Here is a 144,179-nt window from a genome sequence, read left to right as displayed (position 1 = left end):
AAATATTTCCTTTTAGCATCATTCAACTTTTCACTAAAGAAAGCAACATGTTTTCCTTCTTGACTTAATACAACTCCTATTGAACTACCACTAGCATCACATTCAACTTGAAATACCTAATTGAAATTAGGTAAGGCCAATACAAGTAACTCTGCAACCTTTTGTTTCAAAGTCTCAAAACTATTAGCAACTTCATGTGTCCATTTGAATTCCTTTTTATCTCCTCTCATTGTCTTAGTCATAACATTACAAACATAACTAAAATTCCTTATAAACTTCCTATAAAAACTAGCCAAACCATGAAATGATCTTACCTCACCCACATTATTAGGTTTAGGCCATTCCAAAATTATTTTAACCTTCTTAGGATCCATCTTCAAACCATCAGCTATAATAACAAATCTTAAATACACAATCTCCTCTTGCATAAAAGAACACTTCTTCAAATTAATCATCAACTTTTCCTCTTTCATTCTCTGTAATACTTGTCTAACATGTTCAAGATGTTCTTCCTTAGTCTTACTGAATATCAGAATGTCATCCAAATAAACAATCACAAACTTACCCAAGAATCATTTCAAAACTTCATTCATCAACCTCATGAAAGTATTAGGTGCATTAGTCAAACCCAAAGGCATAAGCAACCATTCATACAAACCATCTTTTGTCTTGAAAGTAGTCTTCCATTCAACACTTTCTCTAATTCTGATCTGATGATAGCCACTCTTCAAATCAATCTTGGTAAAATACTTTGCTCCACTCAAAAAATCCATTATGTCATCCATCTTTGGCATAGGAAACCTATATTTCTCTGTGATCTTGTTAATAGCTTTGGAATCAATACACATTCTCCATTCTCCATTCTTCTTAGGTGCTAATACAATAGGTACGGCACATGGACTCAAACTTTCTCTCATAAAACCTTTTTCCAATAACTCATGCACTTGTTTATTAAGTTATTCATTCTCTGTAGGTGTGAATCTATATGGTGCTTTGTTCGGTAAACTAGCTCCAGAAATCAGATCAATACAATGACTTATACTTCTCATTGGAGGTAAACCATCAGGAATATCCTATGTAACAATATCCTTATATTCATTCAGTAATTCTGCAATTTCTTTTGGTACTCGGTCAATACGATCATCTGTTACTTGGTTAACACTATTTTTTGGTACTCGATTCCTATTGACACAACTCAGTCTCCTTGGAATTATAAAAAAACAAAGTTGGTTCTTTTTCATTTCCTTTTCAAATTGTTTCCCATTAACCATGTAAATTTTTATTGTAGTACCATTAACTTCATCTGGACTTTCAATCAAAGGTAGAAATATTTGTTTCTTCCCATTCACCCAAAGCATATATTGATTTAATCTTCCATCATGTACAACATATCTATCATATTGCCAAGGTCTACCCAACAGAATATGACAACAATCCATAGGCATAATATCACACAAAACTTCATCAAAGTAATGTCCAATTTTGAAATTCAAAAGGCATATTTCACTTACCAATATCTTATGGTCATCTTTGATCCATGAAACATGATAGGGTTTAGGATGCTTCAACCTCTGCAATTGTAATTTTGTAACCAACTCTTCTTATGCCAAATTTGTAGAGCATCCACTATCAATTATCACTTTGCAACACTTTCCAGCAATCTTACATCTTGTTTTGAAAAGACTTCTCCTTAAAATAGGTTCCTCATCACTTCCCTTATTACATAAGGTTCTCCTCACCATCAAATTTTCACCAGCTTTAGGTCCACTTGGTGAACCCTCATCATCTCCTTGAACCACAACATTTATGTTACCTTGTCCACTTTCAAAAGATCTACATTTAAAATATCGATGTCCTTCTTTACCACATCTGAAACAATTACCATGAAATCCACCTCTAGAATAAGAATTACCTCTTCCTCAGTAAGAACTAGTACCTCCTCAATATGAATTAACACCTTTCTATTCAGTCTTGTTTTTGACATCACTCTTCCACTCAGATTTGCCCTTATCTTGCACATAATTATTAGATCTACCACCTTCTCCATAGGATCTACCTCTACCTCTTTGGAATCTACCACTTCTACCTCTATGTCTTTATTCATACTTCTTTGTCAAGATCTCCTCAGCTTTCAAGGCATATTGATTTGCTTCTTCTACACTTTCCAATTTCACAAAACTTATATCATCTTGAATTCTAGATCTCAATCCATTTAGATATCCTGCAATTTTCTCAACATCATCATCCACATGTCTAGATCTAATGTCCAACCTATAGAATTCCTCAATATATTCCTTCACACTCATGTCTCTTTGCCTCAAATTTTGCATCTTTCTCAATAGGCTAACTTAATAATCAGTAGGAAGGAATTTGTTTTTCACTCTGTTTACCATCTTTGGACAAGTCTTGATCTTTTCCTTTCCTCTCCTTTGTCTATTAGTTTGCAAATGCTCCTACCACAGTGAGGCATGACCTTTCAACCTTGTAACTACAATTTTCACCATCCTATTATTAGGAGTGTTTTCATACTCAAAGAACTTCTCCATATCAGAGATTCAATCCAACACAACATTAGTATCCAAGTTTCCCTCATAGGGAGCAACTTCCACAACAAGCTTTGTATTTTCCCTAGACAATACTCTCAATAACCTTGCCTCATCTTGATCTTCTTCAAGTTCTAGATTAGGGTTTGGTGCTACTACTTCATCATCACTTACATCATCAAGATGTGCTCCTCTCCTCTAGGCTATCTCCACAGCATCTAATCTAGCTGCTATTTGTCTCAATGTATCCAATATGACATTATCGACATTTCCTCCTCCTCGAACCATCTTTGCAAATTAGGTTCCTGCAAGATCGTAACCCTCTGCAAGTTATAGGTCAAATTCGCAGATCTGCAATGCTACAACCAAATCCAAATTAAGGTTCTACATAATCCAATCTCCACAAGGAAAAACCTCAAGCTTTGATAGCACCTAACGCAGGGAGGAGTGAACAACTAGGGCCTATGACACACCTAATTATCTAGATCACCCTACAAGAGTCAACACAACAGAAATAAACAACACGATAATAGCACCAAGGAGAGAGAGAAATATATCTTTATTGATTCCTCAAGTAAACAACATACATGCCCAGCTATAAGGCCTTCTTGGTTACTGCCAATTACAAATAGATTCAAATCCAAACTCACAGTCGAACTTCAAGTTCACATCTTCTATATGATCCTCTAAGTTCTACCTCTAAAACTCAATCCTAAACTTCCTTAAATACATTCACATCCACAGGTCAGCCTATCACAAGATTAAATCCTACATTAAATGTATATGCAGCCACAAGTTAGCTCACATCAGATATAACTACCTATACTAAAATTAAATGCAAGCAAAGTCAGCTCAAATGTAAGAACTAGACACAGAAAACTCAGTAAACAAAGACTACATAAAATTGGCAATCGACATCCACACAAACTCGACATCCTCCAATGCTCAACATCCAAAGAAATCACTTAACAGCCAAAGAAATGACTTGGCATCAACTATGAACTCGACATCCAAAGAAATCACTCAACAACCAAAGGAACTCGACAGCCAAAGAAATGACTCGGCATCAACTACAAACTCGACAACCAAAGGATTCACTCAACACCCAAAGAAACACTCGGTAGCCAAAGTAAAACTCGGTAACCAAAGGAATGACTTGGCATCCACTGAACACTCAGAAAACACTAAGAACCTAGGATCCTCCTACATCAAAGCGTTTACAATTGAGGAAGGCGTGATATTCTCATATGCCCTTGAATTAATGATATAATCACGTAGTCTATAAATTTCTATCTAGAGAGAGATATAAAAAGGTTTTGGTGGAGCAAGTCAATCATTTGAACTAAGATTTTTAGATTTTTGCATAGTGCACATGGGTTCCTCTGCTTCTTGATTTTATTCTTAAGAAAATTGAGCATGGTTTTGTAAAGGGGGAACTTCTCCCTTAAATAATCTAACAAGACTATCTATCTCAAAGGGATATAGTTTCAAATATTTCTCTTAAGATATTTGTATCTTGGTGTTCTTGCAAGATTCTACAATAGTAAGGGAGCTAGCCTCAAAAAGAAGAGAGAGAAGAAGGAGAAGAAGTTACCTATATTTTCAATTTTTGAGGAGTTGATTCTATCTTCTTTCATCTTGTTAGCAGATATTTACGTGTAGTGGCCAAACTAATAGATCCATCTTTTTCATGTTGTCCTTTGGCCAGCACTATATAATTAGTGTTATCAAGAGAAGTATAGATATCTTTAGAGCAATTGGCATATGAAAAGTATTCAAAGAAATTAATGTTAGCATCTCTAAGGAAGCATGTTTTTATACAACAAGTATAGTAGGTACTTCTCTAGGAAAACTAATTTGTGTAAATAAAATCATCTAATGTAAGTGGCCCCATCACACTCAATAGTGTCATGAAAATTACAATAGTTTACTCCTTGAGAAGAAAAAGAAGAGGACGACTTGTGCAAATTTTTGAGTAGGAGGTGGCAAAGGTGGATTCCTCCTAGACCCTCGGTATATATAGTCTCTTCTTTGAAGGTTGTAACAGGCTTGGGGGACACTCTTAGGCAACTTCCTTTTCAGTGCAATAACACCTTTGGCTAGTATTTGAAGGAAATGGTCAGTGGAATGAGATAGTGAAGCTTTGTTAGCTTGTAGTTCTCTTTTCTAGTTCTTACAAAAAGTAGGTCATCTTCAAGTTCCATTGTAAGTTCTAAAGTAGTAACCCCTTCACTTTTGAGAATAAAGGTGACATCTAGAGGTAGAGTAGTGATGAAAATATTCTTTAGTAATTCCACTCTAGGTATCTTTTGGCACTTGTTGAATTCAACCAAAAAGTCCTTTATGGGCTAATGAACTTATTTTGTCATTGACCCTAATTGAGATACTAGAGTTGAGTCATCTTTAGTCATTTTCAATTTATTTTCAAATCTTCTTCTTTGAAAAGATCCCAATCATTGATAGAATGTTGAGGTAGAGAGTTAAACCACTCGACAACATGGAACTAAGGAATTATATAAATACTATTATAGAAAAATCCTCATGTTGGATGACAAAAATAGAAATCTTGTAGCAAAAAATACATTTATGTGTTCATCTACACTAATTTTACCATCACCAATGAACTTACGGATGATTTTTTTGGAAGCTTTGGGTAGTTCATGAATTATGGTACTTGTAATAAAGGCCAATGGCCCTATAGTATTATCCCATGAGACAAGGAAAGATTGATCCATGATGGGGAGAGTTGGGATTGGGAAAATGGATTGAAGGGATATTGTCACATAGTATAAGATAAGAGCTCAACAAGAACATTTGGTTTGATAGATGGCAGTTGACTAACCTTGGAGGAGACAAAGGTCAGTCAACAAGAACATTTGGTTTTAAAAAAACAATTCAACAAATTTCATAAAGTCAAAGTCTTAGTCCACTACACCTTTATTTCTTTCACTCATAGCGAACCTTTTAGGATCCGATATTATAGGTGTGAGAAAATTTTTGAGTTGCCAATTTTTGTCTAAGAGATTTAATTTTTTCTAGGAACCCTAGCAAGGTTTTCTACCATTTCTTCTTCTTTGTCCAAAACCTTACTTGTTCTTCAAAACACATGATCAAGTCTTTTTTGCCAAGAAACTACCCTTACAGGCTCAATGATATCTTCTTAACTATACACAAACCAATTTATATCAAGTTGAACAACTAGATGTACATTAATAGGAAGATCCATTCCATAAAATCATAGTAATAATTACAATGTGAGTGATCAGTGAATATTCTTTTTGGTCCCTAATAGAGTTGCTAAAAGTATGTTGGTTAATAGATTTATCACCTAACACTAATTTTGGAAACCCAAACAAGGTGATAAATGTAATCATAGTTTAATTGATCAAATAATATCTATCAAAAATAATTTATTTGCTTATTTTTGAAGGTGGAAGCTACCGTCAAATGATTTAAACCTAAGAAAAATATTAACTTGAGGATTCTTTTTACTTGATAGCAATAAGGTGGGCTTTTGACTAGAAAGAATGCAAAGGTATATAATCCAAACAAAGAAATACTAAACTAAGGGATTCTAACAATTTAAGATAATTCACAAGAACTCATTCACATATAAGATTCCCACATCACACATAGATGAAAGAAAATTTCAATACATTTATCTACCGATATCTTCTCACATAAAAAGAATTCACACATTCCAAGATCAAATATTTAGAACTTTAACATGGTAATTGCATTAAAGTATTTTCCAAAAGGAAAGAAAACATAAAAAAGAATTAAAAATATTCTTAAGAGTCAATTACAGTTCACCCAAAGGATCTTGAAAAAACTCAATGATCCACTATTTAAAATATCACAAAATAACGATTCACCAAAACCATTACTTTTACCAAGTCTTTTGAAACTGAAAATAAAGTTTCTTTAAAAAACTATTAGAAATAAAACTCATAAAGAGTTTTAAGATTTTGTTGATGCCCAACCTTGGACACTTGTTTCCTTGACCCTTGCAACTCCTTTTGTCACTCCTATATGCACTCTAAAATGGTCGCCTAGACTATGGGCCCCTATTCTTCAATTTATCAATTTCCTGAATCAATGCATCACAACATTTTATTGAATCAATTCAAATCATTTTCCTTGATCAAATTGCAATTAATTTAATTATTTCAATATTTTCTAAGGTTTGATCATTTCATCAATAATCTTAGTTAATTAAACGAAATCTCTCTTTTAATTAAATAATTTTATCTTATTTAATTAAAATATCTCTTTTAATTAAATAATCTTATCTTGTTTAATTAAAAGAAAACATCCTTTAAAACAAATAAAATAATCTTATTTAATTGAAATAAAATCTCTTTTTTAATTAAATAATTTTATCTTATTTAATTAAAATCTCTCTTTTAATTAAATAATCTTATCATATTTGATTTAAAACAAAACATCCTTTTTAATAAATAAAATAATCTTTTTTTAATTTTAATTTTTATTAGTAAATGGTCGAAGCCTTGATATATATTTTATTAATCAAATTTCAAATATTTACATGTCCTCCATTCAAATGGGCACTGGTAGGAAAGAACGGGGAAGAAAACCTCCAGTCTTGCCTGGGACTTACGTCCTAAAATTACATAAAAAACTAAGGGGCATTTATAAATTACATAATTAATTAGGTGAATTCACCTATACAATATATTTACAAGATTTAAACACAAAATAATCCTTCATCAAGATTTAATACATATATGAGTATCTATGTGGCCATAATGATTCAACGAAGCTTCTAATCGGTAGTAGATCTTGGAAGGATAAGACACTACCATAACAAAACCCCTGTAAACATCAACAAAAACACACCACAAATATCTAGATATGACAGAAAGGTCAGTACATAATATAAATCACCTAGTGATCATCAAATATTAAACAATTTTAAGGACGTTAAATACCAGTTAATCAATAATAAGGAGGGAATATTAAACTCAAGTAACTAGGTTACAGCCCAAATCTTAGAATCTATAGGAAAGAGAAACCATATATCAAACTTTGCACCAGGAAATCCTGCAATGTAATAGGTACACAACTTGACTCTAAAAAGAGGTAAATCCACTCAAGAGCATTCAATGGAACCTAGTACCAAATCAAAGATGAAACATAAATGTGGAGAAAGTCAGGCCTACTCACATAAATATATGCTCATGTGTATGCTCAATCTCTATATAACATATACACAAGAGTATACCTATATGAATAGACCTACCAAATACTCCATACACCAAAGAGAAAATACCTTTAAATATAAGCATTTGATTTAGAAGACTATACTTATATATATAACATAAACACAAACTGATAAATAAATGCTAATATACATAAAAGAGAAGGAATACATACTAAAATAATAACAAAAATATTCTAGAAAATCTATAGCCTCAAATGATCGATTGCAGACCAAAGCATACAGAGATGATAAAACCAATCTAAGAGAGATTGCAATTTGGCAAAGATAGTAGAAGGCCCCCAAAAACTGAAACTAAAATGATAGAGGGCTAGGCCAAACACCCACATACCTAATTGACTATCAGTTGAACAAGAAGCAAACAAAGAATCTGAATAACAAACCCCTACACTAGGCCAAAATAGAGAATTGCAAGTGAATAGCCTAACCAGAGTATGTTAAGAATCTGATAAGATGCATCAAGTATGCATAGATATGAAGGATACATACAGGAAAATGTCAACAAATGAAAATTTAAACCATAAACATAAGAATATCCTAATGTATGTATATTAATTAAAGCAAGAGTACCAGTTAGATTAATATATTAAGTAGGTTGTATCTTAATACTAATTTCAGAGGGATAAATAAAAATAGGGTCCCCATTATTGATATGATGAACATTAATAGATACTACGAAATAGGAATAGACTAAAAGAGACCTATATACTAACTAACTACCAAAATTACATACTGTACAAAACAAAAATCCTAGATGTCTTACTGAGAGACAATATAGCAGATTCAAAAACAAATGAAACTTATCACTGAAACTAATTCTTGAAGGCAGATTATCCAGACTTGTTAAAAACCATAATGATCTTAACGATAACATTGGAGTCCTTCAAATGGAAATTGGGTGGGAAAACTAGCGCATTCCTTTCTTTACTAGATTTTTCAAAATTAGGCATACTTAAATCTAGTTCATCCCAATTGTCTAAGACTATACCAGGTTCAATATATGTGCTATAGATATTGAGATAACTCTTAAGCCATTCTACATTAGAGTCCACCTTAATTCCTCTCCATCTCAAGAGGAAATTTAGACTAGCCTTCATTTTTTGCCAAACTCTGGAGAATTCAACATTGTCCCTGATAGCCAAGGCTAGTCTCCTAGGAACAATGGTAGACACCAAACTACTTGGTGGGAAAGCCATATAGATTTCAGGATGAGGGACCCAACCTTTGTCATCTAGACTGAAGATAGCTTCATCCAATCCTTCACACCAAACTGAGTTAAACAAATTGTTACAAAGTTAAAAAATGTCCCATTTATCAATCCTCACTTTAGCTAAGACCCCAATGAATGCCCCAATAACATCGTTGTTTGTCCTCTAGGAAAAATTGTAATTAAACATACCTTCTCTAAGAGCTCTATTCAAAGCTATTCTAGTCATATCATCGACCGGATTCAGAATTCTATTCCACCTTTCTGGCTTAATCTTACCCCTAGATGTCATTGTCCTAGCTTCCAATGAGTGAAAAATATAGATATTAGTGTCCATGATGACAGAGAAAATGATATGCAAGAAACAGGGCTAAAACTTAAAGGAGAAAGCGAAGAATCTAGAAGCTTAGAACCTTCGAGATGGAACTCCAAGCGGCATGTTGAAAATCATGACAACTACTAGGGATAAAAGCGAAGATCATGAGACGAAGAGCCTAAGAAAAGACACAAACCTTATGATAACCAACCAACACTGAGGGGGACTAATTTACTAGAATTTGAGAAAGCAAAAAAATTCTCAAACTAATTAACTAAGAGAACTATGATTCCCATTAGAACCCTTCCTATATAGGAATATGAAAATAATTACTATTTAAATTGAAGAGGTTGTGACCATCAGCTCCTAAATTAGCTAGGCTATCTGCTGCCACATTACCTTCCCTATAGATATACTCAATCCTAATGTCTTCAAATTTATTCAATAGATTAATAATGTCCTCTAATTTGGAGTTAAGCACCTAGTTAGGGGTGGATTTCTTTCTGATGGCATTAAGCACGATTTAAGAATCCCCTTCAATGAAAATGTTTGAAACTTCCAATCTTATACATAATCATAAGCCTTCTTCTAAGGCTCTAAGTTCTGCTAAGTTATTTAATGTGGGTTCAATAGAAAGAGCTTTCTTGGCTAGCCAATCACCTTTATCATTATTGATGATAATCCTTGCTCCTGCTATTCCAGGATTACCTCTGGTGGCACCATCAAAATTAAGTTTGGTCCAACCACTTAGGGGTGGATTCCATTTGCAAACTTGCCTAGCTTCCTTGTTTTTCTTGGCATAGACCAGAGGGGGGTTAATCAAATTAGTCCATGCTTTTTTGATAAAGCCATCCCAGATGGAGAAGGAACCTTCTTCAAATCTGCCTTTTCTAAGATATGAGTTGGTGGTTTCAACTATACTTGCTTCTATTTTCATCATGATTTCTTTCGGGATCATCTCAATGTTATTGAAAATCCGTCTATTTTGCTCCTTCCAAATTTCCCATACAATAATGGACGGGCGTATATTCCATAGTTTACTGTAAATACCTTTATAGATATTATAAGGCCACCCTTTAATAAATTCTACGAAGGATCTTGGAAAAGGGTATGACCAATGTAATTTCTTAATTAACCATTCCCAACAAGTTTGAGAAAAGGAACAGTTATATAGGAGATGGTCCACTGTTTCACTATCCTATTTACAAAAAAACACACTTAGATGGACTGGAGAACCCTATCTTCTGGAGTCTGTCATAAGTTAAGATTTGGTTTTGAATGGCCAACCAAAGGAAAAAACCAGCCTTTGGTAAACAGGTGGAGTCCCAACAGAGATTTAGTGGGATATCCATTTTTTCCCATTTCTCAAAATTAATCAAAATATTATACCCACTTTTCACACTATATTTACCATCATTAGATGTCGCCCAAATGAGTTTATCCATACTTTCAACTTGTTTTATTTTCCTAAACTGTAAAAAAAATTCATAGACCTTAATTACTATAGGATCTTTTTGTATTTCCTCAATAGAATTCCAATACCAAATGACTGAGTCTTCCTTGATGATTTTATCTTTATAATTGCTTACTTTACTACCCCATGCATTAATCGATTTTTCTTTAAGATTACCAAGAGAAGATTCCATTTCTATGGGGGGTGCCCATCCAAAAAATCTTCCTAAAAGAGTTCTAAATCACCTTTACCTATGTCCCATGTCGGGTATTTGCCAACTAGATTACGAAATTTAACCATAAAATTCCAACATTCAAATCATTTAGGTAGAGATTTCAATCTGAATATTGACGTAGGATCTTTCGCATTTAAATATTTTTAGTAGAGGATCTTAGCCCATTTATGGTCCCTTTCTAAGTAGAGACACCATACTAGTTTGGCCCCTAGAGCTTCATTTTGCAATTGAAGGTTTTTAATGCCTAATCCCCCATATTCCTTAGGTTTACAAATTTGATCCCATCTAATGAGAGAAAGTTTTTTGAATTCCTCGCAATCATTCTAGAGAAAATATCTTAATTTGGATTCTAATTTGTGATTTAAGTGTTTGGGGAGGGGAAGACATGAAAGGGGGTAAGTTGGGATAGTAGTAAGGATTGAACTGATCTTGACCTTCTTACTAGCTTTAATAAGCCATTTCCCTTTCCAGCCTCCAATTTTTTCTTCTAGCTTCTCTAGAACATTATGCCAGATTTTACTAGATTTAGTTTCCTTCTCTAGTTCTATACCTAAATACTTACAAGGGAACAAACCTTTTTTATATCCCATAATCTTACATATTTGACTTTCTAACTTGATTTCTGTATTGATGAAAAATATTTCAGGTTTTGCTTCGTTGACTTTCTGTCCAAATGCACTCATGTAGTTGTTAATAATAGATTTTAATTTAGTATCTTCTTTAACCAAACTTTCTCCTGGAAGTTTGGTGTCATCAGCATATTGTTGATGTGTGATATTAGGAACATTTTCAGTAACTGCCACTCCTATAATATATTTTTCATTTCGAGCCTTTGTAAGATCTCTCCCAAATACTTTAGCTATAATAATGTATAAGAAAGGTGATAATGGATCCCCTTTTCTGATACCCCTGGAGATTTCAAAAAATCCTTCTAGAGAACCATTGACCAAAATTGAAATTTTGGTGGTAGAAATACATTTGAAAATAAGATTAACCCATTGACTAGAAAAACCAAATGTCTCTAGAGTTTTACATAAAAATCTCCACTCAACCATGTCATAAGCTTTTTGAATATCTAATTTCATAAACATACATGCCTTTTTGTTCTTTTGAGCCGAATGAATTGTTTCCTGAATTGTGATGATACCATCTAAAATAGATCTACCTAGAACAAACCTTGTTTTCTCCTCATATATAATCTTATATGATAATGGCTTCAATCTATTAGCTAAAAATTCAGAAAAAAATTTGTAAATAGTATTGCAAAGTGCAATAGACCGGTAATCTCCTGGGTTTTCTAGTTCAGATTTCTTAGGAATTAAGGTGAAAAAGGAATAATTAATTTCAGCTAGCAAAGATCCACCTTGTCTCAATGCTTCTATAGCTTCCCATAGTTCTATACCAATAATATCCCAACATTTTTTATAAAAAAAGGCCTGAAATCCACAAGGGCCTGGGGATTTATCTGGGTTCATATTGAATACTACATTTTTAACTTCTTCTAATGTGATGGGTTTATTGAGGGTTTTATTATCTTCTTTATTTATAATTTTAGGAATGACCTCTAGCATTTTGCTTTGGACAATTCTATTAGAGCACTCATAGTTGTTTAAAGTATTCTGAAAGTGGTTAACCAAAATATCAGCTATCTCACTAGATTTCTTAGTGTGAGTGCCAAACTGGTTTTTAATACTGGAAATTTTACTTTTAGCTCTATTAACTAGAGTTGAATTATGGAAGAATTTTGTATATTTGTCTTCTTCTTCTAACCATTTCTCTCAAGATTTTTGTCTCTAAAATATTTCTTCCTTGGATAATAAGTCTTCTTGTTTGGCTAAAAGTTCTTTTTCCAATCGATAGTTGTCATTATTCATACCATTCTTAATAACTTCTAAGTTTAACTCCTTTAATTTATTTTTATTTTCCAATTTTTCTTTAAAAATATTATTGAACTATTCTTTATTCCATTTAAGGATTTTCTCTTTTAGCATCTTAATCTTAGACATGAATATATACATTTTAGAGCCTACAAAACTGCTTGCGGACCACCACATCTTAATGTTTTTTATGAAGTTAGGATCTAAGAACCGCATCTTTTCACATTTAAAATAATTCCTAGCTGGTTTTTGAGGTTCTATGATATCAATCCTAACTAGGAAGTGCTCAAAACCTGCAATTGGGAGGATAATGGATATGATATTTAAATTAGCGATATCTAATTCTCCTTTAATGAAAAATCTATCTAATTTTTCAGCAATATAAGGGTATGTGCAGGATCATGGTGTACCAAAATATGGCCTTAAGTGGCAGTGAAAAATCAAAAAATCAGGGTTATGTCAACTTGACAAATAATTTTAAAGTGGTTATGGACTTTATATCAAAAAGTTGTAAAAAAAAATCTGTAGGAAATTGAATGTAGTTTCTAAACTACTAGGCCTTATCAGGAGAAAAAAATAATTGATTGGTCAAAAGTTTGAATTTTAATGCAGTACTACAAAAAATTTTAGGGAAAAAATAAAAAGTAGGTGTATGTCTGACCACCTTAATCAAAATTAAATGATAATATTTTTTTAATATAATTATAGATATGAAAAGTAGACTCATGCCCGGATGTGACGCATATTTTTTGGTATTTTTATTCCAAATAAATAATTAAATATGAATTTTTTACCAAAACTTTTTTGAAAAAAAAAAGTCCCGTGTCTGACCACCTTAACTAATAGAAAATTTTACCAAATTTAATTTAATTTTTTTTTCTTATACTAGGCGAAGCATAGAATGTGACGCAACTTTTAGATTTAAAAAATGTTATACCGTTTGAAAATTATAGTTGTTTTTCAATCAGTATGTCAATCAACACTTTACAATAATCTTCATTGATAATTAACTAATAAATACTTATCGATCTCAGAATTTGACAGAAATTATATTGATGGAATCTCAAGAGCGATATTAAAAAACCCTTTTCGTTTCATTCAATTTCAATTAAAATAATATTGTCAGACGACTACCCGAAGTCTGAGTATCACTAAAACCCTCTTCAAACACGTCTTTTGGGTTGACCGAGTAGGCGTGGTAAATAAAAAGCCTAATCGGATATCGGATTTCAAATCGGATATCGGATATCGGATATTCGATATGGCTAGCTGAATTTTGGTGGAAAATTTGAAATCCCAACCCATTTTGGAGGGAAAACCAAATTTAAGACTTATAGCTTATGATTTATAAATTATTTTTGTTATATTACTATGTAAATATATATTATAATATATTATATATACATATATAATAACGTAATGTAAAGATATAACATATAATATAATAATATATTATGTTATTCTCATTATAATCTATAAATATAATTTATATTATTATTATTTTTACTAAATATAATAACGTAATATATATTATATATATAAGTATGTTATTAATTTATATATAATAACATAATATTTTTATTAAATATAATAAAGTTATATATATATATATATATATATATATATGTATGTTATTAATATATATATAATAATGTAATAATTTTATTAAATATAATAAAGTTATATGTGTGTGTGTGTGTGTGTTATTAATATATATAATAACGTAATATATATTATAACATAATATTTTATAACTTATGATTTATAAATTATTTTTGCTATATTACTATGTAAATATGTATTATAATATATTTAATATATAATAACATAATAACATAATGTAAAGATATAACATATAATATATTATGTTATTCTCATTATAATCTATAACAATAATTTATATTAGTATTATTTTTACTAAATATAATAACGTAATATATATATATATATATATATATATATATAAGTCAAAGGGGGTCATAGGTCCCTTCAACCCATTACATAACAACATATGTCCCTAGGGGCCCTAGGACCCGTAGTGACATATTAGAATCGTTCTTATGGATCGAAAGAGGTCATAGGTTGACCTATGACCCCCTTTGACGCATTATATGATGACATATGTCCCTAGGGGTCCTAAGGCCCCTAAGGACATATTAGAATCGTTCTTATGGGTCAAAAGGGGTCATAGGTTGACCTATGAGCCCATTCAACCCATTAAATGATGACATATGTCCCTAAGGGTCTAGGACCCATATGAACATATTAGAATCGTTCTTATGGGTCAAAGGGGGTCATAGGTTGACCTATGACCCCCTTTGACCCATTACATGACGACATATGTCCCTAGGGGTCCTAGCACCCCTAGGGACATATTAGAATCATTCATATGGGTCGAAAGGGCTCATAGGTTGACTTATGATCCCCTTCGACCCATTACATAATGGCATATGTCCCTACAGGTCTTAAGACCCCTAGGGACATATTAGAATCATTCTTATGGGTCGAAGGGGGTCATAGGTTGACCTATGACCCCCTTCGACACATTACATGATGACATATGTCCCTAGGGGTCTTGGGACCCCTAGGGACATATTAGAATTGTTTATATGGGTCAAAGGGGATCATAGGTTGACCTATGACACCATTTGACCCATTACATGAAGACATTTGTCCCTAGGGGTCATAGGACCCCTAGTGGCATATTAGAATCGTTCATATGGGTCAAAGGGGGTCATAGGGTGACCTAGGACCCCCTTCGACCCATTAAACGATGACATATGTCTGTAGGGGTCCTAAGACCCGTAGGGACATATTAGAATTGTTTATATAGATCAAAGGAGATCATAAGTTGACCTATGAACCCCTTCGACCCATTAAATGATGACATATGTCCCTAAGGGTCTTAGGACCCCTAGGGACATATTAGAATTGTTCATATGGATCAAAGGGGGTCATAGGTTGACTTATGACCCTCTTTGACCTATTTAATGTTGACATATGTCCTTAGGGGTCTTAGGACACCCAAGGACATATTAGAATTGTTCATATGGGTCAAAGGGGGTCATAGGTTGACCTATGACCCCCTTTGACCCATTACATGATGACATATGTCTTGAGGACCCCTAAGAACATATGAGAATTATTCTTATGGGTCAAAGGGGGTCATAGGTTGACCTATGACCCCCTTCGACACATTACATGACGACATATGTCCCTAGGGGTCCTAGATCCCCTAGGGACATATTAGAATTGTTCATATGGATCGAAGAGGGTCATAGGTTGACCTATGATCCCCTTTGACCCATTAAATGACAACATATGTCCCTAAGGGTCCTAAGACTGCTAGGGACATATTAGAATTGTTTGTATGGGTCAAAGGGGGTCATAGGTTGACCTATGACCCCCTTTGACCTATTACATGATGACATATTTCCCTACGACCCCTAGGGACATATGAGAATTGTTCTTATGGGTCAAAGGGGATCATAGGTCGACCCATGACTCCCTTCAAAGCATTACATGATGACATATGTCCCTAGAGGTCTTAGGACCCTTAGGGAAATATTAGAATCGTTCTTATGGGTCAAAGGTGGTCATAGGGTGACTCATGACACCCTTCAACCCTTTACATGACGACATATGTCCCTAGGGGGCCTAAGGCCCCTAGGGACGTATTAGAATCATTCTTATGGGTCAAAAGAGGTCATAGGTCAACCTATGACCCCCTTTGACCCATTACATGATGACATATGTCCCTACGGGTCATAGGACACTTAGGGACATATTAGAATTGTTCATATGGATCAAAGGGGGTCATAGGTTGACCTATGACCTCCTTTGACCCATTACATGATGACATATGTCTCTAGGGGTCCTAGGACTCCTAGGGACATATTAGAATGCTTCTTATTGATCGACAAATTACATAATGACATATATCCAAAGGGGTCTTAGGAACCTTAGGGACATATTAGAATCGTTCTTATGGGTCAAAGGGAGTCATAGGTTGACCTATGACCCCTTTTGACCCTTTACATGATGACATATGTCCCTAGGGGTCCTAGGACCCCTGGAGACATATTAGAATCATTTTTATGGGTCAAAGGGGGTCATAGGGTGACCTATGACACCCTTCGACCCTTTACATGACAACATATGTCTCTAGGGGTCCTAGGACCCCTAGGGACATATTAGAATCATTCTTATGGGTTAAATTGGGTCATAGGTCAACCTATAACCCCCTTTGACACATTACATGATGACATATGTCCCTACGGGACCCCCTTTGACACATTACATGATGACATATGTCCCTACGGGTCATAGGACACCTAGGAACATATTAGAATTGTTCATATGAGTAAAAAGGGGTCATAGGTTGACCTATGACCCCATTCGACCCATTAAATGATGACATATGTCATTAGGGCTCCTAAGACTCTTAGAGACATATTAGAATTGTTCATTTGAGTCAAAGGAGGTCATAGGTTGACCTATGACTCCTTTTGACCCATTAAATGATGACATATGTCCCTAAGGGTTTTAGGACCCTTGGGGACATATTAGAATTGTTCATATGGATCAAAGGGGGTCATAGGTTGACCTATGACCCCTTTTGACCCATTACATGACGACATATATCCCTAGGACCCTTAAAGACATATGAGAATCGTTCTTATGGGTCAAAGGGTGTCATAGTTTGATCTACGACCCCCTTCGACACATTACATGATGACATATGTCCCTATGGGTCCTAGGACCCCTAGGGACATATTAAAATCATTCATATGGATCGAAGGGGGTCATAGATTGACCTATGATCCCCTTCGACCCATTAAATGACAACATTTGTCCCTAGGGGTCCTACGACCCTTAAGGACATATGAGAATCATTCTTATGAGACAAAAGGGGTCATAGATTGACCTATGACCCCATTCGACGCATTACATGATGACATATGTCCCTAGGGGTCCCAAGACCCCTAGGAAAATATTAAAATCATTCTCATGGGTCAAAGGTGGTCATAGGTTGACCTATGACCTGCTTTGAACCATTACATGATGACATATGTCCTTAAGGGTCCTCGGAACCCTAAGGACATATTAGAATCGTTCTTATAGGTCTAAGGGGGTTATAGGTTGACCTATGACCTATGACCCCCTTTAACCCATTACATGATGACATATGTCCCTAAGAGTCATACGACCCCTTAGGGACATATTAGAATGCTTCTTATGGGTCAAAGGGGGTGATAGGTTGATCTATGACCCCCTTCAATGCATTACATGACGGCATATGTCCAAAGGGGTCCTAGGACCCCTAGAGACATATTAGAATCATTCTTATGGGTCAAAGGGGGTCATAGGTTGACCTATGATCCTCTTCAACCTATTAAATGATGACATATGTCCTTAGGGTTCCTAGCACCCCTAGGGACATATTAGAATCATTCATATTGGTCAAAGGGCATCATAGGTTGATCTATGATCCCATTCGACCCATTACATGACATATGTCCCTAGGGGTCCTAGCACCCCAAGGGACATATTAGAATTATTCATATGAGTCGAAGGGAGTCATAGGTTGACTTATGATCCCCTTCGACCCATTACATAATGACATATGTCCCTAGAGGTCTTAGGACCCTTAGAGACATATTAGAATAATTCTTATGGGTCAAAGGTGGTCAGAGGTTGACCTATGACCCGCTTCGACACATTACATGATGACATATGTTCCTAGGGGTCCTTGAAACTCTAGGGACATATTAGAATCGTTCTTATGGGTCAAAAGGGGTCATAGGTTGACAATTGACCCACTTCAACACATTACATGATGACATATGTCCCTAGCGGTTAGGAACATATAAGAATGCATCATATGGATCAAAGGGTGTCATCGATTTACCTATGATGCCCTTCGACCCATTAAATGACGACATATGTACCTAGGGGACTTAAGACACCTAGGGACATATTGCAATCATTTTTATGGGTGAAAGGGGGTCATAAGTTGACCTATGATCCCCTTCAACCCATTAAATGATGACATATGTTCCTAGGGGTCCTAGGACCCTTAGGGACATATTAGAATCATTCTTATGGGTCAAAGGGGGTCATAGGCGACCAATTACATGATCACATATGTCCCTAGGGGTCCTAGGACCCCTAGGGACATATTAGAATCATTCTTATGGGTCAAAAGGTCTCATAGGGTGACCTATGGCCCCCTTCGACCAATTAGATGACGACATATGTCCCTAGGGGTCCTAGAACGCCTAGGGACATATTAGAATCATTCTTATGGGTCAAAAGGGGTCACAGGTTGACTTATGACCCTTTTTGACACATTACATGATGACATATGTCCCTAGGGGTCTTAGGACACTTAGGGACATATTAGAATGCTTCATATGGGTCAAAGGGTGTCATAAGTTGACCTATGACCTCCTTCGACCCCTTAAATGATGACATATATAGCTAGGGGTCCTAGGACCCCTAAGGACATATTAGAATCATTCATGTGGGTCAAAGGCGGTCATAGGTTAACCTATCACCCCCTTCAACCAATTACATGAAAACATATGTCTCTAGGGTTTCTAGGACCCCTAGGGACATATAAGAATCGTTCTTATGGATCTAAGGGGGTCATAGGTTGACCTATGACCCTCTTCGACCCATTACATGATGGCATATGTCCCTAAGGGGTCTTAGAAACTCTAGGGACATATTAAAATTGTTCTTATCGGTCAAAGGGGCCCATAGGGGTACCTATGATCCCCTTCGAGCTATTAAATGATGACATATGTTCTTACGGGTCCTAAGACTCCTAGGTAGATATTATAATCGTTCTTATGGGTCGAAGGGGGTCATAAATCAACCTATGAGCCACTTTGACCCATATGAACGATTCTAATATCTCCCTAGGGATCTTAGGACCCCTAGGGACATATGTCGTCATGTAATTGGTCGAAGGGGATCATAGGTCAAACTATGACCCCATTTGACCAATATGAACAATTCTAATATGTCCCTAGGGGTCCTAAGACACCTAGGGACATATTTCATGATGTAATCTGTCAAAGGGGGTCATAGGGGTCATAGTTCAACCTTTGACCTGCTTGAACCCATTAGAATGATTCTAATATGTCTCTATGGGTCCTAGGACCCCTAGGGACATATGTCATCATTTAAAGGGTCAAAAGGGGTCATAGGACAACCTATGACCCCTTTGACCCATTAGAACGATTCTAATATGTCCCTAAGGGTCCTAGAATTGCTAGCTATATATGTCATCATTTAATGGGTTGAAGGGGGTCATAGGTCAACCTATGACAACTTTTGACCCATATGAAGCATTCTAATATGTCCCTAAATGTCTTAGGACTCCTAGGGACATATGTCATCATGTAATGTGTTGAAGTGGGTCATAAGTCAACCTATGACCCCCTTACATCCATAAGAACGATTCTAATATATCCCTAGGACATATGTTGGGTCGAAGGGGGTCATAGGTCACCCTATTAGCCCCTTTGACCCATAAGAACTATTCTAATATGTCCCTAGGGTTTCTAAGACCCCTAGGGACATATGTCGTCATGTAATGTGTCCAAGGGGGTCATAGGTCAAGCTATGACCCCCTTTGACTCATAAGAACGATTTCAATTAGTCTCTAAGACCCCTAGGACCCCCTTTGACCCATATATACGATTCTAATATGTCCCTAGGGATCCTAGGACCCCTAGAGACATATGTCATCATGTAATGGGTCGAACGGGGTCATTGGTCAACCTATGACCCCTTTTAACCCATATGAATGATTCTAATATATCCCGAGGGATCCCAGAACCCCTGGGGACATATGTCGTCATGTAATGGGTCGAAGATTCTAATATGTCCCTAAGGGTCCTAGGACCCCTAGGGATATATATTTTCATTTAATGGGTTGAAGGGGGTCATAGGTCAAAGTATGACCCCCTTTGACCCATATGAAACATTCTAATATGTCCCTAGGGGTCCTAAGACCCCTAGGGACATATGTCGTCATGTAATGGGTCAGAGGGGGTTATAGGTCAACCTATGACCCCCTTTGAGGACCCCTAGGGACATATGTCGTCATGTAATGGGTCAGAGGGGGTTATAAGTCAACCTATGACCCCCTTTGACCCATAAGAACAATTTTAATGTCCCTAGGGGTCCTAGGACCCCTAGCTATATATGTCATCATTTAATGGGTCGAAGGGGGTCATAGGTCAACCTGTGACACCCTTTGACCTATATGAAGCATTCTAATATGTCTCTAGGTGTTCTAGGACCCTTAGGGACATATGTCGTCATGTAATGTGTCAAAGTGGGTCATAAGTCAACCTATGACCTCCTTTGACCTATAAGAATGATTCTAATATGTCCCTATAGGTCCTATGACCCCTAGGGACATATGTCATCATGTAATGGGTCGAAGGGGGTCATAGGTCAACCTATGACCCCCTTAGACCCATATTCAATGAATCTAATATGTTCTTAGGGGTCCTAGGACCCCTATGGAAATATGTCATCATGTAATATGTCGAAGGGTGTCATAGGTTAACATATGACCCCCTTTGAGTCATAAGAATGATTCTAATATGTCCTTAGGGGTCCTATGTCATCATTTAATGGGTTGAAGGAGGTTAGAGATCAACCTATGGCCTCATTTGACCCATATGAAGCATTCTAATATGTCCCTAAGGGTCTTAAGACCCCTATGGACATATGTCATTACGTAATGGGTTGAAGGGGGTCATAGGTCACCCTATGACCCCTTTTTACCTATTAAAAGAATTCTAATATGTCCCTTGGGGTCTTAGGACCCCTAGGGACATATGTCGTCATGTAATGGGTTGAAGGGGATCATAGCTCAACCTATGACCCCCTTTGAACCATAAGAATGATTCTAATATGTCCCTAGGGGTCCTAGATATATGTCATTATTTAATGGGTCAAAGGGGGTCATAGGTCAACCTATGACCCCCTTTGACCCATAAGAATGATCCTAATATGTCTCTAGGGGTCCTAGGACTCCTAGGGACATATGTCATTATTTAATGGGTCAAATGGGGTCATACATCACCCTATAACCCCCTTTGACCCATAAGAACGATTCTAATATGTCCCTAGGGGTCCTAGACATATATCATCATGTAATAGGTTGAAGGGGGTCATAGGTCAACCTATGACCCCCTTTGACCCATAAGAATAATTCTAATATGTCCTTAGGGGTCCTAGGACCCCTAGGGATATATGTTGTCATTTAATGGATCGAAGGGGGTCATAGGTCAACCTATGACACCCTTTGACCCACATGAAGTGTTCTAATATGTTCTTAGGTGTCCTAAGACGCCTAGGGACATATGTTATCATTTAATGGGTCGAAGGGGGTCATAGGTCAACCTATGAACCCTTTTGACCCATATGAAGCATTCTAATATGTCTGTAGGGGTCTTAGGATCCCTAAGGACATATGTTGTCATGTAATGATTCAAAGGGGGTCATAGGTCACCCTATGACCCCCTTTGACCCATAAGAACAATTCTAATATGTTCCTAGGGGTCCTAGGACCCCTAGGGACATATCTTGTCATTTAATGGGTAAAAGGGGGTCATAGGTCATCATATGACCCCGTTTGACCCATATGAAGCATTCTAATATGTCTCTAAGGGTCCTAGGACACTTCGGGACATATGTCATCGTGTAATGTGTCGAAGGTGGTCATAGGTCAACCTATGACTCTCTTTGACCCATACAAACGATTCTAATATGTTCCTAAGGGTCCTAAGACCCCTAAGAACATATGTCATCATTTAATAGGTCGAAGCAGGTCATAGGTCAACCTTTGACCCCCTTTGATCCATATAAACGATTCTAATATGTCCCTACGGGTCCTAGCTCCCCTAGGGACATATGTTGTCATATAATGCATCGAAGACCCCTAAGCACATATGTCATCATGTAATGGGTCATGAACAATTTTAAGACATTCCTAGGGGTCATAGGTTAACCTATGACCCCCTTTGACCCATAAGAATGATTCTAATATGTCCCCAGGGCTCCTAGAACCCCTAGGGACATATGTCATCATTTAATGGGTCGAAGGAGGTCATAGGTCAACCTCTAACCCCTTTTACCCATATGAATGAATCTAATATGTTCCTAGGGGTCCTAGGACCCATAGGGACATATGTCATCATGTAATATGTCAAAGTGGGTCAGAGGTTAACCTGTGACCCCCTTTGAGCCATAAAAATGATTATAATATGTCCTTAGGGAGATATGTCATCATTTGATGGGTTGAAGGGGGTCATATGTCAACCTATGACTCGCTTTGACCCATGTGAAGCATTCTAATATGTCCCTAGGGGTCCTAGGACCTCTATGGACATATGTCATCAGGTAATGGGTCGAAGGGGGTCATAGGTCACCTTATGACTCCTTTTGACTGATTAGAAGGATTCTAATATGTCCCTAGGGGTCTTAGGACCCCTAGGGACATATTTCGTCATGTAATGGATCGAAGGGGGTTATAGGTCAACCTATGACCCCCTTTGACCCATAAGAACGATTCTAATATATCCTTAGGGGTCCTAGCACCCCTAGGGACAAATGTCATCATTTAATGGGTTGAAGGGGGTCGTAGGTCAACCTATGACCCCCGTTGATCCATAAGAACAATTCTAATATGTCCCTAGGGGTCCTAGGACTGGTAGGGACATATGTCATCATTTAATGGGTCAAAGGGGGTCATTGGTAAACCTATGACCCCCTTTGACCCATATGAATGATTCTAATATGTCTCAAGGGATCCTAGGACCCCTAGAGACATGTCACCATGTAATGGGTCGAACGGGTTCATAGGTCAATCTACGACCCCCTTTAACTCATATGAATGATTCTAATATGTCCCTAGGGATCTTAGGACCCTTGGGGACATATATCGTCATGTAATGGGTCGAAGATTCTAATATGTCCCTAGGGGTCCTAGGACCCTTAGGGATATATGTTGTCATTTAATGGTTCGAAGGGGGTCATAGGTCAACCTATGACCCCATTTGACCCATATGAAATATTCTAATATGTCCCTAGAGTTTTTAGGACCCCTAGGGACATATGTCGTCATGTAATGGGTCAGAGGGGGTTATAGATCAACCTATGACCCCCTTTGACCCATAAGAATGATTGTAATATGTCCCTAGGGGTCCTAGGACCCCTAGCTATATATGTCATCATTTAATGAGTCGAAGGGGGTCATAGGTCAACCTATGACACCATTTGACCCATATGAAGCATTCTAATATATTCCTAAGTGTCTTAGGACCCCTAAGGACATATGTCATCATGTAATGTGTTGAAGAGGGTCATAAGTTAACCTATGACCCCCTTTGACCCATAAGAACGATTCTAATATGTCCCTAGGGGTCCTAGGACCCCTAGGGACATATGTCATCATCTAATGGGTTGAAGGGAGTCATAGGTCACCCTATGAGCCCCTTTGACCGATAAGAATGATTCTAATATGTCCCTAGGGGTCCTAGGACCCCTAGAGACATATGTCATCATTTAATGGGTCAAAGGGACCTCTGACCCCCTTTGACCCATATGAAGCATTCTAATATGTCCCTAGGTGTCCTAGGACCCCTAGGGACATATGTCATCATGTAATGTGTCAAAGGGGGTCATAGTTCACCCTGTGACCCCCTTCAAACCATATGAAAGATTCTAATATGTCCCTAGGGGTCTTAGGACCCTTAGGGACATATGTCATCGTGGAATGTGTCGAAGGGGGTCATATGTCACCCTATGATCCCCTTTGACCCATATGAATGATTCTAATATGTCCCTAGGGGTCTTAGGACCCCTAAGGACATATGTCATCATGGAATGTGTCGAAGGTGGTCATTGGTCACCCTATGACCCCTTTCGACCCATATGAATGATTCTAATATGTTCCTAAGTGTCCTAGGACCCCTAGGGACAAATGTTGTCTTGTAATATGTCGAAAGAGTTCATAGGTCATCCTGTGACCCCCTTCGACCTATATAAACTTCTAATATGTCCCTAGGGGTCGTAGGATCCCTTAGGGACATATGTCATCATGGAATGTGTCGAAAGGGGTCATAGGTCATCCTGTGAGCCCTTTTGACCCATATAAATGACTCCACTAGAAATAATATAGTAAAAATAATAATAATATAGTATAACAATCATATATATATATAATTTATAGATAATAATAATAATAATAATAATATATTATAGATTATAATTTTTATATGATAATAATAATAATATGTATTAATAACATATATATAATATATTACGTTATTATATTTAATAAAAATATAGTAAAAATAATAATAATATATATTATATTTATAGATAATAATAATAATAATAATAACATAATATATTATTATATATTAATAGATTATATATTATATCTTTACATTACGTTATATATATATTATTATATAATATATAGATTATATATTATTTTATATATAATAATTATTATATTATATTATATATTTATAGGTTATATATTATATCTTTACATATTTCATAACTCAAATTAGTTATATCACTTACAAATTTGTTTTTCCCTCTAATTTTTGTGCCTTTTCCCTTCAATTTTTATGCCGCCGATATCGGATATCGGATCTCATATCAGATATCCAATATGAGATCCGATATTTGATCTTATATCGGATATCCGATAAGGCTTGGGCCTTACTTTCCAGGTTTGGTACCTGGATAGGTAAAAAAAAGTCGAAGCGGATTTTGAAGCGCTTTTAGACGTGTTCAAACTCTATTTTTTTCACATTGCCACTTTTTGGCACACCATGATCCTGCACATACCCATAAGTGAAATCTTTCATTCTATTATTCTAAGTATAAATACCATTTTAAATTGGAATATCAATAAGATTCTGTAGATCACACCAATTTTTAAAATCTTTTAAGGATTGAGAGATCTGTATTGATCCCCCTATTTTCTCACTTGTGTTCAAAATAGTATTGAAATCACCACCTAATATTACCAACTCATTCTGATGATCAGATAAAAATTGACTAATTCCATTCCATACTATTCTTTTTTCAATATTGCTAGTAGGACTATATACATTAATAAGAATGAAAGAAATATTAGATTTCAAGCTTTGCCCCTTACAACTAACCCAGTTGTTATTTAAAATAAGAAAATCTAGAGTTACTTTCCTATGGTTCCATATTACCCCTAAACCTCCAGAGGCTCCTATGGAATCTTTTGTAACAATGCTCCAGTTGCCTATGAGTTTTCCCAAATGTTCACCCTCGGCCTTATTCAATTTAGTTTCCTATAGTAGAATGATATCAGATTCAAATTTATTAAGGTTATGTTTTAATATATTTTTTTTGCTAGGGGCATTTAGACCCCTAGCATTCCATGTAGTAATTCTCATGTCTCCTTGGGAAGGCTCTTCCCCTTCCCTATGTTAAATATATGATTGATTTTTTGTTGTTCTCAAGCCTAACCATATGCTTCCCTGAGCTCTTTAAGAGATCTCCTTCCTCTTTTAGATTTTTTTAGCCCACAATTAGGAGATTTAATACCTTCCTAGTTCATAACTAAACCTAGTTGTTCCAAGTTATCTTGAGCAATTATAGTTGTTTCAGACTTATTACATTCAAACTCTTCCTTGTTTTCTTTTTCCACTTCTTGAACAATAAGCTTTGAGATCCTTTGCTGCCCTGTATTGTCTCTGTTTATAATCTCACCATTACATTCTTCCTTGGAGACCTTTAAGATTGATTTCGCCTTGCCCTCTTCTTCAAGAAATATAATATCCCTCTTTAGATCATCATATGTATACTCTTCTCCCCCTAATTGTAGAACTTGTTTGATAAGTTCTTCTTTCTGGGATAGACTAGTCTGGTCCTCATTCTCATAATCAAAGACTTGAATTAATTCATCTATTAATTTTTCTAACTTTTCTTTTTCTATTTCATCCAAAGATACACCATTCTTGATTTCATACTCTGTCAAATCTTTGTTTAAGTAAATATCCCTTTAAAATAAATAAAATAATCTTATTTAATTAAAAAAAATCTCTCTTTTAATTAAATTAAGTTAAATTATTTTATTAAAATCTCTCTTTTAATTAAATAATCTTATCTTATTTAATTAAAACAAAATCTATCTTTTAATTAAATAAATAAATTTTTCACTTTAAACTCTCTTTTTGATGAAAAAGGAAATAAATCAAATAAAATATTATAAAGATTCTTTTCTTTTTTTGGCACATATCTCTAAGTGGCGAGATTTTTCCTCTTACTTGCCTTTTTAGGGATTTATCCCACATTGCTCTTGTGAGAAGCCTCCCACCTCTACACTTTCCTTATAAGGAGCTCTCTCCTTCTCATTTGGATAGTTATTAGTTGCTATAGTATTGTTATGCTATAGGTTTGGAGAGCAATTTTGGAGGAGTTTGAACATTAGGGTTTGAGCCTTAGGGTTTGGACATTAGAGCTTCATTGCAACTTCTCTCTTCTTGTCTTCTTCTCTTTTGCATCCATGGCTTCCATCATCATGTTTCATCCCTACATTTTCATATTAGCTTAGAGTCATATTTGCTTTCATAGATTAATTTTACATTTTCATTTCCTTTTATAGATTAGATTTCCTTTCTTGCATTGCTTTTCATTATTGTCATTTAGATTAGCTTGTATCTTCATTTGCATGCATATTTTGATCCTTGAATATATCATTTTATGGATATATTGATTTATAGAAGTGTGTCGACATTTTAGCACACATTTTTGGTGCCCACCATGGGGCAACCCACCTTTACATGTTGGTTTTGGCTATTTTTGGAGCTAACCCCCTTGTGTAGATTTTTTGGAGATGAAAAATCCTAGATCTTAAAGATCTGATCATATCTCCCAAAAAACTTGGTGTTTTTGTCTGAATTTTTTTTTGTAGGTTAGAAACATATTAGGGAATCTTTGGTTAAAATTTTAGATTTTTTCAAGATTATTTGTACTTTTTATTATTTTTTCTCTTATTTTTAATGAAAAATCATTTTTGGGTGCAAATTAGTAATTTTTTTGGAAATGTATACATTTTTGGAAAAGGCCTCTGAACTCTAAATAGGGTTGTTTCTTTATTTTTTGAGTTTAAAGCTCATATAAGGGCTCACACACTCGATTTACAAAAAACTAGTAAGTTTTGACAAAATGGGTCCCTAGGGCACAAATGAAAATTATTTTTTGAAATTTCAGACATTTTTGTAAAGTTTTTTGTTTTTTAATAGGGGTCTCTTTTTTGTATTTAGGGTTTTGGGCCCGAATTCATGGCATATAGGTCCAATCTTGTTGACTAAGTCAAAAATAAATAAAAATGACATTTAATGATTAACTTGCATTTAATTTTCACATGGTTCAATGCATGTCATGATTTTTCATTTGGGCTATTTGTTGGTTATTATTACTCCTAACAATCAGATTTTGAGATCTAACCCTATGGTTTGCATAAGACGTATTTATCTTGTATTGGTTTACTTGGAGCACTTACTTGGTTCGTAAGATCAATGGAGTGATATGTGTGTGTTGCTTTGGATTTGAGGTATTCTTATATATCTCTATAACATTTGGACTTTGGAATTAAAAGTGAACTTCTTATGTATTTGGCTTGAGTGTTTTACATGTTTTCGCAATTCACATTTTAAGTGGTGCTCTAAAATTGGACCTAATTTGTTTTCTTGCATAAATGTTTCACGTAGTAATTAGGCCTTATAAACACTAGTGGGCTTCATTCTATTGTCTTACATGTGAATATCTTCTTGATGATAGATCCCCTTGTAGGTAGGGAAGGATTTGATATTACTTCATTGTCTCGCTTGGTTTGTCTTTGACATTTGTTGGTACTTTCTTTCTTGAGATTGGTAGTGATTTTTGTTGGCTTTCCAAATCTTAGTGAAGTGATTTCAAATTAGTGTGTCAATGAATCTATTTGCTATGTTTGAGTGAGGTGAAAAGGCTAGAGGAGTATGCTTTGTTCCCTTCTGCACACATCAGAAACTTGGAACCCTTGAATCCAAACTAAGTCCACATGTGGTCCAATTTTGTGAGTCTTCCTTTATTACAAAGGGTTAACCATAGTGGACACTTCCTTTATTGGGTAAACCACGTGGACGAAACCTCAAGAGGTAGTACTCACTTTCACCATGGTAGCAACACCCACTATATAAATGTCCTTGTAGAAGAAATCTCTACAGGTGTAGTCTTTTGTTGGGTTGTCAGATTTCCTCAACATCTCTGATTGATTAAATTCTCAAAATGTGTCATAACCCTGGTGTGTTGGGATTGGATTTCGCTCACTTGAGCTTGCAAGAGTTGACCATTACTAAGAACCATAGCGCAATCCATTTATTCTTTTCTAGGACTATGTGCGTTATTAGAAAACATTTTGAGACCATACATAGTAGTGGTCCTAAGGATTAGATTCATACTTAGACACTATTCTTATTTATGCACAAGGTTGCTTTGTCCCTTGCCTATTGCTTTTAGGTGTTTGCTTGAACTCCCTGAGTGTTGTCTTGCATTCCTAATTTATGATAAAAATCTCTGAATGCATCTAGTTGGTCAATTAAAATGAATAAGAAAATTGAGTTCCCGAGTTGAAACCTTTCTTGATTTGTTATTTTGTCATTTCTAGTCCTCCTTGGTTGATTCAGATCATATTAGGTCACTTACCCTACTGTTGGAAGCTTGTTTGCACCTTGGATTGTTTTGTTTTGACCTCTTGAATTAGTAATCTTTGATTTTACAAGTGACCTTGCTTGGAGTCGGTGAGTTAGAAACTGTCCTTGTTGAGAAGATAAACCTTTGGATTCTTTGATAACACACTTGGAGAGTCTTAGAAATCTCTTGTCCATTTACTTCCATTCAAATTCAATTTCAATTAATTATAATTTGGGCAAATCATCCTCCTAATACATATGTGTTAGGGTATTCACCCAAAGTAGTGGGCACCTTTTTGGCTGTATTGGTTTATGTCTATTACAAAAATTCTATCTTATCATCTCTCTTTTGGACAAGTGATTGCTTTTTCTATCCTAGTTTGTACTAAAATTTCTTAGAGTTGTCCTATCAACTAGTACCTTTTCTTTCATGTTAGTTACAACAAGATATCAAGTAGATCAAGGAAAGTGACCTCAAGTTGTTTTTAACCAATTACCCTTAGTTCAAACTCACCAAAGACTTAAGAAAATTGAGCATGAAAAGAAAGTCTTCCTAGACGAACAAGCTACAAAGGAAGAGCATTTTAGACTCCTAGAGTTGGAGAGACAAGGCTTGTAGGAAATAGAAGAGAAATGATCCTACTTACCTTTATCTCACTAAGTGCATAATAAGAATGCAATTTGAATTTGAAAAATTATTAGAGGTGAAGATTACATCATTACATGAATTATCTTCTTTAAGGTCTTCATCTTCTAGATCCAAAGACCTCTTGAGAGAGAAAGTGAGTGATAATTCCTTTGAGCATATGCCCATATTTCATGATAGGCATATCTTTGACCAAGATGAGAATGACAAAAATGATCCTAGACATACTTTCAAGAGAACTTTTACCCCTTTGGGATTTTCATATGACATGATTCTTGAGACCTTAGTTGCAAACAGGATAATTACTTTATCATACAAATTCTCTACACCTTATGAACCTAAGGTAAAACCTTCACGGTGGAGAGATGATCACTATTGCGGCTACCATACAAGAAAAGGTCATAAAGCTGAAGATTGTATTAGGTTGAAACTTATAATTCAAGATCTTATTGATGATGGAATCATTGATGTTGAAATTCCTAAAGACTTATACGATGAGGATACTTTTCTTGAGAAAGATCATGTTGATGAACCTATGTCTAGTGATAGTTTCCTTGATACCTCCACTTCTTCCAATACTTATGCATCTCCCAAAACTTCAAATATATCCAACATTCTTCCATCAAAAAAAGAGCCTAATGCTTTCCTCATTGATTATGTGTATCCTCAAGAGCTACCTCTAAAAGAAACTCAAGCTAATCTACACTTGGCTGAAAACATTTTTCATGCTACTAAGACTAAGGATGCTCAACCTTCGTGTGATTCTATGATTACTATGCTCACTTCCACTAGTCCTTTGTTACCCCTTCAAGATCCTAGCATGCAAACCTAATATACCCCCTTGTCCTTAAAAGTGGCTCCATGTCAAGAGGACTCTCAAAAAGCTAAAGCTATGAATTTCAAGAAAGATCAAGATCAAGCACCCTTTCATCTCCTTCAAGATGTCACTCTTTCATATCCTATTTCTTATCCACCTCCTAAGTATTATGAAGAAATTACTTCCACTATTTCCCTTGAGCTTACTAAAAATTGTGAACAAAGTTCTATGCCTATTCTATACAAAGAAACTTGTCAAGATCAAAGTATTATATCTTCTTGTTCTACCACTCCATGTTTGCTTCCACTTTCTACTCTTCCTAAGTCTTTTCAAGCTCCAAACAATCCTATCAAAGAAGTTGCTCCTATTCAAGATGCTCATGATCCTATTAAAAATCCTAATGGTCACTCTAAAGATGTTGATGTCCTTAGTTGTCATATAGATGTTGATGGACTTTTTGATTATCCTTTCTCATCTTCCATGTTCATCCTTGGACTTCCTCCACCAATACCAAGGGTTTCATGTCTTCCTTCCATCTTGGGTCCTTATGTCCCTTCATTTTCCACTCCTAACTTTCCTAATTCATCATCCATTTTGGGTCCTTATGTCTGTCCATCTCCTATCTTTCCTCAAGATCAACGGAGATGCATATCCTTGAATCCTTTTCATCCATCCACCCATATAAACTAGTCATATCATCCTTCTTCTTCCACAAGTCCCAAGTCTTTTGGAAGTAACTTGAATGTTCAATACAAGAAAAAAAAAATACAAGAATGCATCTAAAAATGAAGATCACCATGTCTCCTCTAATCGACACAGGGGCATATAGTCAAAAGAGATATCTAAGAAGAGAACTACAAAACAAGTATGGGTTCCAAAATCCATCATTAAAGATATTCTCTCTAAATCATCAAAAATAAATGAAAAGCCTATGACTATATGGATTCCAAAGTCTCTCTTGAAAGAGTCTAACGTTAAGCAACAAGTTAAGTTGAAATTCAAGCTTCCAAAGACTTCCACTTCATCTTCTTCCAAAATCATTCTTCCATTCCATGCGACTAAACTGCAACCTCTTGTATCCATTCACCATATTCCTTCATGTATTCCTACATTTACGTTTCCTCCATTCTCTTACCACTCTTCAAGGTGTGTGTTGATGTTGATGTTTCCTTCCTTTCCATCTACCATTTCATAATCCTTCTACCTTCTATCATTTTTCCTCATTTTCCTATTCCTCCTATCTTCCAACCTCACTCACTTTGCATAAAACCTTATCCTCCAATTTTCTCTTCCATCTTTCTTTCCCTATCAACATCTTTGGGCATATCATTTTAAATCCTTGGCATATAATGGTTTATCATTTGAAGGAGAATTATCTAAAAATCTTGCCTTTTTCCAAAAAATTCAAAACAAAAAAAGTAAAAAAAATGAAAAAATTGAAAGTTTGCCTTGGTGAAAACCTGGTAAATTGGCACCTTGGTAGCAAAATTAAAGATAAATAAATTTTTCCTATGTTGAAAACCACTACCTCGTGGTGCTTGTGATAAAGATTGTGATGAGAACTTGGCAATTAGGCATTATGCATATTTCTTCTACATCTTTCATCCATTTTGTCGTCTTGCTTTGATCTTGACAATGTTGACCTATAAAAGAATATTTGGCTATCTTTTGAGCTATCTTACGATGATCTTTCTTTCATTCCTTTCATGTTTAGCCTTCATATCTATTTTCCTCTATTCATTCTAACCTTTTGCTATCTTTTTCTCATTTGGTCTTTGTCTAATAAAAAAGTGTAAAACATGATGCTATGAAGTCTCTTAACATTTCTACTTCTTTGGACTTCATCATTTCCTACTTTTGCATTACGCTTTCATGACTTATCCATTGCTGGTCTTTCATTTCTTGTCCAAATGTGCTTCACATGATGATTTTTCTCTAGCTTGGGTACTCTTGAGGAGTTTTCCCTTGAGGATTGCTTCTTTTCATTCTCCTTCATTCTCTTGTCTTCCATCTCTTACACCAACTTGCTAATCCCTCTTGTCCTCCACCTTGCTAGACATTGGGACTACACGACGTGATCTTGCTTGGGAATTTCATGCCCATTCTACCTGGGGGCATCCTTTGTATATATTTATTAATCCTGAAAAAATCCAAAAAAAAATGATATATTTCAAAAATCCAAAAAAATGATATATTTCAAAAATACAAAAAAATGATATATTGTCGAAAATTCTAAAAATCAGAAAATGTCCTAAAATATGATCATCTTAGTGAAAACCTAGCAATAGGCACTTTGATGTATCTCCAAAAAAATTATATATTCCAAAAATACAAAAAACAAAAAATAAATATATATTTTTTAAAATTTTAAAAATGAAAAAATTGCAATAAAATCCAAGTAGTGAAAACCTAGAAATAGGCGCTACTTGAGGCCTTTGCACCCCTATTTCTTAGCGTGTGTCCTCGACACTTAACCTTTCTCCATCATTCCTTGTCCTTATTTCCTTGGTTTGGAATTGGTCTTTGTCTTTGTTTAGGGGGCATAATTGTGTTAGCTTTGGTCTCTTGGATGTGTTAGTCTTTAGGACACCTCACAAACAGGGTTTTTCAACACCACCCCAACTGTACTTTTCAATACAATCCCTGACATCAAGTGTTTTTCAACACTTATTGGTTTGGTCTTACCCAGATTTTTCATGTGATCTTACCTACTTGCAAGCATTCGATCGTTATCCTCGGAGCTCAGTAATAGTTAACACACTTAAATTTTTAAAACACAAATACTTAATGCTTGAGCTATGTCATGATTTTTCTTTGTGTGCTGACTATTATTAATTTTCGTTGAGTGTCCTTGTCTAATAAGTCTCTCCAGTATGCATAGCTAGAGGAATTTGAGCATATTTTTCTTTGATTTCTGCTTGTGGGTGTGGTCTTAAAACTCTAGAGTGTCTCTTGTTGTCCCCTTGAAACACTTAGGAGATTTGTGGCATCATCCTTGACTATTTTTGCACAGCCATTCTTATGGTCCTCCCAACATCTATGCCTTGATGCGAGTGTGGTTTTGCTACATTAAATTGGGTAACCCAACATCGAAGTCATCTTGACCTTTATGTCTTTGATGCTTATGTTAGAATCTTGCCACATTCCAATCCGATATAAATCACATTCATATCTTCATAGTTGTACTTCTGATTAGTGATGATTCTATGATTTTTCAATGTTTGTTAATAATGGCCCAATGATGAAAATAAATTCCTTTGCATTCTTTCATGAATAATGAACACAAAATCCTATATTACAGTTGCTCTATTGCAAGTACACCTTTGCATTTTCATGTAGCTTGCATTGTTAGACTTCATGTTACTTTGTATTTTTTGGCTGCATTATGAGTTTGAAAGGGGTTTCCTTCATCTTTCTTTTGGAATTTTAATCAACTGTGGTCATGTCTTGATCTTCGTTTCCTTATCTTCTTTCATGATTTCAATCAAAATTTTATATCTTAAACAATTGATTGATTTTGAGGCAAATTCTCTTTCTTCTTTCCATTTTTTTCCACCTCTTCTAAACTTCTATCTTCCATTTGCTTTCACCTCACTTCTTTTCTTCTAATTCAACTTTGGGGCATAAACTTTCATGATTGATGATCTACCTTGGTTCTTTGATCCTTATATTTTTTATTTTACATCAAGAACCTTATCTTTAGTTCGATTTGATCAAATTTATCAATTTGTTGTTTCTCCTCTATTTGATTTTGATTTCGATCACGAGGGGGCAATACCTATCAAACTTCAATCCTTGATTCAACTTTATCAATCTTCATTCTGCCTAGGACAACCTTGTCTTTGTCAAGACAAAATTGTTATAAAAAATTTATCCTTTGTCCTAATGTGTTTCCAAATCGACCTCACACTTCAACTACATTCTTTGACTACATGTGTTCCTGAAATTATCATACATTAGTCAAAAAGGGGCAAATGTATGCACCCTAAAATGGTCACCTAGACTATGGGTCCCCATTCTTCAATTTATCAATTTCTCGAATCAATTTATCAATTTCTTGAATCAATGCATCACAATATTTTATTGAATCAATTCAAATCATTTTCCCTAATCAGATTGCAACTACTTTAATTATTTCAATATTTCTTAAGGTTTGATCATTTCATCAATAATCTTAGTTAATTAAAAGAAAATCTCTCTTTTTAATTAAATAATTCTATCTTATTCAATTAAAATATCTCTTTTAATTAAATAATTTTATCTTATTTGATTAAAATATGTTTTTTAATTAAATAATCTTATCTTATTTAATTAAAAGAAAATATCCCTTTAAAATAAATAAAATAATCTTATTTAATTAAAAGAAAATCTCTCTTTTAATTAAACAATTTTATCTTATTTAATTAAAATATCTCTTTTAATTAAATAATCCAATCTTATTTGATTTAAATGAAAACATCCTTTTTTAATAAATAAAATAATCTTATTTAATTAAAAGAAAATCTCTCTTTTAATTAAATTAAATTAAATTATTTTATTAAAATCTCTCTTTTAATTAAATAATCTCATCTTATTTAACTAAAAGGAGATATCTCTTTTAATTAAATAAATAAATCCCCACTTAAAGCTCTTTTTTTGATGAGAAAAGGAAATAAATTAAATAAAATCTTATAAAGATTCTTTTTTTTTTTGCACATATCTCTAAGTGGTGGGATTTTTCCTCTTACTTGCCTTTTTAGGGATTTATCCCGCATTGCTCTCGTGAGAAGCCTCCCACCTCTACACTTTCCTTTATAAGGAGCCCTCTCCTTCTCATTTGGATAGATGTTAGTTGCTATAATATTGTTACGCTGCAGGTTTGGAGAGCAATTTTGGAGAAGGAGTTTGAGCGGTTTGGACATTAGAGCTTCATTGCAACTTCTCTCTTCTTGTCTTCTTCTCTCTTGCATCCATGGCTTCCATCGTCATGTTTCCTCCCTACATTTTTATATTAGCTTAGAGTTATATTTGCTTTCACAGATTAATCTTGCATTTTTATTTTCTTTCATAGATTAGGTTTCCTTTCTTGCATTGCTTTTCATTGTTATCATTTAGATTAGCTTGCATCTTCATTTGCATGCATATTTTGATCCTTGAATATATCATTTTATGGTGTACTTGCATGAGCACAAACTAAGTCAAACTTAGGGCCTCCATTACAAACCCTTGCACTCCATGAATAGAGAGCTATGAGTCGCCATTTGAGACCTCATTCTTGAGCAATCTTGGATATAATGATTCATAGAAGTGTGTCAACATTTTAGCACACAACTCCCACTTCCTTGAATCTCTGATGATATTCCTAGTACTTGTTAGTATATATCATGATTTATCATAATTTGGAATGACAGTAACCTATAAATTGATTCTCCACTTAGCTAACTCCTTTTTTGCATCTCTCATTTGTTATGGAATCTTTGTGTCATCAAGCTTGAGAGTTTTCAGGATTGTGTGCAAGTTGCTTAACCTATTGAAAATCTCTATATCACCGTTGTGGACCTTCCCAATCCCTTTAGACAATAGCTCTTTATATTGCCTCCTAATTTCCTCCGGCTCATTGACTTTCTCCCTAAGTTCATCAGTCAAGTCCACATCCAAAGAATTGAAATCACATTTAATATTTATTATGAAAGTACTGATCAAGGACTTGATTAAGGTAACTGGTATATTCTTTATACACGAAAAGTTTCTAATCAAGATAATATAAGCATGAGGCTTGAATTTTAGTCGGGTTGTCTTCTATTTTCTCAATTACCAATACTACAGGTTTGAGTTCTAGTATGTACTCAATAGGTTTTACAAGAACGCATAAATTACTATGTTCATCTCTCATATTCTATAGTTCTTGGATCAAAGCCTACCTTTTATTGGTGATGCTAATGTATAGGCTCTTGAGGGTGGCAATACCTTGATCTCAAATTTGTTTAACCACTTGGCTAATACTTTCACTCTATTGATGTCATCCTTGAATTGATCAAAGTTATCTGCTTCATGGAGAACTTGGGTAGAGCTAGAGGCTTCTCCCCTGATAGAGTTGAAGACAGAGGTCACAAATTACTTGTAAGGACGAACATGCACTAAATATTCCTATAGCTCATGATTCTTATTTTTTTATCTCTTAATCTCTCTTAGTTGGGTCCTTGCTATGGAAATTTGCATGGTAAACCTCACTTCTAGGTTAGAGGGTCCCATATCCACACAAGAGATATTTTAATTAGCCCATGTGATAGTATCCATGTTTATATCACTAACACGATTAACTATCTCCAAAAATTTATGTCCTATATTAGAGTAAAAAATAACTCTAGACATCTTCTTAGCCCTCTTAGGCTACCTATAACTCTAAACAAGTGAGGAACTAGTTTCAACCTCATCAACATTTGGGGTCACTTTCCTTCTTTTCTTCTCCACTTCTCGTGTCAACCAAATAGGGGAAGTAAGGTTGGATCCAACATTGTTAGTATCACCTACTCCTATTGAACTAGCAAATGTAGGTGGAAGGGTTACATGGGTAGTACGAGTAGAAGAGGAGGAGATTTCCATTATTGATGTTATGATACTATTGTGCATGATCTATAGATACACCACATTAGGATTCTCTTCAATTTTTGTTTTATTTTTTAGTACTTTCTTCATCCAGTTCACATATACTTTTGACCTTTACCTAATCTTTACCATGTTGCTCTTTATCCCCACCACTTTGCATATCCTTTTTTGCTGAGTGAACAAATGCAATCACATTAGTTACCATGGCGAAACAAAGGTATCTCCTTAGGTTGAAGGGTTTGAAAAATTATTTTTAGTAGAAGGCATGCATTTCTTCCTTCACTCCCCTTCAAGTCAATCAAGTGTTCTCTTAAGAACAAGGATAGTCTGAGTTGCAAGGTGAGTCTAATGAAATTCCTTTAGAACACTTTTGCCTCATCTATGTATTCCACCCAAAAATCCTCCAAAATGCAAGTTTGTGAATATAGGTCTGGGATCCATACAATTTTTTCCTTGCAAAACCCTTGCTATCAAATTGAGTCCATTTAGACAAAGTCAATAATTGATAACCCTCCATAGATTTCTTTACACCTTTGGAAATATTTGGAGTTTTGCAGAAGTAGAGGGACATACAAATATGGAAAGTGAAACCCTTCTTATCCATGCTTGAATTTTTCACATTTACCAGAACCATTTGTTGACACACTTATAGAAACATAAGGAGGTTCTACGGATATCTAGGAAGCTGCAAGGGTTCTTTCTCAAAGCTTCCTATCCTCAGGTAGGTGAATTGTCTAAATTGGGTAAAACCACTACTGAACCGTAGCACAAAGTTGACAACCTCATAGGATGGTATAATACTAGATCACCCTTCTAACTCCCTAACTAACTTCATGAGAAATGCATCATCCACTTGAATGAAATCCTAGTTTCCCTTATTCACAATGAGTTGGGGGAACATTTTGTACATGGGGGCTCAAATAAAATGTATTTGTTTGGTATTTATGCGCGCCCACTCTCCCCCCCCCCCCCCCAACAAAAAATAAAAAATAAAACTTTTATGATTCGCAATAAGATATACTAACATAGAGGAGAATTTAAACACCATATTCTTTGAGAATTTCCTTAGTTGCTTATTAAGGTGATAGCTGATGAGGCTGGCCTAATGTATGTAATCTTTCTTCCCACAGATAATGAAAATGAACTTGCACATCTGAAATTCAAAACCTTTATAACTAGATTTTTTCACCACCCTATGCACAAAATTAATTAATTTTGCGATAGGCTCTTTGAAATGAGACTTCTTTAATTCACCGAGCAACAAGGACTTACCTCCTCTTTCTAATTTGATCCAAGTTTGACAATGCTCTTGAGGCAAATTCTTTGTCTTCGTTGAAATATTCATGTCCAACCTCAACAAAAAGTCTTTCCATCACTTTGTTACTGGGAATGCCAATTTTTTTGACATGACCTTTCTATCGACCATTTAGATTTTTGTCTCAACAAGATCACAAAATTTCGCATATGTGACCACTAATTCAGGGCATTGCATAGTAAAGGGAAATGTTCTTGCATATATCAAACCACTTTGGAGAAGCTACTACTCCCAAGGCTTCAAATCCTTGTGTTTTTAATACTCCAAGAACTTGTAAAAATCTCTGTGTTTTGTCTTGGTATCCTTCACCTTTGATAACTGGCTTTGAATTACAAATTGCATGTCAAGGAGAAAGCTTGAGCAAGTAGTGTACTAGAGGTGTTAAAGAGTGATGTTCAACAATCCACCACCCAAATGATATATTGATTTTGATGGGACATGAACTAAATGAGCCATCATAATTCTTCTTGGAAAATACACACATCTCATACCAAGATGCATGTAGAAAAATAAAGGGCCGATGTGATAAAGTGAAGATGCCTATGTAGAGTTACAGTAAGGATTGGAGCTCATCAATCACTTGGTCACCCTTAAACCTAAACTCATAACAAGTGATTGAGGTTTTCAGACTTCCTATACCTCTGACTGAGCGACCAATGATACACACACACATTGAAAGATCAAAAACTTAAAGAATATCATAACTTTGCAACAACCTTGCAAGAAATCAAACAAGACCGATAATTGGAGATGAGCCTTAAAACCATGACAATTCGCCAAACCTTTTGAGTGGGGCCTTTAAAAGGATACAAAAAGAAAGTGCAATCAACAAATCTTCTTACCATAATTGTTTTTTATATTGCATCATAGTCATACTCTATCCTACGTATGGTCTTTCACATCCATATTATCAATTTAAAGCTTATTTGTATAGGCTCCATTGTAACCACGTACTAGTTCATTTATATAAGCTCCATTGCAACCCTATCTTAGATTCCTAGTTAAAATAGTCCTTCATATATCCCTCACAATTTATTTCATATGTTCTAACTTCATGACCCTCTCTATCTTGTTGATAGTCTGAAATTGAACATTTGGGACATGCGTATTTAATTGCAAAAATATCTCATGATGTGTTTTGTTTTAGTCTTATGTGCATTTTTTTTTGAGAGAGATATATGACATCCACTAAAACTCTTTATTGTCGCTTTATTGATGTCTTCTTATAGAGTACATTATGTTTAATTATTTTTTATTAGGAAAATAGGTTTTGAAGGGACCTTGAAACCCTTTCTACAAAAGATGCTAAAGATATAACATTATGCCTAGAAATACATTGGGACAAAGACATACAAAGCCAACAAACGAGCAAAGCTAGCTACAAAAGGAAATCAAAACTAACAAAAGGAAAGCAAATGAAAAGACAACACCGAACCAAAAGACAAAAACAAAAGGGAACTATCCCATTTTCTCCATCATCTTAGCCACTTGCAGCTCTAGCTAGTCCATTTTGTCAGCAATGTCTTTCAACTGACTAATATTAGAAGGGGCCCTAACTTTCATTTTCCTTGTGCTAGCCTTGGTCCTCCTCCTAGTTCCTTCCTTGTTGTCAACAACACCACCCCGATCCTTAGCAACTGTAATGATGGACTTCTCTCCTAGACTGCCTTCAAACTTACTGATGAGAATTTTCATGTGTTCATTGGAGGCCTTGAGAATATTGCAGCTCTAGTTCGCAATATTCCGAAGGGTTTTTTCAATGCTATGCACTCTATTATCCAAATCTAGGACTTGGGCCTCGAGCCTGTAGAAAGTAGCCATATCAATTAAGGATCCCATGCAAGAGTGTCATGTGCAACATGATTGTTCCCTTCATTTCTCCTTTCCTTATATTCTTTAATACTCTTAATTTTTTCTATATCACACATGTTAAAGTGAGGTTAAAATATAGAGACAAAAAATACATGCTTCACACATTTCATCTTTTTGTTTTTGCACTTAGTTTTGTGCATGCCCTTTTAAACACGATTCTAAACAAATTTTGACCATTTGAAACCCCAGTTCATCCTTACAACCATGTTGCATGCCCAAAATACCAATCCACTTCATTTCTGTACATTCTCATATCTTAATTTTTGACTGTTTTCTAATTTTTAATGATAACACATGTACTGCTACCTTCTAGAATAAAACCATATCACTGTCCTCTACATTCAAATTTTTTCCTCCCACCTAAGCACTCCCTCCCTCTCATAGTCCTAACCCTAGTTTGATCATAATGGACAAACCTAACAAAAGGTGTTTCAAATAGAAGAACTCACAAGAAATAAAGAAGGATTAAGGCATTATTGAAGGAATGCATGGACACCACTTAGGAATTTTGTAACTATATTAGGCTTGCAAAACTTCCATTAGAACTAGGTAGAAACTACTATTATTATACAAGTGAGATAGGTTATTGTAGACCTCAACAACGTGATCTTGTAGCAATTGACCATTCATCGATACCTTGCACATATGATTAAAGTAAATAATCTTGTTTAAATCATAGGTAAATAAGCATTAAGCTTAAAGCTTATTTTCCATTATTAGACATCTACATATGCCTAATTTTTTTGGTTGAACAAAATGACTTAGAAATGTCTAAGGTGTATTACTACCATTACTATTATACATATTCTTATCATTGCATTCACAACAACAACAACGTATCTCGTGTGAGGCCCTCCGCGTTCAACATCCTCAAACTAACCATGGTCCCTCGGCAAAATATCTAATTCAAAATTAAATTTAATGGCGCATAAAACCTCCACCCAGAAGTCTTGTCATTCAATAACCAGGAAACGAAGATGCTAGTTATAGAGCGTGGGTTTTGTTCTCCATCCAGGCTTCCTGCTGTTGCCCACTTTGCAATCCGGACAAATACAGCAACACCCACCACTTCAAGATATGTCCATCCTTGCCAAAAGTGGAGCAGTGGAAGATATACAACAATTTCACAACGCAAGCTCAGGGCAACTGCCTTGAGCATAGGCAGCCATAAACCAAGGACAACAAGAAAGATAACTATGGCATGGCAAGACAGCACGTATGTTTCTTTCTCTGTCATCTTTAATGCTGAAATCGGATCCAAATTGGATGTATACTTAATTCAGGAAACATCCTGTAACTATTTCAGATATATATTAGCTCAATTACTTCCTGTATAAGATCTGCATTGACAATTTTATGGGCTTTCAATGGACTCTGTGTAGCTTGGCGACAATGCACCAGGTCTGTTCTTTAATAATTGTACAATTGTTGGGAAATTGGTCCATTTCATGGTACTGTGAATTCCAATATTTGTTTTTTTCCTTGGTAGAAGTTTCTTTAAAGAAATAACTCAGTAGCTTATTATGGAAGGCTTATCATCTAGTGGGGCTTACATTAGTTTCGTAGCTAGGATGATAACCTCTGCCTATCTTGGCACCTTTTTTTATGATGCGAGCCGCTGATGGGATTGGGAAAACGGTCATGGGAAGTTCGCAGAGGCACGGTTGGTGTGCTTTTATCATTCACAGAGCGGGGGCGTTGCTACTAGGATTAGTTATAATCCCTTTGAAAGTGTATGTGTTTCTTGCTCGATAATCCAGTAACCAGTTTAAATCTTTTGCTTGACCATTGAGATCAGGTTCTTATGAGGCATTTGATCCCTGATCTTTACAATCTAAATTAAAAACAAAACTTATTTGAATGAGCATGTTCAGCAGTGCAAATTTCTGTTCTGTAGCTCAAAACCTCCATATTAAACTTATGCTAGTGAACGATCCAACGAAGCAAGCAGGCTTCCTGTGTAAGAGAACAAATGCAATAGGGCATTGAGATTACTCCAGGAAGTTCGATGCAAGATACTTAGGCTACCAGAGTGAATAGCTTGCCTAGAACTTGCAGCCAAATTTTATACAGCGACAGGACTGCGATAATTATATTTTTAAAAAATGAGCTAAATAATGGAAATCGATTTAGAAAGTATGTTGAATCAACAATTTGATGCACATGAACTGCATTTTTGTCAGTTCTGTCCCTCTATAGTTTCTGCAAAACTATTAAAGAAAAATTGTAATACCTTGCATCCAATTTCATTATTACATTGCCCGATTTTAGCTCTCTTTATTACTTGCCTAGCCCGTTTTAGAACCTACATATTGAAAACTAGAAAATAAAAAACATTGTTTTGATTAGTTGTTTTTAGCAGTCATGTACATTAGGAAGTGGCTATTTAATTCAGATTTCAGATCAAATATAGAATCATAGACAGAAATTTCTGATTGTTATTATGATAAAAAATGATTAGAAAATATTCCAAAATCTTCAGAAAAGCCTATGTCTGACTTTCCCTAATTTTAATGCGATATAGACAAGAAAAGACAGATTTTGGCTCAAGAATACCTCAGATTTATTTCTGCACTTCATCAAACCTAGCTGTCCAAAATGGCAAGCAATAGACTCCCAAAATGACTGTCAAACAGTCTGTTCTAGCTGCTCCTCGCAGCAGTCCCTAAAAAAATTCAGAAATGGACAATCTGCAGTACTGAATGTCCCCAGATCTGAGTCTCCAGTAGTGATATTGTCCTCAATTTGGCATCCAAACCTGATCAATACTTGCAGACTAGAATTAGCAATGTGCTAGGGTTTCACAAACTGGAGTTCTTCCACCAAAAAACACTCTTCTGACTGGAGAGAGCCCCCGTATCTCAACAAAATCAGGGATACTTAATGTTTTCAATCCTCAGGCCAAGATGCAGCAGCAACAATAGAAAACTTGATCACACAATGAGCTCTAAATGACCCTTACGGTGTTTTAAAGCACCTTTAAAAAAGATGAATCAATTTGCATCCTTAATATTCCACCTCTTAATCCAACGCTCTAAAATAAAGACCTAAAGTGTGCGCCAATGAAACTCTTTGAAGTGGAGGGACCACCTTGGCTTTTTGTTAAATGTTTTTATTAAGTCACCTAAGTACATAAAAGAGGGGATAACTTAAGTCCCTTGGCTAGGCATCACTTAAGTTTCTTAAAAAATATGTGCCTGACTTAAAATAACTTAAAAGCTTCATTTAAAAATAACTTAAGTTCACAAACTGCATAAAAAAACATGCACTAAACTAAAAATTAGAATTTAGAACAAACCAAGGACTTCATTTCTTCCCCAATGATGCTCTACACTCTCTTCCTCTTGGGTAATCCAAGAAAAGGATAACCAACTGCTGTTAGTTGTCTTGCTTTGAGCTAGGGACATATTAGTCTTCCCCCACCCAAAGAATGCTTGTCCTCAAGCATTTGAAGACTAGGATGTTAGAGTATCTCCTCTCCCTATCAAGTTGCATCCCCCGGAAGCAAATTTTTCCATTTGATATATTCAGAAATAACCTTTCTCCTCAACCTTTTCCACTTGTTTCTGGTATAAGTACCAATTTTCCCTCTTCATTCATGGGAGGTAGCTTTGTGGAGTGTCACATGCTGTCCAAGTGCCTTTTTGAGGCATGATACATGAAATACATTGTGAATCTTGTTGGTACATGGCAGCTTCATCTCATATACTATCTTAGCAATACTCTTAGTCACCTTGAATGGTCCATAAATTCGGGGTTTAAGCTTTTCGGCCTTGTTTGTTCCCCAAACCGCAGATTGGAATCCTAGGAGTCTTGCCAACTCGATGCTGGGATGACCAACCAGTTATGGCCAACTTGACAAGACCGATCAATTTGATCCGAGTCTTCTCCACTTCTAGCTCTGCAAAGCCAATGCGGGTGCACCTGATCCTGAACTAATCACTCGAATCCAAGATCCTTATAGCAGATTGGTTAGAACACGAATATATTGAAAGCTTCCAAATGACAAGAATTATAGAAAGCTTTTAACTTGCAAATTATGAATTGAGAATAATAAATGAATATATGAATGTTTTTTAAAATAAGAATAAGTATAGATTAGTGCAACAAATGAATATATTAATTCTTCAAAGAAAACATATGAAACAATTGCCAGCATATGGAATATGAATTATGGATAATATAAAGACTAGTGTCGAAATAAAGGGTAATAGAGTCAGTGTTATAAGTTTAAAATGTACAACTTTATAAAATTCTATGCACATCAATTATAAGCAATTTAGTAATGAAGATGCGATGAATCAAATATATGGATGCAATTTTAAAATAGTCTGGAATGTATTTTGACTCCTGTGGTTTGGAGATAAACCAGGGGACCATTTTGTTTCAGAAAGGGAAAGATTAACCCGTTTGTTGTATGTTGTTCAATAGCAGAGCTCCCTTTCGAGTATGGTTCAAAGTTCTATAATGGTTTGTATGATCAATTTACTTAATTAGGTGAGAATGATCGAAATCCTCAAAACAATATTGTGACGTCTTCATCGCCATAATTGGAGGCATATTCAGTATATTTAAATTTTTTTTTATGACTTTGGAAGGGCACTCAAATGGATTAAACATTGTTGCATCTTCCATAGGGATATCTGTATCAGCTGAAGAATCATCCATGGCTGCCCTAGGTCTTTTTCTTTGTCTTGACATTTGAGTTTCTTGCATGGCAACTTCCTTGCTATCATTTCTCCCCTCACCTTCACTGCTGCACATGTTTTGAGATTTTGTAATGTATTATATTGCTGCAAGTAATGGGAAAACACATATTTCAGTGCTTCATTCAACATGCCCTTTCTATGTGATGAAAAAGAATTGAAAAATGACGACAAATAACAATAAAGTTTGAGTCAAACAAAAAGAAAACAAAATACATACCTGGAATGAAGAAGAAATGAAGGCAAAACCTCCTCTTGCACCTCCAAAATGCACTCATCCCTTGTTGCTGCTGTTTTTTTCTTCCTCTTCACAACTAGCAAATAACTCCAAATGAAGAAAAGACTAGAGCCTTTTGTATTTTAAAGCCAAAATAGGGTTTGATTTTTTTATTAGACTCCAAATAAAGAACAATTTTAATGCCTTTTCTTTAACTGCTGCTGTTCTGGAAAAAAGGGGATGGGAATGTGTATCAGGGATGGTCGAGGGACGAGAATGCAGTCCTCGGTACGAAATTTTGTACCCTCATTTCTTGCTCAAATTGAAATCGTGTTTCGGGGACAGTACCAAAATTTTCTAATTTGAATGATAAAAAACATTACCTGCGTCCCCGTTTCATACCCGGTATGGGTATGAGGCAAAAAAGCTAGGGGACGCATCCCAGTGGAACACAGGTTGAAGCCCAAATAGCATATTCTAATATTAGAGCTTGGAAAAGAGGTCAAGTACAAATATCAAGTAAGTTTAGAAGAATATAAACCCCATTGGATGAAGTTGAGTGCAAGTCTTGGGTGAAGTTGTCTTAGGGAATTCCCCATTAAATTTGTTTGAATGTTGTTCTATAATGAACTTGGGAGAATTAAAAGTTGTTGGAATCAGCTAAAGGGTGGCGTCAGGGGGGGGGGGTTAGTGTTCTACAATTTTTAATTGTCTATATTTGATTATGGAACCATAGTTCAATAGTAATGAAAAGTAATCAACTTAAAAAAATGCACATAACCATAACATATTGACACCATGATTTTTATTGCGGAAATATTGTTAAGGGAAAAACCATGGTGGGGATGAGCCCACAAAATTACCTTGTTAAAAGTAACACCTTGTTAAGGGATTTGGTACAAAAGGTATGCACTTGCATAAAAGCTTACATCTTAGAGATCACTTCTCAAAGTACATGACAAAAGCCACACTACCTTGTACAAACAAGGTTTATCATCAAGGAATAAACTAAAGAACAACATCAAACATGCAAGTACAGTTCTAGTTTGATATCATAACAAATCTCGGCCTTATTGTCTTCCCATACTCTGTCAATTGAACGTTTGCACAATCAACATCATTATCTATCATGACATTGTTAGCATGAATGCTGATGATATTACATTGGGGGAGTATTCTAAGCATAGGAGATTATTGACATGTTGCATTCATGACTGTGTTTGTCAATGATGTCAACATAGCATGGTTTCTGTAAAGACTTGCTGAGTAGTAGATAAAGATCTTGATGGTACGGACAATGGTTTGATTGTCTGGTGATGCGTTGTTATGGACATGTTCGGCACAGTGTCTTGATGACGTGGTCAAGTACTCAGAGTTCGAGTCGAAGATGTACGGAAGATGTACTTGATTTACAGAGAGCAGTTCAAAGATAGAGTATTGGGAAAGTAGTTCTTGATGTTTGTTGGCTATCTTACATCTGAGATGTAATGAAGAGATGAGTAGTTAGGCAGTGACAGAGGATAGTCAACTGATGACATCAGCGAGTGCACAAGCCCTAGTATCGCATGTGTGAAGTTTTGTATACACTGTGAGCCGATAGTGCTATTGTAATTGTAATTAATTAATTATCTTATTATAATTAATTGGGAAAGCCTCAAGGCCGACTCAAGGAGTTATTATGAAGATATGGTATAAAGGAAAGATGTTTTCCTTGATTGTAATATGTATTCATGTATTGTGATCATTGTATGAAGTGCGAAGTGCGAAAAGGAGCAGAGTGCTTACTGAATGCGAGTAAGCAATCCAAGGGATTATTGGATGTGAGATTTGTGATCTGGTTACAAGATTAGAAGGGGCAGAGGTTCGGTTGATAGGACAGAGAAAGAGGAAGAAACAGTACATTACAATTCTATTATTTTGCAAGGAATAATACAAAGATCATTTGGACAGTGGGTTCATTGGTCTTGCCCTTGAAGCTATTTGGGCAGTGGGTCCAACTATCTTCCACAACTCCTAACAGGGACTCATATGTACTGAATGTATTCATAGACTCTTAACAGGGTCCATCCTCTAACAAGGAATATTTATATTAGTACATCATCTTGTGGGTACCATCCCCACCAAAGTTTTCCCTCTGATCAAGGGTATCCCTAGTTAACATATCTAGTGTTATTGTGTATGAGTATCTTGTTGTTGTTTCAGTTTATATTACTCATATGGTTAAGTTTGTTTAAGGTTGATAATTGTGATAATAGTTCATGGTTATGGGGAGAGCCATCTCCCCCCTAAAAGTCGCGTCTCGGAGACCTCGACACGTTTCAGAGACTTTTCGAGTCTCCGGAGACCTCAAAAAATGTTGGAGACTTCATGATGGAGTCTCCTGAAGTCTCCCAGTTTCCTAATCCAAAAAGTGAAGTCTCCCTGAAGTCTCTTGATAAAATATAAATGCAAAATATAATATTAAATAATTTTATATATTTTAGCCCTCATTCTAATGTTTTTAATGAAAAATTAAGACTAATGAGATACGATATTGTGATTATGCGAGTTTTAAAATATTTGACTCTATATTAATGTGACATTACTATTATTATTTACTTTAGTCTTTTAGTTTTACAGTATTACTATTTTCAAATTTTGTATTTAGCATTAGACTCTTTAAACTATTAAAAAAATTTCCGTCTCCAATTAACCCTGTCTCCTATTTTTGAAAAATTGCCGTATCGATACGAGTACTAGTATTGGAGACCTCGAAGTCTCCCTGTCTTCCGGTGACCTTGTAATAGTTGGATAACTGATTCACCACCCCTCCCCCCCCTCTCAGTTATATCAGTGGACTATATATTCTAATAGACATTATCATTACCAATGCACATACACCTAGATCATCGAATGTGTATTGGGGATGGTTGAGGGACATGAATGCAGTTCCTGGTAGAAAATTCTGTACCCCCGTTTCTTGCTCAGTTGGAAATCGCGTTTTAGGGACTATTGATATTTTCTAATTCGAAATGTCAAAGGGTACAGAAAAAAATTGTGTTCGCATCCCCGTTTTGTAGCCGGTATGGGTACGAGGCAAAAAAGCCAGGGACGTGTCCCTGTGGAACACAAGAAATCATTGAAACTTTGACTGAAAATCAGTAACCAACTAGGGTGGATCTTTCACCTCCTAAATTAGATAAATTGTAGTGGGATTTCGTCCTTAATAATCCTAAGAAGAACTCTCTAGATTCATTTAATTTTATCATATGTGAAATTTCAGAATGAGAGAGTGAGAGTCCGAGTCCCAATATATAGACATGGGAGAAATTATGGAAAGTTCAAACATTTGAATATAATATTCCACCATAAAAAGGCTCCCATATAACTTTAAACAGAACTTGTCTCCTATAGCTAGGTGTCTTGATTGGAGACACTTATCGAAATATTTATTCACTAAATATTAATTTCCATCATCTTTGAGGAACTCACTAAGACACTAGAAACATAGAATTGAACATGTGGAGACAACTTAATTATGAAAAATGATGCCAACACGAGCACATACTGTAAATTACAATGTGTTTTGAGAACCAAAGAGAACATAGGCCAAAAAACTCCAAACCATCAATGCTAAGCAAGCACTTACAATAAATAACAGCTTTTTGTAACCAAAAGGAGCAAACTCATGAAAACACAGCAAGATTGATGCTTGATGAGCATTAATTATAAATAAGGATCGTTGTTGAAACCCATTGAAACTGAGAATTGAGCTAACCAAGTACATTTGAACTCTCCCACCATATCATGAAACATATGGGAAATCTTGAAAATTGGCCTACTCTCAGAACAAGATGGCATAAAAATGGGGACAAAAAATTGTTCCTGCGACCTTTTCTCCTTCAATTTTTTTAGAATATGGAGACTCCATCCAAGCATTGCTTACTAACATTTGTTTGAAAAAAGGAATTGTAGAAAAATACTTCGCAAATTGAGGAAGTGTGTGGCTAGTCATATCACCCTTGCTCACGTAAGCTCCTCGTCACTCAGATGATCTTTTATCAAAGGAGGACCCATGTATTGTTGTAGATAAATTTGGTAACTTTTCTAGCATCTTTAGTCACATTTTGTCTCGTTGAAATTTCTTAATGTCCTCTAGCATCCAAGAAATATGCAATGCAAGGAGTCCAAAAGATATAGTGGGAACGATATTAAGTTTCTTGGTGGCTACATATGATGTTGCTGTTAAAGTTTGTAGCTGTGATAGAGATCTTTATCTGGATATTATTACCGTTATTGTCATCTTTAGCTGAAAATGACACTTAAATTTAATTTGTAACATTAAATGTAAATGACATGTGTCATTCTCGTGCATTGAGGCATGAATATTCAAAGAGATATTTTATTATAGGAGTTATGAGAATCTCAAGAGACCTTCGGTTATAATGTGAAGAGTCTCTCCTATTGTTATATATATCGCATTAAGCGATAGGCATTAAACACTTGAACATTTTCATTTTCAATAAAGATAATTTTGTGTTGTGTAGCTGGGTTTTTCCCTTCATTCTCAAAGGGTTTTCCCAAGATATTTTTGGTGTTCTTTGTTTTAGTTTTGTCTCTTTTATTGCTGGTTATTTTTATAAATTTCTGGGCTTTAGTTTTAACATGTTATTAGAGCCTAGTTTGATATCAGCAATAAGAAGAAATGTTGAGTTCTTTTGCTTGTTTTTTGCATCATATTTTATCCTTCAAATGATGTTTGTTTTGGAATCTATTTGTTATCATTGATTATTCTTTGTTTGCTTCAAGAAACCTACGACACTTATTTATAATAGGTTTAGGCGAACGGGCACTGTTGTTTGAAGGACGATTGGCTCACTTTTGCTGATTCCTTCATGTTTGTTTATGATTTCAGCTTTGATTTTCTTTTATGTTCTAGACGTAGGCTTTACTCTAGATTTGACGACAGAAGTGTCATGTAAGCTTTTTAGTGAGGTTAGGCAGACCGTGTATTTTAGTTCCATGGCTTTGGTGATTTTTTTAACTTGCAATTTGATGTTATATATACAGATCTCGACCTCTTTGATTCATATATCTGCTTTTGTGATTAATGGTTTTTGTTACAGATATCTTCTTCTATAATTAATGGTTTCTCCATGTCCAGGCCGACGGAGTGATAAACTAGATGTGCTAAAGAGGGATTTAGAGAAAGTTTAATGGAATTAAGCTGGTGATTTTAGTCTTTCGTAAACTTGCTCTAACAAGGGGCTTGTGAGATTTTTGCCTCTGAGGGGTTAGCTTGACCAGATGAAGAGGAAGTGATGTGTAAATTATCTTTTTCATTGACGAGGCAATGGAAGACTATTAAAGCCCACTCTGGAGAGATTAACGGCTGATGGAGGTGACATACATTCCAAGGAGAAGCCAACCAGAATTTAGCAGGTTTTGGGTGCTTAGAATCCTAGGTTCCATTACAATTATAGTTGTGGTGCAAGGTGGATGCATCAAGATGTAGTTTTCTTTAGTTGGAGTGTTAAACACCCATCGTTGAAGCATGATGGGTTGCAAGTTTTCGGGGTGGATTGTGCGTTTAGCAGAGGGACTTAAGGCAGATCGCGAGGAATTGCTATGACTGGTTTTAGTGTTCACGTTTAATTAGAACGCGGTGGCCAGTTTTTATGGTCGCATTTTGTTGGAGATCGAAGTGGGCCCTTAACATGAGAGGTTTTCTGGGGATGGAAATAGATTTCAAGGCATTCTTGTTTGGGAGTGGAAACAAGGTGTTAAAATATGAATGGTCAGAGTTCAAATAGAAAGCTGGCTAAGATTAGATTTGTTTGTGGAGCCCAGGAAATTGGAGCTGGCAAAGAGATGGATCTCTTTTGGACAGATGATCAAAATTTTTGTAAGACTACAGATGTTATGAGTGGCTGTGCAAGACAAAGGGAAAGAAGGAAAATCTTCTTGAACTGTTAAGGAAAGTTCTTGGAAATTAAGTATGCAGCTGGAGTTGGACCAAGATGCCACTATTGTTAGTCGGTTCTTTCCAAGTGTTTCTGATTATTGCATGTGATGCTCATAATATTTAGACAACGAAAGATAAGTCTTTTGTTTTATTGAATCTTATTTCATTATTGGAAATAATATAGAGCATTGATCTCTATTTTTTTATGAGTTATTTCATTGTAGGATGCATTGAGATGATGCAGATTGCAGGAGGATGTTGTTTAGTAAATGATACATATTTGTGTTTAGATATGAATTTCATTATCAATAAATTGATATTTTATCTCTCATCATTGTAGGATGCATTGAGATGATGCAGACTGCAAGAGGATGTTGTTTAGTAAATGATACATATTTGTGTTTATATATGAATTTCATTATCAATAAATTATCATTGCAGGATGTAACAACAAAAGCTATAGACCTTGCTTAATTAAGAAGATCTTAGCTTCAGAGGGAGGCTTAATAATTAAGAGGGAGTGCTTATAGAATTCTCTCCATTATCATATATGCTTGTGATGCTTGTGGTATTTGTAAAATTTGAGACTTAAATGGAACTAAGTCTTGTTTTATCTATTTCTACTCTTGTGTGAATAAATGAGATTGTAAGATCAGCTATGATAACTCTTTCACTATGCAATAGTGAACATCATGTTGAGAGAGTCCATGATGTCATTACGTTGAGAGATTCCATGATGGGTTGGATGTCATGTTGAGAGATTCCGTGATAGTTCACGTTGAGAGAATCCGTGAACAAAGGCTTAGTTGTGAGTCTTGCAAATCTTTTTATGTTGAGTGATTCCATGAATATGATTGATTGTTACAGAGTTTATGATTCATTGTTACAGGTGTTCATGTTGAGTAACTCCATGAATTATGTTTTATCAGAATTTATCATTGACATTTTTTGTTGCAGCTTTGTGTGACTGTTCAGCCAAAGATCTCTCTCTTGCTAAGAGGGAGTGTTAAATTTTGTAGCTGCGATAGAAATCTTTATCTGGACATTATTACCGTTATTGTCATCTTCAGCTGAAAATGACACTTAAATTTAATTTGTAACATTAAATGCAAATGACATGTGTCATTCTCATGCATTGAGGCATGAATATTCGAAGAGTCATATTTTATTATAGGAGTTATGAGAATCTCAAGAGACCTTCGGTTATAATGTGAAGAGTCTCTCCTATTGTTATATATATCGCATTAAGCGATAGGCATTGAACACTCGAACATTTTCATTTTCAATAAAGATAATTTTGTGTTGTGTGGCTGGGTTTTTCCCTTCATTCTCGAAGGGTTTTTCCAGGATATTTCTGGTGTTCTTTGTTTTAGTTTTGTCTCTTTTATTGCTGTTTATTTTTATAAATTTCTGGGCTTTAGTTTTAAGTTGCATGGTGCATGACAATTTTGATAACACTCTTGATGGCTACCTCTTAGTTCAACCTGTCCAAATATTCCACAGAGTCCCACCATTATGACTTCATGTGAGGTAGCTATGGATTAAAAGAATATCAATACACTACTTGGAACTGCTAGAAAGTTAAAAAGACTCCTATTCCAATCATTTGTCCATCCATTTGATAAGATTTTGTAGCCCTTTCGTTGCCATACTTTCTACCGATTATGAACTGCAAGACATTCACTTTTGGTGGATTTCTCTGGCGATTGTCCACTCAAATCCTTAGTTGATGTTACATTTGTGATGTTGAACTTATTGCTTGAGTGATTCGTGTGTTCATGTGTTTGAGTTAGTTCCTTCTTGTGTTTCAAGAATTATGTTGAAAAGATTGTTTCAACTTTGGTTCAGCTTGATAAGTATCCAAATGTCTTAGATCAGTCCCATTTTTCACTTTCTGTTTCACAACTCTTGGGTTATTTTTTGCCATATTTCTTACCGATTTATCTTCCTTGGTTTGCTTGCTTTCTTGAGTGTTTCAGGTGTTTCCTTGTTCTTGAATTGTTTTTGCTGTTTTAATATTTTTTACCAAGTAATCTCCATAGCTCACTTTTATCTGGTTTTGAATGTTTCCTCAATTTGTACAATTTGCTATTGTATACTCTCTTCAACAGAAATATCTTTAAACAGTATTTGCTCATGTGTTTCAAATTTTAATTGGAGATTATGTTGAGAGTGCTTAAGAGTGTTTTAAACTGGTTGATTTTCATTTTTTCTTATACAAAATAAATAGGAACGAAGCCTTCGTTTGTTGTTTGCTTAGTCACTGCTTTATTAATATAAATTTCATTTCAAACAGCTAGACTACAATTAATATTTCACCTCTAGAACTTTTACCTTTTATTTCATGGTTTCTTAGTCCATATTCCCTTTAGCCTGTTTTTTATTGGGATTAGTTTCAATTGTATGCACTTGTTACATCTACCTCCTTGTTATCTAATGACATTCTCAAGGTCTGATCAGCACCTTAGAGCTGGGATGATCCCCCAATTTTGTGACCAGGGTTTGCAGCTTTCAACCTGAAATAGTTGACCACCATCATTGTCAACTTTTTCTTCGATCTTCCTTATTTGATCACTTGATTGTTCCACAGTTTGATCCCTAATATAATTGCTAGGTTGTGGAAGAATGTTGGGGAATCAGAAGCTTGTGAGAAAAGACAATTTCTCTGTTAACAGACCCAACAGCAAGGCCAATAGGCTAATCCCCCCATAGAAAAGCCCTTGAGGATGATTTTGTGGTTTTCGGCTGTCTCAATCAATCCTTAGGAATTTGGTACACAAGGATTGCTCATGTAGTATTCCTTACAAAAAGTCTCCATATTCTCTACTTCAAAGCGCATGTTTTGGGGATGTCCTCTCAGCATTCTTATCTCTTAGGGGATATAGTCCTTGGGGTGTGTCCTTGTAGAACATAAATACATTCTTCTATTTTTATCATTTATTTTGCATCTGCTTATATATCATTAATTTCAAGGTAACAAATAAAATGTTCCTATAGAAGTAAACCATTGTAAAAAAGATGATTCCTATAAAAGTAAAACATTGTAAAATGTTACAGCAAAATGAACATTGTAAAAAAGTTGAGTTCTAAAGTTCATAATGATTTCCAAGTTACACTAAATGATACAGAACAATTGATTTAAGCAGTTTTGTAAACAATATCATTAGTAATAATTGCCAGAGATTCATATAGAGCTTATTGTCAACTTGTTTAAAGCCTCTAGGAAAGTTCTATATTGGCAAGTAGAATTTCATTAGATGGTGAACTCTTGGTGAGAAAAAAAATGGATGCTTCTAAAACCCATAATCATGTCGTACTTTTGGAAATCATAGCATGTAGATGATAGAAAATGATGACTCCATGACTTGACTTTGATTTTATACAACCGAGAATTTCACTGCAGGGTTCGTGCAGAAGTTGATGTCCCGCTTTCGGTGGCCTGGGAATTATGGTCTGACAGGGAAGGCTTGAATCGTTGGATGCCCTGGATTGCTTCCATTAAGGTATTGAGAGTTATCTTCTTTGTATAATATTTATCCCATCTTTTGTTTCTGTTCAGTTGAGGTGAGCTTAAAACTATTGCTAATAGGTTTTTTTTAATGTGGGACAAATGAAAAGAAAGGAGCAAGAATAGTTATAAAACTAAAATTTGTATAGATAAATCTGGTTTTAACCTTTTCGACTACAAGACAATCCATATTCCACATACACCTGTGTGTGCACTTCCAACTTCGTGTGATATGTGATGAATGATTTCACCCTATACATGGATGAAAAACTTGAAGAAGGGTTCCACAAACAAATTCCACCGACAATGGACATTTCAAATGATTGAAAAACTCTTGAGCTGTAAGTTAAACAATGAAGAAGTCCACTTTTTGTGATTCTAAGTGTGTTCTGTTGTGATCAAGCATACGTGCATTCATTGGTGCTCTCAGAATTTAATGCAGTGTTGGTGGTTACTAAAAAATATAAGTTCTGTTAGGAATTTAAGTGACATGTCACGATGAGGATTAATTTTGCAGTTGAGTTGAGAGCCGATTTTAGATAAAAAGGTATTGAATGACTTTTTGGTTGAAGTCTATTGAGTCCAATCCATATTTTAAGTAACATTTCTCCTTTTTTAACCTTTCCTAAATTTACTACAGAATAAAGGAGGACTGTCTTTGACACTACTCTAAATGGACATTATAACTTGTAGTATGTGTAGGTTATAGTATAATGTTTCTTTTAATTTTTTTTTTTCTTGCACACTTCATGTTTGAAATCTTCCTTGTACATGAACCAGACCAAAATGTTCTGGTAGGTATATAAAAGGAGCCACTTGTACCCCTTGTTTGCAAACAAAGAAAACCCTATGCTGTGAGCTATATTTGATCCCCAGAACCAAATCTTGGATATTGCACCTTTTGTTTTGTCTTCCCCTATTTTGATCTCAAATGCTTCACCCTCTTCATTTTCAGTGCCAGTTTGAGTAAGGGGTTCCTACCCTAGGCTGTTGATCGGGTCCAGAGATGGATGTCCTTGCTGGTTTCTACCTTGTTAGTGATGCATTTTTCGTTGATCTCAGATTGGTTTGGACAAGTGAGTGTCAACACACTTAAGTCATTTACTTAGTTCATGCCGAACTAGTAATACATGCCGAGCATAACATATAATATTAGACCATGCCGAGTTGTAATGAGTGCCGATTCACTCAAGCACCGAGTAGATAGACCATGCCAAGTGATTTAGGAGCCGGGTAAACAGTGTATGCCGAGCAATGCAGGTGCCGAGTCAGAACATAATTATAGTGTATGCCGAGCATTAAAGACTTTATATGCCGAGTGACACAAATTGGACATATTTGTTTGTAAGGGCACAAACAACTACGTAAACTGTTTTTCAGCCGACCTAAGGATAGATTTTGATTTTTTGGAGATAAGGACGAATCTATATGCAGATTCTCTATGCAATTACATGCATCCAATAAAAAAATGGGAAGGTTTAAGTGCCAATATGGATGAATTTCAGCCGTAGATTCATACCTAACCCTAAGTCTCCTAGTCTTCTTAAGGAGGACGAAACCCTAAACTTCTTATGAGTGTGTAAGGAATTGAAGGAGGAGAATAGAGAAGTTTGCATGCGCAAACAAGAGCATTCATGGAGACTTAGAAGTTATGAAGAAGGAATGAATTGCAGAATTAGTTAGAGAAGAAAAAAGGATAGAGAGAAGGATACAACATTGGGACATCTGATTGTGAAGGATCAAATTGGACATTGTGTAGAGGTGATTTGTTATCAGGCAAGCAAGTGCCAATCGCAAGATCTATGCTGAGACATTTTAGCAGGTGATTTTAGTCAAATCTCTTAACAGACTAGTCCTAGCAGGCTGTATGAAATCCTTTAACAGGGTGCTTACTTAATTGTGAGTTGAAGTCCTCTAACAAGGCACACTTATAATAGGGTGTTGAAATCCTCTAACAAGGTGGGACTTAACAGTCTTTGTAAGCCTTTAACAGGGCAGGCCTTTCATAGGGCAGACCATGATTCATGGTCAAAACATTGTAACCTTAATTGGATACACTTTACAACTGCAGTAGTGAAGATTTGTGGGTGTCATCCCCACCCTAGTTTTACCTTCTCACTTGGTTTTTGGGTGATCATATTAGGTATTATGTGTTATTGCTTACACGTTTACATGATTTAGATGTATGTGCTTTACATGTTATTTCAATTTGTCTATTGAATGCATGAGATGGATGTGTGATGAAAGTTTTATGGGTTCATGTTTTAACTGCTGATTCACCCCCCTCTTCCCCCCCCCCTCTCAGAAGTTTACTCTTTCTACTTGTAATTCCAACAATTGGTATCAGAGCTTTGTTCTCTGAAAGAGAAGCTTTGCAGCTTTGAGGAAAGATCTTGAAATGGAAGTCTACAAGTTGGGAAAGACCATTGAAAATCAGGAGATTGAAATACATCTTATACTACATCAACTGAATGAAGCTAGAGATGCTTTGAAGAGTTCCTTGAAGAGAAGGAAAGAAATTACTACTGCGGAGAATGACACACAATACAAAGAGATTGACACCACTAAGCTATGTGCAGATGGAGACTCAAATGAATTTGATGTAACAGTTGTAGATCTGATGGAAAAGAACAAAATCCAAGCAGAGGAAATCAAAAATCTCAAGTTAGAGCAAGAATCACAAGCCATACTGGTATGTGAAGTGGTTGAACAAAAGAAGAAAGCCATGGAAGACAAAGCCATGATTGAAGAAGACAAAAGAGTCTTAGCCAACAGATTGGAAGAGAAGTCAATAGAGCTAACCAAGATTTCCAACATGCAATTGGATACCCTAAGTCAAATGATGAATGCCAACTATGAACTGAATGTCAAGAACATTGAGATAACTATATTGAAGTTGCAAAATGAACAACTGCAGAATGACCTAAAGAGAAAAGGAATTTGCTAAAAGTTTCAACAAACCAAATGAAGCTATCAAATGCTTTGAGCAACTACTGAAATCCCCTAGATCTAACAATGATACATCTTGACTGGGATACACAGGCACTGAAGGAGAGCCATCTAAAAGTGCTGAAGAAAGGAACAACAAAGGTAAGAATTCCAAACCTACTTGTCATAATTGTGGTAAGAAAGGACATACTGCTAATGTGTGCTGTAACATCCAGTTTCCCGGGTCTAAATTAACATCTATCATACTCAAGAATATAGTTATTACTTCGTTTCATAGGAAGACAGTTATATCGTTCATGTTCATGTTAAAATCAATTAGACAAAATTTCTTAACTAAAAACTTGAAATACCATCAAATGAAATTACTATAGAAATTGAAAACCACATACCTCAGAAAATTGAGATCAAAATCAAACTAGGGATACTTTTGCAACCACCTGGGTTAGTCCACAAATACACTATAACAATTTCACATGACGACTATCATCTAAAAACCGCTATCTCAAAATAAAAATAAAATACCACTATATTTAAAATTAGGGCATCACATACTACTTTATCAATTAGGGCATCATTTACCATCGATTCATTTTGAGCTTCTGATATTGCCATATCACTTAGGGCTTCCTCTACCACGGATTCAATTAGGGTTTTCACTAGCACTGATTCAAATAGGGTTTTTGCTACCATAGATTCAATTTAGGGCTTCCGATACCACTTATTCGAATTAGGGCTTCCGTTACCACTAATTCAAATAGGGCTTCTGATATTGTTGTATCATTTAGGGTTCCCGCTATCACTTAATCAATTAGGGCTTCAGATTCCTTTCCTTCCGATTATTTCACTGTGACAGTAACTCAAGATTAGAAAATATACTTATATTCGTTATTCATATAAATGAAAAACAATCCATAAATCTATTTCTTGCATCTAGGTGTAAAATAACGGTAACAATGAAATAACTCAATTTAATCTTACCTCCTAAATAAAAGTGATAATACCTGTTTCCGGTAAACAATCAACTACATAGCACGACTGACATCTTGGGGGGAGGTGAAACATTGCCAGGGGCTTAACCACCCAACCTCGGTCCACAACTTATCCCCACACGATCTCTAACGAGAAACGCCCTTCCTACTTGGAATTGGCAGGGATCATCTTGCCATCCACTGGGCATTCTGGTATGCAACACACCATATGACTTGGGAACATGAGGTCACAATAACAAGAATATGCATGAGCTATTAATTTATTCATATTAAAAATGATAAACGTTGTTATGTCATATTTGATACTGATTCATATTATTACAGATTCCTCTCTTTCACCTCATCACCCTTTTTCTTGGGTACACAGCCGGGTGAATCCCAGGTGTTAGGAATTCTCTGAACAATCGGTTCGATCAATTATACATGCATCCAACATTTCACATGTTCTTTAAAGATTTCAAAATTGAATGTTTAGTTAATTAATTTAATCATAACAGATTTCTCTTCCGCGTTCTTGCAGATTAACTCCACCTCTTCACCATTTTATGGCTTCTTTGCTAGTGAATTCCTCGGTGTTAATAGTATTCTAAATTTGTTCGGAAAATTGTGATAGCATATAGGTTTTAAACACTACTATTTGAATTCATAAATGATGTATTCTCAAGGATACTCGAAGATTGATCTCTTCTGCACATTAGGAAACTAAAAACTAGTATATATTTTGTTCTCAATTATTATGCCTGGCCGTCTAAGGATGGATATCCAATCAGTAAGGAAAAGAATTGGAACATATTTGATTCATTCTCTGACCTATCATTATGTACTGACTGTAAATAGATATAATACTCAATGAAAAACAAATCAAGAATTACAATAATTTACCTGGTGTTGGAAATCATTTAAACAACTCTACATAACATGACGATAACAAAAACTGATGCACTCATATGCAAAAAACATGGGACAATAAAAATTAGCATTGTACTGTCATGAACTATCATTAAAGGTAAACGTACAAAGCAGAGCACAAACTTTTGGTACAACAATGAGAAAAGAGAGTAAAGAAAGACTAAACAAGCATCAGATTGGACTTAGCAAGATTCACGTGAAATGTTTGTGTAGACTCTATACACCTCCTCACCATTTCAGGCTACTATGCCGGTGATTCCCAGGTGCTCACGAGTTTATATCCACTATATTGCTTAACACCTCTTCACCTATATTGGCATCATTGCCTGGTGAATTCCTTGGTGTTTGGATTTTAATCTCATCTCTGTATGGGCATATCGAATGAATTAAATTCAGATCAGAGTTAATTGTTATCATTGCAATCCCATCCTTTATGCACATGGTTGACACTCTAGTAAAAATAAATATTATCAGGTAGATATTGGATAGATTAACTAGAATCTTCTCATAACCATCTCGATTTCAGACTGAAAAATAAGTGGCTTCAGTATTGAATATAATACAATAGATACACAATTGGAATGGAAATAAATATATATTGGTTCAAAGTTCAGTTGGTTCCATTGTATAATCAATATGTGGCTGACAGCAAAAAAGGAAGAAGAAAAATTGTGAAACACAAACGTAAATATTAAAATCAGTTAGGTTCTTTAATTCTTGATTATCATTATTGTTTCGTCTCCCATATCCATAGTTGATACAATTTCATGGTTTAAGAATAACAAAGACAAGAAAACAGACTCGAAGTATTCCAACTGGAAAACTATATAAAAGCATACTCCATTCAGTCTGTATTAAACTTGGCAACAATATTTAGTTTTTTTATAAAACACAATGAATCTAGCAGAACACTGACTGGCAAGCATTATGAATAAAACATTAAATGGATTCCATACATGATTTGGTGGAACTTAGTATGTCTTACGTGACTCCACAGTTTGTTCCTTGCTTTTCGTGGCTGGAATGATAGACTTTGTCCTTCCTTGCACTGATCTCGCGGAATAAGGAAGCCGTAAAGGTGAAATGGAAAATGGGGAAACAAGTTAATGAAGTCGGTAATTATATTCAGGTTCTCCTTCCTTTGTTCAAACGTATATGCAAAGATAAAATAAAAAGGTTGGAAAAAGATTGAAAAACAATTCGAATTGCCGAAATATTAATCGTTTAATCAAGCCAAATATCTAAAGCAAGGATATTTAAAAGAAAGAATAAAGTTGGAAGATAATAATTCCATTATTATTAAAATTCAAATCTTATTATATTTTAATTATTATTATAATCTTATATTTATAAATGTACATGTAAACATCACTTTATTAAATTATAATGATGCCAAATCATTTTTATATGCACGTATATAAATATTTATTAAAACAATATGTGAAAGATAAATTAAAATCCTTTGAGATATGTTTTATATTTTAACTCAATTATTTTAATTAAATTAATTATTTAAATAACTCATGCGGTTCCATAAATGTATCCTTTTTCAGATTGCTAGGTCCTCTACTCGTCTGCCAGTGATGGCAATACCCTGCCTAATTCTTTTCTGACAAAGCTTCCACCCTTTTTGATGTGTTTCCTGTAAGCAATTTCTTCGTAATTAAATTCATATTATCATAATAAATTGTTTAATCATAAATAATCACAACGGTTAACCATTTTCTCAATTCTATGAATTTGTGATAAATGATCAACAAATTTGATATCTTCACTTGAAATTATAACGACTAACTATCTTACCATTTCACCCGATTATGACAAATTAAACTGCCAATTGACTTCATGAGAACCTCAATGGCTATATTTCAATTTAGGTCAAAAATTGGGATGTAACATGTGCAGGAGCAAGAATACAAATTAGAATGCTAAGCCTAAGAGCATGGTTCATTGTCATAAGTGCAACAAGCAAGGTCATCAGGCACATGAATGCATAACCAGGACCATAAACACACAAAGATTTGAAGGTTATTGCTACAACTGTCAAAAGTATGGACATAGAGCTTTTGAATGCAGATCCAAATCTATTTGGTCATCAAACAAGCAAGCAAAGGTAAGGAACAATGACAACTCTTACTATTGGGATCATAATACAAGATATAGCTGTCATTATTGTCAAAAATATGGACATGTTCCTGAGAATTGCATAACAACACACTTTAGTGGTAACTACAAAAGGTGGTTGAGTCAAACCACATGCTTTAGTAGTTTGAAGACTGGTCACATCAGTAAGTATTGTCCAACTAGGTCAAAGGCACCAAGTTGTGAATTTGATAAAGGCAAAGGCAAGACAGATGTTGAACACATCAGAGATGAAATAAACAAGACATGGAAAAAAAAAGATGATTGCAACACATCAAATGGAGAAGAGATCACTTCACCCAATGGGTTAGGCGATCACACCTCATCAAACTAGGCAATCAAGAGGTATGTGGGACTGATATTCAAAGGTTATATCATATATCAGTTCCAAAGGAGTTAGTACTGAAAAGACTACGTTAGCATGAATAAAGATGCAAGATGATGTTGAAAATTCAAGTTAAATCTTTAAGTTTTTCATGTTGTTGCGGAACATGAAATGTTTTCAATAGATGTCGAGTGGAATGCTAGTTGGTGCCGAGCTAGTAGTCTGGCTAGTTGCTGCCGAACTCGTAGTAGCTGTCAAGTGATGAAAATATAAGAAGATGCCGAGTGATCCTGAAATTGGTGGATGTCGAGCTTACAACTGTGTAAACACTCAACATTAAATGCAAGGTTTTTGAAGGGTATATGATTGATTTTTGCTCATTTTTGCTCATTTCGAATTCAAGCAAGAGCAAGCGGAGCAGAAGGCGATTTAGACACTTGTTTGAAGCGTTTGCAAAGATTTCAGCAACGATCTCATACTAACTTACAGATTTCACAAGGTATTTATCATAAGCTGAGCTACACAGTTTTACTTTGCAAAAAGCCTAGATTGATAGAATGGCGTCCAGTTATAAAAATGTAGAAGGGAAAGAGGTTTTGAATGTCTAGCTTGTCAGTAATGAAGTGAAGTAACCTATATTTAAGGCCATTCCTGACATCGCCTATAAACAAGATCCTTCTAGCGCTCTATCAATGGTCCCGCCCAATGTCATTATGGTTAAGGATGTAAGGACATGTTATAATTGCAAGATTGGAGGGATTGGAGATTTAGAAATCGGAGAATGTGAAAACGATGTTTTGAAGGAAGAGTATAAAATTGTTGAGAGAAAAGGTTTAACCTGTGCCCTAGATTTTTGGAGTGTTTTCAAGATTGAATGGATTAGAATAGTGTTAAGCCGAATCCATGATGGATGCTTATGGCTAGAAGGTGGACTGATTAAGATATCAAAAAGGATAATTCATAGGTTACTGGCTACCCAACCTTGGATCGGCCCAAGACTCTAAGGAGTGATTCCAAAGAAGTGAAAAATACTGGAGAAAAATGAAACAAGAGAGGGATGACAATTGATACCATCATTGATCCACTACTAAACTTTGCTATTAGGGTAATCTCACACAAATTCTATCAATCCAGCAAATTGAATAGTGTACCTTGCATAGTTGTAGATGTTGGTTATAAAATTGTAAAGAAAGATCATACATATGATCTGGCAAAACTTCAACTACAACAATTGATGGAGAATCTTGGAGCTATAAGGAAAACCAAGAGTGCTCAATGTAAATTTGGTTCAATTTTGGTCTGCATATTCTTTTATGTACAAAATAGATTTTCATCTTTTGATAATGTAGGATGGAAGACCAATAGGTCAATTGTGGTGTAGATCAATGAGTTTATTGAACAGATGAGAGAAAATTTTGAAACATTAATGACCAGCTACTTTGAGGATTTTAAGAAATTAATGAAAGAAAAAATGAGGATACCTGTTTCATTGGTTGAGCAACATTACAATGATATATGTTTTTTTGTTGATGCTAATTACACCTTTGTGCAAGCTGCCACACCAAGGGTCAGATGGTTAAGACCACTTGGGTATGAAATTAATGTTGATGAAGCATTAGCAGCCATAACTACACTCCTAGCAGAGGAGATTGACAAAAGTGCAAAGATATTGGGCAACTATGAAATGGTAAAGTCAAAAATTACCATGGAGTTGAAAATTACATCAACACTCAAGAAGAAAGATAAGTTGGTCAAGAAGCTTAAAGCTAAATTTGGTGAGGGTGCAGATGAGGAAGAGGAAGAAGATGAAGAGGATGAAGAGGAAGAACAAGAACAAACTCAAGGACCTCTTGCATTGACTCAAGGATTGGAAGAAGACAAAGAAGAGGAGGAAACAAAAGGTGTTGAGGGAGAAGAAGCCGAGGAAGCACCTACTCCTACTGAGCCAAAGAAGAGGAAGGCTAAGGCACAACCAGTGGCTAAAGCAAAGAAGATTATCAAACCTAGTCAAGCCAAGCCGATTGCCCCTACCACCAGAGCAAGCACACGAGCAACAACTCAGAAGGCCAAGGAGAAAACTAAAGCAACAGATCAAGGAGGCCAAGTGTAGAAGAAAATATGTGGCACAACCTGATTCAAATGAAGAAAGGACAGAAGCAGATGAAAACAATCAATTTCAAGTAGTAAGCCACAATCCTTTGTCTGATCTTGAAAACTTGTGTGAAAATATCAAGAATAATGCAGATTTACCTGGTTTAAAGAATATTGATTTTGATAAATTGGGAAGAGAAGAAAAGAATCAAGTGGAAGAGGCATTGTATGCCATGATGTCAAAGTTTAAAAATACTCCACTAGAATTTGCCAACACAGTACCAAAAGGTTTATATGATATTGTTGAGCAAAAATGACATTATTGTTTAAATTCAGAGAAGCAAATCAGAGAAACAACATTAGCTCAATTGATACCAGAGCTAACAAAGGGTCAAATTGCTAAGGCAGTTAAAAGATATGCAGTTAGGTTTACACCTAAGTATAGAGCCTTTAGCATTCTACAAAAAACATTGAAGATGTGGTTAAGAAATCAACCCAAATATGGAAACTAATCTATGGGTTAACCACTGTGAAACAAGGAGAAGTTGATCCCTCTGAAGGTAAACAAGATGACAAGGATGAGGATAATCAAGATGGTACAGATGATGAAAAGGATGATGACGACATGTAGGAAGATGAGAATAAAGATAATACTGTTAGGGAAGAAACTGAAAAGCAAGATGAACAGAGTGTGCAGGACACACAAGTGCCAAGTGTCAGTCCCCCACATGACACAATCAAGTCAACTGAAACTATTATTGTTAAGGATGTTTCTGATGCTTCAGCTCAGAACATCAATCCATTGACTGCAGATGATTTGAAAAAGATATTGGACCAATGTACACTAAAAGCAAAGTTATGTGAAAATCCAGTTTTGGTTAGTGTAGATGAGCTCCAAAAGGCAGTAATTGATATCACAAGGGACAAGGTGAATCCACAAGAACCACCTTCTGCCATCCCTTCAGTTACTCAAGTGTAACCTTTGATTCAAACAACAGTAGATACGTCTACTAAGGTTGACACAAGTGTTAAAGTTGTTACTATTGAGAAGAAGCAGACTGAAGCAGAAGGGAAAGACAAAACAAGACAGATAGATGCATTTGTACCTAAAGCACAAGAACAAGGTGCTATTCAAATCATTGTGATAGACAAAAGCAGATTTGAAGAGAGTGAAGACACACTAGAGGTGAAGGAACAAGAGGCCATCCAAGCATTGTTAACCCTACCAATATCTGGCACTCCTTCCACTCAGGCTCTTCAGAAGCCAAGCACCGAATCTATACCATTGCAAATCTCAGTGCTTGGCTTCTAGCTCTTCTAAAGTTGAAAAGGTAACTCACTATGGAGATATCACTCTTGATGAAGAGATAGTTATACCTAAGGTTGATTATGACACAATGACACTAGATCAAATAGGTATTTTGCAACATGCTTTAGAGAAGAAGAAGCATCAAGAAATGCTTAGGAGAGAATTCAGGCAGAAGCAAGCACTTCAAGACATAAAAGACATCTTTTTAGATGCATTTAGTTTGCCTACTCTTGAAGAGACCAAGCCACTGATTGAACAACTCATAGTTATAGTGGAAAAGGTCAATAATGAAGACATTGATACTAGTGCAAAACTTTTAGAATGGTCTGAGAAGAAGTTCCAAGGAAAAGTAAATGAGAAGATATTTGGTGAGATAGCACTGACTCAAGTTGCATTGGCAACCAAGGCTGAGGATGTGAAGAAGGTACTTGAGAATATATTCTCATTGTACACCAAATTGTGTGACCTTACACTCTTTACCCAAGAGACCAGACATCATATTTTGAGCCTGGAGAGAACTCTAAATATATTAGGTACAAGGTTACCTCAGAACCTAGCTTAGAGTGAGAAGCATTTTAATATATTGCTTCAGTCCCAAAGTCAAGTAGCTATATTAACAGCCGAAGAGGCTAGCATAAGAGCCAAATTGAAATGTATTCAGGCGTCCCTCACCCCTCATATGGAGATACTGCACAAGGAGCTAGGTTATGCAGAAACTTTGCTAAAGAAAGACCCCAATCTTTCTACTTTAGATGGCCTAGTACACCTTGCTACCAAGCTTGCCATCCAACTCAAGTCATTGGATGTTGCATGTGAGAACTGGGATGCAACTTTCAAGATAATACTAGAGGTCCATAAATCATTTTTGGACAAACACACTATACATGTATAGTCCATTTGACATCAATGTCAAAAAGGGGGAGAATATCTTATGGGGGAGACAGAGAAAAAGGGAAGAACAAAGAAAGGGGGAGCAATACAATGCAGAGACATCAGCTATAAAGAGCATATCAGATGAAAGAGTATAAGTGCATTGAAGTCAAAGAGTATCAACAGAGACAAATCTACTCAGAATGGAGCACAAATTTTGGATACAGAACATACATATCAACTCAGGAGGAGTTATAAATTTTGAGGTATATAGTTTATTGCAAAATTTTGAAATTTTGAAGTTTTGTATAAAAGACGAGTCATGGTTATGTTATACTTGAGAAGATTAGATTGATTATGTATATTCAAGTGTTTTTGACACTCATGTCAAAGGGGGAGATTGTTGATCTCAGATTGGTTTTGACAAGTGAGTGTCAACACACTTAAGCCATTTACTTAGTTCATGCCAAACTAGTAATACATGCCGAGCATAACATATAATATTAGACCATGCCGAGTTGTAATGAGTGCCGAGTCACTCATGTGCCGAGCAGATAGATCATGCCGAGTGATTTAGGAGTCGAGTAAATAGTGTATGCCGAGAAATGTAGGTGCCGAGTCAAAACAAAATTACAATGTATGCCGAGCATCAAAGATTTCATATGTTGAGTGACATAGATTGGACATATTTGTTTGTAATGGCACAAACAACTATGTAAATTGTTTTTCAGCCGACCTAAGGATAGATTTCGATCTTTTGGAGATAAGGACGAATCTATGTGGATTCCCTATGCAATTACATGTAGCCAATCAGAAAATGGGAAGGTTTAAGCAGCAATATGGATGAATCTTAGCCGTAGATTCATACCTAACCCTAAGTCTCCGAGTCTTCTTAAGGAGGACGAAACCCTAAACTTCTTATGAGTGTGTAAGGGATTGAAGGAGGAGAATAGAGAAGTTTGCATGCGCAAACAAGAGCATTCATGGAGACTTAGAAGTTATGAAGAAGGAATGAATTGTAGAATTAGTTAGAGAAGAACAGAGGATAGAGAGAAGGATACAACATTGAGACATTTGATCCTGAAGGATCAAATTGGACATTGTGTAGAGGTGATCTGTTATCAGGCAAGCGAGTGCCAATTGCAGGATCTATGCTAAGACATTTTAGCAGGTGTTTTCTGTCAAATCTCTTAACAGAGTAGTCCTAGTAGGTTGTATGAAATCCTTTAACAGGGTGCTTACTTAATTGTGAGTTGAAGTCCTCTAACAAGGCACACTTCTAACAGGGTGTTGAAATCCTCTAACAAGGTGGGATTTAATAGTCTTTGTAAGTCTTTAACAGGGCAGACCATGATTCATGGTCAAAACATTGTAACCTTAATTGGATACTCTTTACAACTGCAATAGTGAAGATTTGTGGGTGTCATCCCCACCTTAGTTTTACCTTCTCACTTGGAGGGTTTCTGGGTGATCATATCAGGTGTTATTGCTTACATGATTTAGATGTATGTGCTTTGCATGTTATTTTAGTGTATCTATTGAATGCATGAGATGGATGTTTGATGAAAATTTTAACTGCTGATTCACCCCCCTTCCCCCCCCTCTCTCAGAAGTTTACTAACAAGGTGGGACTTAATAGTCTTTAACAGGGCAGACCATGATTCATGGTCAAAACATTGTAACTTTAATTGGATACTCTTTACAACTGCAATAGTGAAGATTTGTGGGTGTCATCCCCACCTTAGTTTTACCTTCTCACTTGGAGGGTTTCTGGGTGATCATATCAGGTGTTATTGCTTACATGATTTAGATGTATGTGCTTTACATGTTATTTTAGTTTATCTATTGAATGCATGAGATGGATGTGTGATGAAAATTTTAACTGCTGATTCACCCGCCCTCCCTCCCCCCCCCCTCCCCCCTCTCTCAGAAGTTTACTCTTTCTACTTGTAATTCCAACATTTTTAAGAGCCCTCTCCTTTTCCTTGTGCTTGGTAGGTTTGTGTTGTTGGAGTTGTCTTCCTCTATTTTTGTAAGTGTTCTTGATGTATGGGTTGACAAAAGTTTTGCTAGTGTTCAGTTTGCATTTATTGGGAGATTTTTTTGTTAGAATCCAAACATTGATTTTGTTCGTAGCTAGTCATCTGATTGTTTTTGTGGTTTTCTGTGTGTGGCGAGCTTGATGAATGGTTTCCTCTTGTTCTCCTTTGAATGTTTCAAGGAGTGCACTAGAATTCTTTAGGGAGGTCTTTGGTTTCTTGGTAAGGATTTCCTTCTTTTACTAAGATGAACTGTTGGTTTTGATGCTATCAAGATTAACATGGTTCCTGTTTGGGTTCCTCTTGCAACATGGTTCCTGTTTGGGTTTCTTTCCTAAATCTCCCTTTGGAGTATTGAGATGAAAGTATCATTTGTGGTATTGCTAATGCTATTGGGCAGATTGTTACCATTTATGATGCCATGCCCCTTTATTTTAAGGGAATTATTATATGTTTTGGCCTGGTCCCATTTGTACCTTGTGGACCTATTTACATTTTGGCACCATCTTTTGGGCCACTCATCTGAATTGTTTTAGGGCCGACATGCTTGTTCAAGGAGGTGGGAACCTCATACATATTTTGCTTCCTAGAAGCATTTGTAGTCATCATCAATCAACTCATTGGCTTTTCTCCTTGAAATACCTGTTCAAAATTGAGACTCTTCTTCCTAGTTTCGAAGGTACAAGGCCCTCCCTAGTTTACCATGTTCGCAAAGTTGTGAAGTCTTTAATTGAAGACGAATTTGCAGAACTCATAGTATTTGAAGCTATTTTGTTTTGAGTTTGAAAATAAGAATTCATTTGTTTGGAGCTTTTCATCATTGTGATGGGAAATAAGAATATTTTAGTGGTGGATCCTTCCTCAAATCTGTGGCATATTCCTTATGGTTTATATATTGACTCTTGTACTGCAAAACATATATTCATGAATATTTACGATATATCATTTGAAATGGAATGGTGTTGAAAGACTATACTGAAGTTTCAAAATATATTCCTCAAGTTTTTATTTATGTGATTCCTTCTAGGTATTTTCGGTGATTATATCCTGCAAGATAAACCGTTGAGCAAGACGTATCTTCGACACCCGAACACCATCTGCTTCCATCGAGATCATTAGTTCTGCTACTTTCATTAAATGTTTGGCTTGTTCCGTTTGTAGGTATATTCAGTCATCGAAGGCATGGAGCTATCTTAATTTGAAATTGGGTCCTCAGCTATTCATCACAATCAAGTCAAGGATTGGGACTCACAGTTCCAAATACCATACCACATGACATCTATACAAAACATGAAAAACATTCAAGAGATAGAAGTCCATATGACTTCTCAAGGAAAACTTTTTCACCCCAAGCATTGATTGCAAGTGAAGATATTTGGGCGATCCCAAGGCATAGTGATGATATAATGTGCGGAAAACCAGAATAGTGGTTCTACTTCTTTCTGTAACTTCAAAAAGCATTTTCGTCAAATTGAATTCATTGAAATTCCAAAGGATTACCTTGATGGAAAATCTTTATAGAGAAAAAAGGCCTAACTTTGTTAGCACTTTCCTATCAAATTATGATTGAAAGAAAAAATATCAATATTCGAAAAATGTCATAACCATCAAAGACATGGTGGCTTCATATATGGCAATAATTATATTAACACCAAATTCCATATAAGTAGTATTGAATGTCAAACAAATATCAACTGTTGATAACCATTGCAAGATAACAAACTGCCTATGATCCAACAACCACTCATGGTAAGACTAAGGGCCCTCTCTTTATTAGGGATAACACAAATTATAAATAGAGATTGAGAGTGCATTGACCCGAGTTCCATTCTTTGTCAGAGAACTAGCTAGAACTTGGCGTTGTAAGACACAGATATAGCTCCCCCAAATATGCACCTATCTAAAGAACCTCACATTCTCCTTTAGGCCTTTGTTTTTCATTCTCATCTTTATTCCCATCCAATTTATTGTGTGTATTTGATGGCAAAATATATCTTTACTGAAGACTTTTTGAATCCTTTAATGTTGCCCCTGCTCTATCATTGTCTATGTGTTAATATACACACAAATCTTTTCCTTTTATTAGAGAGTGATTTTCCATTTTACGATTTATGGTTCTTTTAGAATCCGGAGTTATCTGTAGCTTTCTTAATTGACTATAAAATAGTTCAGCAACAACTTGTGATATCTTTGACCCGAATCTGTTGCCATCTTTGACATCTTTGATGTCTTTGATAGTACAACTAGTTTGCAACTTCTAAATATTCTAGCTTGAGGCATATCAGGCGATTGGCAATATCATATTGCTATCAATTGTATGATTTTGCATGACTGAACTCCATAAACGAAACTTCTGCTTTCTTTTTAGTTTATATGACTAATGGGGATAATTGTCAAATTAACATAATATTTTACTGAATCTAAAGCTAATTTCCCAAAAAATTTATTGCCCAGGTCTCAAAAGATCAACCAGAGATGTCACGGTGGACCTTGAAGTATAATGCATTTGGTCAAGACTTAGAGTTTTCCTGGCTTGCTCGTAATATGCAGGTGGGAAGTTTAAGCCGAGTTTAATTATTTGCTTCTCAAAATCCTCTTTTTGACAATTTAAAAACTGAAAACAAAATAGAGATCAAAGGGATGTGAATTTCCTTCTATAGGTGCAATCTTCTGTGTAGGATTATTTCTTATTTGTTTAGAGAATCTGCATTTTAATTTATGGCATATGGTCAACCAGTGAACTCTCATATCTTGCAGCCAATCCAGTATCAGAAAATACATTGGCGCTCTGTAGATGGTCTTCCAAATAGGTAAATTATTGAGTCACTTTGACATGAACATTACCCATTTTCATTGTAGAATTTTACCACTAATCAGTTATTTGGGAGTGTTTTTTTAAGGCAGTACACATCAAAAAGTATGAATTACCTAGAATAATTTCCAGCTATTTAAGAATTCTTTCCATATTACTCTACTGAATGGATATCAAATGACAAATTAATTTTAACTTCACAGTTCCCATGATCGTGGGCCAATCATCTTTAACAATGTCACAACTAATGTACAAATGATTGCATATAATTTTAAATATGTTTTTTGAAACCATGTGTAGAAGTGGTTTTACTCTACGTGGATTTACAAAATGCAACCATCCCAGTAGTGATAAAGTGTTTGCATTTCCATACAAAGTCCACAGGAAGATAAAAGTCTCAATGATATGTTTAACATTGTTGCACAGGAACACTACTGTAATTCTTTGTAAACATATTCAATTCTATGCGGTCATGTAATAAATTTCCTTCAATGAAATATAACCTAGCAATGTAATAGAATCAAGAAATCTTTTGTAAAGTAGATACTTCACTATGAATAGTCTAAAGCACCATCAATCTGAGTCCTTCATGACAATGTAACTAATAAGTACGCCAAATTTGCAATGGAAAGACTGATCACCAATTATGAACATTGTGCTACATAGCAATAATCTAGTGGATAACGATGATAGCACAAGTTTTGAATATGTTTCAGTTTGTGATACTTTTGGTAAGACTCTTCACTTCTCTGACACACCATTTCAAACCATGCCATTTAAAACCGCAGAGGGTAAATCTGATACTTTCTTTATGAATTCATTTTTATACATAAACCAATCAACTAAATTCCACTAGGATATCATGTCACCTCAATTTTTTCACAAGTGAATTCTACCTGTTTGAACCACGATAACAATAAATCATAACTAAATCATATCCACTTCCTCAATTGCTATAAATTTCACAGTGACATGTTCATACATCAATTAGAGTGCCTAAAATTGATAAAGAAATGCAAAATAATATGTGCTGCAAACACAATGTACATATTAATGTTGTAGCTTTAGTGAGATTAGTTTGATCAAGAGATTAAATTATTCTTAGTAATCATGTTTATGAATTAAACATTATTACCACTAATTAATAAAGATTGAGTTACACACACACACACACACACACACACATATGTATATATGTCATGTCCCCAATTTCTGCCCTTCCTTAGTGACAACATTTCTAGCAAGGTTGGTCTATTATCTGGTTCCCATAGGCCAGCAGAGCATAGAGGGAACCAACCTAGGGGCTTTGAGAGTCATGCATGAGCTTCCCAAGTAGTTTGGAGCAGTAGACAACAGTTTCCTACAATTTAGGAGGGATTCCTAATTTGTAAGGATTGACTGGGAGTGGTCTAGGAGGCATTTGGAGACCTCGGCGAACGTTTTGGAGACTTAGAGTGCGTCTCCTATTTTTTAGGAGGAACTCCCAGTTCAGTGATAGTTCTCTTAGAGGTGTACACAGTAGGGGAGTCATTGGGACTCAATTTTGGTTGATTGGGGCTATCTCCTACTTTTTAGGAGCATCTCTAGATTTTAGGGATGGACTGCCAATTGACCCATCTTGTCCGGCATCAGTCACAGACAGGTGACAAGGTCAGATTCATGTTTGATTGGTCATTTTGGGCCTTATGGGACCATTTGGGAAATATTTTAATATATTTAAATATTTCTTAAGTTGGTGATTAAATAAATTAAAATAAAGTTAATAATATAACCATTTTGGAGTAATAAGGGGATTTTGGCTTCAGTTGATCAGGTACACCTATGTTTTATAGCTTGTTGGAAAGGTCTCAAATTATTATACATGATTTTTACTATCTGTAGACTTTTTGGTGCCTTCAATTATGGAATTTTAATAAAGTAATGTTTTTCCTATAGAATGGACGACTTTAATTGGGAAAATGTTGTTTTATTATATTTTATTTAAAGGGCAAAGTGTAATTTCCCTTTAGGGTTCAATTTACAATTGGAAGGGGATATAAGGAGATGGAGACCTAATTTCTTATTATCTTTTGCATATTGAAAAACTTGTTTTTGTGAATTGGCTTTGAGAGAGCAATTCTTCATCTGGGACGCAAACCCCAGGTTTTGGATTGGCTGGGACGTAGCCCTCAGCAATTATTGGCATTGGATTCTTTAGACAGTGTGCGTTGCTATTAGGGATAGAGTACACCATTCTTTATTATGGATTCAAGTTGCAGATTTATGGTTTCAGCATTACAGATTGATTCTTTCAGCTGGGACGTGATTCCTTGCAGCCTTACGGCTGCCATTTGCAGCAGTTTGGCATCATTGTTGGATGTAAGCTCCTTGGAACTACATTGGATTTATTATTTGGCTTTATAAATCAGAAATCTGCCTGGTATGATTTATAGCAATTTTGATTTGGCTCTATGTTCTTATTTATTTTCAGTCTCCTTTCATGTTTATTGTTCATCATTCATTACTATTGTGAAAACTATCAAAAAACACAAAACAAAAACAAAACCTTCTGCAACTTTTGTCTATTCTCAAAGACCATCAAAGAAATCACAGGAAAATATAGTTTATTAATTTAAAAACTACAGCAGATCAGCAAGGGCATCTATCAGGGATCTTTCAGTGGTATCAGAGCCTACATCTTGCCAGCCTGTAGGGTTTGTGAGAAATAGTCACAACAGATTTTGGCATTTGGGTATTGGATAAAAAGTTTTGTTAATTCATTTCAGCATCTGGGTACTGGCTAAAAAATTTTGATAATTCATCTTGGCATCTGGGTACTGGATCAAAAGTTTTGATAATTCATATTAGCAGTACAGGGTCAATTTTTGCTCTGCCATGTTAGTTTCAGTTGGTCAACATGGTAGTTCATTATGGCAAAATTGTTAAGAGATATAACCTTGTGGAAAGAATGGGAACAGTCACAACAAAAATTCAAGCTTCAATTGCAGCAGTTCAATGATACTATGTCAAAGAAATTTGGACATGCTAGTGGATCATCATCTTCTTCTAGAGAGGATCCATTGCCACTAGACAGGAAAACAGAAGTAATTAGCATACTTGAGGAGTATAATACTCTTCCTCAATATGTTAGGGAGAACTTTCATTTCAAAGATTGCATTGACATGCATCCAAAAATTTGTCATAAGGTTCAGCTTGCAAAAAAGGAATACCATGCCCTAGTTGATAATATGTTTTCATGTGAGAAAGAAGATTTGTGTCAACCTATCCATGTTCATGATAAAAACACCATAATGGATCAGTCACTTGCAAGGTATGCAGAAGAAAGACATGAAGATGTGTTATCATTTGAGTTGCAGCCTATGAAAAACAAAAATCAGTCATCATACGGGATTCCTAAAGAAGAAATAACTCTAGATCAGGAGGAGACACATAGCACACCATTGATTCATCAAGCTGATCACAAAATGAAAGAGATTACAATCATGGATCAGTCCATTAGGGATGCTGAAAGCATGTCTCCAAGGTCTGATACCTATTCTAATTTTTGCAATAGTAGCTTTAGTCATGTGGTATCATCCATTTCACATGAAGGTAATGAGGTTGTTGAGTCTTCCTATGATGGTACTCAGGTTAAGCGTGTTGCACATGAGATTTATATTGTGGATTCAAACCACAAAGGTTCTGATTGTGTTTACTCCACCTTGGAAGATGTGAAAAAGGCTCAAGAGACGTGTAATGGATGGTCACATAGAGCTAAGAAGGCCAAGATGCTTGCTGCCCAAGCAAGACAACACTTACAAGAGGTCAAGGTAAGATGCAATCAGCTTGATAATGCAAGAAGACAAAGAGAGTCATACATTAGGTCCTTATTTCTTCCAAGGGAAGAGAGTGAGGATGTTGAGCATACAAGGGAAGAGCTTCTTGAGGTAAGTCCACAAGAAGAGCATGTTGAGATTTGTGAAGAGGAAAAGAGTTATGATTTAGAAAACTCAGTTTGGTCTAGTTTGCATCATGAAGTTTATGACGTTCGTCTTTTAAAGAGCCCCTTAAAGGCTCCAAACAATGATGATATTAGTTTCACACTTGATGGACCAGCCACAAGTGTTATTTTCATTTGTGTGGAATGGAACATTATTGATTCTGATTTGGTTAGTCATGCATCATCTACAATAGAAGGACAACTGTTAAGATCATATGAAGCATCTTGTCTTAAAGAGATGATTAGGGAGACTAAGAGGCTGCTTACTAAGAAGATATTGCATTTTGATAATGTTTGGTTTGTTTGGCATACTACACCTTGGAGTTTGTTAGTAATGGAAAACATATCAGTTATGGAGATAGAGGTATGGATCAGATTTTGGGCAGCTAAGGTAGTTAATGGGACATGCTATATTCGTTTGAACACACCCCATGGACCAGCACCTTTAGAGGAGTCACCTACCTTGGAAGGAGAGGCAAGAGAAGACCGCAAAAACATTGTGGAAAGGTATGAACATACTTCTGATTTTCTGACTTTGAACAGCAATTCTCTTTCATCTTATGAGTCAAACTTTGAACCTTGGGCTGGTTACATTCAAGTTGGGGTGTTCAAGTGTGAAGTTGATCCTTCCCTACCAAGAGTTGATGACATATTGAGTTGCATACCTAGTGGACCAGCCACAAAGAGCCTGTCTTTGTTGAGAATTAGAAACATCTCTCAATCATCAATGGGTTTATCACCTCTTCCATATGATAGGGCGGCGATGTACCTTTTGATTGAAGATTCAGACTTTTTAAATATTATATTGGGCTTTCAAGATCAGAATATAAGTGACTTCGTTGGTTACATGGTTAAACAAAACATTTACTTAACAACCTTTAATGAAGGCACACTAATTTGTGGAAATATAAGTAAAGTTGTAGCAGCTGTTTGGAAGAGTTGGAAAAGTATTCAACAAACTTTCCTTGCCGATGATTGGCTCATTTGTGAATTCCTAACAGCATTGGTTGTTGGTAGTAATTGTGGCTTCATTTGGAGTGAAGTTCTTAGTTGGTTGGATGAGGTACAGTTTCACAACAACAACATAATGAGTATCAACATGCTAGAGGGATGTGTCAGTGCAAAGATTTGGGATCTTGGTATCAACATGTGTTGGGCATTTCTTCAGTGGATTCATATTGAGTTGCTTCACTTTTGGTATACAGATTTTACATTAGAGTAGCGCAGTGGTTGGGTGGAGCAACATTTCTTAGATCGATATGGGATTCAGGAATTGATAATCCTACAATGTTGGGTACAAATGACACATGCTTTGGTTTTTCTCATGATGACATACATACTTCATCTTCGAGTTTGTCATCTACATCCATTGATATGGCAATGGTATCTTTGTTGATTGGTGATTCCATAGTCTTCGATTCCTTATGGACTAGTGGCTGTCCACGTTGGAATCATTTACTACTTGACTTGGCATTGACTACATCCATGATTCGGTATGAGGGCATTGAGGAGTGTTTCTTTGGGACATTTGTTGTTTGGAATTGGTATGATGACGTCTATGATATCATTCGAGTTGCTGGTCAGAATTATAGCAGCATTGTTAGGTGGTCATGTGGGTTGGAATACTGGTTTATGGGAGTTCACTTTCACACCTTGCTGGTCTACTTCATTGTATGTATGTTTCATGGAGTGCGGTTGAGATACTTCTTCATCTCATTCAGTACATTTGGTATTTTGGTTTGGGATCCGGGCCCTGGTCTCATTGATACATTGGTGCTTCAGGGTCCTAATGAATTGCTTTACAACTTGTGGTTCACTAATATTTATATCAGAGTGACGAAGCATCAAGATGGTGGTTCCCTTTTGAGGTGGATTTGGAATCCTGGAATCACTTGGATTTGCAGTTCAATAGTTGAGGATGTGGAAGCCAATGTAGGCTTACTAGAGTTTCCGCTTTTAGTGTTCCACTTTGGTTCATTCGAAGAGCAATTCATTGAGGAGTTGACAGAGTTGGTACAGTATTTGATTGCTCTTCCTTCAGGGGGTTTTCATGAGGTTACTTGTTTGGGTGTAGTGCAGGATAGTGTTTCTAGAAGATGGAACTACAAACCTTCTAGGATGGCTTGGGACCTTGGGATCATTCTTGGTTATGGTATGGACTTGCCTAATGTTTGTGGAGTTGGATTGACATTGCTTGAGGACAAGCATCTTTGGGAAGGGAGGACTGTCATGTCCCCAATTTCTGCCCTTCCTTAGTGACAACATTTATCTGGTTCCCATAGGCCAACAAAGCATAGAGGGAACCAACCTAGGGGCTTTGAGAGTCATGCATGAGCTTCCCAAGTAGTTTGGAGCAGTAGACAACAATTTCCTACAATTTAGGAGGGATTCCTAATTTGTAAGGATTGACTAGGAGTGGTCTAGGAGGCATTTAGAGACCTCGGCGAACGTTTTGGAGACTTAGAGTGCATCTCCTATTTTTTAGGAGGAACTCCCAGTTCAGTGACAGTTCTCTCAGAGGTGCACACAGTAGGGGAGTCATTGGGACTCAATTTTGGTTGATTGGGGCTGTCTCCTACTTTTTAGGAGCATCCCTATATTTTAGGGATGGACTGTCAATTGACCCATCTTATCCGGCATCAGTCACAGACAGGTGACAAGGTCAGATTCATGTTTGATTGGTTATTTTGGGCCTTATGGGACCATTTGGGAAATATTTTAATATATTTAAATATTTCCTAAGTTGGTGATTAAATAAATTAAAATAAGGTTAATAATATAACCATTTTGGAGTAATAAGGGGATTTTGGCTTCAGTTGATCAGGTACAGCTATGTGTTATAGCTCGTTGGAAAGGTCTCAAATTATTATACATGATTTTTACTATCTGTAGACTTTTTGGTGCCTTCAGCTATGGAATTTTAATAAAGTAATGTTTTTCCTATAGCATGGACGACTTTAATTGGGAAAATGTTATTTTATTATATTTTATTTAAAGGGCAAAGTGTAATTTCCCTTTAGGGTTCAATTTACAATTGGAAGGGGATATAAGGAGATGGAGACCTAATTTCTTATTATCTTTTGCATATTGAAAAACTTGTTTTTGTGAATTGGCTCTGAGAGAGCAATTCTTCATCTGGGACGCAAATCCCAGGTTTTGGATTGGCTGGGATGTAGCCCTCAGCAGTTATTGACATTGGATTCTTCAGACAGTGTGCGTTGCTATCAGGGATAGAGTACACCATTCTTCATTGTGGATTCAGGTTGCAGATTTATGGTTGCAGCGTTACAGATTGATTCTTTCAGCTGGGACGTGATTCCTTATAGTCTTACAGCTGCCATTTGCAGTAGTTTGGCATCATTGTTAGATGTAAGCTCCTTGGAACTACATTGGATTTATTATTTGGCTTTATAAATTAGAAATCTGCCTTGTACGATTTATAACAATTCTGATTTGGCTCTATGTTCTTATTTATTTTCAGTCTCCTCTCATGTTTATTGTTCGTTATTCGTTACTATTGTGAAAACTATCAAAAAACACAAAACAAAAACAAAACCTTCTGCAACTTCTGTCTATTTTCAAAGACCATCAAAGAAATCACAGGAAAATATAGTTTATTAATTTAAAAACTACAGCAGATCAGCAAGGGCATCTATCAAGGATCTTTCAATATATATGTACATATATATGTGTGTGTGTGTATATATATGTATACAAACACACACACATACATATATATACATATGTATGTATATGTGTGTATATATATATACACACATATACATCTTATATATATATATATAGTGTAATGTTATTGATCAACATAGAGACATGTCTCTTTTACCCTTATATACATACATTCAAATCTGCATTTGGAAAACACATAAGCTACAACAGTACTATTACATTTGCAGCGATCATTTATTAACATGGTACTAGAGCAGGTTTCTTACCAGACCTGTTATTTGAAGTAAATTCAACATCGGTAAACCTTGGGGCCTTAAACTAGAATGCAATAGGCTTTGGTAAGATTTTTGTTGTTGTTTTAGTAGTGGGATTGATTAATTTTTACTCTTAATTTGGCAATCTTGAGAGAGCCAAATCTTAAATGATGGACAAGATAAATTTATTTTAGGGTTCAACAATACAGTTTTAAAGATTTTCAACGGTGCAATCCCTTTACCATGAGATCATGCCAAGCCTAATGATATATTAATTTCAGCCAAGAGTAATCGAAGAGTTGTCCACGCATTTAGATCTTGGTTTCAGGCAAAATCAAAGCACACAGTCTTGTCAAGGAGGGGGGGGACATTTCAATAGTTATTTAATTATTTATTGACTACATGTGCAAATCAATGTTGAATCTCGGTTTTGTTAAGCTCAACACCTGCAACTATCTCCATTATTACACAACCAGTTTAAAGTTAAACATAAAAAGTGAAAGATTGAATGATAGAAAGCCAAATCCATCATTAATCCATATTTTATGGAGCACACTTAGTCAAGGAGCAGTGGCCAAATCGAAAAAACAATCTGCAAATTTAAAGCAAGAGGCACATACATCCACTGTAATAGGACAAGATCCACAATGGAGCAACTAGATAGATTGGCATAAGCATTTCAACCTAATAGTTGGAGTAGCTCATGGGTTTTTTTACATGACGATTCTAATCCACGGATCATTCATCGAGATGTCAAGGCCTTTGGATTGGAGAATAGCAAAAACAAAGACTTAAACCTTCATGTCGATTGTGATAATGTTCATGGAATTCCCAAGCCTGGGCTTCTTAAATTTGGTAAGGAAAAATAATGCTTTTGATTCAACCTCCTCAATGGTCTTCACTATTGATAACCATTGAATTGAGAGTTGGGAATTGTGCCAGCTTCATATTGTGCTCGCTTTATGGATTGATTCAGAATTTCGAATATATGGTGTTAATTTTGAAGTTGAGGATAGAACTAGGCAATGTCAAGAGATTTTGAGAGTAGAGAGGAGAAGATGGGAAATATACAAAGGCCCTCTTTGTAGAATTTGCATTGGAGGAAACAAACAACATAAATTAATGCTTGTAGTAACAATGTGCCGCCCTTGCCAAGTGACATCATTTCCATGTGATGCAGGGGTTGTTTGAACAACCCTTCTTTTGTAGAGTACAATGGTAGAGTAATCAAGTATGTTGGAATGGAAAGGAGAAGTGCTATTGGATGCTTATTGTCGTGCAATCTCTTTCCCCAACAGTCGGTTGTAACAACAATGCACAAAATATTTCTAGAAAAATGATAAGGTTTTTGCCTACCATGAGACCGTGTGGGCTTGAATCACAGGCTATCTTGGTGGGTTATCTTGTTTGTTTCTTCATGGATTTTCTCGTTCCTTAGCAACCCCAATGCTTCTCAACAAAACGAGAAAATTGTTTTGCTTGACTTCAAAAGGAAACTAGAAGACCCATTGAATGTATTGCAATCATGGAAATCCTCCGATGCTTCCCCGTATGGCTGGACTGGCATAACTTGTGATGGAGACGATAATGTGGAGAAGATTATTTTACATGAGTTACAACTCAATGGTACCATTTCTTTTGCGTTTTTCAAGATGAAGCAGTTAAGGGCACTCTCTTTGTGTCTAGAAATGGATTTATTGGGGAAATTCTTGTAGAGTTAGCGAAGATCGGTTCATTGTGGAAGTTGAATCTGAGCCGCAATGCGTTTTCCAAACTAGTTCCTCCTGATTTGGGGAATTTTTCAACTTTTCACATGCTAGACTTGTTCGGGAATTTCCTTAGTGGAGCTATACCTCAACCCCTATTCAAGAATTGTAATAGATTATGCTACATCTCTTTGTCTAATAATAGTTTGTCCAGTGCAATTCCGACCGAAATATCACAATGTGGAAGGCTCAAGGGATTCAACTTCTCGCTCAATGATCTTAGTGGGTCTTTGCCCAGGGAACTAGGCAACTGCCGAAGCCTGCGATTGGTGGATGTCGGTGGGAATTCTTTATTAGGGAGTCTTCTTGATGTGCTCCTCAGTTTGAGTAATCTGTCATACTTGTCTATAGATGGAAATTCTTTCACAGAAAGCTTGCTTCCTAACATTTTAGCTTTGCCGAACCTGAAGCAATATAATGTTTCTCACATTTTTTTGGTTAGAATTCCAGTAATATCAAAAATGCAATAATTCTCTTAATGAAATTGATCTTTCTACAAATAACTTTATAGGAGAAATTCCCTTTACTCTTACTTCATGCAAAAGTATCACAGTTCTTGATTTGGTCAACAATAAGATTAGTGGTGACATTCCTTCAATTATTGGAAATTTAAATTATCTTGAGGTGCTCAAGCTAGGAGGAAATAAAATAGGTGGCTTAATTCCAGCATAGATTGGAAATATTGAATTTCTCCAGATTCTTGATTTGCATGATTTGGATCTCCAGGGTCCTATTCTTGCAGTACTTTTGAATTGCAGATTTCTCTTAGAATTGGACCTCTCATACAACAATCTTGATGGTCGCATTCTTGATAAGCTTTACAATATAATCCTTTCCAAATACGCAAGGAAAGAATCCTTTTCAAATACGCAAGGAAAGAATCTTAAAGGCAGAAAACTCCGTTGCCTTGTATGAAGGGGGATCCAATGTGTAGATAGAGTTTAAAATAAAAAGGATGAGCACTTTACATGCTATGAGGAGAATTTCGTAATTGCCAACAATGAAGGGAGTTAATAAGAAAATAAAGGAAGGTCTTTGCATAATACAAAGACAAACACCAAACGAGTACCACTGGCAAAGGTGACATAAATGTCACCAAAATAGGACAGTTTAAAGATTTAAACGATAAGGAGTATGCATTGGATAGTAAAGGCAGACTCCCTGTACCAACACCAACGCATTATTGGTACGAGCATCTATATCATTGGCTGAGTAAGAAGACTATGTGTCATCAAGTCAATATGTAACAAATTAGCTTGATAATCCTATACAAATTTTTTGAAAATTTAGTTGCAAAATAGGTAGACCAACCATAACGTATGAGACCAAGTCTCTCCTACATTAAAGAGAAGGCTCCCCCTCCTCACCGTTCCTTGGATCAACTCAAGGCAAGCAAGAGGTTGAGAGATTTTGTAAGGGGTGTTACCGATATTCTTTCCTCTTAACTTTCAGGAAAGAATCCACTTACCTGCGGAGTGAGTAATGGGCAAGATGAAATCTCTAATTACACTTCTATCTAGTAGCTGGAAACGGTGGTACCGATAAACTAACATTAACTCAAAGGCTAGTTGAAAGCCTACTAGTTTGGCTCTAGGTCCTTTTTGTTTAATTTATAAGAAAAATCACTATTATTGGGGCACAAAGACTTATAGAAGTAGAGAAATTCTAACTATCTTTCGTGAATTTGAGATGGCAATACAACTACAATCAAAGCTTCTAGTCTATGTATCACAACAATCGCTCCTAGTCAAAGCTTTGGCTCCGATTGCTTCTGAACTCACCACGCTTTATTATTGAACACACAATAATAACATGAATCAAAGGCAATAGGCACAAATTACAGTCAAAGATTCTAATTTGCTGTATCACAATTGCTTCTAGTCAAAGCTTCGAATCCAATTGTTTCTTTTATTCACTTTTCTCCCAAAATTGTACTACACAATCAAAGTTATGCTTGTACAATTCTGGTAGAGCTTTCTTGCATACAACAAAAGATGATTTTTACAATGAGGGGGCACTGCTTTATATAGGCAAAAGAGTTGAGATAAAGATGGAGGAAAAAGTGGGAGCAACTCAACCAACTTTGACCTAGTCTAACTAACAAGAGTAATTATTGGATTACATGTAATTACCCATGTAAGTCATACTACATGTAATTACACATTTTCATGTAATACATCCTCTTCAATTACAAACGCAAACGAAGAAGAAGAAAGACGAAAGACAATTGAAACAATCCTTGTAAGGGCCTTGTACTTGGCGATGCAAGCCCGGATGATAACAGGATCAGAAGTTTCTGTATTTTGTGCCATTGCATTTACCTTGATAATCATGGTGTTACATCTTTTGATAGTCTCCGACTCTTTGATGAATTGTCTATTGTCATTTGAAAACCTGATGTGATCAAGCTTTTCTCACTTAAGTTGTCATGAATTCTCCTTTGTAGATTGACACATTTTGGAATCTCTGACATTTTGAAGACCTCAACGATGTCCGGATGTAATCTCGAAACAATTTTTCTCCAACACCTTTAAATTTTATTTATTTTTGAAGCGAAGTGCTTGGCGCATTCCATCACGAACTCAAGTTCTCAAACAACCGAAAAATGGAGACCAAGTGAATTATCGCTTCTTTGATTTGAAGCACGCCTTCTTTATTGGATGTCTATACTCTTTATAGAAATTCTAGCATATCTTGACTTGCTGCAACATGAAGATGAGAACATTTTCCAATGAGATTGAATCCTTGAGAACTTTTGGGATTTGAGTTACAATGACAAATCCATGAGGGGTGGGTATTCAAAGTATGAAGTAGACACTAATGGAACACATATGATGGCTGCAAATGAATCGGAAAGCATATGTATTTGGATGGAAAGGGCCTAAGTCGGACTTGGAAAGATGGATTGCATGTGGGCAATGATGGACTTTCATGGGTATGGCCAAGAATGCAAGTTAGGATGTATATGGATGTGTGCAAATGGCGACTTTGGTGTTTACAAGAGCGACCTTTACCAAAATCAGGTTCTCAAGATGCAAGCGCATGTAAAGTGAATTACATGTAATTATGACTTGATACAAACATGTAATTAGGCTCAAAGGATGAGATTACATGTAAGCGGGTTTTGAGAATGAGATTACATGTAATCACGGATGAAGAATGAGATTACATGTAATGAAGGATGTGGAATGAAATGAGGCACTTGCATTAAATGGTGGAAGGTAGAGTGAAGTGAAATGCACTTAAGTTCTTGGGAAAGAACTTGCAACTTCTTCCACAAGAAGAAAAATGAAAAAGTAAGCAAGCAAACAATGAAGACAAGCACAAAGAAAACACATACTTTTGGTTTTAGACTGAAACATGTCAACAAGCAAGCTGTTTTCATGTGCAAATTCGAAACTGGAATTTGACGAAATTCCAAACACTTAAAAATGAATGTTTTCATCCTATTTAAAGAGAATTTGCAATTTACATGGCATACATTTAGACAAATGTGCAATAAAAAGCCATAATATGCATGGAAATAGCAAGATAAACATGAATTGATGAGCAAGTTTGAAAATGTTCACTTACTTGGAGATCAAAGAGCCAAAATAGCAAGTTTTATAGACTTGAAGACCAATTCTCCCTCAAATCCAGATTCTCAAATAATTTTTTGACTCTCCGCACTTGCAAGTAATGGACATTCAATGGTCGAATTTGACATGAGAATGACAAAAATGTGGTCTCCAAAGGCAATAGCATGCATTAAAACTCAAGAACGATCCCTATTGGTCCAAAGGTACCGGTTGGAAATGCCATTTTTTGTGTTTTTTAAACAAAGATGTGCCCTTTTCATGCAAAAATATGGATATTTTTTGCAAAAATTTAGCCAAAAAATACATGTATATTGATCATTTTGACTTGTAAATGCAAAAATGATTTTCCCAAATGCATATACATTGATTCAAATGCAAAAACGTAACTTCAAAATGCATAAAAGTGGATAAAAACCCCAATTTTCTGGGTGTTTTAGCAAAACCGTGATTCATAAAAGACATGAATTGAAGCTTTTTTGACATCTAAAGACAAAAACAAATTCTTCAATAGTATATATGGATTAAAACCTCAAAATGACTTATATTTAAGTCAGAGTGATCAAAACTGCCCCAAATCTGGACGTTTTTCACAAAAACGTGGCTCAAAAATGCATGTATTTGAGTTATTTTTGTCTTGAATATGCAAAATCATGACCCCCAAATGCATATATATGTATTAAAACTCAAAAATGCCCCTCTTGTGATAGATTTCAAGCCATTATATGGGCAGATCTAAGCATTTTTGGTGAAAAATGTGTTCTTGGAGGAGGAAAACATTTTTTTTTGTCCTTGAATCTTCAATTTCGGGTTCCATGAGGGAAAATGCATGGAGTTAAAGACAAATCACACCTTTTGGGTGCAACTACATGTTTAAAAATCACCAAAAGAAACTTCATTATCTAAAACGTACCTTTTGGGTGCAAATGCATGTTTTAAAAACTTCAAAATGAGCCTTGAAAGCAAAAACACACGTTTTAGGTGTTATTGCATGTTTTAAATAGAAGCCACAAGCAAAAACACACCTTTTAGGTGCATATGCAAGTTTTAAATTTTGCACAAAAATGACCTTTTAGGCAAAAACACACCTTTTGGGTTCTATTGCATGTTTTGAAAACACATGTAATATGCATGACTCACCTTTTGGGGGTCATTGCATATTTAAAAATATATGTAATTACATGTTTTAAGTATTCTCAAAGGCATTTTCATTCCAAATCACACCTTTTAGGCGCAATTGCATATTTTTGATGACAATGTGCTTGTAGACATGTTTGCACAACTTAAGTGATGAATTAAGCAAATGTCAATTTAATTTTTGAATAAATATGACTCAAATGGGTCATAAATAATATTTACACTATATAGTTAATATGCTATGTGCAGGTATCATCTTAAGAGTAATATATATCAAAATGTTTTGATTTAAAACTCAAAAATTAAATTAAACTATATAGTTAATATAGTCACTTAAGTGAAAAATTAAAAAACAACTCAACTTAAAAATATAACAAAGTGCACTATAGTTTCTTTAAGTAACTTAAAAACATAATATAAAGTGAATTTATGTTATATTTTCAAAAAGTGAATGTCAACTTAAAAATATAACATGATATTTTTAATTTGTGCAGTTGCACCTAAAAGGTCCACTTTTTGGGCACTAAAATGACCATATCTTTTCATTGCCAACTTTGATTAAGTCCTAAGACAGATTGAATCGAAGGAAAAACCGAAAGTAGTAACTTGAGCAAAACCAAAGGACCAAAAGCCAACAGTCACACACTCAAAAACGCGAAAATGGATGTTGAAGGCTTCAAAAATCAAGCATAGGTTTGACAGACAAAAAAACTAAAAGGACTTGACGAAAGCCTTCAAGAAAAGAATTCATTATATCAATTGGAACTGATTGGTTGATCAATATTAACCAATTAAATAACGAACTAAACTCAGAGAAATGCGAAACTAAGTTGAAAAGTTTTGTACTGTTACCTGCATTTTGTGATGACAAAATGCAGGACAACACTTACCAAAGTGAATATCATGATGTGGTAATAACATCAAAGTTTCATCATATCTAATGGTATGGAGATAATATTAAAGTTTAAAGATAAATATAAGGACACCATATATCTTCCATAGTTTACAACCTAAACCATGGGCGTTGTTGTTAGCACCTACTCATAAAAAAAAGCCTTGGCTAAAGACGATCTGTTAATATAGCTGCTACGTTTAACTAAATATTGTCTTCTGCTTAATGTTAGCAATAGATTACAAAATCTAGTATTAACAAAACAAGCAACACTTACATCTAGAATCTCTAAATTGTGTTCCTTTATTAAGCAATTCTCATACTGTTACTTTTGAACCTGGAAAAGTCGGTTTAGTCAATTTTGTGTAATCTAGTTAATCGACCTTATAGTATAGATCAAACCTCAACATTTAACATTTCATTGCAAAAGAAAAACTGAATCAAGAAATTTCAATAAATCAGTTAAAAGCTTCAATCTAAAATTGTGAACAGTCAAAAACAAGGACAAGAGAGTAGGATACATATGCATAGGTAAATATTACTCATGGTTAAACTATAACCTTGAACTTAGTATTGTTCATTCGCTTGAGTGGGTATATGATGACGAAGAACTGTTAAGGACGGATAAAACCATGAGAGGGTGCTTGCACAACAATTACTTTAAACAAATTAGAAAACTAGAATTGGTATCTGCGGCAACATGGGACGACAATGTTGGTGAGTTAAAGGCTGGGATGTAGCCCTAGTCAAAGGCGTGAAGTCTAACGGGTGTATGACATTAATTTGAAACAAGTTGAGTGAGGAAATCATAACCAAGACATTGTCATTCGAAGGTTTATAATACGAGTGTTATTGTTGGACTTGGACACCCATTGTGGGTGAGTTTGGAGATTGGATGAAGGTTAAAAAGTCTGCTACCTGCATTTTGTCAAATCCTAGAGTATATCCAAGGAACAACAAGAGAAAGGAGGATCATACATCATACAGTGGAACTCTCAAAGTGTTATAGAGGATTTATGATGATTAGCATAAGGGGTATAGCAACATGAAGAAGGGGGTCGGGAAAATAGATTAGAGTTGGACGGAGTTCACTAGCATCTGCATTCACTAGGAGGCTCGAGAGCCACTGATGTCGAAATTAACATCATAGTCCCTATCCATAGGAAGATATCTGGATGTTGAAATCCCATAATAGGTAGAATTTGGGTGACAATAATCATCTGTGCACTGTCCAGGGGGTCGACAATGATACCAGTCAAGCTTGTGAGTTATTTCAACATAAAATTGTACTCCAGGTTCTCCTACTCAATCTTTGTTCTCCATTTGATGCTACAATTTTTGAGACTGGATTGTATTAGCTGGAGTTACTCATTTAAAATTTTGTTGGGTTGAGAAGTTAAAGGCCTTAGGGGATTCTAATATGTCTTTTCTATTGAAAGTTTGGTTCTTTCAATAGTATTTTCCACGTTTCCTACTTTAGCATTGTCTAGTGTTATCAGTTGCCTAGTGAACTTTTAATTAATACAGAGGGACTACAAAAACAAATCTTTCCTTGAACAAATTCTACATATTTCAGCAATCATAGTCAATATATTGAGTTAGGAGCATTACAGTGGTATTAGAGGAACAAACCTGTTGCCTGGTGGGCTTTCACCTTCAATGCATGAAGAACCCTCAGGAATTTGGAGACCCCCACAAATTCCAGAGGGTAGAAAAACTTCAAAGATTACTGGAGTACATTCGATGGCTGAAAGGGTTCCAAATGCCATTGAGGAAGCAGATAGGGAAGCAAGGGAAACTTTGAAAGCTTTGAGAGAAGGGTAAAATCATGTTGCTGATGTGCTACAACAACTTATAGAGGCTATACAACAAAGGAATACCTGGCCTAGAAGACCCCAAAGTGTCACAGTCAGGGGGGTAGTGCAGTAGGAACATCACGAGGCATGGGAGCACCCACTCGTACCAAGGCCTTTAATGCCCATGTTTATTGAACATAATGATGAGATTGAAGTTGTCGATGCTAGACTCGAGGGAGATATTACAGATAATGTTATGGCCACATATGTAGAATGGATTTGTTTCCAGATACATAAACTAGATTCTTTTCTGACACTAAAACCCACGTTTGAAACACACACAATCAAGTTTTCTACCATGCATTTGGATGGACCAGCTTACGATTGGTGGCACCATGGTTTAGTCACTCAAGATCATGCAATGATTAATTCATATGAGGATTTTAGTAACAAACTGATAAGCAGGTTTACGATAGGGAGTTAGTTCAACTCGCGCATAGTGGAGTTTTGGATACTTATATTGATGAATTTCAAAGGATATCTATCATGGTCCCTGACATGTCTGAAAATAGGAAGGTGATGTTGTTTGTGGAAGTTTTGAGTGAGAGATTCAAGGGATTTTTCAAAGTTTTGAAACCATGTACTCTCGAAGATGCAATCAAGATGACACTTGATATAGATAGCTCATCTTCAGCTGTATAGGCTTCCAAAAAACCTTTTGAGAGGCCTAAAATCAATCTGAAATCTTAAAATCAGAATAAGGGTACTCCACCAAAGACAGATTTTGAGTCAAGGAATGAGCTAAAAAGGAGGAATTTATGCTTGACATGCAAGGAACCTTGGTCATCAGATCATAGATGCCTTTGGAAGGGAAAGGTTCATTAGATTGAAGTAGTTTCGGAAGATGAAAATTAAGGCAATGAATCTGATGATAGAAAGGAGGAAGGCACATTGGAGCAACCCCAAATGGAAATGGTGGAGAGACAAGTTTCAGATCAGCCTACTATAGTTGTCACACTCTCAGGAGTTCCTAAAGGTAGTCTTACTCAACTAAAAGGAGTAGTTAAAGGGCAATAAACAATGTGTTTAGTGGATACAGGGGCAACATATAACTACATGAGCACTGCTATAGTAGCAACATGAAAGTTGCAGGTGAATGACGTTGAGGTTTAATTGGATAGTTACACATTTATTGCAGATTTTAATGTGATTGAATTAGGTGGGATGGATGGTATTTTGGGTCTGCAGTTGCTCTAGACTATTGATGGATACACCATTGATCATGATCATAAACAACTTGAGTTTACGAGAGGAGGTCAGCAGGTCATTCTTAGAGCTATGACTAATAGGGGTCCAGGCTCATAAGATGGAATCCATTTTGAGGCATGAGGACACAGTGGGCAGTGCATTGTTTTATCTCCGCTACGTTTGTTTCAGATTTAGGACAGCAACATCATATTGATATTCAATCAATATTAGACAAAAACAAAGGAGTCTTTGGTGATATCCCTCCTAGTATACCTCTTGACGGTTGATTTGAGCAGGTGAGAGATGAAAGAGGGTGCAAAGCCAGTCATTACAACACCTTATCGTCACTCTAGGCACTATAAGGAGATAAAGAGGACCATTTGAGAGTTTCTTGATATGGTGCACATCCGACCAAGCTCAAGCTTGTTTGCCTCATCGGTGGTGATAGAGCCCTATTATTTGCGAAATAGGGCCTCCATTTGTGAAATAATATTTGAGATTAATGATGGATATTTAATCATTGATGACAAATCAAAGATGCAAATTATGAAGAGTATGAGTCTTTGCAGTGGGATATGCTATAAGCATTTATGCTACATATGATGAAATATATCTAAGGCAACTCTACAATAGTCCGATCAAGGTCAATGATGGATGAATCTATCAAAACTACAATCAGAACAATGAAAGTATATGAAATTTAATCTTGGCATATCACCATAAATGCTGCAAATAGTCTGAATTCACTATGCACTGGCAGGGATTTTGGTAGTACATCTGTGACAGAGATGAAGCAAAGATCATGCAATACTAGCATGCCAAAAATGATGTTTCCATATTGAAAATAGAAGCAAGCAATTATTGAGTTGATTGTGACAGTATAAACATTCAGTAATATATTTTAAGGCAACATGCCATGATGACATTGGCTATATTTGAAGTCCAATACACCTGCAACAGTACCACCATTAGTCATCTAGGCAGATTAGATCAGATGGATAACTGCGATGAAGACGTTTAGAATATGTTTTAGCAAACCTTCCACACTGCACAGTAAGGACAAAACCTAACATGCTCGTCCAATTTTGATCAGTGCCAGATCTCATGCTCCAATTGACAAAGATTTGGTCAATAGAAAATAATGTGAAGAACGATAGAAGGGTAAAGTCATAGAGTTGGACATTGGAGGCAATGATGTGGAGACATTACCAGCCACTCTCGGTAAACTGGATGCTTTACAGAAGATGATTTTGAATAAATGCAATAAACTGTGGAGTTTGCCAAGATCCTTCGGGTAGCTCCGATGTTCGAAGACAATGGATCTAAGCTACTGTTCAGCTTTGTGTTACTTGCCTTCAGATTTTGGGTGGTTGAGCAATCTTGAGAAGCCTAACCTTTCATACTGTAGAAACTTAAAGAATCTTCCTGAAGGTATAGGTTTGCTGACCTCTGTTAAGGAAATTGATTTGTCATATTGCAAGCGCCTCAAAAAACTTCCCAAAAGTCGAGTAAGACTAACCACATTGCATTTGTTGAATTTGAGAGCCTGTACTCATGTGATGGAATTGCCAGAAGGATTTGAAGACTTGGCTCTCAAGGGACTTTGTCTAGAGTCATGTAATAAACTGAAAGCTCATTCCGGCAGTAAGACAAAGTAGACACGTGAAGGAGCTTGCCGTATACTGTTTGTTATTTGCTGCTCGCGATACAGCCGGAAAACTCACAGGACCAGAGCATTTACTGTTCGCGCTGGGGTTCACATTGTTTGCAAAGTGAAAGGATACAGGGAGTCGCAGGGCTTTCTAACCACGCACAGAGCAAAGAGACCAAGTTCGCGTTTTCACGTGAAGGAGCTTGCCGTATACTGTTTGTTAAAACTCATAGGACCAGAGCATTTACTGTTCGGGCCGGGGTTCACATTGTTTACAAAGTGAAAGGATACAGGTATTGGACGTTAGAGGGTGTTGGGTGTAGTTTTGAGAACGTTAATACCTCTTACAGGCGCACAGGCAGCGAGTAAAGGGAACTCACGCAATACAGGCATAGGCAACTCTCATTCCTTGACACTTCAGTCTGTGAGTATTAGTTTGATGGTTCATTGTTGTTCTCAACAACTATAGCATCGTTTCAATCGGACTCAGTAACAGTAATGGCAGAAGATAGTCCACGGGTTGGAGTGTGAATCCAGTTCGAACCACTTCAGCATTCAACGCACATTTCCAGAATACAAGTAATCTCAATCTCTTGGGGATTTCAATGCGAGAACCAAAGCACTACAGACTCCACTTTATGATCGTCGCTTTGACCCCTTATGCTCCACCGAGATTGATCCTACTTCTTTAGGGCTTCATAGACTTTCTGAGGATGCTCTTGGGCCGTTTTCCGTGTATGGTAGACATTTGTTGTGGTTTTGTGAGTCTTCTGGTTTGGTGATCCTGAATGGACTCTCTTGCTTCCCTGGTTTTGAGATCTTCACTTGTTGGCCTCATGGTGGTGGTGCTAGTGTCGTGGATTATGTTCTTGCCTATCCCTCCATCTCGTGTTTTCCCAGTTTCACCATCTTGCGCCTTCCTCTTGCGGATCACTCTCTCCTCAGCATTCATTGTAGCCTCTCCCCTTTTTCTGCGCCCTCACTCATGTCACCTCATCATTCTTCTATTACCGCTCACTTGCCCATTTGCTTCCATTTCATTGATGGTGACTATGAGCTCTTCTCCGCTCATCTTTCCAAACTCCTCAGCCCTTCGAGGTTCTCTGACTCGTTCGAGGCCACCCCCATGTTTGACTTACTCGCATCGGCTATTCTTAAGTCTGCCACCCTTTCCATCCCTCACCGCCCTCCCTTGCTCCTTCGCAGCAAGCGTCGTAATACTTGCCCCATGAACCAGTGGTTTGATTCAGACTGCAAATCCTTTCATCGTGCTATGCGCTCTGCTTTTGAGGCTCACTCCACTGACTTGGCCAGTATTCGCTTGTCTTATCTCCGCTTGCTTCGGAGTAAGAAGCGTAACTTCACTGCCTCAAAGTGTAAGTCACTTTGTTCCACACTGGTTAGCAATCCCCAACTCTTTTGGCGTACTCTTTTCCCCCGTCATCCCCCTCCGCCTTCCACCCTTGACTTTCACTCCCTTGCGTTGCATACCATGGCTCTTTATGATATTCCTGGGCAGCTTTCCATTCACCCCCCCTCGCCTCCTTTCGTTCGCCTTTCCAGCCCTTCCCACATTTATGAGGCTATTAGATCCATGAAATGTAGTAGAGCTGCTGATGAGGAAGGCTTTCAGGCTGAGCTTTTCAAGTTCGGTGCCTCAGTTCTGGGTCCCTATCTCTCTATTCTTTTTAATAGAGTGATTCACACTGGGTTTTCGGCTTCCTGGTCTAGGCACTTGATTCATCCCATTCACAAGACTGGGCCTGTCTCTGATCCGGGGAACTACAAAACCATCATGATTGGGCACACTTTTGCCAAATTGTATGCTACTGCTCTTAATACTATGCTATCAGCGGAGCTCGACAGGATTGGTTGTAGGGCTAGAGGACAAGCGGGCTTTCGGATGGATTATTAGACTATGGACCACATCTTCACGCTATGGGCTATTATTGAGGAGGCCAGACACAGATCGGAAAAGGTATACTGTTGCTTTGTTGATTTTCGCAAAGCTTTTGATTCTGTTCCTAGGGTGGCTCTGTTTGAGAGACTTAGGGAGATCGGTATTTCCGAGATGATACGTATTGCTATTATGAGATTATATGAGACTGTGGTCGGCAGATTTCGGACTCCTGTTGGCTTCTTAGATCCGATCCATTGTACTATTGGGGTTAAGCAGGGTTGTCCTCTCTCTCCTACTTTATTTGGGTTATATATTGATGAGCTGGAGGACTTCCTCTTGGAGTCTTCGCTCTCGGGTGACGGTTGTTATCTTCATCAGGTTTTGATCTCGATCCTTCTCTTTGCGGATGATATTGTTCTCCTTGCTTCCTCTCCTGACAGGTTACAAAGACTTCTTGATAGATTGGCTTTATTTTGTGATCAGAGATAGTTGGTGGTTAACTTGGGTAAGACTTGGATCATGGTCTTTAATTGTTTAAAGACCTCTCATCTTCACTTCACATTTCGGGCCCAAGAGATTGAGATTACTTCATCCTATTTGTATCTAGGTGTTATGTTTTCCGGACCGCGTTTTAGCACGAGACCTGCTATTCAGCCCAGAGTGAATAAGGGCATGGGTTCTCTTGCTTTTCTTGAGAAACAGTGCTTCAGACATCATTTTCAGGATACCTCGTCTAAGCTATCTCTCCTAGATTCTCTTGTTCGACCGACTGTTCTTTATGGTTCTGTGATTTGGGGTCCTTCTCTCCTTAGCTCTGATTGGGCCTCGATTGAGCGGGTCCAAACTTTGTTCTTGCGGCGCATTATCAAATGTCATAGATCTACTCCTCATGGTATCATTCTTGCTGAGTTCGGGGCTCATCCTTTCAAACTTGCGACCATTTTTGACTTAGTTTGGTTTCTTCATCGCCTTCGTGGGTTTGTTGATATGGTTGGAGACCGTGATCGTTACTCCTATTTAGCTTATTGCTCTTCGGTTTCCATGGCGGCTGTTGAGTCTGGTGCTAGTGCGCGGTGTTGGTATGCACAAGTCTCTTCTTTGCTGAGTTCGATTGGGATTGATATTGATCGTCTCCCCCCTTTTTCAGTTTTCTTTGGATGCCCCTGCTCATCTTCTCCCTTCTCGGCAGGAGTTGAATGCGCATGTTCGTCTTGATATTTATAGATGTTACATTACTGCTACCTGGGTTAACCCTCCTGGTGGATTACGCCCACGGATGTCATTTTATGCGACACACTTTTTGGAGATCTCAAATGGGATTATTGCCCGACCTAGCTATCTTTCACGGCGCTCGTCTCATGCCCTGCGGATCTCTTTAGGTTCTTTCAGAGTTGGTTCCCACTGTCTTCGGGCTCAGTTGGATCATCATATTGACAGGGAGGAGCGGACTTGTTTGTTCTGTTCTTTAGGGGAGGTGGAGGATGAGGCTCACTTTCTTTTTCGATGCCCTATTTATTATGAGATCAGAGGGAGGTTCTTTTGTTTGTTCAGAGAGTGCTTCTCTCTCTATGATTTCTTCAGCTATTATGATCAGAGATGCCTTGCACTGTATCTGCGTGAGGCCACTATGCTCCGGGATAACATGATTCAGACTCTACTTCCACACCGGCACTCATCTACTCAGCTCATTATTGCCTTTTTTACACCTTTGCGTGGTGTGAAAAGGCCCTCTAGCTCTATTCGGCCTAGTGATCTTTCTAGATGCGTCAAATCCCGTTCTGCTTATAGGCACCAGCGACACTCTTCTGGGATAGGTCGGAGACAGTGTAGTACCTCTACGCATCGACATGTGTATCATTCTATGACTGATTTCTTCTCACCCAAGAAAGACTCCTAGTGCTTTTTGTTGCTTGTATTTGTTTGTTGTTGTTGCTTTTCTTCGAACACCTTTGTTTGCTCCTGCTGGCTTCAGCCCTGCTTTATTGTAATCTTTCAATCCCATAGACCTCTTTTTGGTCTTTTGTTGGACATTAATATCATTATCTTATCTTATCTTATCTTATCTCTATATGCATGTAGACCTCAACGAACATGCATAGACGATATTTGAACAAGGACTTACTACTAGTGCACAAAGCAAGTTCGTGAGTTTAATTAATAAGCCAATGACAAGATTTTTTGAAGGTCTGACAAAATGAAAAGGAGTACATGTATTAGCGGCACTGTTATCATCGATCGCATAGTATCGTCAGACATCAACATAGAAGCATTGTGGGCAAATAGAAAAATTATTCAACAATCGGGATTGAGATTATTAGCAACAACAAAGACAATGCGCGTGTCCTTTACCATTTGCATAAACAAGGATTATAAATGTGCATGTCTGGCACCACATGCACCGATAATGCTTGGTAAGACAACTTTTTCTTTGAAGAAAACAAAAATTGACTACCATAGCAAATTAGTATTGGTCAACACATATGAAAAGACCTAGGAACATATACAAACAAAATTTCCTGAACAAGAAGGGACCGATGATATATAGATATAGTTCTTCATAGAGAGGAGCCGTCAAATTCAGAAGATGTAAGGATAAAATAAAAAAATATATATTGTGCATCACATTACAAACATTATTAAAATACAATTAAGAGGAAAAATAATTAAGTTAATAATATTGAGGACAACCATTAAATAAGCATCAATGTTTATAGCAATTGACACATCTTAGTAATTTGGTGTGGTTATAATTTAGAGAAGCTGTATTATTATTAAAGAGACATAACCTTCTGATTTTGAAAAGTCACATTGTCTCATGCAAAAGAATATATCATTTGAAAAGAAAAAAAAGAAGCAAGAAAAAAAATAGAACCATAGTAGATAGAAGAGAAAATTAGAAGATTGAATAAATATATTTTAAAGTTTGGGTATATTGAAATATTGTGAATGAAGCACAAATTATTTGAATTCATTTTTTAAATTTAATGCAAGAGCCCTGTTTTCTTTATTCATCTTGAAAATTAAGTTCAAATACTTTGCTCAGCTTTATCCCCTATGATTATTGATTTTAAGTCAATTACTACTAATGGTGAAGAAGTTAATTTCAATACAACTCTTTGATTATTAGGATTTGCATAGAAAATGTTGTCGATGTGAATTTTGTCTAAATGGTTTTCCCAAAGAAATTAAATTCAATTGGACTAGGGTTTGTGTTGCGAATCAAAGCTTCAGTCTATAAAGTAGTGGATGGTATAGCAATGTCTCTCAAGGTTGTATATAAGGTTCTGGAATTTTTTTGACTCTATTTTCCCAAAGTTAGATAAGGGTGTGGTTTGTAGTTTATTTTGTAAAAGTAGGTTAATGGATAAGGTCTTGAAGTTCAATATTCTGCCATATCCATAACTCATAAACACTATTGCCTTCATTCTAAAATATTCATTTTATAATTAATTATCCCAAAACATTCATATAACTTTTATTTTGATTGAGTTTAAGGAATTTGCCAGCATAAGAACTCACAAAGTTTAAATTCTCTATAGAAAAGCTATAAACCAAGTCATAAGGGTTTAAGGAAGGTTTACCCGCCTAGGTTTAGCAAAGCCTAAAGCAAAGGGGAATTAAATTAGGAGATTATTCCTGTTTGTTGGCCAAAACTAATTGAGTAATTCTATTAGAGAATTGACAAAGCTCTTGGATTTCCAATCTATGGTTTTGGGAGCCAATAGGTTGTATTGGTCAAAAAGAAGAATGGGACTACGTATGTGCATTGACTACACGGCTCTGATTAAGAGGACTATTAAGAATAGGTATCCTATAGCCCTTATTGATGATTAATTGGACGAATTACATGGGATTGTCTATTTTTTTAAAGATTGATCTTTGTTCAGGGTACCACTAGATTAGAGTCTATGAGGAAGATGCACATACGACAATATTCAAATGGCATTATAGGCATAATGAATTCTAGATGATGCCTTTTGGACTCACCAACGCACTTGCTGCATTTCAGTCATGCATGAACCGCATATTTAATAACAAGTTCCGCAAGTTTGTATTGGTATTCTTTGACGATATCTTGATTTACAGCAGGATATAGGAGGAACATCTACAACATTTGGATGAGGTTTTAAGTATCATGGAGCAACACTCTTTGTTTGCTAAAGATTCAAAATGTGAGTTTGGTTTGACAGAGATCTTGTACCTTGGACATGTTATTGGTGCTAATGGGGTCAAGGTTCATCACAAGAAGATAAATACTATATTGGATTGGTCACCACCGAAGAATGTTTTAGATTTGAGAGGATTCCTTGGATTGTGTTCCTACTAGAAGAGGTTTGTGAAAGGGTTCTCTTAGATTGTGGTGGGGCTTTTAAATGGTCCACAGATACAGAGGTAATATTTGACAAGGTCAAGAGAGTGATGAGTACACGTCCTGTAATAGTATTACCAGATTTTACTAGACCCTTCATCTTGGAGTGTGACGTTTTAGGTGTTGAGATTGGAGCAATTCTTATGTAGGATAGACATCCTTTGAATATGAGAGTAGGAAATTGAAAAATCATGAGATGTTGTATTCCACCTATGATAAGGAGATGCTAGTTATCATGCACGCTCTAGCTAAATTCAAACAATATTTAGGAGATGGGCATTTTGTAGTAAGACTTATGGTAATAGCTTATGATTTTTCTTGGCACAGAAGGAGTTGAACGGAAGGTAACAAAAGTGGATCAACAAGATATAGGCTTACAATTTCTACATTGAGTACATCAATGGAAAGAATAATTTGGTAGCAGGCACGCTCTCCAGGAGATTAACCAACACCACTTGTTGTGCTATGTCGGAAATTTCAGTTGATTGGAAATCACTACTCTTAGTTGAATACTCGAAGTATACTTTTGCATGCAAGATTATGGAGGAACTGATTCAGGATGATCGATATAGAGTTGTAGATGACATTATATATTATAGAAACAGAATTTACTTGGTTTATAAATCCATACTTAAAGGAGATCATGCATGTCGTTCATGAGAGTCTGACAATAGGTTACCCTGGTTACTTTAAGACATACTGATAGATTAGGGAACAATTCTTGTCGAAGGGTCTCAAGGGTGATATTCTATAATACGTTAGGACTCCAATCCTTGGGCATAAATGGGAAAGTATATCCATGGATTTTATGACCGCACTTCCATGGGTGCAAGGCAAGGACATGTTTTTGGTAGTGGACAGATTAATGAAGTACATACACTTCTTAGCAGTAGCGATGGATTCAACAACCTTTGAGGCAGCCGCATTGTTCTTTCGAGAGGTTTTTAGGCTATACGGTCTGCCTAAGACCATTGTTAATGACTAAGACAACAAGTTTGTTGGCGCTTTTCAGCAGGAGCTATTTAGACTTGCAGGCACACAATTAACCCCCAACACCAACTACCATCCCCAAATGGATGGGTTGACGAAGATCCTTCATAAGTGGATATAAAGATATCTCTGTAACTATGTTTCAGGCCAGCAGGATGCATGTGTTCAGTGGTTACACTTGAGTGAATATTGCTATAATTCGACCCATCATATGCCTATTGGTATGCCTCCATTTATGGCTTTATCTGGTCATGAGCCCTTGACTTTCATGGATTTGGCTTTGGCTGATAGTCAGACTCCATTTCCAAAGGAATGGTTACAAGAGCAACAGGACACTCTTATAGCCAGAGAAAATCTGCAGCGTGCCCAAAAAAATCAACAAAAGATTTACGCGGATCGCCACAAAATGGAGAGAACTTTTGAGGTTGGGGACATGGTCTTCCTCCACCTTCAGCATTTAAGATAAAGCTCTTTAAAGAAGAGTGGCAGCCAGAAACTCAGACCCAAGTTTTACGAACTTTATAAGATATTGAGGAGGTTTAGGGAGGTAGCCTATGAGTTGGCATTGCGTGAAGGTAGTCGGATTCACAATATTTTTCATGTCTCATGTCTCAAGAAGGCCCTTGGACAACACATTACTGGTGCACCGGAATTACACCCTCTTCACGAGGAAGGGAAGTTGGAATTAATGCCAGCTGAGGTATTGGAAATGAGAGAGAAGTGGTTAAGGAACTGGAATATCATAGAGTATCTGATTAAATGGAGAGGGTTGCCCATCGAAGATGCATCGTGGGACAATGAGAAGAATCTTCAGCATCCGAGACTACAATTTCTTGATGGCAAGCAATTTCAAGAGGGAAAGACTGTCATGCCTCCCCACTCGCTTCGATCAACTGAGTCATGCACAAACCTATTCGGCATCCCAATAGCGTTATAGTGCAACGTGATGGGATGATATGTGGACCATGTCATGCAAGCTCTGAGTTGGAATTGATGCTGACTTAGCTCTCTTTTCATTTTGCTAACGGTGACTGTATTGGTGGTCGCCACACTGTCGGGTGTTTGGGTTGGTAACAATTCTGAAGTTGCAGTCACGAACCTTACTTTCTGTGTGACAACATCTTGAATATTCTCCTTTATGTCTCTCACTGAAGTCCATGCTGGCATGCTCGTGTGTAACAGTAGCTGGGGTCTGAGAGTGGAGATATGCATGGGAGTCTGGGGGAGGGGTTATTCGAACAGAGAGGATTCTGAAGAAAAATTGGAACTGGTATCTAAGGCAACATGGGATGACAATCCCGGTGAGTTGAAGGTTGGAGGTAGCCCCAGTTAGAGACGTGAAATCTAACGGGTGTATGGCATTAATCTGAAACGAGCGTAGTGAGGAAATCATAACCAAGATAGAGTCATTCGAAGGCCAAGAACAAAAGTGTTATTGTTGGACTTGGACACCCATTGTGGGTGATTTTGGAGATTGGGCGGAGGTTAATGAGTCTGCTACCTGCGTTTTGCCAAATCCTGGAGTATATATGAGGCGCACCAAGAGAAAGGAGGAGCAAACATCACGCAGTGGAACTGTCAAAGTGTAACAGAGGATTTTTTTGTGATCACCGTAAGGGGTATAGCAACGTGAGGAAGGGGGTCGGGACAGCAGATTGAAGTTGGCTAGCATTCTCATTCATCAGGAGGGTTGGGAGGCACTCATGTTGGAAATAACATCACAGTCCCTATCCGCAGGAAGATATCTCAATGCTGAAATCCTAGAGTAGGTGGAATTCAGGTGACAGTAATCATCTGTACGCTTCCCAGGGAGTTGACAATGATACCAATTGAGCCTGTGAGTTATTTTGGCATACAGTTATGCTCCAGGTTCTCCTGCTCAATCTTTGTTATCCATTTGATGCTATGATTTTTGAGACTGGATTGTATTAGCTGGACTTACTCATTTAACATTTTGTTGGGTTGAGAAGTTGAAGGCCTTAGGGGATTCTGATATGTCTTTGCTATTGAAAGTTTGTTCTTTAAACAGTATTTTCCATGTTTCCCTCTTTAGCATCGTGTACTGTTATCAGTTGCCTATCAGACTTTAATTAATACAGAGGGACTATAGAAAGAAATGTTTTCCGGAACAAATTCCACATATCTCAGCAATCATAGTCAATGTATTGAGTCAGGAGCATTACTCTTTCTCCCGATTTGTTGTATGTAATGTTTCAAATTAGATTGAACATCTTAGTGTAGCATTTGTGATTCTTTGAAACTTTAGTGTAATATTGCCCGGGGGGGGAGGGGATAGTAGTTGGAGTTGTGCATCAACTCGGCCATAGAGTTGTAGGGAATTGATCTCGCTCACTTTTTCTCTTGGTTATTTCACTCTGATTAAATAAAACAAAAATGTTCATATTGCTTCATTATAACTGATTGATATTTGTTCCCTCTAATAGATTTTTTGACTTTTCTTCTTTTCAGTTTTTATTTTTCCAACAAAATCTTGCACTGACTTTTCCAGTTTATAATGAATACTTATCTTTCCTATTAGGTCTCTGCTTCAAATTTGAAAAAATGTGCACTTGGAGTTTTAGTCATACATGAAATAGAGGTAGAAATTTTGGTTTAAAAAATAACTTTTAAAAATGTTGTTAGGAATAGGTATCCAATCCAAAGTTTCATCATTTTTCTTAAAGGGAAACCCCTTGTTGATTTATCTTGAACCAAAAAACTCTCTAATATTTTCCTCTAAAGATGAGCCTAGAAAGACTCCAAATGCGTCAACTTTTGAACTCTTGCACAGCTATCCTAGAACACTGTTACAATAAAAATGGAGGCAAGAAATCAAAAGAACTTTATTAGCATGAAAGATGGTAACTTTATATGTTTCTAAGCCAGTTACATAATAAACATTTGAAACGTCTATGAAAATGGCAACTCGGTAAATTTTATAAGTGCATTAACTTCTAGCACTGAGCTTTTAATATTTAAAATTTTAAATTGACCCATGACTCTTTTGATTTGTAATAATGTTCTGTTACTATACTAGCACTGTATGTTATATTTACTTGTAATTTGAATCATTATTTTGTGTTATATTCAGGGTGGGATAGTTAATAGTGACATGGCACCTTCAGTGCCATTATTTTAAAATTAATTATTAAATAAATTGTTGATTTTATTAGTCATGCATTTGTGTGGAGGCCTACAGTAGAGCGCATGAATTTCTTAAAAACTAGAAAGGGCATGTGATGGAGATTTTTTCTTGAATGCAGAGGAGCTGTTCGCTTTTATCCTAGAGGATCATCTTCATGTGGAATAGAAGTGAGTTGCATCATATGGATAACCCAAATGGTTAACTACTATACAAACAATTTTTAATAGTGTCATGAATTTATATAATAAGATAATCTGTCAGCCAGGTTGATACCTATTACGTATTATTCTTTTAACATGCATACCTCTGTTCAAGGTTCTATATTATATTTTATTTGGAGCTGAAGCAAATTTGTTGTTGCAGCTTACAGTATCATACGAAGTTCCTGGAATTCTTGCAGGCACTGCTTCAGTAAGTGCAGCACTTAGCCATTTGTTTGACTTTCCACAGTTATGAGCTCATTTTACTTTAGTGTCTTGCTGAAATTTGTTTGGAAAAGTGGAACTTTCTGTGTTATTCTGTTTAGTTGTGGACAAATTTTGAATAACAAAATTTGCATAGATATCAGTGTTCTGTGGGCTTGTATCCCAGGGTTTAATGGCAGTATTGGGGGCAGGCATAGAAGTCTCCTTGCTGTTTAAAAAAATTAGGAATTTGGGGATATCACTGGGGCTTCTCTCTAAGGTGGGGTTGGAAGAGGGCAGTGGGCAGCCTGTCAACTTTGTGATGCCCCGTGCAAGTATCAACTTTAGACACTGCAAAAATAAACCCTAATGCTTAGTTGCCTACAAGGCTTCTCAACATAAAATTTTATTATTCTATTAGTGATATGATATTTCCAGTCAATGTAAGGTAACAAATGCTTCTAGTTGAAATTGTGGTATTATTTGCATCAAGGTTTTGGGTTATACCTAGTAATCTATCATTAGGAACATGGGTAGAAAAGTCACCAAGTGTGATCCAAAATGTTGATGCAAAAATTCTACAAAATTTCAACCAGAAGTTTTTTGTTGCATAAAGTTATTACTCTACTTCTAAACACCCTAGCTTGCATTCAGTTTTCGGTTTTCATCGTTTGTAATTTGCATTGTTACAGTTCACTTTTGACAGAAAAGTCATTTGTTTCCTTTTCTTTTGATATTCATTGCTTCAAAGATCCTTCTTTTGTAGCTTCTTGGACTTGTCTCTCGCTAACCAACACCAAACATCATAGGCATGCAATTTACCATATCGCATCTTTGTATTGAAAAGATCTAATTCTTACAATTGCTTAAGCACCCAAATAATCTTCCTAAAATATACTGTACTTCAATGTATGTACTGATCATAATCCTATAACTCTTTCTTGGTTTTAGCTTCATACAGATGCAATTTATATAAGCTATTATTGATATTATCCGATATCAATAAATTTTAGAATTACCCCAACATAGATGAATTTTCAAAGAACTTAGACTATTAAATCAATGTATAAAGTAAATAACACATTAAACTCATCGAATAATCAACAAAATTCACATCAAAATCCATGTTGCAGACTATTTAATTGGCTATTTTTAAGTTCTATTAGGGTGTCAAGGAAAGCAAATTACAAAAATAGATGAATCATCCCAACATAAAATCCAAATTGTTAAAATAAACCTTGCTCTCACCAAATAATTTAAGGTGAGACACATTTTATCATAGAAAAAAATCTTGACATTTTAGCATAATTTCACAGAGTTTCTTGACATTGGACGAGTTGGAATACTAAGGGCTAACTTTGGGAATGGCAGTGGGGTGGCACAAATACATGTTATATTTGAAAAATAGCAATGAAAAGATGTATATGGAATAAGTGCAAGAACTAGGGTTGGGACCTTGTCATCGGTAGATTTTGTATTTTGTAGCTAACTGGGTTATGCTGTCGGAAATTTTGTATTTGGTAGCCGACAGGTAGATTAGGATTGTTTTGTAGCCAACGGACCCCTTCTGGAAGGTTCGGCGGAAAGTATTTATAACCCGTCTGGGATCATTGCAAATCATCTTATCGGATCTTATGCTCTGGATGCAATCTGTTGGCATATGCGAATGAAAGAGTACTGCTGTTTGTGTTCATTATCTGTGTGCATTTCTTAATTAACCTATGCGGTAAACATTTGGCTCAGTTGCCCCATGAACCTGGAAGGTGGGAGGAATGAAGATTAATGCCAAGTCAGCTTAACAAGGATCGAAATAAGGTCAAGGGAAAAGATTGAATCTGTACTGCGCAAGAAAATTTAATTCTGGCATAGCAAGCCGAATGCAGAAGGCGGTTTCAGAAGATTACTGAAGGACATAGAAGCGCGAAAGAATTGTTGGAGGAGACTCGATAGTGGGTGGAATTGGTGGAGGAAGCAAGGGAGGAGTTTTTGAATTTGTATTCGCCAAGGGAAGAGAATCCAGACGGAAGAGAATCAACTCGCACGACTCGGAGTGCCGAGGGAGCAAGAGCGTCAAGTGAACTTTTCGTCTGGGATACACTTCCGGAAGGGACAACTTCAAAAAATCCTCCTCCAAAGTTCGCAGTTGTTGAGACTGCCAGTGTGGGAGATCAGATCACCGGTGTGGGAGAGCAGGCCACCAGTGTGGGAGAACAGTCCGCCGGTGTCAAAGACCAGTCCGCTAATGTGGGAATACAGTCTACTGGTGTGGGAGAACAATCCGCTGGTGTGGGATTGCAGATCGCTGCTGTGGGAGTGCAAAGCCATGGTGTGGGAGTGAACAATGCTAGTGTGGCAGGACTGAGCAACAACCATTCACAAAACCCAATAGTGATTGCGGGACCAAAAGAAAAGCTGCCAAAGTTTGATGGCGACGGTACGGCCGACCCCATTTGACATTGCAAGACATGCGAGATGATTTGGAGGGCAAATGGCATAACAGATACAAACGAATGGGTCCGGCAGTTTCTGGCAACCCTATGGGGTGTTGCAATTGACTGGTTCGCCGATGCAGATCCCCAAAACTTAACCACTTGGGATAACCTTAAGGAGTTTACGGCGAAATTTCAACTACTCCGCGACAATGAAATTGTAGCAGAGATGTACAATACAAGACAAGGGAAAAATGAAACAGTCCGAGTCTATGCCAGAAAATTGAAGGACTTGATCAACAAAATGGAGAATAAGCCAGTTGATGGATTACAGAAAAGGTGGTTCATTGAAGGCCTACACCCGAAATTGTGAAAGAAAATGAAGATCGTGTTGTCGTCGTCATACACTGAAGCGTACAACCGGGCACTCAACTTGGAAAGTGAGCAAAAGACGAAAAAGAAGAGTAGCTCCTCTGAGTTAGACGATGATGCATCCTCGAAAAGAAGAAAGTAGTGATGAGGAAAATAGCAGCAAAAAGGTCCAAGCCCTCCAGAAGGACATGATTCGGTTGATGAAGGAATTCAAGAACATGTAGAAAGAAACAAAGTGAAGCGAATCATGGTGCACGAAATGTAAGGCAGAAGGAATAATAGACGCGTGCAAAACAACAACAATGCGAACAATAACAATAATAATGGCAGAAGGAGTCGAATTTAGTATGATGTGAACGGACGACCGATTGTTCAATGCCGAGCCTGTAATTTGTGGGGTCACTTTGCCTGGGAGTGCACAATAACAACCACACCAAAATTATTATGTAGATGGTGCGGACTCGATGATCATGAAGATGTCAAGTGCCCAAAATTCGGAGTAAACTTGATCATTGTCGGGACGGATGAAGAGGTTCTGGCAATTACGTGGAGGCAAGCAAAAGAGTACCTGGACCAAGCGGAAGAAAAGAGGAAATTTGGGGAAGCACGGGTAGAGATTGAGAAGGCATCGCATGCGGAGACCTCACAGCTGAAAGACACCACTAGCAACTCGGCAAGGAACGCCGTGGAACAAAACATCATACGACAGATTTTACAAACGGAGGTACGGGTCAAGATAAATGATTTGCTTCTTACAATGCCTCAGCTCAGATTGGCAATCACAAATATTGCGCCAGCAACAGGAGAACCAAGAAGAGCGAAGGAAATTACCGTTGATGGAGAAGACCCAATGTTGTTGGCACTTGCATCCGGATGACATCCAGTAGTTGTCGAGATGGGGATTCTTGGAAGTGTGCTGATAGACACAATTGTCAATAGCGGGTTCGGCGTGAATATGTTACCTGAGGATACCTAGAGGAAGTTGGGACAACCGACACTGTGGCCACCTACATTTCAGTTGCTGATAGAAAACCAACATGGCATAAAACCTCTCGGCGTTCTGATGGCGCAACTAGTAATAATTGGCACACAGCCTTTCCTGCTTGACTTTGTCGTCATCCTACTGAAGAGAAAAGGATACGATGCCATTCTGGGCTGTGGATGGCTTATTCAGGCTAGAGTTAAACATGACTGGAAGAGAAACACTATCACTGGAAAGCAAAGGGAGAAAGTTTGTCATTGATTTGCACAGTTAGATGGTGGGAGAAGAAGCTTTGTCATCAGATTTCGAAGAGGAAGATGAAGGGAGGCAACGTATGGAACTAGATCAGGAGGAAGTCCTGCGGTTGGAAGGTGGATCAACAGAATACGATTTGGATTCGGTCAACGGTCTCTACCACTGGCAAATAAAGGACTACAAATTGTTCCAAAGCTGCAATGTACTGACAATTGAGGAAGGTCCGAGGAAAGATGAATTTCTAAGACAATTCACCGAGATAAAGAAGGGGGATGCCCCGTTGGATGTCACACCTGCCCATACATTTAGTGAGGGGGAAACAATCAAGTATAATGAAGCCACACTACAAACTATGAATTTGGGAGACAAAGTTGAACCAAGAAACATATCGGTGGGAGATAACTGGGATCCAGTATTGAAAGCAGCAACATTCAAGATATTCCTGGAATATAAGGATGTGTTTGCATGGACATACAAGGATATGAAGGGAATACCTTCGGAGTTGTGTGTGCACCGCATCCCACTGGTCAAAGGAGCAATGCCGGTACGAAAGCGACCCTACCGAATGAATAAGAACTATGCGACACGAGTTACGAAGGAAATCAACCGGATGCTGGAAGTCGAAATTATTTTCAAGGTGCAGACAAGTGAATGGGTGTCCCCTATAGTTATCTCACTGAAGGACACCACCCAGATCCAGATTTGTGTCGATTTCAGATGTCTTAATGTAGTTACGATCAAGGATCCCTTTTCGATTCCATTTACATACATCTTGGAGGTCACCGGACATGAAATTTGCTCCTTTATGGACGGGTTCTCCGGATACAATCAGATCTCTATAGCAGAGGACAAGTTGAAGACAACGTTTGTCGTCGAGAATGGGGTGTACACATATAACTGGATGCCGTTTGGTCTGTGCAATGCGCCCACTACATTCCAGCGTATCATACTGCATGTCTTTCACAAAATGTTCGTGAGAAACTTCAAAGCATTCCTCGATTATTGGTCGGCATTCAGCACTGAGGACAAACACCTGGTAGCACTAGGCGAGTGTATGGAGAGATGTCGACGGGCGCGCCTAGCTTTGAATCCGAAAAAGTGTAGGCTTATGGTTCCGTAGGGAAGGTTGCTTGGACATAGTCTGTAAAGAGGGATTAAAGACGGATCCGAACAAGGTCAGAGTAATATTGGAAATGCAGCCGTCCACTAATGTAACGGAGGTAAAATCTTTTTTGGGACACATAGGTTATTACAGAAGGTTCATTAAAATTTTTGCCAAGGTGTCATATCCGCTGGATAGGTTAACCTGCAAGGGAGAATCATTCAGATGGGAGAAGAAACATGATGAGGCATTTGAAGCGTTGAAGGTACGATTGGCTACGACACCCATCTTGGCATATTCGGATTGGGATAAGGAATTCCATGTTCATGTCGACGCATCCAATTATGGGATCAGAGTAATGCTGGCGCAGACAGGTAACCACGACTTGGATCATTCGATATACTTTGCTAGCCGGCTATTGTCTAATGCAAAACAGAACTACAACACCACGAAATGGGAAGCATTGGGCATGGTGTATGCAGTACAGAAGTTCTGACACTACTTGTTGGTGACACCATTTGTGTTCTATGTGGACCATCAAGCTTTGTTGCACCTCGTCAATAAACCTGTCATTCAAGGAAGAATTAGCAGATGGTTGCTTCTGTTGCAAGAGTTTACCTTCAAAATCATTGTACGGTCGGGGAAGAAGCATGTCATCGTCGACCTCCTGTCGAGAATCAAAATAGGGGAACCTGCGGACAAGGTACATGACGAATTTCTTGATGCACAGTTGTTTCGGATTGTAGTACTGTCAGAATGGTACAGGACCATCGCAAAATATCTGTTGACAGGATAGTTTCCAAGTGGCATGCTACCAAATGAAAGGTGCAAGTTGATAATCAGGAGCCGTACCTTCCAATTCATCAACGGATTGCTCTACAAGATGGGGTCCGATCACATCCTCCGACGGTGTGTATCAGAGGAAGAGATACCGCGGGTATTAAAAGAAGCACATGAGGGACCAGTGGGAGGGCACATGGGACCTGACACCATTGCGCGGAAGATATTGCTCGCAAGACTCTGGTGGCCGACAGTGTACAATGACGCATGAGAATGGGTCGTCGGGTGTGACACTTGCCAACGGGCTAGGAAGCTGCTGAAGAGAGACTTCATGCCACTCAACCCCTCCTACGCATAGGAACTCTTTGAAAGGTGGGGATTGGATTTCATTGGACCCCTGAAGGTGAGCAGGATTAGATGGTGTCGATACATTATTGTCGCAACAGAGTACCTGACCAAGTGGGCAGAGGCACGAACACTAGTAGATAACTCGGCCGTCAGCACAACAAAGTTTATTTATGAGCAGATCATTATTAGGTATGGAATTCCATTACAGCTAACAAGTGATATGGGTGGACATTTTGTTAATCATGTCATTCGACTGCTCACCACTGAATTCAAGATTTGTCATTCATTGTTGAGTCCGTAATACCCCAGAGCAAATGGACAGGCTGAGGCTACAAATAAAACTCTAGTATCAATTATTTACAAATCTTGCGCAGTTGAAGGAGAAGATTGGGAGGACAACCTACCCTCCGCTCTTTGGGCTTATCGCATGGCGTACAAGGTGACGATAGGGCACACACCATTCCAATTAATGTTCGGACAAGAGGCAGTTGTACTAGTAGAATTCATGATTCCGAGCCTGCGAATAGCACTGGAAAATAAGCTAGGTGACATGGAAAGCTTAAGGGAGCAGCTGCATAATTTGAATAAGCTAGAGAAGCGATTGTTGGCACAATGGGCCATAGAGGTGACTCAGAACAGATGTAAGGCGTGGCATGATAAGCATCTAAAACTCAACAGGTTCCAGCCGGGGCAGTTGGTACTGAAGTACGACCGGCAAAATGAAATCAAACTGAGAAAGTTTAAGGTTAGATGGGTCGGACCATACTAGATCCGGAGGGTTGGCGATAATGGAGCGATAAAGTTGTGGACCTTGGACAGGCAAGAGGTACCTTAGGCAGTCAACAGATCCAAATTGAAAATATACCATGCCAGGAAGACTTTGTCGCCATCGCTATCGCAAAATGGCCTGATGACTCCCTCGTCATTGTCGTTACAGAATGGCAACGCCTCGAGGCAAAATTGAGGTGTTGTATTTTATATTAAAAAAATAAAAATAAAAATAAATTGAAAAAAGAAAAGAAAGTGTAAGTGTGTCCGCAGGCACACCTCGCGAATTGTTGCTCCGTAGGCAAGCTGTCTCGCAGGCAATCTTCCGTGGGGTGTCCCGTGGACCCCCTTCCTTGCGGGTGTCTCTAGCCTGCAAGCATTATATTTCCGTGGAAATCCCTTCATTTTTTGCGTGTGAACCTCATCTTTTGCAGAGTATTCTTGTTCAACCGCGGACTCTTGTTCAAACATTGATTTCTCAGTAGGTGCTTTTCCGGTTTCTCCGCAAGTGCTAGTTTCTACCTGCTGCGTGCTCCTTGTCTAAGTTCCCGCGGGCTACCTCAGCCCTACGGATGCCTTTACCCCCACAGACTATTCTAATTCTCGCGGACCTAATACACTTCCATGACTTGTCCCGCGGTCGACGTTTACCATTTTTCGCGGGTGTTTTTTGGTTTCGGTGGAGAGTTTTTAAATCTTTTGCGAGCTTCATTTCCTTTTTTCCCATCGATGTTTGTTCCTTCCTGCGTAGAAACTGCTGTTCCAGTGGAGTGTTTGTCTTCACATGGAGTATTTGCCCTTCCGCTCACTGCCTTATCCACATGGGGCGTCCTGTTATTTCGCGAGCATATACCTGCAGTTACTCCTAATTGAGTTTTCTTCTTCATCAATCGATTGGAATCAAAATACAAGCAAGACCTCCTTCATGCATAGTTGCCTTGACTGGAGGTTCTCTGTTGGAAACTTGCATTAACATTATTCCTAGCCCTTTGTATACAACTCGTTGGCAGCATGTAATTGGGTTGCGTGGAACAAGAAGATAAGGGCAACCGGCTTCCTATTGTTGGATGTTCACCACTCCGCTTGTAAATCTCTGTCGGAGGAAAATAAATTCTTGAGTATTGCCGTGGAAAACAAAGGTAATAGAAGGAACCATAAATTATAAAAACACATAAGAGGTCGTTATTGCATGGAATCTGCAGGGAAATGGAAGTGGAAGAACAAGCTGAAGGCTAGTATGGAGAAGAATGCAAGGGTTTTGGCGTCTGAAATCCGAGTTGCAAGGTCATCCGCTTCCAGCAGCAAGAAATAGAAAGTCAGGGAGGAACTCACTCATCTCATTATCGAGTTTGAGGGTCTTAATGGCAGTGAATGCCGGAAATGGTGGCAGGAAACTCTGGACGCAGACCTGGTTAAGTAGATTTTGGTACGAGTGCAGGTGCATTGGGCCATCCAGCTTCCAGTTTTTTCTACTCGATTATTCGAGTCAGTTTTGAGGACCATGATAGAAGCATATATTCGACACAACAACATTTTTGTATAAAAAGCATCGAATGACAATTTCTTTTAAGCCTAGGGATTTTACGAGGGTTTTTGGCATTCTTGGTCTTGGAGGTAAGAAGGTTGAAATCAAGAATCACAAGCTCTCTCAAGAACGGAAGGAACACTGGATTCGATTAGTGGGCCGCGATCTTACACCCGACGAGATGGAGTCAGTTATCAAGGGGTCAAAATGTAGAGGACTTCGACAGGGTCTCATTCGGGAAGGCCACTGGAGTTGTATTATGGACGTTATCAAGAGCAAGCTGACAGGGGCAACTCGGGCTTCAGATATAGCATTGCCGCATATAGTATTCATGAATGGCATCATGAACGACACGATGTATGGTTGGGCTACAGTTCTAGTTGACATGATGGAGGAGTTCATGACACTCCAACACTGCACATTCTTTATGCCACATCATGCGATTGGCCTATTTCTGGAAGTAGCTGTTAATCCGATACCCATGGATGATTTTGAGGCACCACCTCAGGGAAGTTGGCATAGGGAGAGCCTTCGATATTTTATTTTAGACATCTGAACAGAGGTGGGACAACAACAGGTTAAAAGAAAGTATTTAGGGGATTGTAGGCAGCTCACGGGGATACTGACAATGGATGGGAGGAGACTTTGGAGCGCAGTGGGGCAGAGTACGAGGAAGAGAGTACTTCCGCGGATGTTGGCAGTGAACCAGCAGACAGTGAGCCCACATTTTTCACCTGGTTGCAGTTGTCAATTTCGACGCACTTGTCCATCCCATGTCACACATTCCTCCTTTTGGTCAGCGTTATGCATCGGTCGTGATGACCCCACTGGCGGTAGCAGATGTCCCCCATGCAGTAGCAGAGGCTGTCCCATCGACGACAACTATTGTTACACTAGCGACCACTCCAGGTGCTACTTTCTCCGTGGTCGTAGTAGATATTGTTCTAGTTGCACCAGTGGAGCTAGTCTCGTAGAGGGTAGAGTTGCCAGCACCAGAGCCTAAGCCCTAGGTTTGCTTGGATGTGATTGACTATGATGCAATCGTCACCATTTCATCTTCCTTGTTAGCAACGACCAAGCCAGTATAGACAGTCTAGTCAGCCCAGCTAGCACAGCAGGAGGAGAGCATGGAACCCACACAGTCAGAGCAATCAGAGGTGATGGATAGAGCCAATGCTTTCTTGAGACAACAGTTTTGACTCATCCTTGCCGAGGTTGGTCTGCCCATCCAGTCCCTTGGGCACCTAGGAGTATCAGCTATAGTACCAGAGGCTCAGTAGGTGGGGGTGCCTCAGGCCGAGGTTGCACCGAAAGTAGAGGAGGCCACACCGGATGTGGGCATGGTCCCCGCAGGAGAGGAAGAGAATAGTGATGCCGAGTGGATGATGTAGTGTTTTGCAAAGGAGGATTATGGGTCGGATGAGGACAGGTGCAGGGACTACCTTAGGGCTATGAAGGTTGCGCTAAACAAGCGACACGATGTGGCATTACAGGCTATGAATCGGCGGAGGAAGTGGCATTTGGTTTGAGCTTATATTAGGGGGATCTGTCTGTAGCGGTTTTATTCATGTTTTAAGGAGAGAGGTTGGCCAACAGTTGAGACACCGGAGATGTTGGCAGATTGGGCCAGTGAGCCAGAGTTGGGGCCGCGCAACACTCCGCTGGAGAAGCTGGCGCATGAGATTGTGGGACTATAAGGAGGTTTGTTATGCTCACAGACGTGCGGAGGCGGATAGGGTAGCGGACAAGATTGCAACCGACAGATCTCTGGCAGTTGAGAGGGAGGCTAGAGAGAAGTTCGCGGTGGATTTGGCCAGTCAGCAAGCATCATGGGCAGCTGAGAGGGCAGCTTTGTTGAGGGATAAGGAAGTGGTTGTGCGGGATAAGGATGCAACGTAATAGGAGTTGCAGTTAGCCAGAACGTAGGCTATGGATGCGGCGTTTCTCCTGAAGGAGGTGGTCGAGGTTAATTCACGGATACAAAGGGATTTGAGCATTCGGATGAAGCAGGTCTATGAGTTGCGTCGGCAACAACATTCTTCAAGGGCACCACCTTCTCTCTAGTATTTTTGTTTTGTTGTATGTGGGTTGTCTCCTATTTTGTTAGTCGTCAGTAGACGACTTTTCTTTTTTGGGGGGGATGACGTCGTTGGTAGATTTCGTATTCTGCAGCCGACTGGGTTATGTCGTCGAAAATTTTGTATTTGGTAGCTGATGGGTAGATTAGGATTGTTTTGTAGCCAACAGACCCATTCCGGAAGGTTCAGCGAAAAGTATTTATACCCCGTTTGGGATCATTGCAAATCATCTGATTGGATCTTATGCTTTGGATGCAATCTGTTGGCATATGCAAATGAAAGAGTACTGCTGTTCGTGTTCATTATCTATGTGCATTTCTTAATTAACCTATGCAGTAAACAGACCTAACTAAATTGCTGAAAAATTTCCATGGTAAAGCATGAGGTTGTGAGGTCTCGTCTCCCACATTACGTCGGACTAGAAGATATGTTGCACTAGCATCATTAGTTGTACTGTCCCGTCTTTAGGGACATTGGAATTTAAATGACAATTCAAAAAAAAAAAAAACGTATTAAAATGACTTAAGTGGAGCTCGATGAAAATTAATAAAGTCATTTTATTTTGAAAGAGGAATAAGGAGATAAAGAAGAGGAATCTCAACAAACAAGCAGTTGGAAAATGAAGGGTGACACAGATGCACTATTAAAGAACATAAAGAAGCTCATTTGGGGCATTCTTGGTTTGTGTTTGGTTTTCCTTTTGGAGAATTCTAGGATGTTGTGGCTTTCAGTTTTGAAACTTGAGGACATAAACTTTCAAGATTTCTTGGTGGATTGGATAGAAACCCTATTGGAGGGGAATTTTTAATGGAGTTCTTGGTTGGACAAATTGAAGAGGGTTTTATGTAAAGACACTAGTTGCAGAAGTATTTTCATATCTTTCTGAGAAATGAAGTTATAGTAATTATCATTATGAATTTCTATTTTAGTCTATTTTAGTCTATTTTTTATATGATTTTTAGTCTAATCTATTAGATTGAAAAAATTTGCATGCAATTTGTTGTTTAAATTTCTCTGGTAAAACCTAGAAGAAAATATCTTGAAGGATATTACAGTGGTATAAAAATTGGCTCTTCTGCCTTCCTGTGAGATTTCATGAGATAAAAGTCTAACTATTCTCTTTGAAGACAAATTTCAGTATTGATTTAGAAATATATACAACTTATTTTACTCGGAGACATTACCATGGATTCAAATGACATAACTCCCGAAAAATCATATTGCCCATGAGTTCTCATAGCCTGTTTTGAAATTTTTTCCTTAAATTTATTTAGCTTGATTATTACCGTAAGATGACTACAGTAAAAGGTTAAATATAAGAATGAAGCGGTAGTCAACTACTATTATTGACGACTACTTTTAAGTTTGGGTATAGTAACCAAATTTCAGTAGTGTGGGTGATAAAATCTTTGCTAGGATACCAAATCGGAAGGGTAAAAAAAGACTCAGTTGGACCCAAATTTATTGAAAATGGAGATGTAATTTAGTTGTCATGAAAATTTGGTTTTACAAGTTCTCTTTAATAATGGGTGATGGTTTTGATTTGACGATTTAAGTAAAAAAGAAAAAGTCTCTATATGCTTATTTAATGTTTGGACCTAAACAGTGAAGTTTTGACTTTCTATTGTTTACTAATTCATTAAGTTTCAAACTTTATATCATTGAGCATAATGTTCTAGTTTATGAACCTAACATTAGCAAGGATTTGTAATTGTAACTAAACCTAGCAGTACTTGCTAGATGTAATATGGTAATCTTGGTGTTGTTACTGTTTGCGGCTTGGCTGCTACTTATTACCTTTTTTAAATATTTGTTGCATTTATTCAATAAAAACAAAAACATTATCAAGGACTATAGTTCAGGGCAAATATATGCATTTCAAGCCTTCTTATTGGCCAATCATAATTCCTCTATTACTCATGACATGAGGGCTTCCTCAATCTTGCGGATTGGGAAACCACTCAAAGAATTATTTGTAGAAGTCCTTTCCCATTTTGAGCATCTTAATGCATTGTCCATGTTTCTCTCTACTGGCATAGGCGTGTGAGAAAAGACCTTGGAAAATGGTGAAGGTGTAGACCTACCTCTAATCAATACCTTCCTATTGTGGTGGTTGTGATTGGTGTTTGGTCAGGAGGTAGTAGTTTGGGAAGCCATTACAAGAATATATGGGTAGGTTTTGGGTGCAACATTATGACCAAAGACATAATTCTCAAAATATGGTAACTATAGTATAATGCATGGCATGGGTCTATAGCAAGCATGGCCACTACCGTACTGTGAGAGGAGTTGTTTGAGACTTACATTGTGTGCGAATGCAGGTTGGCAAGGTGTGAGAAAGAAGATTACTTTGGGGGATTACTTCACCCCTACACTGCAGAGATCCTTGAAGCCACACAACTCTTGGGATAAGAGTTTCATTGGTGGTGGGGAGTATGGTGTAGGGGCACATAGGAACAACAAGAAAACCATGAAGACTATGAAGGAATGGAAGATACCTAATGGCAATCAGAGGTCTAAGGAGATCAAAGGGATCCTAAATGGTGCAAATCATATCAATTATGATGTACTGGGTCATATAATGGTTTAATGCATGAAATGACATTTGAATGAATTTATATCCTTGAAAGGATTAAATGAATCTATCTTGGACCATTAGTGTCCCAATGTGTCTAGGAGGTTTTAGGAGGTTAGTTGGGTTTTAAATAAGACTCCTAAGTATTGGAAACACCTTAGCGAGTAAATTTAATGCGTTTTAGTTCATTTTCATAGTTTAAGAACTCAAATGTTCACTTGATAACAACTAGTAGCCATTTAGGAGGGAAATGGAGTTTTTTGTTTAAACACTTAACGAATCCCTCAAACCAGTTGGAAGAGGTTGGGGAAGTTAAGTTTTGATTCCTATTTGTATTTGGGACTCCATTGTACAGGTATGAAGGCTGGAGTGTACATACAATACAAAGATTCAATAAAATATAAGTTTTGATCGGCAAATCCATTGTTCTTGGCATTAATACTTTCTTGTTTCGATTTGAGATCTTATATGGAATAGGTTTAAAAGATTTAATAGGACATTGGAAGGCATTGTTACATGTTTTAGAGGATTTGAAAGTCATCTTACATGACTGTACCTTCATTTCCAGCTATGTTTAAGGAATAGACTATTTTGCTAAGTTTTCTTTCCTTGTTTTGAATTTTATTTGTAACTAATAACCATTCCATAGACTTAAAGGCCTAGAATTCATGGAATAATGATTACTAACCATATATTATATGAATCTAACTTGGAACTTGCAGAAAATTGAATGAGAAGTGTGATCACAGGCTGGGGCAGAGAATGTTCCATTGAAATTGATGGCACAAGTGTAGCAACGAGAGTTTGGGCTGAACAACATAGGTTATTTTATGCTTGGAATAGTCTTGTATGGTGGAGTGAATGGTGACTCAATTGCCAATTGATTCAAGAAAGATGATGTGGGTTACTTGCTCAAGAGAGATATTTGAAGCTTTTGACAATTTTAAGACCTTTAAAGCTATGATTGAAAGAGAGATAGGTCTAAAGATTAAATGTTTGAGATCATATAGAGGTGGAAAATTCACATTAGGTGAGTTCTATGTTATTTGTGAAGAATATAGGAAAAATAGGCAAACTTATACTTTGAGGACTCCACAACAAAATGTTTTTGCAGAAAGAAGAAATTTGTCAATCTTAGATACTGCTAGGAATATGATGATTGAAGGTAATGTTTTACAAACAATTGGAGAGAGACAATTCTAACTACAATTTACACATTTAGTTGGGTGTAAATAAAAGGTGGAACTGGTAAGACTCCTTATTCACTTCGCTATAGTAACACTCCTATTGTGAAATATTTCAAAGTTCTTGGAAGTAAATGTTATACCAAAATAGGTGAAAACTTAGGGAAGTTTGACCGTACATAGAATTGATAAAGGTATTTTTATGGGTTATTCTACCAAGAGCAAGGCATGCAAGTGCTACAACAAAAGATTGAGGAAGATAGTTAAGAGTGCTAATATAAAATTTGAATATGAGAGCAATCAAAGATAGTCCAAATCTTTTATCTATGATTCAAATGATGAAGATACAAGTGCAAATTCAGGAACACTGTCACATAGTCAACTTCAGATTGTTCCTATAATTCATGTTGAAGAAGACACTCAAGAATCAAGTATTCATGCAAATCTAAAGACTTCAAGGCATGTAAGGCTAAATCGCTCTGAAAACCAAATCACATATGATAAGGACAAAGGTGTTTAAACTAGGAGAAGGTTAGCAAAGGTTAGAGATGAGATTTGTTTGATTTCTCAAGATGATTAAGCATCCAAAGCTGAAAGTTGGGTAAAAAGCTATTGAAAAAGAATTAGATCAAATGCATAAGAACAACACGTGGATTTTGGTTAGCAGACCTAAGGATAAGAACGTGATTGGTACTAACAAATTGAATGAAGTAATGAGAAATAAGGTTAGGCTTATTTGCAAGGGTTATTCACTAACATGGAAGGTATTGATTTTGATGAAACTTTTACTCTTATTGCTATAATTAAGGTGGTTAGATTATTTCTTTCTTATAGTACTTTAATCAAGAACTTCAAAGTGTATTAGATGGATGTTAATTTTACATTCTTGAATGGTGAGTTGGAAGAGGAAGTATATTTGCAAGAATCAGATGGTTTCCTTTTAATAGATTAGAGCAATATGGTATGTAGGCTGATGAAAACTTTGAATGGATTGAAACAAGCCCCTAGATCATGGTATGCAAGATTGGATAAATATCTTATAAAGCTTGGTTTTAACAAAAGTATCGTCAAGTGTGATTTATATTATAAGGTTAACCAAGAAAACATTTTGATTATTGAAGTATTTGTTGATGATGTGAGTTTTGGTGGCAATGAAGAGTTGAGTAAGGAGTTTGCTAATAAAATGCAAAGCAAATTTGAGATTTTTATAATCGGTGAGATGAAATTCTTTCTTGGTTTACAAACTGTACAATTTGAAAATGGAATTTTCATATTGCAGTTTAATTATGTGAAGGATTTGTTGAAGAAATTTGGTGGGGAAGACTCTAGACTGACTAGTTGGAACTAGTATGGTGACTAGATGAGAGTTGAGAAGGCAAGAAGACAAATCAAACAAGGTACATGTCCATGATTGGTGGTTTACTATACTTGACATAAACAAGACCAAATATTATGAGTGTAGTATGTGTGTTCGCTAGATTTCAAGAAGAACCAAAGGGATCTCATGTTGTTGCAGTGAAGAGGATATTCAAATATTTGAAAGGGACCACTAATTATGGCTTATGGTATCCTAAGGATAATTTCACATTGAGTTCTTATATTGACACTGATTGGGTAGGTAATGTTAATGACTAAAAAGGTACAAGTAGTGGTGCATTTTTCTTGGGTAAGTGATTGAGTTCATGTGCAAGTAAGAATCAAAATTGTGTATCACAATCTACTGCTGAGGCAGTGTATTTGTGCTACTATTAATTCTACATACATGGTATGGATGAAACACAAGTTGAAAGATATTAGATTTTGTTTTAATGAGCCTATTGGTATTTACTATGACAATTCAAATGCTAGCAATATTTCTAATAATCTAGTGCCACATTCAAACAAAAATAAAAAATGTATCGAGTTTATCATTTCTTGAAGGGAAAGGTAGCTGGGACGGAAGTCAAGTTGGAATATGTGTCTACTAAGGACCAAACTATAGGTATTTTCACTAAGCTTTTTCCTAAAGATACTTTTGAGAATTTGAGGGAAAAGGGTTATAGCCCTTCCTAATTAGAGCTAGAGATACATTAATTTGCATCAGCCCAAGGTACATAATAAAATATTTTATGCTTGGATTGATGTGATGAGACAGCTCCTCATGGGGCGTAATGAGTACTAAGACTTGTACTTAGCAAATTTTTGCTTAAAGCTTTATATTCAAATATGAGATTAGTTTAAGGTGTTTTCAATTTTGAGTAGTTGGATATATGTGTTGGAAATATTTGCCTGTCTTTGATGTCAAAGAGGGGGAGAAGTCATGAAAAACGTATGTATCTAATAAAGAGATAAGCATGTAAGAGATAGTCATGTCATAGAGAGAAGAGTATGTAATCAATATGGAACAAAGTGGGAGAGATTGTTCTTCTAGGTGAGAAGATTTGATGAGAGAGACTCTAAAAGATAATATCATTGGAAGTATTGCTAACAATAACAAAAGTCCTATTGGTATTGATTTGATCTTTGACATTGATTGATTTTTTTCACATCATTTGTTACCATGAAGGCCAAAGTTGAAGATGTTGGAATATTGTGTAAATATGTACTTTAGAGATTGCTATCACATATCCGAGATGCTTTTCATTGATATCAACATGTCACTTTTTTGTGACAATGTTGCAGTGTTTAGTGGAAAGATTGGATCTGTGAGGCCTACTGTATTACAAATCATGTGTTGTGGAGGAACAAATTTGTTGAGGGATGCATTTAGTTGACCTATGTCAATATACAAAGGATCTCAATAAGATTTGAAATGAGTATGAATGATTTATTAGAGACTAGTATTTTGATGTTCATGAAGAGTTTAGGAAGAGACATAGCTACAATATTTTAATTAGTGTACATTAGTGTGACAATAGTCATGGATGCAAAGGCTATGACATGTTTAAGACTTGGATTTGTGCCCTTGACATGATTGGTTCATGGTTTTGAGGATCACAAGCTATATTTGTGGAGTGATAAAGATTACTGAGTGGTTTTGTCGATGAATAGTGCTGAGATGTTGGTGAATTCTTAGTCAGAGTTTTTGATTAAGGTAAAGAAGGTTTTGATGGGGCCCTAAAACTCTTTATAAAATAGGTTTAAAAGGGACTTGAAACCACATAATTAAAGATATTAAAAATTACTCACTAGATAGAGCAGGACAAAGCAAGACATAATCAAACCAAGAAAATGGGTCAAGCCACAACAACTTCCCCCATAGATACAAGAAGTTGCATGAAACAAATAAAAAGAAAAGGAAATCTACAAGCGACCCAAGCCAAGTAAACATCACTAAGAAAACAATAGTTTAGAGAAATAAACACTAAGCCCAAACTGCCCCAATGGATTTTAAAACCAGGAACCCATAACCCTCAAAAAAAAGAAAAACTAGGATTTTCCTTTGTTTTCCTCCTTTTGGGAGCGAAGAGTCATATCAAAATGAGGAGAAGACTTCTTACTATTTTTTTTATAACCAGGATCCAACCCCCCACCTTAGCAACCTTATATTGCCAAGCCTAAGAATCCAAAACCTAAGGCCTCAAGATAGTAAGAGGACAAGAGGCAACAACAACTGAATTAGAAAGAGAATTTTGGATAGAACCTGCTTGGTAACCTCCACTAGAAGAACCACTTCAGTATTTCGTTGAATAATTCCAACAAACATAGTCATATCAACATCGTGTTGGATAGAGTCAGCAACCACAATAACGCCAACATTTTGCTAGTCAGAGCCATAGGTAACATATTCAACAATCCTACACTGGTGAGAACCATCAAACGTGTTGCCAAAATCCACCATAGCCTTATGTTCCAAACCAATAGTATAATCAGCTACTGCCTTTCCCAAAACATAATCAATAGTAGGAACCTTCCCTCGATCCAAAAGAGTCTGGGTCTGATCCAAACTAGTGGAATCCTACAAAGCTTCTGCCTTCATAATCTAATGTCTCAATCCAAGAACCCTTTGGAGTACAAAGTTTAATCTTTGTTGGAAGACCTTTCAAAGCATCTATGTGAACAATAATTTGTGCATAGGTGGAGTGAAAGATATTAGAGAAATAAAAATCCAACATTAAAAATTCTCCTAAAGCCTCACCCACTTCCTTGAGGATAGAATCCACCCAAAGATAAAGGAGAAGGTTTGGAAGTCGAACCTAGATTGGCATCTTGCAAAATGATTTAAAAGATGGATTAAAGTCTTGATGCTAGAGTTTGACAATTAGAGGAAAGCAATTTCCCATGTAAAAAAATGATCGCAGAGAATGACCCTCGTCTTTCGGATTGTCGAATTTGGTAATGAAGAAACTTTTTTCTAAGGGAAATATTTGGGCTGAATTTGTAATATGCTGTTCTGAATGCTTAGAGATCCAATGATGGAGCCTCTAGAGTGTGGGACAAAAACCCCTAAATCGACAAATTACAACATCCTCTATGAGAGCCTCAATCCTCTACTTAATTTTGATCTTGTTTCTTCTTCTAGGTTGACGAGAATAGAATCACAAATAGGAAATGGTTTAGTTTTTGCTCCCCATTCTTAAAGTTGTTATTGATGTTTTAAAGCTATTTCATGGTGCATGCTAATATTTCTTGATTGTGCTCTATTAGTGTTGGTAAATCACATGATTGGTGTGATCACATTAGACGATTTTTGGGAAATGTGTTAGTGTTCTATATGTTCTTGGATGACATGATATAATGTGTTGTGATTGATCATGGTGTGATATATGGAGTTGTTTGTGTGTTCGAGGATGATGGTACAGATCATTGCTATGTCTTGGCTGACATTCAATGGATCACATTGCATATAGAGTTGTAATGAATGGATATTTTGTAATTAGGTGTTTAGCTTTTGTCAACCTTGTTTATTTCTAAAAGGTCGATGACATATATACAAATATGTAATAATTTGTAATTGCAATTGAGACATAGATTTGATGTGTTCCAATTGAACTGACCATACATGTTGAAGATTCTATTAGACAATTCATAACTTGTAGATTATTGTCCAAGTATATATGTAAGGCAACATGCCTTCCCCTATTTTAATTAAGCAGTGAGCTCTAAGCAGTGCATCTAAATGCATGTGCATTTCCTTGTATTACAATTTCACAAGGTATTGTGCTTCTAATGGAGTACATAATCTTGTGGGTTTTATCCCTACCACGGTTTTTCAACTAACAAGGCTTCCACATTAAAAATCTTGGTTATTTTGTTCATCTTTTCTTACATGCTTAACACCCATATCTATGGTTTAAAGTTTTAATTATGCAAACAAGTTTAAGATTGTGTGGTTAGGATACAACTGATTCACCCTCCACCCTCAGTCTCTATGTTGTGACATGCTTCTATATTTCCATCAAGGTGATGGTGGAAAATTACTTTCTTTTCCATGGATGATTCCAAACATCAATATTTGCTTGGGATTATGATGTGAGAGACAAGTTTTTTGTATCGGATTTGCAATACACAAATGCCATTCTAGGTATACCATGAATGATTATGTTTGTAGAGCTTTCCTTTAATTTATTGTTAGGATTAAACCACATACATAAATAACAATTACATGCAAATATAAGCAATATAAGAAAATATTGTATTGCACATAAAAGAACACAAGACACCAAGATTTAATGTGGTTCACCCAAGAGATTTAATGTGGTTAATCCAATCCTTGGGCTACGTCCACCAAACAAGTCCAATATTATTATGATGTAGTGATTACAACCTGATTACAATCCCTAATCCCTTACAGCTCAATACCGCCATAAGAAGCGATTTTCACATCACACATCATAAGATATACCTAACCCTAAGCCCTTTTTATACAAGTATTTTTGCCACTTTAGGGTTACAACATGTCGGCCATATCTACAACACTTCCTTGATCAACCACCACAAACTAACAATCTTTCACTTGGGAACTGATCAGGCTCTACACTAAGCAACAATCTCCCACTTGGAGACCGATCCTGTAGCAACATCACTACCACATGGGGCTCCCACTAGATCAAACCACCCTGGACTTAGCTGTTCTTTTATTTTGTTTAGTCTAGAAGACCAACTGAAGCTGAAGAGGAGTTCAACTTCTCCCTTGTCACTACCTTGGTAAACATATCTACTAAATTGTCATCTGTATGGATCTGGTCTAGCTTTAACTATCCATCATCCAAAATTGACCGAATGAAATGGTACCACAATTGTATGTGTTTTGTCTTTGAATGAAGCGCTGAATTCTTCGCAAGATGAATGCCACTCTGACTATCTGTAAACAAATAATTATCCTTCTGAGGGTGTCCCAATTCTACCAGGAAGTACTAAAGCCATATCATCTCCTTGGATGCCTTTGTAGCAACAACATACTCTGCCTCTGTAGTGGATAAAGTGTTCACATTTTATGTAATGTAGAAACCCAGCTCATTGCTGGCCCACCAATAGTAAATACATAACCTATAGTACTCCGCCCAGTATCAATATCCTCTGCCAAAATTAAGTCAACATATTCCTGTAAATTAGTAGTAGAGCCCCCACAATGTAGACACTTATTGGATGTTCCTCTCAAATATTGGAGAATCTATTTGACTGCATTCCAATGCTCAAGCCCTGGATGACTCTTATTCCTACTAACGACTCCCACTGCATGTGCAATATCTAGCATTGTACATACCATAGCATACATCAAGCTTCCTACAATTGAAGCATAAGGTACCTTGGACATCTTATCCTCCTCTACTTGCGTCTTTGGACACATATCCTTAGTAAACTTTAAATGATTAGGTAAAGGTGTGTTGACAACTTTAGCATTCTCCATAGAGAAACGTTGCAACACCTTCGTAATATAATCAACCTAAGATAATGTCAGTTGCTTGTTCTTCCTATCTACCCAAATCTTCATAGCAAGGATTTGTTTTGCTGCTCTCAAATCCTTCATAGAAAATGCATGTGCTAACAAACGTTTCGGCCCTTTAATGTGACCCATGTTAGACCCTACTACAAGCATATCATCAACATATAAACATAAAATAATGTAGTTGTCATCATCCAACCTCTTAAAATAAGCACTATGATCTGAATGACATCTACTATATCCATGCTCATGCATAAAATTGTCAAATTTCAGATACCATTGTCGAGGTGCTTTCTTCAAGCCATATAAACTTTTCTTCAATCTGCATACTAAACTCTCCTTACCTTTGACCTCAAAAACCTGTGGCTGTGCCATATATATCACTCCATCCAAATCACCATGAAAGAAGATTGTTTTAACATCAAGCTGCTCCAAATGCAAATCTTCAGTAGCCACAATACTTGAACAGTTTGGATAGAAGTCATTTTTACAACAGGAGAGAATATGTCATCAAAATTAATGCCCTTTTTCTATGCAAATTCTTTTACAACTACCCTAACTTTAAATCTTTTCTTACCTCCATCCTCTTCTTTCAACCTGTAAACCCATTTATTCTGTAAAGCCCATTTATCTGTAGGCAATTTGCATAAATCCCAAGTCTTATTTTCCAATAAGGAGTCCATTTCATCTGCCATTGCAGACTCTCACTGAATCTTAGTATCCACTTGCACAACTTCATCATAACATTCAGGTTCACTAGCATCTCTTAGTAAAATAGAGTACAAAGAAGGATAAAATCTTTCTGGAGGTCTTCTTAGCCTTGTTGACCGTCTAACATTCACTGGGGTGTGTGGTATTTGTTGTTGTAGATCACAAGGAATTCCTGGAATATCATCTTTTGGAGTATCATCCAACACTACATAATCATCTTCTTTCTTCTCATGTTGTTGCAACAAATCTTTGTACAATACTTTCTCATTGAATATGACATCCCTGCTTCTTACAATTTTACGATTTTCAAAATCCTAAAGCCTATAACCAAATTCATCAATGTCATATCCAACAAATACACATTTCTTTGACTTAGCTTCTAGCTTGATTCTATTTTTAGAATCTATATGAGCAAATTCTTCACAACCGAAGGTTTCGATAAAAGAATAACTCACTTTCGTACCAGTCCATGCTTCTTTTGGAATACTACAACCCAAAGGAGTAGAGAGACCTTTATTGATCAAATATACAACAATATTGGCAACCTCCGTCCACATGTTTAAGGGCAACCTTGCATGCAACCTCATGCTCTTTGCATGCTCCATTATAGTCCTGTTCATGCATTCAACCACTCCATTTTCCCGTGGAGTCCTTGAAACAGTTTTCTGTCTACGAATACAATTAGTGGAGCAATAATCTTCAAATTCATGACTGCAATACTCACCACCATTATCAGATCTGAGTCATTTTAGTGTTATACTAGTATCATTCTCAAACAAGCATTTCCATTTCTTAAAAGTTTGATATACACAGAATTTCTGTCTAAGGAAATAAACCCATACTTTTCGAGTTGCATCATCAATAAACGTAACATAATAATGAGAGCCACCAAGGGAAGATACTTGAGCTGGTCCCCATACATATGTATGCACAAGTTCTAATCTCTCACTTTTCTTTTCTTTCCTAGTCTTCACAAAACTCACTCTCTTTTGTTTTCTATGCACACAATTATCACAAAAATCCATATTGACACATTTTAGACTTGGTAAAACTTTCTTTGAATGAAGTAATATCATATCTTTCTTAGTCATGTGCCTAAGTTTGTTGTGCCATAATGTTGTATTAGAATTTACAACAACATCATCTTCGGATTTGTTACTTAACACATTTGCCTCCTTGTTCCCTTCTGGTTTATCACCTTCATTGTTCTTTCGAGTCCAACAATCTTTTTTCTTATGCCCTGGTTTACCACAGTACTAGCAATCTCTTGGTCCTTTGGATTGAGACCTTTTTCCCTTTGACTTTCCTCTTGATTTCCCATGATTTCCAAAATTGTTTCCTTTCTCAGTCGTTTTGCCTCTGGTTTGTGCGTTTAAAGCAATTTCTGAATTACTTACAGCCATCATATTTTAGCGTATTAGATCTAGAAATAGAATTACTCACAACCATTACCAAGTCATTCCAACTTTCAGGCAAAGAACAAAAAATCAAGGGAGCCCTATTTTCTTCATCAAAATTAATAGCCATAGAAGATAACTGACTAGCAACAATATTAAACTCATTTAAATGATCCGCAATAGATCCACCTTCCGCCATCTTCATATTAAATAAACGCTTCATGAGAAATACCTTATTTGAAGCAGAGGGCATTTCATACAATTTCACTAGGGTTTCCATCAACTCTTCCGTTGTGTTCGCTTTTGTAATGTTGAATGTCACCGATGGTGCCAGACATATGCAAATGCTTCCAAGTGCCTTTCTATCTAAAATCTCCTAGTCCTCATTTGTCATAGTTCCTTGTTTCTTTATTTTTCCTTCCAATGGCTTCCATAAATCCTTCTGATAAAGATAGTCATCCATTTGCATTTTCCATAACTGAATGTTCTACCCATTAAACTTGTCAACCTTTAGCTTACCCTCATCTACCATCTCTCTTACTCAATCATGAGACTCCCACCCAACCATGAGACTTTCCTGCAGAGAATAACTGAAAAAATAACCTTGCTTTGACACCACTTGTTAGGATTAAACCACAGGCATAAATAACAATTACATGCAAATATAAACAATATCAAAAAATATTGAATCGCATAGAAAAGAACACAAGACACCGAGATTTAGTGTGGTTCACCTAATCCCTGGGCTATGTCCACCAAACAACAAGTCCAATATTATTACAATCTAGTGATTACAACCTGATTACAATTGAAATCCTTTAAAAGCTCAATACCACCGCAAGAAGGAATTTTTGCATCACACCATAAAAGATACCTAACCCTAAGCCCTTTTTATTCAAGTATATTTGCCACTTTAGGGTTATAACATGCCAACCATATGTATAATACTTCCTTGATTAGTCATCACAAACTAACACTTACAATGGTTAGAGATGAGGTTTGACCACGAAGGGAGAAAGGTAGTTATTAGACAAATTATTGATGGAGGATTGAGTGTAGTATCACTAAAGTAGATGGAGAAGTTATTCAAGCATGATTAGGTACAATAGGTTGTTGAGTGTCTTGTTATGCCTTCAGTGACTCCTAAGCAATATAAGGCATGTTACTGTCTAGACATATGTAAGCTAATAAAAAAATACAATGTGATGTTTGGAAGTATTCCTCATAGACTACTTATTGAGCGAGGGAAAAAGCATGTGATATTTTTGGGGAAGGATCCTAACCATTTATTACCAACTCATATAGACATTCAAAGCAACATATGCATAAGATAGTGAAAGCAAGTAAGGAATTGCTAGAGGTGGGTCACATTAGGCCCTAGTAAAATTCCCATTTCATCGACAATTGTATTTGTGAAGAAGAAAGACAATACCATGTTGATATACATTAACTACAAGGCTCTAAACATTAAAAAAAAGAAAGAAAAATAGAAGTATCTAATCGCTTTGATATATGAGCTTATACTCGAGTTGCATGCTGTACACTTCTCCAAGATATATTTGAGATCAAGGTACCACCAAATATGGGTGCATACAAAGAATATTAAGAAGATTAATTTTATAATGATCCTTTGATTTTTTGGCAATTCCATTTAGGCTAACTAATGCACCCACTATTTTCTATAGTTATCTGAATAAGATCTTGAAGAGACAATTGATAAAATTTGTATTGATATTCTTTGGTGATTTTAATTTTTAGCATGACTTAGGATGAGCGCATGCAATATTTGGAGGAGGTTTTGAGCATCCTCGAGAGTGAGTCTGTTTATGACATATAACCCAAAAGTGACCTTGGGATTACTGGGCTTCTTTATTTGAATCTCATCATTAGTGAAGAGGGCGTGCGAGTGGATATAGAGAAATCAAGGGCAATAATTGAATGACCTACCTCTAGCAATCTCACACAACTTAAGGGATTCTTTGGGCTTTGTTTCAAGAGGGGTTCGCTAGAGAGTTTTCATAGATAATTACTTTACTCAGAGACTTGACAAAAGTGCTTTCTAATGATTAGATAGTGTAGACAAGTGTTTGGAGCACTTTAATCATGTGATGTCATCTTGTTCAATGCTAACCTTTCTAGTTTTTATTCCAAACCTTTTGTGTCAGAGTATGATGCATTGTGAGAAGGAACTAGTGTGGTGTTGATGCAAGATAACCTAATAGCATTTGAGGGTAGGAAGTTGAGAATAGAGAAAATATATTCTATCAATGATAGAGAGATGGTGACCATTATGCATACATTGGCCAAGTTCAAACCTTAGTTTGGAGAAAAATTGTGATTAAAATGGATCAAATAGGACTAAGTATTTCACGAATCAAAAGAACTTGAATGATAGATAGTAGAAGTGGGTCAGCAAGTTGTTGGCATGTGAATTTGACATTGAATATGTTAGAGAAGAAGAATGTTGTTGATGCTTTCTTGAGGAGGGCACACTTATGTTCCCTAGTTGAGGTATCTATTGATTAGAGTTGATTGCAACAGTATATGCTACTTGAATACTTGGGCAATAGGACTTGTAGGGCAAATACTAGAGGAAATTGGATACATCGGTTAATGATTTCATCAATTTACAAAGAGAAAATCTTTTTGGTTGCTTCTTAGAGCAAGGAGAAGATATTGAGGAATTTCCATGATGGTCACATGGTTGGACACCTAGGATTTTTCAAGACATGCAGGTAGATCTTGGAGAGATTCACTTGGAAATGGCTTATGCATGAAGTCTTTAAGTATGTCAAGTAGTGTTCTTTTTGCCAATAATTTAAGAATTATCACATGTATCTAGTTGGTTTACTTTAACCTCAATCCATTCCCAACTAGAAGTAGGAAACAATCTTGATGAACTTCATTATAGGGTTACCAAGGGTTCAAGAGAAGGAATGTATTTATTTGGTCATAAATAAATTAACTAAGTTTGCACATTTCTTTTACATCTCATCCACTTATTTAACAACTCAAGTAGCAAATTTATTTCTCAGGGAGATCTTCAAGTTGCATGGAATGCCTAAAAACTTTGTTAGCAATATGGATAGTAGGTTGCTGAGTATCTAATAGTAGGATCTTTCTAGGTTGAGTGGGACTGAGCTCACTACCAATAATAACTACTACCCACAAATTGATGGACAAATAGAGACTATGAATAAATAGGTGGAAGGGTATGTCTATATTTCTATGCAATAGAAGGTATGGATTAAGTGGCTGCACCTTGGTAATTATTGTTACAATACCACTTATTATATGTCTATTAGGATGTCACCCTTCATGACTTTATACAATTACGAGGCTCTTAGATCGTGGACTTATTTTTAAGAGATAACAAACTGCTTAAGGTGAAGGATTTGTTGCAGCAAGGCTAGACATAACAAAATATTTGAAAGATAATTTACAATGGGCACAAAATAAACGAAGGTTGTATGCTGATCAACCTAGGATTGAGTGCATTTTCGAGGTAGGGAGTGGAGTGAAGAAACTCTAGCCTATATTTTGTGGGTCCTTGAGATTTATTAGGACTAGAGTGGTTTCTTATGAGCTTGAGTTCCTTGTCAATAAAAAAGTTTAGAACACATTCTATGTATTTGGCTCAAGTTGATATTGAGGCATAATGTCACACCCTCTTTTTAGTTGCTACCATTGGATGAGGAAGGGAAGTTGGATCTTATTCCTAAAGCCATTATGGATACTAGAGATTAAGTCATTTGGAGGGGAAATATCACAAAGTATCTAGTTAAATGGAGGAACTTGCCAATGGTTCTCATAAAAAATTTATGCCCCAAAAATTTTCAAGCCCCAAAAATTTCAGCCCCAAATAATTTTGAAGCCCTAAAAAGTTTTAAGCCCACAAAATTTTTATGCCCAAAAAGTCTGAAGCCTCAAAATTTTGTAAGCCCCAAAAATGTTGAATCCTGAAAAGTTTTTAAGCCTCCAAAACTTAAAAGCCCTCCAAAATTTGTAAGCCCCAAAAACTTATAAGCACCCCAAAATTTTTAAGCCCCAAAAATTTTTAAGCCCCAAAAAGTTAAAGCCCTAAAATTTTGAAGTGCCAAAAAATTTTAAACCCCCTAAAAATTTTAAGCCCCCAAAAAAACTTTAAACCCCAATGTTTTTTAAAGTCCTAGACCCTAAACCCTTCACTTCATCCGCTTTGCAAGAAGTTCTTGTGCAGTTCCCATGCTTCCTCACATTCCACCACCACAAATATGTTGGTGAAATCCTAGGTGATCTGGGTCCTTTACTCAGAGCATATACTTTTCTGTTTAATTCTTATCTCTCTTCTAAAAAAAACTTCCAACTTGGTTAGTTGGCCCAGGTGGCACTCATGCACACAAAACAAGAAAGTTAAGTGCACTCACATGGGAGCAAAAATGGGATAGGTGACCTCCTGGGAAGTCCCGAGGTGATTCTAGAAAGAGGAAGACTCAAAGAGTTTGCTCTTTCTTGGATCACCTAAGGAGAGTAGATTTGATTTTTTTGTGACTTAGCTTTTTTTGGAGAATAATTATCGGTCGTGTAACGACCTTTTCAATTTTCATAATTTTATAGAATCCCAACGGTCATGTAATGACATCTTTGAAATGGTCATGTAACAACCCCATCCGAAACCTTCTATATCTCTATTTATTCTCCTACTCATGCATCGTTCTTCTTTGAGTTCAATTGATGAGCCTCTAATAGGCGAAACTAGTTTTGAACAACTCAATAAAGATTCATGTCTTTTTGCTAAATCTCTGTGTTTTTACATTTTTAACATTTTATGCGTTTTTGTTTCTTTGGTGCTAGTGATTCCCATAAAAAAAATTAGCACTTTTTTTTGGAGCCTTATCAAGCACTTTCTCCCATACTAGTTTTTGTAAGTTAGTGATGTGCACTATAGAGTCGGTTTATATTGTTACTAATACAAATAGAGTTGGTTTTGGATATTTATCTGAGATTTGATATAATTTGGAGTAGTTAAATTCAATATTGACAAGTTATTGATGTTTCAATTAAATATCTAACTCTACCTTTATTTTAATAAAAGGATTATAAGGGCCCGTTATTAAGTTAAGGATGTTTTATTTTAAAAAGAAATAAGGCATTTATATTTTGGACTCCTCATTGCGAAACTTAAAAAGTTGATTTTATTTAATCGTACGTGTTTGGTAGAGGGTCAAACTTCTTGGAAATGATATAAAAACAATTTTACAGAGCTCATTCCTTATGCTTCATTGGCGATTTATTGTTTGTTTGTTGGAGGTTATTTTTCATAGGTTTGTGGGAAAGAAAACCCTCATGAGAAACATTAGTCACGTTGTTGGAAGATACAATCAAGGAATCACTTGGTGCTTTCAAATAAGAAGCACAACTACATATATTGATCAAGTAGAGTTTTGGTTCAAAATTATTTTGCAAATTTGCCATGGAAGAGGTCAACTTGATGAAACATTTCACGAAGATTGTTATTTGTTGTTCTTGGACTGCTTGTGATGCGTGATTATGCAATGGATATTTAAGCCACCTGGGATGCCTTGTAGAGTTAGATCTTTGCACTCAACTAGTTTTGGGATGCATAATTACAAAAAGTAGCCAAACCAAGTGTGTATTTGACATTCATGTGAAATTTTTATGGAAACTAAGTAGTTGAGATTTTCTTCAATGGGAGGAATATCAATTAAAAGCATATCATTTGGGTATCCACATAATGAAATAAGGTTTTAGCATCCTTTATTTCTCAATATTTTCTTAGTGCATTTCTACTTTATTTCTTGATATCATCTTGATATTTAATGTGCGGTACTCTATTTATTTCTTCGTATTTTTTGAGTGGTTGACTTCTGGCCTAAACAATTAGTTTAACTAACAATATCCAAAGAATTATTTTATATTTCAATTGTTGTTTGATTAATATATTTATTTAGAATATATGTTACAAATTATCATTTTTTATATTTTTTGGGTTCAATAAACTAATAATTCTAATACATTTATGTAAATTAACTATAGGGTTCTGTAAAGTAGGAAAAGAAAACATATTTTAAACAATAATCTTTTGTTATGCATCTTTAATGCTAAGCTTGTATCGTCGAGGGGTACCTATTTATCTTGAGATTTATTTCTCATTTATTTATAACTTGAGAAGTCTATAATAATATATGTTAAGTTTCTAAAGTTGGATTACCACGAAGCCTACTTTGGAATGTCTTGCCACTTATAGTGTTTGACAAAGTTTGAACTATATGGTTTTTTAAATGTTTGGGAATCTCTTGGACTTACGAGTCATGTTCATTCCAGGCACTCTCTCCGCTAGTTGAGAGAATTCTTCAAAGTGATTTGGACCGCTTTGCATCATTTGCAAAAGCTTACCAGTCTAAATTGCCAACTAAATGAAATTCATTGTATTAAATAATGGGCCTTGTGTTTTAAGGTGCAACGAAGATCCATTAAGTTATTTATAATGGACCTTGTTATAAGTTTTGATTAATGGAAAATTAATCTTTTTTTAATTTTAATTTTTTTAATGATTTTTGTTGTGCATTGTATTCTCATTTATATATATAGTTATATGAAGTTACTTGGTAGTTTAAAGTTTTCGAGGAAGCTATGAAGTTATCTAGTAGTTCAAATTTTTGAGGAAGGGGTTTGGTTATTTAAAGGATTGGTTGTTAAAAAATATAATTTATGAAAAATAAAATTTTTGACATTTAATTTTCTTATTAGTAAAATCTCAAAGTTGAGAAAGTTGGCTCTTGCACGTGTGCGCACACACCCACACCCACACACATACCCACATAGGCCCCCACGCGCAAACACACACCCACACACACATCCACACACACATACACACATGTACACACACACATACACATGCACGCACACACATACACAGTCACAGTCACACACACACATGCACATGCACATGCACACACACACACACACACACACACACACACACACACACATGCATACACATGCTTGCAACCCCCCCCCACCCCGTGTGTGTGCAAACACACACACACCCACACACACATGCACACACACACACACACATGCACACACACACACACATACACATACACATACATAGTCACACACACACACACACACACACACACACACACACACACACATGCACACACATGCTTGCACCTCCCCACGCGCATGCACACACAAGTTTATTTTCCTAAATCCAATAAAATAATGATATTCTTAGATTCGAAGGAATTACTAATATAGTTTAAATGGTTGACTAGGGGTTTATGTAATGTTATGAGATGCAATTTAATAATTAGAAATTATATATTGTTATTAAAATTATCAATGTAAATAAATTCAAATTGGAAAGGGGTTGTACAATGATAAAGTGATGTAATTATATGGTAAGTCAAGTTCAAAACTTGATGTTGCAAAAATATGATCCATGACTATTAGCAAATATTATGCAAATTTTTAATGCGAACTACAAAAAAATGAACTAATAAAAGAAAGTATAAACAAAGAAATGAAGTTGGCTCAAATATTATATGTTGGACTAATTACTAGATATGCAAAATAAGAACTTTAATCAACGATTTAAATAATTTCTAATTTTTGTGCATTGATTCTAATAATAAGAAAAGTCTCATATATTTTTTAAATTTAAGGCTAATTTTTTTTTAAAAAATCATAGCGTTAATTCAATGCACCATATTTGTTTTTGCTTAAGTAGCATGAGGGTATTGACTCTTATAGAACTACAACTCTAAGGCGTCAAAGAGAACAACACATTGACATGCATGTTGACATTTACAAGTACATACCATTAGTAGTGCACTAACAAAGAAATTTTGAATCCTTCCTTAGAAAAGCTACTTAAAGAACAAGAGAGTGCAATCTGCCACTATAACCTAAATGCCAATAACAACACACAGTTGGCCTGCTACAAAAATAAATCTCATTCTAAGAAAGGAGTGACCAAGTTTTGGCATTAACAAGAATAAGCCCAACTTGAACAACAATAGAAAACCTTAACCAAAAACAACCATAGGATAAACCAAACCCTTAAAAACTAGCAACTAGTGTTTGGCCATCAATGTAGAACCTGGCATCTATGCCATGAAAATAGACAATCTATTTGGAAAGACAAAATGAGGACTAGTGGTGTTGGTAGAAATTGCTACAATCTAGATCAAAAGGACAAAAAACCTAGCAACAAAAACTAACATCAATGTCTTTCACAAAATCTCAACAAGAGAAAGATACAACCTATTAGATTGTGCAATTTTCAAGGCTTGTCCATGAGGTTTTTCATCCTTGTTTGCTAGAAGAAATAAATTAAAGTAGAATGATGTCATCCATGAGTTGAATTGACTCCAACCTTATCCTTGAGCAACCATAGTCAAGAGAATACCACTTAGAAAAACCATCATCCTCCATAGTCAAGAAAATCCCCACCTCCATAAGAGATTGTTGCCTCGATACAGAACAAGAGAGAGCACAACATGATTACCATGCATTATACTAGTAATTATGCCACACTTTGAAACCTCACTTCTATAGGGGTTGACTCCACTTCCATAGAAGCCATATAGAATAGAGTTAATCCAAAACCAATAAAATCCTAGTAATGCTAGCCATTAAGAAACACATAGCCAATAGAAGCTCCAACGCACCAAACTTTGCCAAAAGTAGCACTAATTTCACTCCACTAATCTATTTGCATCTTCACCAAACTCATAAATTAAACTATGGTCAATCTCACTAGGCATTGAGAAACCTAAGAGCTCCAAGTGTCCGACACATCAAACCTCGAATACTAGGGAACCATCTTAAACAATGAAATTCAACAATTATTCACAAATTCTAATGTCTCTTTTAAAAAGGAGAGTTTCTTTGATTATTATTGAATGATTTCAAGAATGCATATGATCTACAATTTTCTTGCATTTTTTATTATAATGAGATTTTGTTTGTTGATAGTTATAACTAAAGCGAATTTATGATTTTGGTATTTATTTTTCAACATTAATATGACAATGATGCATATAATAAATAGAAAGTGAAGAACATAATATAAAGGGCACTTATTTTTTATAGTCTTGGGATCTTTCATGAAAGATTGAAAGATAAAAATAAAGTGAATTTAACATTGAATCATAGAGTTTACTTTATGAAGTCGAAATGAAAATAATGTAAAAATAAATATTTGAAGACAATATAATATTATAGAATGAGATTTGCAAGGCATATGATAGAAAAACTCAATACTAGATAATTTGAACAAGTTGGGGTTGTGCGCCTTTATGTTAGCTTGATTTAAAAGATTGCATCCTTGGACTTTCTTAGGCAACACTATGAATATTAAGAAATCATAATAACAACTATACATGAATTCATTACTAGTACTGCTACACAAATACGAAACAAAACTAATTAACATGTGGTTGTAATGTAAATATCATTTACATACCAAACTATAGAGGAAAATAGAAGCTAATGTAAGAGAGCATTGACATGCTTATGAACAACGTAATAAACAAATGAGTGAATACATTATATTGATAGTCCACCTTAAAAAAATGGGCATTCAACATCCTAGCTTGCATCATGAATGATGATGTTTCTCCTTTATCATTCTTAAATGAATGGTATGATTGTCTATTATGTACATCCTCTTAATGAAGATTGAATAAGCTTGTAAAATATGTGATTGTAGAAGACACTAATACCATATAGTTTGTTTACATTTAACAAAATTAAGTCGATAAGTGCTCCTATGTGGGCTTTTAAGCCCCCAAAACTCCTCACTTGTTGGGGAATTGCCATCTTTTTCACCTGCTCCGACACTTGAAAAAGCCGCTTTCCTAGCCAACAAAGTGCCATCCTCCTTCCATGATGTAGGTAAACCTAAGGTTTGCATTTGGTACATTACACTGTGGAACAATATTGAAATAATAAAAATAAAGAATCAAGGGAATCAAAGAAAACATAACATTATACTTCAAGAAAAAAATGATCAATTCCTTCATTATTCTCTTGCTGAAGATCCTACATTATTTCTCAACAAGAAAGATCGACTCCTACCATAACAACCCATTCCCTTTATAAAGACAAGATGTTGTGCGATGTGGTACCTATGGATTCTTGTCACTTGTTATTAAGGATGTCTTGTTTGTTTGATAGAGATTTAACCCATCACGGTAGGGAAAATACTTATGTGATACAACATTGAGGAAAACTCCATATTTTGAAGCCTTTTAAGGAAGAAGAATAAAAAAAAATAGTAGCTTTGTCACCATCTACAATAGGATGCAAAGAGTTTTTAAGAGAATCCAAGGGAGATGTAGGTTATTTGTTGTACTCACATGAAGAGAAGAAATCAGATCATCAAATGATACCTTTAAAGGTCCATAAATTGATGCATCAATATCTAGACTTGACTCCAAGTGATTTACCATATATTTTCCCATCTCTAGAGGCATTATTTGCCAAATTCATCTAATTCTTGGTGCGAAAATTCCAAATCAAGAAGCTTATAGAATGACTCCTCTAAAGAATGATGAGATGAGGAGACAAGTCACATACTTAATAGATAAAGGTTTCATGAGAGAAAGTGTGAGTTTGTGTGTCATGCTTGCTCTACTACCTCCTACGAAGGGAGGGAAGTGGAGATTTCATATGGATTCCAAAGCCATCAACAAAATTATAGTGAAGTATTGTTATCTATTACTCATGATGGATGACTTATTGGATTGTTTGTCTACTATCAAGATCTTCTCCAAAATTGTCCTTGGTAGTGGTTATGATCAAATTTGGATTTGAGAAGGTGATGAGTGAAAGACTAATTTCAAAACTTGGGTTAGGATGTTTGAGTGGGTGGTGATGCCATTTGGACTATCCAATGCACCAGGAACCTTCATGCAAATAATGAATTGGGTATTTAGATTGTATATTAGGAAATTTGTGATTTTGATGATATGTTAATCTTTAGTAAATCGTCTAAGGAGCATGTAGAGCACTTGAGGATGGTACTTGATACATCTTAGAGAATAAATGTTATTTGTCAATAATGAAAATAGTGGATTTTGTAAAGACAAGTTGGTATTTTTGAGGAGTGTCATTTCATCAGTTAGCTAGAGAACGAATCTAGAAAAAGCCAGGACTATTTTTGAGTGGCCTACTCCTCAAAATGTTGCTGAGGTGAGAAGCTTTTATGGTTTAAAGTAATTTTTTATATGAGATTCATCAGGAATTTCAGTGTTATAAGTGCAACATTGACAAATTGCACAAAGGGAAAGGTTTTTAGTTAGACAAAGGCAAGGGATCTTAGTTAGGAAGAACTCAAAAATAAGGTAACATAAGAACCTTTTTTTTCTAGACTTGATTATGACAAACTTTTTACAATTGAATGTGATGCTTTAGAGATATCTATTGGGTGGGGAGTGTGTGTGTTAAACGAAGAGGGAAAAATAGTTTCCTTCTTTAGTGAGAAATTAAATGAAGCTAAATAGAGGTACACCACTTATGATAAAGAATTTTATGTTGTGGTACAACCTTTAAAATATTGGAGGCACTATCTCTTGCATAAGGAATTTCTTTTGACGGCTGATAATACTTTGAAGTATACCAATTTACAAGGTAAGTTGTCCCATAAACATGCTGAATGGGCTTCCTTTTTGAAAGCTTATACTATTGTTGTGCAACTTAGGATTGGTAAGAGAAATTTAGGTTGATACTTTGATTAGATGACATATTTTATTAGTTGGTATGAGTCATGGAGTAGTTGGATTTGAAGAGTTGAAAAGTGAATATTCTAGTGACCCTTATTTTGACAGCATTTGGAAAACTATAAATAGCCCCAAAAATACCAATAGGCATTCATTTAAAGACTACATATCATTAGATGGTTTCTTGTTTAAGGGGTCTCAACTTTGCATTCCCCTTGGATCATGAAGAGAAAATAATAATATGTGAAATGTATTCAAATGGTTTGGGTTGACACTTTGGGAGAGATAAGACCTTGGGACTAGTAAATGAAAAGATCTTTTGGTCTAATATGCGGAGTGATGTGAAAGAAATTGTTTCTACTTTTGGGGTATGTCAAACATCAAAGGGAGGAGGTCAAAATACCAGTTTTCGCATGCCTTTACTAGTGTGAAAATAGCCACTGCTTGATATCTCTATGGATTTTATTTTACAACTTCCAAGAACCCCAAGAGGCAATGATTTAGTGTTTGTAGTGGCAGATGGTGGGCCATTTTACTAAAATGATCCATTTTATATCATGCAAGAAGACTTATGATGAGAGTCACATGGCATATTTATTTTTTGAAGTGGTTAGGCTATATGGTGCTCCAAAAATTGTAACAAATGATAGGGACACCAAGTTCTTAAGTTACCTTTTTTGAGTATTGTGGAAGAAGTTGAATAACAACCTACAATTCAGTTAAATACACTATCTCCAAATCAATGGACAAAATAAAGGTGGTTAATAAAAGTCTAGACGACCTCCTAAGGTGTTTAGTTGGAGATTATCCTCGACAATGGTACAAGTCATACCTTAAGATGAGTTTGCCTATAATTTCAGTATCAATAGGTCAATAGGCAGGTCTCCTTTTTAAATTGTATATGGTACCAATCCTAAAGGAATTGTGGACTCGATTGACTTGCCAATAAGCCCACACCATAACCAATAAGTTGTAGATTTTTTAGAAAACATTCAAGAAATTCATCAACAGGTTAATTAGGCTCAAATTGCAATCCATAAATGCACACTATAAGAAGCTATTAGATTTGCATTGCAGAAGGGTCTTTCAAGAAGAAGAGTTGGTCATGTTACACCTACATAAAGAAAGATACCCCAAGGTGCATGTAACAAGTTGAAGCCCAAGAAAATTAGTCCTTGCAAAATCATTAATTGAATAGATAACAATAACTATCAAATTGACCTGCCTAAAGACTTGGACATTAGTCTCTTTTTTAATGTTGTTGACATATATTCATATTCAATAGGAAATTATGATAGATAGAAAAACAATGAGAATATGAAGTAAGAAAATGATAATTGGACTAAACTCTTTCCAAGGAAGAAAAGTGAGCAGATTGAAAAAGTGTTGGATACAAAATTGGTGATTACTTGATACAACTTTTACACACATTTTCTTACATGGAAAGGTTATCTTGATTATTATAACTCAAGTCTTAGAAGAAAATTTGTTTAACTACAACCAAGCTATTCCAACTCTTGAGCTAGATGTATACAAACTAAGATGCTCAAGCCTTTCTACAGAAAGGGAGAATGATGTAGTGTGATGTTAATTGCTAGGTTAAACAAAATTATTACATATTTAATTCAAACTCTATATTGCATGTCTTAAATACAAAAAATCAAGCTAGGATATTTATAAATAATAATAATTAATTCATTTACTCATGTCAATTTATCTATATGCAATGTCAATACCCCTATATCCAATCTTGTTCCTATTTAACTTACTAATGGAAGGAGTATGTTGTAACCAAGTTCTTACATACCAATTACAATGGTTTCCCTCAAAGTTTATAGGTCCAAATATGTATCTCATCTTGGGTCTTGCCCTCACGGTTTCTAGAATGTTGAACCCTACCCTATCTTGGGATAGATATTCATTACTTGGATATATACAAGCCCCTCCTTGGATACATCACAATCTTATCTTTTAAGGCACTAAGTAGTAACAAGTCTGAGTATGGTTTTATGTGTCTATACGTATTTATTTATTTATATATATCTCAAAGTGTTTATTTCTATTCCTATCTATTATAGTGGTTATTCATTAGACAATACAAGACTTTGTAGCATGCCTACTTCTTGTATTTGTTTATTGGTTGATGCTAAAAAAATGACTCGACTATTCTATTCTTTATCACTTCTTAAGACAACATAATCTATTTCTTATCTTTATGTCTAATATTTAATGTCACGACCAAAGATTGTTTGGTGAATTGAAAATATTATAATTTGTTGACATACACCACATGTATTACCATAACCCAAACTATTCTATAAATATTCTTGGGATGAATCATTCACTAAAGGAATTAAACAATTAGTGACATCTCATATTCCACATATTATATTTCCATGAATTGGTGCCATCATAGACATCCAAATAATCATATCGAATCACAATATGATCGATGAGGTTTCTTACGTTTGTCTTTAACTTGATCGATGAGCTTTGAGTTTGGATTTCTTATTAAAACTAGCACTTGCACCAAATGAGGTGCAATGGTTTAGCCAATAATGACACAGTTAAAATTTGTGATAAAAAATAATGATTTTCTATTGTACAATATATATAGTTCATTGTAAGGTATTCTAGTATTATGTGCAATACATTTTATCATGAAAATATTCACTTCTCAAATATGGGTCGCCTAAATCTTAAATCACACAAAGTACCCTATCAAAGGCAATCTTATATGGAGAAGATGTAAAACGATCTACTTTATCTAGAGGATTTGGTGGAAGCAGTTAGCATGTTTGTTGAGAATAAAGGTCCATATACAACTTAATATTTTTTGTAAAGCTATCCTCAATATTAACATAAGTCTAGCATATTAACAGTAAAAGGTAAAAAGGTCAAGCCCTCCAATCCTTTTGATATGGCACTACGATCTCAAAAGATAGGATGGAAAGGGAAAGCTTGAGTCCTTGTTGTGGCTGCCCCGTTTTTGGTTCTCCTGGCTCTTTGGCCTGTTGTTCTTTGCAGTTTGACATGTTAAGGGGCTTATTGTCTATTCCTCTTTTTTACCACGGGGTTTCAGGTGCTCGTTATAAACCTGGTTATGTGGGTGGCTAATGAGTATTGTGTTATCTACGAGGCCACCATGGTTACATTGTCTTGGTTGTTGACTTGTTTCACCTTTGGGCTGTAGTTTTGTTTGGTTTGGGATTCATTGGAAATTTTATGATTTGTAAAGGGTTTCAGGAACCCTTCAAAACCTACTTTCCTTAATAAAAAGCATATGTCTAGCATAAAAATATAGGGCAACAATAGGCAAATTTATAGATGGGGAATCATGTTATAATTATTCTAAACTTAAAAGATAAGAGATTTTTATGAATCTAACCTAAAATGTTACAAAAAGGATTCAAAGTGCTTATAGATTTCCCCAATAGATTTTTGACAACTAAAAAAACTTAATTTAAAATTAAATTAAAATTTGAATTTGTGCAATTGAAAACAAAATAACTAGGCTAGGGTTTTAAGATTAGTTAAAAAATAGTTGAACTTGAATTTTTGCGAGTGCAAAGATGCATATCATTGTGGTGGAAATAAAAGATTTACAACGAGAATGGCTAATTTTATCAATTCTCAATTGCAAGAGAAAAAGTGCGTCCTCTATGCTAATAATTGCAAATTTTTTGTATGTTTGGAAATAATGAATTTGTGTTCTGAATGTTATAAATTTCTTATGAGGAAGCGAAATTGTGTCGAGGTCAAGAGAAGTGGCATTACTTCGATTCTAATATGTTGGACAAAAATCAATGTGATGCAGGAACTTCTAGGGGTCATAACTTTTAACTCAGATGTTTTTGCTGAAATCTTTGGGTGGGTTCATTAGGGGTTAGGGGGTTTCCATTTTAAACATTATTGCACTGAAGGATAATTATTATTTATTTTTGAGTGCCAGAAAATCCATTTAGACCCCTGAAATTAGCTTTCCATAATTTTCCTACATTTTTTGAGTTTTATTTCTTGTAATAACTTTGAATGGGTGTTTCAATTTTTCAAGATTAGTTGGTAGTTTTACTTGTCATAGTTTAAAGAACATTTATTTCAATTTTTAACTTTCTAGGAGTTGTTTTGGAAGGTTACAAAAAATGACAAATTTTGAAAGTTCTAAAAATCTGTCAAAAAGGGTAATTTCCTACATTTCTAGCTTAGAGAGTTTAGAGTTATTTTAAGGAGCTATTGAACAGTGTACACTAGTGGTTGATGAATGGAAATCATTGAGTTTAAAAATTTGTATAATTCTTATGTCTTTCATCTATTTTCATCTTTGATCTTGTATTAGTGTGTATCAATAGTTGGTGTTGCATCATTTGATATCAGAGCAAGAAAATGGTTGTGAGAGGACATGGAAGAGGTAATACAATGTTGTAGATGGACATCCAAAATCTCATAGGCAAGTTGCAATAATTATAAAATTGTTTACTCATCAAGTGTTGAGACAAAGAGGAGATGATTTAGAGAAAGAAGCAAACTAGGATGGAGAAGCTCACCAACAGGAAGGGGAAGCTCATCAACATGCAAAAAATGAAGAAGGAGAACAAGAAAATGAACTTTGTTTTGAAGAAAGAATGTTTAGAACATTAGAGTCACAAAATGAAAGTGTCAAGATTGAGGTAACTGATTATGCAGGAAGCCTTAAACTAGAGTTAATAGATTAGTTGAATAAAGAAGAATACCTATAACACCTAAGCATTATCTTGCTTGTGCTATGAACAAATAATATTTATTCAAAATTAAAGGCATGTGGAGTCATGCAGAATAGTTTGACCTTTTTAGTCTTTGTCATTTTTGAAGATGGTATTCAAATGGACCCAGAGAAGGTCAAGCCAATTCTAGAATGGTCTAGTCTCACTAACATAATAGGGGTAATAAGTTTCTATGGGTTGGAAACTTTCTATCGAAAGTTTATTAGAAATTTTAGTAGTATTGTAGTACGCATAAAAGACTCCACCAAAGGAAGGGAATTCACATAGAAAAAAGATGTTGAGGAAAATTTCAAGCTTTTAAAGAAGAAGGTAAGCGAGGCTCCTATACTTGCACTCCCAAATTTTGAAAAAATATTTGAAGTCGAATGTGATGCTTCCCATATTGGAATAAGTCTTATTCTTATCCAAGTAGATAAACTTGTAGCCTTCTTTAGTGAAAAATTAAATGAAGTGAGGAATGATTATTCTACCTATGATATGCTATTCTATGCAATTGTTCAAGAATTAAGGCATTGGAGATGCTATTTGGTCCCACAATAGTTTGTATCATTTGCTGATCATATTTCTTTGAAATACCTCCACACACAAAAGAAATTGAATAGTAGGCATTTCATGTGGGTCTCCCTCTTACATAGATATGCATTCATTCTAAAGCATTAGTCTAGAAAAAAAAACCAAATTGTTGATGCTTTGAGCAGATGTGCGACATTATTAACCACCATGGAAATTGAAGTCATTGAATTTGATGCTATTAAGGCTTTACATGATATTGATGATGTTTTTTGGAAAATTGTAAAACAACTAAAGGCTTCATCTTCTAGTAAGACAAATCACGCAGAAGATAACTATTTTATATAGGATGTTTATTTAATTAAAGGGAAACAACTATGTATACTAGTTGGTTATATGCAAGAAAATATTATCATTGAATTTCATAGTGGTGGATTGGTTGGGCACTTTGGAAAGGTGAAGACAATAAACTTTGTTGAGCATAAGTATTATTGGCCAAAGATGAAGAAGGATATCACTATAGATGTGGAACGATGTAAAATATATCAAGTGGCTAAAGGACATTCACAAAATAAAAGCTTGTGCATGCCTTTGCTAGTACATACTAAACCATGGACTGATTCAATTATGGATTTTATGTTGGATTTTCCACACACTCAACAAGGTAAAAATTTTATTTTATTTTTGCATTTATTGATCCATTTTCAAAGATGGCTCATTTTATTGCTTGTAAAAAGACCAATGATGCAACTAGGATAACATAACTATTCTTCTCAGAAGTTGTTCACTGACATGCTCCATTCATCCCCTTTCTTGGATGTGGATGAATGGAGCACAATTTTTAAGAAAAGGGATGGTTTGTATAAATGGATGGTTATGCCATTTGGGATTTCTAATGCACCTATTACATTCATGTGGTTGATGAATATTGTATTGCAATCTTACATTGTTAAGTTTGTGGTTGTTATTTTTGGTGACTTCTTGGTTCTCAACAAAAATAAAGAACACCTATGACACCTAAGCGTTATCTTGCTTGTGCTAAGAACAAATAATATTTATGCAAAATTAAAGACGCGTGGATTCATGTAGAATAATTTGACCTTTTGAGGACTTGTCATTTTTGAAGATGGTATTCAAATGGACCTAGATAAGGGCAAGCCAATTCTAGAATGGCCTAGTCCCGCTAACATAATAGGGGTAAGAAGTTTCTATGGGTTGGGAACTCTCTATCAGAAGTTTATTAGAAATTTTAGTAGCATTCTAGCACCCATAAAAGAATGCACCAAAAGAAGGGAATTCATGTAGAAAAAAGATGTTGAGGAAAATTTCAAGCTT

At 36.3% G+C, this 144,179-nt stretch overlaps 1 protein-coding gene across 4 annotated transcripts; it reads left to right on the top strand.

Annotated features, from left to right (window-relative positions):
* Positions 1-41,690: 41,690 nt before the first annotated feature.
* LOC149561820 (uncharacterized) lies at positions 41,691-132,381 on the top strand. Of its 4 annotated transcripts, none has more exons than XM_089825359.1 (7): positions 41,691-42,081; positions 55,136-55,235; positions 71,318-71,413; positions 71,621-71,673; positions 102,183-102,231; positions 102,428-102,475; positions 132,164-132,381. In XM_089825359.1, the coding sequence occupies exons 1-7, from the start codon at positions 41,843-41,845 to the stop codon at positions 132,257-132,259; spliced, it is 681 nt and encodes a 226-aa protein (XP_089681485.1). In that variant the 5' UTR covers positions 41,691-41,842; the 3' UTR covers positions 132,260-132,381. The 4 variants fall into 4 exon arrangements, with proteins under 4 accessions (XP_089681485.1, XP_089681484.1, XP_089681486.1 ...); XM_089825358.1 differs by lacking the exon at positions 132,164-132,381 and adding an exon at positions 131,129-131,594; XM_089825360.1 differs by lacking the exon at positions 132,164-132,381 and adding an exon at positions 131,143-131,311.
* Positions 132,382-144,179: the final 11,798 nt, after the last annotated feature.

This window comes from Cupressus sempervirens, chromosome 4 (assembly GCF_028749045.1).
Source record: "Cupressus sempervirens isolate cs-2001-9-10 chromosome 4, ASM2874904v1, whole genome shotgun sequence".
Lineage (NCBI taxonomy): Eukaryota > Viridiplantae > Streptophyta > Pinopsida > Cupressales > Cupressaceae > Cupressus > Cupressus sempervirens.
This window is presented reverse-complemented; position numbering and strand designations above follow the sequence as displayed.

Coding starts and splice junctions, on each gene's coding strand:
- LOC149561820 (XM_089825358.1), top strand. CDS start 41,843: ATGCTAGTTATAGAGCGTGGGTTTTGTTCTCCATCCAGGCTTCCTGCT. Junction 71,414..71,620: donor GGCTTGCTCGTAATATGCAG/GTGGGAAGTTTA, acceptor CATATCTTGCAG/CCAATCCAGTATCAGAAAAT. Junction 102,476..131,128: donor TTCTTGCAGGCACTGCTTCA/GTAAGTGCAGCA, acceptor TGTTTGTTGGAG/GTTATTTTTCATAGGTTTGT.